This window comes from Zootoca vivipara, chromosome 15 (assembly GCF_963506605.1).
Source record: "Zootoca vivipara chromosome 15, rZooViv1.1, whole genome shotgun sequence".
NCBI classification, from domain to species: domain Eukaryota; kingdom Metazoa; phylum Chordata; class Lepidosauria; order Squamata; family Lacertidae; genus Zootoca; species Zootoca vivipara.
The window spans coordinates 16,421,923-16,548,871 of NC_083290.1; the positions used below are offsets into that span (position 1 = coordinate 16,421,923).

The 126,949-nt window shown below is 50.1% G+C and overlaps 6 protein-coding genes across 8 annotated transcripts in view; 4 read left to right on the plus strand and 2 right to left on the minus strand.

The window, feature by feature from the left end:
* BCL7B (BAF chromatin remodeling complex subunit BCL7B) overlaps positions 1 to 5,494 on the plus strand; it is a 6,927-nt gene extending 1,433 nt beyond the window's left edge. For 2 of the 3 annotated variants that reach the window (XM_035140095.2, XM_035140098.2), the window contains exons 3-6: positions 665 to 764; positions 2,961 to 3,131; positions 3,642 to 3,730; positions 5,075 to 5,494. In XM_035140095.2, the coding sequence (XP_034995986.1) occupies positions 665 to 764; positions 2,961 to 3,131; positions 3,642 to 3,730; positions 5,075 to 5,167 (453 nt within the window). In that variant the 3' untranslated portion in view covers positions 5,168 to 5,494. The remainder of the gene's footprint in view (positions 1 to 664; positions 765 to 2,960; positions 3,132 to 3,641; positions 3,731 to 5,074) is intronic. The other variant, XM_035140096.2, reaches the window with a different exon arrangement.
* A 2,541-nt stretch (positions 5,495 to 8,035) lies between these two features.
* MKS1 (MKS transition zone complex subunit 1) lies at positions 8,036 to 22,814 on the plus strand. The gene is made up of 18 exons (XM_035140016.2): positions 8,036 to 8,163; positions 9,521 to 9,639; positions 10,279 to 10,346; positions 10,738 to 10,893; positions 11,220 to 11,317; positions 11,442 to 11,570; positions 11,939 to 12,043; positions 12,793 to 12,901; positions 13,203 to 13,259; positions 13,403 to 13,445; positions 14,808 to 14,870; positions 15,433 to 15,503; positions 16,924 to 16,993; positions 18,091 to 18,198; positions 19,202 to 19,335; positions 19,716 to 19,798; positions 20,865 to 20,962; positions 21,538 to 22,814. Exons 1-18 carry the CDS (start codon positions 8,084 to 8,086, stop codon positions 21,630 to 21,632), a joined length of 1,686 nt encoding a protein of 561 aa, XP_034995907.1. The 5' UTR covers positions 8,036 to 8,083; the 3' UTR covers positions 21,633 to 22,814.
* An 11,296-nt stretch (positions 22,815 to 34,110) lies between these two features.
* On the plus strand, positions 34,111 to 63,575 carry LOC118097265 (maestro heat-like repeat-containing protein family member 2A). Its single transcript, XM_060268582.1, has 32 exons — positions 34,111 to 34,116; positions 34,849 to 34,906; positions 35,117 to 35,190; positions 35,385 to 35,504; positions 35,640 to 35,750; positions 36,976 to 37,114; positions 38,027 to 38,067; positions 39,029 to 39,170; positions 40,450 to 40,502; positions 40,591 to 40,698; positions 41,402 to 41,521; positions 43,444 to 43,614; positions 45,520 to 45,651; positions 46,092 to 46,171; positions 46,694 to 46,802; positions 46,986 to 47,132; positions 48,512 to 48,616; positions 49,124 to 49,247; positions 50,229 to 50,344; positions 52,223 to 52,375; positions 54,763 to 54,917; positions 55,170 to 55,287; positions 55,502 to 55,689; positions 56,439 to 56,576; positions 57,815 to 57,929; positions 58,004 to 58,150; positions 58,533 to 58,715; positions 59,015 to 59,170; positions 59,753 to 59,893; positions 61,810 to 61,912; positions 62,131 to 62,196; positions 63,373 to 63,575. Exons 1-32 carry the CDS (start codon positions 34,111 to 34,113, stop codon positions 63,573 to 63,575), a joined length of 3,822 nt encoding a protein of 1,273 aa, XP_060124565.1.
* A 953-nt stretch (positions 63,576 to 64,528) lies between these two features.
* Positions 64,529 to 108,562, minus strand: LOC118097168 (fibrous sheath-interacting protein 2-like). The gene is made up of 25 exons (XM_035139851.2): positions 108,435 to 108,562; positions 107,742 to 107,867; positions 106,625 to 106,786; positions 105,221 to 105,310; positions 104,566 to 104,705; positions 103,889 to 104,033; positions 103,631 to 103,741; positions 102,120 to 102,264; positions 101,147 to 101,251; positions 100,822 to 100,967; positions 99,629 to 99,686; positions 97,479 to 98,207; positions 96,129 to 96,250; positions 95,377 to 95,500; positions 93,514 to 93,592; positions 92,824 to 92,860; positions 85,609 to 92,419; positions 75,698 to 84,252; positions 74,768 to 75,019; positions 69,807 to 69,998; positions 68,047 to 68,177; positions 67,295 to 67,320; positions 66,806 to 66,861; positions 66,040 to 66,091; positions 64,529 to 64,774 (listed from the first exon to the last, which is right to left on the minus strand). The coding sequence occupies exons 1-25, from the start codon at positions 108,540 to 108,542 to the stop codon at positions 64,569 to 64,571; spliced, it is 18,708 nt and encodes a 6,235-aa protein (XP_034995742.2). The 5' UTR covers positions 108,543 to 108,562; the 3' UTR covers positions 64,529 to 64,568.
* Positions 108,563 to 113,923: 5,361 nt separating this feature from the next.
* Positions 113,924 to 116,236, minus strand: LOC132591205 (uncharacterized). Its single transcript, XM_060268583.1, has 2 exons — positions 115,615 to 116,236; positions 113,924 to 114,076 (listed from the first exon to the last, which is right to left on the minus strand). The coding sequence occupies exons 1-2, from the start codon at positions 116,234 to 116,236 to the stop codon at positions 113,964 to 113,966; spliced, it is 735 nt and encodes a 244-aa protein (XP_060124566.1). The 3' UTR covers positions 113,924 to 113,963.
* A 3,129-nt stretch (positions 116,237 to 119,365) lies between these two features.
* On the plus strand, positions 119,366 to 120,052 carry LOC118097268 (uncharacterized protein C2orf72 homolog). Its single transcript, XM_035139999.1, has one exon. The coding sequence runs from the start codon at positions 119,366 to 119,368 to the stop codon at positions 120,050 to 120,052; it is 687 nt and encodes a 228-aa protein (XP_034995890.1).
* The last annotated feature ends 6,897 nt before the right edge of the window (positions 120,053 to 126,949 follow it).

Sequence of the window (126,949 nt, forward strand, 5' to 3'; positions counted from 1 at the left end):
TCTTGCTTTGCCCAACGCAGAACACCCTGCACTTGTTTGGCCCCAGTTTTCCATTCTACAAATACCATTTTGAATTTTATTCCTGCCTTCTTGGATGCCTAGTTTTGTATATGGCACAAACATCATCATGGTTACTATTATTATTCATTATTAATATCCCGCCTTTCCCCCAGGCAGGAACTCAAGGCAGCTTACACAGATAAAATAAAATTAGCTTACAGCATATAAAATATAATCATAAAAAACCAATTAAAGTCTAGTAGGATTAAAACAACAGGGGGAGGGAAACAGATGATTGAAATGCAGATAATAAAAACAGCACAGCACTGTTAAAGCCCTTTCCTTTAAAAAGCAATCGGTTTTGATGAGGATTCCCTCCCAAGATTGGGATAGGGAACCTGGGACATTCCAGATGTTGGTATCTCCCATCACCCTTGGCTGCTGGGGCTGCTGGTTGTTGGGGTCCAGCATCTAGATGCCACCCTCTCAGCCCTGCTTTAAGCCCAAGTACCAGACCCAGGGCAGAATCGTCTTTCGCATTTGTACCCCCACAACCTCCAGGTTGATGAAGCACCACTGATGAGCATTGGGGCAGCCTTTATGGTTTGTCCTGTCCCAGTGCTGGCAGGGGAAACTCACAGCCTTATTTTTCTCTCCCTTCAAGAAAGAGAAGTCCAAAACCTCCAGCACTCCTGCTTCCCGGGAGCAGAACGGCTTCCCAGCCGAAGAGGCAGCCAACTCTTCACTCCTTCTGGAGTTCCAGGGTGAGTAGGCTGGGAAGCAGAGGGCTGCATTCTCTTGGGGGCAATTTTCTGGGGCCATGAGACAGTGGTGGGCAGGCCCAGAGACCAAAGTGGGTGAAGCAATGCATCTGACCCTTGCCTTTGCCTGGTAGGATTTTGGCCATGCCGGAGTCAAAGGTTTCTACACACTCACACATCTCCATCCTCTCTCCAGGCAAGCCAAGAGGCCTTATCACGGTTCAAGGACACATTTCCAGCTAGGCATTAGCACTTGAGGAAGGCTTGTGAGGCAGGTGGCCTGGGGAGTGGCGGTGCAACCTGGGAAGGAAGTGTAGCTTAGTGAGGCTCCGGAGGGCCAGATGGAGAGACCCAGTTCCACATTTGGCCCTTATGTCCTCCTCTGCCTTCAACCTTGGCATGCCAGCCAAGCAGGAGACGTGGACCTGCTACGGTGACCTATAAAACTTATGCCAGGAAGCAAAACTGCATCATTTCTCTGATTCTATATCATTGCGCCATCTTCCCCCTCCCCCCCCCCTCCATAGTTTGCTGGCTTTCTGGAAAGGGGCAGACACTGATTGCTCAACCATCACCAGCACTAAAAGCCTACTCAGTGCCCCCTGCTTTTCATTCTTGAGACTTTAGCCAGACCTTTCTGAGAATCTCTTCACGTCATAAAGGTTAGAAACATTAGGCTTGCTTTTTTAAATGAAAGGCTGAGATTCTCAGGAAACAAGATTCCACACCCAGCACCACAGCTGGTGGGTTTCAGTCCTGCCTTCTCACATACGGTAATTGCAGTTGGCCCGCTGCCCTGACCAGAAGCCTTTCTCAGCTTCTGGCCACCTATCTGTGTGGGCATCGTCATCCAGTCTGAGGGATGGGCTTTTTAATTCAGAGAAAAGGCGAGTAAGAAGCGACATGATTGAAGTTTATAAAATTCTGCATGGCCTGGAGAAAGTGGATGGAGAAAACCTTTTCTCCTGCTGTCATAAGACAAGAACTCAGCAGACATCCAGTGAAGTAGAAGATTCAGAACAGATAAAAGGAAGGACTTCACACACCACCAAGTTAAACTACGGAACTCCCTCCCACCAGAGGCAGTGATGGCCACCAGCTTGAATGGCTTTAAAAGAGAAGATTAGGCAAATTCATGGAGAGAAATAAGGCTATCAGTGGCTACTAGCCATGGTGGCTATGTTCTGCCTCCACAGAGGCAGCAATGCTTCTGAATCCCAGTTGCTGTGAGAAGAGGATGCTGGATGAGATGGGCAATTGGTCTGATCCAGCATCATCTTATGTGTGCTGGCAGAGGGCTCCAGCTCAGTCTCCAGTGGGATCTCAGTGAGCTGCAACATTTGCGTACCAGCCAATGGCTACTAGCCATGATGTGTGTGTGAGCTGAGGGGTTAAATAGCTCAGCAGTCGTCCTGTATCACGTGGGGCCTGTTCTCATATAAACAGGAAGTACCTGTGATGTGTCATTGTCAACAGGAACAGGAACTGTCTGTGTACTGTTGTAAACTTTCTGTCATATATGGGACTGTCTGTTTCTGTTCTGTCTGTTGTGTTGAAGCTTCCAGCAGGGATGGATCTGTCCAGTCCGGGGTGGTGTCAATAAATCTCTCTGTTTTAATGAACAAGGGAGTGGAAAGTGATTTATTTCATAGGCGCTGAAAGCTGGATAAGTTTCCGCTGCTACAAGCTGCAATTAGGCTGTTATCTAGACTTCAGAAGGAAAAATTCCGAGACGTTTAGAAACGAGGTTTGACTTTCGTGATAGAAGCAGAGGCTGCGCAACGGGAGCGCACTGGACAGTTCTCTGCTACGCAGCTGGATTTGGATGCAGGCAAGTAGATGCCTGACAAGGCTGCTTTTACAGTTGCTTACCAATTTGCTTAATTGGGCAACAAAATATTTTAACAGTGTGTGCATTCAGAGGCAGCGATGCTTCTGAATATCAGTTGCTGGAAACAGCAGGAGAGGAAAGTGCTCAGATCTTGCTTGCTGGTTTCTCACAGGCATCAGACTGGCTATTGTGAGGAGAGGATGTGAGACTAGGTAGGCCATTGACCTCACCCAGGAGGGCTCTCCTCATTTCCTTAGGGTAGGAAAGCTTGCATCTGCCCAAACCTGGTGGCCTCTCAGGTGTGGGGAACGCAGTGCTGCCCCTGGCTCCAGCTCCTGAGACGGCCTCTCCCTCCCCGTGCATTTCAGATGAGAACAGCAACCAGAGCTCCCTCTCGGACACCTACCCACTCAAGGCGGACAGCAGCCTGGCCTCCAGCCCAAGCCCCCAGCAGAGTGAGTCCATGAGCCCCAGCCACGCCTCCGACTTCCGGGCTGACGACTCTCAGCCGCCCACGCTGGGGCAGGAGCCCTTGGAAGGTGAGTGGCTTAGCCCAAGGGGACTGCGGTGGGGCAGGGGAGGCCCATCAAGGGCGACCACTGCCCTGGAGGGGAAGGGGCAGGTGGAGTGGGGCATCCCCTGATTGGCAGATTCTACCTGGGAAAAGGAACATTTACTACCTTTGTCTGGTAATTCTACAGCCATTCCTTGAGAGGGATAGCCTGACCACCATATTCCATGCATTGGCAACCTTGAGACTGGACTATCGCAATGCACTCTATGTGAGGCTAACCATCCACTACCGAGCCAGGTTCAAGGTCCTAGTATTAATTTACAAAGCCCTGAACAACTTAGGTCCAGGGTACCTCAGGGATTGCCTTCTTTCCAAGGTTGATCATCAAGCATCCCTGGTCATCTCTTAAGTTGACGGGGTTCATTTCCCAAGCTTTTAGTGTCATCACCTCAGTCCTGTGGAACTCCCTGCCACTAGAGATTCAGTGTGCTCCTTCTGTGCTAGCTTTTTAACACTTGTCAACTCCTGTTTCCAGAGCCTGCCCTTCCGCCCTCTGAAGTAGCCGATGAGCCTCCAACTCTCACGAAGGAAGAGCCGGTTCCACTGGAGGCTCAGGTAAGGATGGTGAGCCAAGCAGTTAATCAGCACTCTGGGATCTAGGGCTCAGGGGCTGGAGCATTCTAGATCCACACCCCAGAAAACTGGTGTTGATTCAAGGGAAAAACTAGGTATATAAAAAGCAGAATTCCTTAAATGCCAAGATCCAAGTTTGGGGCACATACTCTTTGATGCGTGAACCCCAGCAGAAATGTAAAATCACAAAACATGCAACAAATAAAAGTGTGGAAATATAGACTGTTAGACCTTTCAAATATGTTCCGAAATTTCCTTCTTCCCCCAGCATAGGATAAAGACCACATGCCTGGTAAGTTAAAAACTAGTTTGCTTACGAGCTCTCCAAAGATCAGATTCATGTGTTTCAGAAAAGGTTGCACAGGCAGTAAAACTTAGTTGTTATAAAGTGGTGAAAGTTCTTTAATTATTGGTATAGGAAATCAGGAGTGGCTTGTGAGAGCCATGTGGCCTGAGCTTCTCAGGTAGACTGAGGAGTAGCAAAGGCTTAATTTGCTGGTCCCTCCCAAAGTAGCTAAGCCTGGCAGGACAGCTTACTCTATGGTCTTAACCCCTTCATGCATTAATTTGACTTCAGCATGTTGCTTATATGAAGCTGGTTTTCCCACATGGAGATTCTGGAGAGGGTTTCCATTTCGGGGGCACAACTACAGCCTTTCTACTAAGTAACTGAATTTATTGCCCACTCTGACTCAAAGGCTTAGAGAAGGTGTTGTTGTTTAATCATTTAGTCGTGTCTGACTCTTCGTGACCCCATGGACCAGAGCACGCCAGGCACTCCTGTCTTCCACTGCCTCCCACAGTTTGGTCAAACTCATGGTGGTAGCTTCGAGAACACTGTCCAACCATCTCGTCCTCTGTCGTCCCCTTCTCCTTGTGCCCTCCATCTTTCCCAACATCAGGGTCTTTTCCAGGGAATCTTCTCTTCTCATGAGGTGGCCAAAGTATTGGAGCCTAAGCTTTAGGATCTGTCCTTCAGCAGTATGGTAGGTTTTCTAAATGCTCATGGCTCTGAATGATCCAGAGAATCCTAGAACTGTAGAGTTGGAAGGCACCCCAAGGGTCATCTAGTCCAACCCTCTGCAGTGCAGAGGTCTCAGCTAAACAATCTCTGACAGATGGCCATCCAACCTCTGTTTTAAAACCTCCAAGGAGAGTCCACCACCTTCCAAGGGAGTCCGTTCCGCTGTCAAATGGCCTTTACCCTCAGAAAGTTATTCCTATGGTTTATTCAGAATCTCCTCCTTGGTAATCAGTTGGCAGCCCTGTGCTAGAGAGAACAAATCAGAGCCAGGCTTGGTACGTAAAGCAGCTCCTTGTGTTCTTCTCCTGCAGGTGCCTGGCACAGAGGAGGATTCCGGCGCGCCTCCGCTCAAGCGATTTTGCACAGACCAGAACGCCACATGCCAGGTGGCCTCTGAGAGCTAGCCAGCTCGCCCGCTTCTGCCCCTTCCCAAGAGTCAGCCCGCCCCCAGGATGCCACTCTGTCTCAAAGTCGGCATTCTCTTCCACCTCCTCTCCCCTCCAAGAATCAACTTGCTGTTCCCACGGCCCTTCCAAAGGCCGCATTTCTCCCCCTACCACCCCATGCAATATTTTCCCGATGCCCCTCAGAGCCAGCCGGCCACATCCTCCCAATCCGCACGCCTAAAGGACAAGGCGTTGCCGGGGCTTCTCCTGTCCGCTTTTTAATTTGCCCTCTTTGTGGCTCCGGGGACGACCCCTTGGGAGGTTTCCGTAGGGAAAGAGGAGTTGTCAGCACTTAACGGGCAACCCCGAGGTCCACGCACCCCCTCTCCTCCTGCAAGGAGCGAACGACTCCCTTGCGAGGAGGGGCAGGGCCTGGCGGGGAGCCCAGCTGGGATGCTGTGCAATAGTTGTGGGGTTAAGCCATTAGCACTGGAGTAAGCCAGGTCTCTGCCCACCAAGCAGTGGGCCCTTGCTGGAGGTGGGATATGTCCGAGGAAGCCAAGGCTGCCTTGGCTGGGGTCAAGTGGCCAGAAGGCGCACTCCCTTGCCAGCGGGGCTGGCCTGGCCTTGGGGGTCAAGGAGGCCGCCCTGGGCACCAAAGGGACCCTGCAGCCCTCATGGCAGGAGCAGCTGCCACCGACCCCCCCACGGCCCCCTCCTGCCTCTGCAGACCTGTCCCCTCCGTCGCGATCCGCATGCGGAATGGAGTTTGCGATCGAGGCCCTGCTGTGGCGCGGAGTGCCCAGCCACGCAGGGAAGCAAAGAGATATTTTAGCACTGAAGAGAATATTTTTAAAATTAAAATTATTTGAAGTAATCCCTCTGTGTGTGCATTTGTCTTGGGAAGCGGCGGTGAGTGGCTTGGCCTTGGAGATCCTTTGCTAGGTGGACCAGGCCCTGGCAGGTGGGGGGAAGGGGCAAGAGAAGATTTCCAGCACAGCCATGGCCGACCATGTGCCCTCCAGATGTTTTGGACTAAAAGTCCCAGGCAGCACAACCCACACCCAGTCCTCCGCATTGGCTACTGTGATGATTAAGACTACTCCACACCCAGCAGGGACAGGAGAACCTTTGGACCATTGAATACACTGTGGAAAGGTTGCAGTTTTCAGGGTTTTCTTCGCACAGCACACATTAAAGGTGAAGCATTCTCCCTCAGGAGGCGGGGATAGCCATCAACTTGAATGGCTTTAAAAGAGGATCAGACAAAATCATGGAGGAAGAGAGGGCTCTCGATGGTTACTAGCCACAACTGCTATGCTCCAGGGGTGCCAGTTCCTGGGGGCTGAGCCCTTTTGGGTCCCCTGAATATTTTTGGCTTGGGGGCTGGGCCCCTCAATGTTCAAAAGGCACAGAGGCAAAACGTGGAGCCGAGCACAGCTCGGTGCCAGTTGCTGGCTCCCCCTCCTCCTGCCGTGGAGAGGAAGGAGAAGCCTTTTTTTTTACTTATTAAAAAAACCAGGAGTTTGATTAATTGCCGGCTCCCCCTCCTCCTGCCGTGGAGAGGAAGGAGAAGCCTTTTTTTTTTACTTATTAAAAAAACCAGGAGTTTGATGAATTTGCGAGCAGGATTTGAAGTATGACCAACAGAACGTATTAGAACTTACTGTAATACCGTTATGACATAAGAGATGGAAGACAGGGTACGGCAAAGGAGCGGAGAACAAAATCACCATGGAAAACAGGATGGGAAGTCAACAAAACCATAAACAAAATTATGTCAGAGTGTATATGTGGAATTTTTTTCTTGAAATTTAACACACACAAAAATAAATCTGTAGAACAATCCTAGTAAGACAACAGCAAAGAATGCTGGCAGCATAACATGTCCAGGAAAACCATAATACTGTTAAATGCTTGAGAAGAAGATACCGGTAAGTTTTTTACCTGGTACAGAAAATACCAAGAATTCACTTTATCTCAAGAAACAAATGCTTTCTCACCATATAGTTGTACAGAGATTTAATCTAATTAGTTTATAGGATTTTCTATGATGATTTGACTTTAGGCTGCCACCTTAAATTAACTGGGGGAAGGGAGTCCTATTTAACATGGTAAAGGTGCTCAGGAGTCAGAATTGTAGATTTGGAAGGGACCCCAAGGGCCATCTAGTCCAACCCCGTGCAATGCATCTAAAGAATCCCTGACAAATGGCCATCCAACGTCTGTTGAAAAATCTCCTGCTCTTAAGTCAGTGTGAACATTTAGTTCTGGGGTGCTTTTGAAACGTTTCATAGTACAACCAGGCTGCCTGGAAGGGTGAAGGAGGGGGCAGTTTAAGCAGATGGCTCTCTGCTGCAATCTGGGAGGCACGTTTTGTATATAGATATGTGTGTGTTTGAATGATCAAGTCAGGCTCAGCTCAACCTCTTGCCTGCAATATCAGCATTGGACTACCTTACAGGGCTGTTGTAAGTCAATCTGTCAGCACACAGTCCCTCCCACACCTGAGTCTGCAGTAGGAGTAAACCAATGAGGTCCATCGACTACAAACCATTGCTTTTGCAAATCATTCTCAGCCTGACCCCCAACCGTAAAATGTTGACAGTCATGGACTACACTGCAGGCTTGTTGCAAAGTACTCTGCTCCCTGCTAGCCCGCAAAGCTTAGCAATGGCATCTGTGCCGGCAGAGTTGATTAAAAAAAAAAGTTGGGGAACTCAGGGGAAATTAAATGCTCCACACAAAAAGAATCTTAAAAACAGAAATTCCTCCTTTGGTTTCTCTAATGTGATCCCGGAAGTGTCCTATCTGGAGAAGGCAGAGGAACTCTTTACTCCCCCCCCCCATCTCTGTGGCCGGCGCCATCTTGCCGTCCCCATGGAAACGCGGCCTAGCGGAGACGCCGAAGCCTCTCCAAAAACCCCTCAGACCATGGCGGAGGCTGTGTGGAACGAGGACCCAGGCGGAGCAGTCTATCGTTCCCGGGACCCCATCAGCAACTTGCGCGTCAGGTCGGTACATCCTCGCCACGTCTCTGCCCCACTTCGCCATTTTATCGCCCCCTCCCCCCAAAAAACCTCGCCCCTCCCCTTCCCGGCTAAGCTAACCCCCCACCCCCATCTATGAATCAGTATCACCTACAGTGATCAATCAGTATCACCTGTCAATCAGTTACTCAGACAATCAAAGCAAATCCATAATCCTCGATATCCATTTTAGGGGGTTGGAGGGGAGAACACTCCCATCACTCCACTTACAGATCTTCCTGCCCCGAAGAGTCTTATGCAAGCTTGAAAACTAGCAAACTCATTAGGAGAAAAGTTTCCCTTAGTTTGAAGGGTATTTAAAAATAATAATAATTGTGGCCTCTTTTCTGTGGGGTAGGATCTGCTTTGATTGGTGCGGTTGTTTTAAGTTTCTATTAATTTATTGCCATTGCTCCCAGTATTTATCTGTTTGTTTATATACCGCTTCATTAAAAAAAGAGGACGCCTCAAAGCATTTGTGTGCTTTGGACTAGATGATTCTCCCATGATTCTAAGTTGCTTTGGGTAATTTTTATGAGGAAAGTGACTTATAAATAATAACAATAGGAAACATGGGAACAAGAGAAGCTGCCTTATACCGAGTCAGACCAATGGCTCATCTAGCCCAGTAGTGTCAACCCTGACTGGCAGCAGCTCTCTGAGGTTTTCAGGCTGAGAGGATTTCCTAGCTGTTATGTCGTGCATGCGATTTCAGCTCTTCGTGAAGTCAGCTCAGAATAGTGATTCAGGATACTAGCAAGGAACTGCTAGGAGTCAAGTATAACAAGAACAGTCTTCTTTATTGCAGTAGGAATCTTGACTAATAGGAGGGAAAGGGTGAGCTCCTTTTATACTCTCAGGAGCAGGGGTTGGGGAAAGGATACATTTAGATTTTGATGGGACCCTATCAGAGTGAGGATCCAAATTGTGCTAACAAGTTAACCAATAGCAACTGTCACCGCAACCGTTTGAATCGCCCTGGAGCGGGAAAGTTAAGTTACAGGGCTAGCAGAGAAACTCATGTACACAAATTAAACCAATACATAACACTAGCTGTACCTGGATATGTTGTTGGGGATTGAACGTGGGACACACAAAGCCCTTCCCATAAAGATAAACTAAGAGTCCAGCCCTCAAGAGTCTGAATAAGGGGCCTATTTCTGCCTTATACCAAGCCAGACCAATAGTCCATGTAACTTAGGAGGGTCGACTGGCAGCAGTGGCTCTGCAGTTGACTCCGTGCTTAGGGCTTACACTCTGCACCATGATTTTCAGCCTTCCCAAACCCTTTTTCCGTACTCTTCTCATGCTCCAGATACGATATTGCTTTCTGCCTCTACAGAGTTCAAATCCAGCGTGTGACCTCCACCAGCCTCCTTCTGCAGCAGTTGCACCTGCCTTTCAGCCAGTCGGGACAGCAGCTCATCAGCTTGGCCAGCCTCGGCACCCACAACACAGCAAGTGAGTGGGCTACTGTTTCTTCAGGCTGCTCAGCTGATGGACCTTCACCGCAATATCTCATGCCGCCGTGTTGCTTTTCTGGCTAAGAGTAGACATTAAGCTCTCTTACCTTTTGTACTGTGGTTCAAGTTGGCTTATTTGTATGCAGCACTCGCACCTTGTCTGACTGTCCTCCGCAAGGCAGTCAGAATTGCTGTGTCAGTTCAGATGCTCTAGATGACAAGAGGCCAAAGCAAAGGATTCTTGGAGTTAGGTCAAGCACGTTGAGCAACTATGTGTGCTCCATGTGGAGTTTCCCTTGTCCTTGAGTTGGAAGCTGCAGTTAGTGTATATAATGCCTTAGCTCGATTGCTGATAGGAGTGAGGTCTTGTTGGCCTAGAGCAGCTGTGCCTCGAGATCTGCATTGGTTGCCATTCTGCTACTGGTCCAAGTTCAAGGTGTTACTGTTTGTATATAAAACCCTGAACCTGTTTACCTACAAGAACGGCTTACGTCATATATGCCCACTCGACTGCTTCAATCTATGGAAGTGGCATTCTTATGGGTGCCACACAATACCCGTTCCACATTTGTAAGAAATCAGTCTTTTAGTGTGGTAGAGTCTGTACCCAACTGTCCCCTGTCCTTCTGTGTTCCAGGTAACCATTGTCCTGATGAGGAGAAAGAGGAGGCCGTGATCGGCTGGCAAGAGAAACTCTTCAGTCAGGTGAACGGATGGGAGAGTCTTCCAGGTCACAAAGAGTTGCATCTCTGCATTGCAGAGATTAGACTAGATGATGCTGTGGGTCCCTTCCAACTCTACAGCTGCATGATACTTTAGGACATCTCAGAGTCCCTTGGAATTCTCATTTCATTTATCCTCGCAACCTGATAAAAATTTATGCCTTGTCCAGGCATTTCTTGGTTCTTAATTTTTCATTTTACTATTTCATTTTTGCATTTTGTTTCTGACTTTTTATTGACAGTGTGCATTTTCATTTTATTTGTGCCCTAATAAATTGAGATTTTTTTTAAAAAAGGGATAATTTTGGGGTGGGGGGGTGGGTCTGCTCTCAATGCTGCACTACCGCTTGAGTTTTTTTCTGTGCTTTCCCCAGTTTGAGGTTGATCTCTATCAGAACAAGTCCGCCTGCCAAAGCCCTCTCGACCAGCAGTACCACCAGGATGTGCTGAAGCTAGAAGAGTCTGGGGGTCGGAAGAACCGTCGGATCTTCACCTACACAGACCATGACCGCTTCACCAACCTGGAGGAGGTACCTGCTGGCCTTCCAGGAGGGTGGAGATGGGATGGAATAGGCCTTGGCATGGGGTATAGATTCCTCTCGGGTGTCCTGGGTGGTGGGAGGGAAATAACTGTCCACCTCCCGCAAATGGGAAGCAATGGGCCAGGGAATCTAGTTTATAACCCACATTCAGCTTCATTGGATGTCCCCAAATTCTAGCGTTACGAGAGAGTGAGGTTTCTGGTTGGCCTCTGTGGGAACAGGATGCCAGACTGGATAGGCCCCCTTTGGCCAGATCCAACTACAGAGCTCTCTTGATGTCCTTAAAAGTGACCGGCTGCCTCCCTGTGTTCCAGCACTGCCAGAGGGTCACCACATCTGCCACAGAAGTCCCTTCGTACCTGGCAGAGCGGATGGCAAATGTGAGGAGGAGGAGGCAGGAGCGGAGGCCGAGGTGAGTCAGCCATGCCTCTTGGTTTGGTGGGCCCTGATCCTGGATCCCTCATGGTGCATTCAGCCTAAAGCAGAAGGGGGCCTGCTTCCTCGTGGGTAACTGTCTCCTGTGTGCCTCTCGGCAGGGAAGGGAGCATCCTGAAAACCCGATTTGTCACCTGGGAACCCTCGGAAGAATTCATCAAGAACAACCACGTCATCAACACCCCCGTGCAGACCATGTACATTATGGGGGATTTGGGACCGCATGGCAAGTAAGTTGGTGCTTGTGGGTTGGAGCCCTCTTGGCCCCATCTCTCACTATTGGGTCTGGTTTGGAGCTTGGCACTAAACCAGCAGCTCACCTTGGTGTGGGCCATAGATCTCAGGGCAGTTCAGAACATAAAAATACAAAATAAAAGCACAAAATACATACTAAAAACAAGAATAAACCAACAACACAAAAACCAATACACTCCCTTCCCCCACCAATGTTAGGAGTGCTAATCTATTGTCCAGGGCTCGGGTTCCACAGTTCCAAAAAAGGGGCTACTTCACGTCACACCATCCTTGCTGCACCATAGCACCCTGTGCTGCCAGGCTCTGCTGGGGCCTGCTTTTCACGCTGACCTCTTCCCCGCAGACTTGGGTGCCGGGAGCATGAGCACGTCCTCTGTACAATCCAGGTGGACAGCAACGGAGTCATCACCATCAAGCCAGACTTCACAGACACAAAAGGGCCTTACAGGTGAGCAGCACAGGCCTGTCAGTCAAATCAATTGGATGTTTGATCCAATCAAACAGTCCCCCAACCATCATATTATAAAATATAATGAAATACAAAACCTGGTGTTATTCTGAAAAATGATCAAGAAATAGTGTTTAACCTTATAACTGTTGCAAAGATTACAATAGCTAAAAATTGGGGGGGGGGAGCATATCTACTATTATATCCCAATAGATTTGGAAAATTTGGTCTATAGTAACTATGACTAAACTAGTTTATTACAAAAGAATATATATAAACCAACCTAATATTTTTTGGTGAAATGAATATTTTTATAATGTTTTGGAACAGTAAGTTTGATGATGATGTTCAAACTTATGCCGTTTTGAGCATTACGGTTGTTTCTTTACACTTTTTTCCTTTGTTCTGTGTTAATTACTACTAGTAGTAATATTTTTTTTAAAAAATCAAAATCATAGTCTTGGAAGATGAAATTACATGATTCTATGATTCATTGGAGGTTTTTAAAGAGAGGTTGGATGGCCACCTGTCAGGGTTTCTTTCGCTATGATTCCTGCATTGCAGGGGGTTGGACTAAATTACCCTTAGAAGTCCCTTCCAATTGTATGGTTTTAAGACTCATAGCTGAACCCCGACTTCTCTACCTTCTGGGTCTTTGCAGGGGCAGGGAGTAAAGGTGAGAGGGGGAGGGGGCGGTTACTCTGGGTCTTCTCTGAGCTTTGCTTGCCTTGTTTTGGGGACCCTTAAAGGATCGAGCTGGAAGGGGAGAAGCGGGAAATATGGAAGTTCACCCTGGAGAACGCCTCGGCCCCCGTCAAGTCGGAGGAGCAAGAACGAGAGCAGCGTGTCTTCAAGGATGTAAGCACCACCTTTGGCTCTGGGTGGCTTGGCTGGCGGGGGAGCATTGGCATAGGTCAGCTTTCCCCAACCTGCTGCCTCCTCCTACTTTGTTGGCGACAACCCCACATAAATAAATGGTGGTGATTGACCCTGTGGCCTCAACAGAATCCACCCACTATTACCCCAAGGAAGTGTTTCCATGCTATTTAAGTTCCTGACTCCCCTTGTAAGAGTCCCAGAACGAAGGTTGGGTGGGGTTGGAAACCCCACTGTCCAGGTTTCCTCACCCTCCTTTCTGACTTCATGCTTCTTTCTTTAGTTGTACAGCCGGCATAAGGAGTACCTCAGTGGACTTGTGGGCTCTGACTTTGAGATGGTGAGTGACTTTTACTTGCCCTGGTGGGTCAGTCGCCTGGTCCTGTTTCCAGGTGGGCTCTGAAATGCATTGCTGCAAGCAAGCTTTGGGAATTAAGCCCGCCTTCCAGTGAGATATCTCTCTTTCTCCTCCCTCCCTTGCAGACCCTCCCTGGTGCTCTCCGACTCTTCGTTAATGGTGAAATTGGTAAGCTTTCACTTCTCCATGTTCAGAGGTGTTCCCCAGGGGTGGAGTGGGGAGGGTCCCTCCTCATGGGCCAAGGGGAATGGTGGGCTGCCTCTGAATATGCTCATCCTTCCCTTGCGCCCACCCCCCAATATAGACAACGTTCCCCCTACGGGTGTGATTCCTGCATTGCAGGGCATTTGACTAGAGTTGGTCACTTCCAACTCTGCAGTTCCATGATTCCATCCCCTGCGTGTGCCCTTTAAATCTGGAGATTCCACCAAACCTCCAGAACAGACTTTGGGATAGCACAGAGTGGGGGTGGGAAATTCCAGTTGCACTAGCAGAAATCTTTCATATGCTTCCAGAGCACAGTGCAAGCTAACGGGCCAAGAATCAGACTAGACGTTCACATTTGCATGTATGACAGGTGAAACTCGGAAAATTAGAATATTGTCGAAAAGTGCATTTATTTCAGTAATGCAACTTAAAAGGTGAAACCAATATATGAGATAGATGCAGGACATGCAAAGCAAGATATGTCAAGCCTTTCTTTGTTGTAATTGTAATTATTTGTCGTTAGGCGGGTCAATTATAAATGGAATGGAATTATTGAAATGTAATAGCGATGTTTATTTTTGTTTATTTTTTTATTATTGTAACTCTGTTTTATTACTGTGGAATTTCCAAAAGAAAGCATATGTAAAAATTAAAAGAAAAATTAAAAATAATAAGTTGCATTACTGAAATAAATGCACTTTTCAACAATATTCTAATTTTCTGAGTTTCACCTGTAACTTTGCAGAAAATATTGAACAAGGAAACATTAACCTTCACCACCACATAGTTCAGAAAAGAGGAATACAGTGATGTACAGTATATACTTCAAACTCAAAAAATGCATTGGCTATTCAGCTTAGTTACATTTTCACACAGCACAGCAACACAGTGTAGCTAATGACCTCTCGCCGCCACTTGTTAAGCATTTCCCCACTTTTACCGTCTTGCTTAGCTACATAATTTGCTCAGGGCATGGTTAGCTTTCCCACAATCCTTCTCGACATACTTTGGTTCTTTGTTTTTTCCCCATAACACCTTCCTAGACAATCCCACTACCTCCCAGTGGGCAGCACTGACCATTTTAAGAACCACTGGTCTACAGGGCATTTGCACACCTGTGCTGCAGCCCTCTGGCTGAGACACCATTGGCTGCCAACCAGAAACAGCCTCCTCCTCTGTGCTAGCGAGAGACACGCACAGCGGGATAGTTCAGCTGCTCACCACCCCACAGCATGGCTCTTGGGGGTGGGGGGAGCTTGGCAATTAAGAATTAGGATCCCTGGCTTGGGAGGAAGCCACAATCTGTCACCACCTTTCCTTCAGTTTCAGCTCAGGGCTATGAGTACAACAACCTCTACATCCACTTCTTCCTGGAGCTGCCCAGCTGTGAGTAAACGGGAAGTGGTTGTGGAATGGGAGGAAATGGGGTGGCATCATCCATGGCATGGGCCACAGCTGCCCCACCAGAGACAGCTGAAAGCTGAGCGGGGGCCTGGACCCCCAGCCTTTGAGAGTACGGTGGGCACTGTTGCAGGCTGCCCAAAGCCTGTCTGCCTCTCTCTGCTGAACCTAACTTCTGCTGTTTTGTCTGGCCTTCCCCAAATCTGGTGCCACATTCCACACAGATGCATGACACCTTTTTTTGGGGGGGGGTGGTTCTTATCCTTGTACTGTAGACTATGCAAACCACACCCACATTTGCCATCCGGGTATGCAAGAGGCATTGTCAGGGTACACAGATTCCAGCCAGGCAAAATGCTCCAGGAGTGAGCAAAGCAGTGTTATTGAAATCCAGAGCTTCCTGGGTCTGAGACTCCCCACCCTGACCTAAAGAGAGAATGTGGTGTGTGTTTGTGCATTTCTAATCTGCTGTGCCCAAGAGCTCATTGTGCAGCTATTCTGGATTGGAGCTGTTTTTTGCAGCACTGACCCTCTTCCTTCCTTCTAGGCTGGTCATGCCCCCCATCCCAGCAGCTCTCTGGCGTGACACAGACCTGCACTGCCAAGACCCTTGGTAGGGTAAGTGAATGGGGCACAGCTGGGGGCCGAGTCTCAGCACAGTCCTGACCAGGCTTTCCCATCTGGTCCTCCCCCAGAGACATCCTTTCTTCAACTCTCTGGAGAAAGCGGCCCTGCAAGACTTCAGGGGACGCAGGACTTTCTGGGGAATTTGGCTTCCTGAGAATCCTGGTGTCTTGAAACTAAGGGTTGTAGACCCATGGACCCAAGTTGGCTGTGCCCATCATTTCCCATGGGTCTACTCTAAGTAGGACTTGCAGTGGAGATGGTCCTAAGTTTCTAGCCCTTGATGCTGGAGAGAAAAGCACCATTGCTTTGGGCCCCCGCTTCTCAGTCAGGTTTCATATTCTTACGTGAATAAGAGTGTGAGAAGAAGAGGGGTAGATCAGGCCCACGGGGGCCCATCCAGTCCAGTCTCCTGTCCTCACAGTGACCAGCCATATCCCCAAAGGGAGTGCAACAGCAATTCTCCTGTAAGGGAGAAATGTGATCCTGTGTGATTCCCCACTTGTGATTCCCAGCACCTTGCATTCAGAGGCATCCTGCTGCCGCAAGAGGCAGTGATGGCTAGCAACCTAGGTGGCTTTAAAAGGATTAGGCAGATTCATGGAGGAGAGGACTATCAATGGCTACTAACCATGACTGCTGTGCTCTGCCTCCAGAGCCAAAGGTAGCAATGCTTCTGAATACCACTGGCTTGAAGCCACAGGAGGGGAGAGAGAGGACTCCTGTGCTCAAATCCTGCTTGTGGATTTCCCACTGGACCATCTGGTTGGCCGCAAGAGAAGACAGTTACTTTGGACTAAAAAAAAGAACAAAGTCAGAAAGAAGAAGAAACAAGAAAAGGAGAAAGCTTAAAAAATAGAAAGAAAAGGAAAAACAACAGAAAGATAGAAAAGAGTAAAAGGACTTCCGGCTTTCTGTCCTGCAGCTACGTATTATATTCATCCCTTAAAACCCAACCATTCTAGCTTCTATAAACCAGTTTTTTTTCCCCCAATCTTCAAGCCCGCTATTACAAATTCATTTTCTCTTTCACGCAAAAAGTCCACAAGAATTTTCCAATCCTTAACAAATGTTAGTCGTGATTTTTCTCTAATTAAACATGTTAACTTTGCCATCTCAGCCAGATCCAATAATTTTATCAGCAATCCTTCTATAGTGGGTAGGGCTGTACAGTATCTTTCCATCTTTGTGGATATAGCCGTCTCACCGCTGGCTGTAGTGGTCCTTTTCCAAAAGGCTCTTCTGACATTCTTTCATTTCACTGTAGAATGTAGACAAGTCCCTTGACCCTCTTTCAGGTGTATCTGTCTAAGAACCAACACCCATTACACACACACACACACACACCCTTCATCACAGATTCTTGTTTCCTTGCCGCCTTGCACAAAAGGTGATTTTCCTTCTCTCTTTCCAGGAGCAGGTGGCCTTTTTCTCCTTCCCTTTCACCCTGGAGGTCTTCTTCTCCCAGGAAGGCGAGTTGGAAGGTGAGTTGTTCCCTCGCATGCCAGCTCTGTGGCGCTGCCAAGCAGTGTCCAGAGTCGAGAGATGGAGGAGAGGTGGTGCCCCTCAAGTCCTTCTCGTGGTGAAAGCCCTCTTGGAAGGAATTGGAGCACAGTTTCAGCTGGTCTTGTGCCGAAGGATGTCAGAAGGGCTTCTCAGCTGTTGACACATGTGCAAAGTAGTGAGGGTGGGGGTTGCTGTTGACACCAGAATGCCTCACCACTTTGGGCATTTGAGGGTGGGTGTTACCGTTGACTCCTGGAGGGCATCTGCCCTTCAGCATCTGAGCACCAGCTCAGTGGTCAGTAACACCACTTGGACCAGAAATCACAGAATCATCTGCATTTCAATATATTTAGTGTTTTACAGTGGTACCTCTGGTTATGAACACGATCCGTTCCGGGACGCAGTTTGTAACCCGAAGCGCCATTTTGCGCATGCGCAAACCATGCACACTGCTTCTGCGCATGCGCAGAACGCGCACGGCGAAAATACTTCCAGGTTTGCGGAGTTCTTATCCCAAGGTGTTCGTAACCCAAGGTGTTCGTAACCCGAGGTACGACTGTATATTGTTTTAGTTTTATTAATGTTTCATTACTTTTAACCGATTGTCATTTTTCAGCCTTTTGCATTTTATCTGTGTTGTTTTAATTTGTTCTAGTTACAGGTAGGTAGCCGTGTTGGTCTGAGTCGAAGCAAAATAAAAAAATTCCTTCAGTAGCACCTTAAAGACCAACTAAGTTTATATTTTGGTATGAGCTTTCGTGTGCATGCACACTTCTTCAGATACCAAAATATCTGAAGAAGTGTGCATGCACACGAAAGCTCATACCAAAATATAAACTTAGTTGGTCTTTAAGGTGCTACTGAAGGAATTTTTTTATTTTGTTTTAATTTGTGTAAGCTGCCATGAGTTCCGGGGTGGTGGTGGAGGCGGGATAGCGGCAATTCCTGCCTTGCAAGGGGTTGGACTAGATGATCCTTGGGGGTACTTTCCAACACAACAATTCTATGAAAGGAGGAGGAGGAGGAGGAGTGGGTGGCTGGCCTCATCATACTCCTTGCCCTCCTCCTCCCACAGGCCCCCTCCCCCAGTGGCCTGTCCTCTACTTTGAGGTCCTCTCCTTGGACTATTGGCAAAGGTATCGCGTTGAAGGATACGGGTTTGTGGTCCTGCCAGATGTGCCAGGTAAGAAAGCACATGGGAGGGGTGAAGTGAGGGGCCTCCCAACAAGCTGGTTTTGATGCCAGCTGTTTGCCATGCTCCTGACTGAAGCCAAGCTGGGGCAGATGGGAGTTGGGGATCTAAAACATCTGGAGCAGTGGTTCCCAAACCTTTTCAGGCCACTGCCCCCATGGTCTTGTAAGCTCGCCCCCAGGGCCCCCTACCCTATAAAAAAATTAGAAAAGCAATTTACATGGCCCGCTACAGAAGAAAATAACACAATAAGATTCAAAACAGAAGCAATTAATTGCACATTTATTCAGCATCCAGTTGAAACTCTATAGTTTATTTAGTTCAACAAAACTGATGAACTTGATCCAGTGATATCAGCTTTTCAAAATCTGACAGTAATTTATACCTCTCGCATTCCCCTGCCACTCTCTTGCCTCTTAGCGCTGCTGCCCCCCCCCCCAGTAATCCCACCTCCATACTGGGTGGTACTGTCCCCTTTGGGAACAAATGATCTGGAGGGCATCAGATTGCTCAAAGGCTGGTTTGAAGAAACCCAAGAGAGCTGCTGCCAGTCAGAGCAGGCGGTCCTGGGCAAAGCTGCCATTTTGCCTAACTTTGGTACCAGACGGCTTCAGTTGCCCATTGTCTTTGTGCATGACTTAATTGCTCCCATTTCTATCCCACCTTTCCTCCAAGGACTTCAGGTGGCATACATTGTTTTCCTCACAACCACCCTGTGAAGCGAGAGAGGCAGTGCCTGGCCCAAGATCCCCCAGTGGGTTATATATTGCTGAGCTGGAATTTAAACCCTGGTCTCTTCCATATCGTAGCCCAGCACTCTTTAACTGCTGCATCGCAGTGGTAGCATGTGGCTGTGCTCTATGCCCTAGTTCCTTGTGGCAATGCTCTCTGTGGTTGGTACTGCACATGTGTGCATGTGTGTGTTTGGTGACTGGCCCGTGCCCTTTTGAGGGACCGAATAACCTCTTGACCACTCTCAAATCTGCTGGCGCAGGGGCTCACACCATTACAGCATCCACTTGGCGTCCCATGGAGCTGGGAACCTTCTCGGAACTGCAGAGGTTTTTCATTGGGGGGTCGCCAGAGCTGGAGGACATGACCTATGCCAGAGTGCCTGGCACCTTTACGGTGAGTACCCGCACTTGGAAATGGACGGTATTTCTCCCCACCACCACAATATAGCGTTTCCTACTAGCCATGATGACAGTGTTCATGAGAATATAAGAAGAGCCTGCTGGATCAGGCCAATGTGGGCCCATCTAGTCCAGCATCCTCTTCTCATAGTGGCCAACCAGATGCCCACATGCAGGATCAGTGCACAGTAGCAGCCTGACCCAGCTGCTGACTGCTCTGCTCTTTGTATGCTCCTGTGTCATTGCCTGGGGGCATCCCACTTCAGGGTTGGCTGGATCCTTGAGGAAGGCATGAGGAGAAGGGCTCCTGGGTGGGGGTTTGAGACAGAGGGGCTACCAAGACTTGCCCTGACCTGGGGCTCATTCTCCCTGCAGGGTGAGCGCCTGAGCCGGTTCGGCTTCCGCACCGAGACGACAGGAAGCGTCACCTTCCGGCTGAACTGCCTGCAGCAGTCCAAGTAAGCCACGGGTGTGGGTGCTGCCCCAGATTCTTTAGGTATTTCATATAATTATAGAACTGTAGAGCCGGGAGGGACCCCTGAGGGTTATCCAGCTCCACCCCCTGCAATGCAGAAATCACAGCTCAAGAATTCCTGTTCAAAAACCTCGGGTGAAGGTCCTCGGGTGAGGTTGTACATTCCACTGTTGATCAGCTCTCAAAGTCAGAATGTTCTCCCTGATGCTTGTTTAGTTATTGCACTTCTATCCCAGTCTTTTTCTCTGAGGAGCTCAAGGTGGCATACATGGTTCTCCTCCCCTTCCTCATTTAATCCCCCGCAATAACCCTGTGGGGTAGGTTAGGCTGAGGGAGGCAGCAATTGGCCCAAGGTCACCCAGTGAGCTTCCTGGCAGAGTGGGAATTGGAACCCTGGTCTCTCCCAGACTGTATTCCAACCCTCCAACTCCTACAGCGCCCTCTGGGCTTCTGTCTGGCGCTGCTGGATCAGACCAAGGTGAGGCCATTCTGCCTACCACAGTGGAGCCCTCTCCATCCAACCTTTGGGCTGCCTATCAGGCAAAGAACAAAATGGAGCCTGTGTATACAAAAGCTGCCCAGGCAGGCAGTTGGCTCTTACTTCAGCACTTCTGACTGCACAGCTTCAGGAGGGTAGGAGGTTGGCATTTAGAACCAGTGTGGTGTAGCAGTTTGAGTGTCAGACTAGGACCAAGGAGACCGGGGTTTGAATCCCCACTTGGCCATGAAGCTCACTGGGTGACTGTGGGAGCCAGGCATTGCCCCTCAGCCCAATCTACCTTGCAAGGTTGTTGTGAGGATAAAGCTCCTTGTAGGAAATGTAGGCTGCTGCTAATGTAGGATAATAATAATAATAATAATAATAATAATAATAATAATAATAATAATTTAGGAGTGCAGGACCAGCCACATGGCACCCACAACTCTTCCTCTTGGCACTCCGTTGGCATTCACCCCCTCACATCCTGCTCTAAGGCAGTTATGGTACCTCCCTTCTTAAGAACCTTCAAGATGCACAAGGTGTTGTTCTGACCCTCCTTTTCCACCAGAGCCTTCCTGGACTCCAGCTCCATGAGGAAGCGCATGCAAAGCGTCCTGGACCGGCTGGGCACCTTCGGCCAGCAAGGCTCTCTCTACAATGTCCTGGGTGAGGAGGGAGAGCCGGCGGGGCAGGTGTTGGGGTGTTCCTTTGCTCCAGAGTGTTCCTTTGCACCAGGGTTGGGGGGAACCCCAGTCCAGTCTCCATGCTAAATAGCCCTATTTATAGAATCATGGAGTTGGAAGGCACCCAAGGGGCATCTCGTCCAACCCCCTGCCACTCAGCTGTGGCTCTTTCCTTCTCAGGCGAGTAACATGCTTTTGAAGCCCTGAGGCTGCAGTCCTATACCCGCTTCCCTGGGAGTAAGTCCCATTGAACTCAGTTGGGATTTCTTCTGAGGAGAGAGAAAGAGAGAGGGCGGCGATTGCACTTTCTAATGTATCTTCAAATGATTAACTTAAAAATACCCCAAAGTAATAGACTATATGGCTATCCTTTTTTTACTCTGGTTCGTTTATTTTCTGATTGCACCATTTGAATTTCCTTTGCATGGAATGATGGCTCACAAAGTGTAGAGCCTGCCCTAGTCTAGAGTTGCAGGCAGAGAAGGTGCAGTGGGGGACAAGCCAGCTGCCCAGACTGAACACGCTCCTTCCCCGCTCTCCATCTTCTCGATTTTGCAGAGGCTTTCCAGAGGGCCCGGCACCGGATGCAGGAGGCCCGAGAGAGCCTCCCCCAGGACCTGATCCACACTTCCGCCTCCAACCTCCAGCTATGAGGAGAGAAGTTTTGAATGACCCCTGATGGCAGCCTTGTGGAAGGAGGAGTCTGTGATAAGCCCCGGCCCACCTCATCTCACCACTGGGCTTTCTTTGTGTTGAGTGAATCCTGAGCCCAGGCAGTGGCAGCCGGGGGGGGGGGCTCTGCTTGTCTGGAGGGCATGTCCTGTGGCTTCTTTGCACTCTAGCCCTGAAACCCTCCTTCAGGCATCCACGAAATGCATCCAAGAAAAGCCACAACTCTTCATTTAGCAAGCACCAGCAGGACTTCTCCACCCCTCCATTTAACTCGTAGGATGGGCAGGAATTCTCAGGACAGGGCACACAGCGCTGCCCCCCTCCCCCCGGCAAAAGCAGAGTTGTTTCATCCATGCCTTGAAGATCAGAATCAAACTCTGCCACAGCAGCATCATCAGAGGAAGCGCTGCTCAAAGAACGGTAGAGTTGGAAGGGACCCAGAGGGTCATCTAGTCCAACCCGCTCAAAACTCGCCACCGTCAAGCCCAGCTGCAAAAACTTTGCAATTCAAAATCGACAATTGCGAAAGACACAGACTCTGTCTGAGGAGCTGGCCAAGATCAGGGTCCTTCTCCTCTTTGAGGGCAATTTCTGCAAAGGGTAGAGAGAGCCACTCCATTAGGCTCCAGTCTTTGCACTTTCTTCAGAGCCCTGCAGAAATCCCAGCCCTGAAACAACCTCTTGTTACTTGGATTGGCCTTTGGTCAGTTTTAGTGTAAAGGGTGAGGGGGAATATATTTTATTCTCTTCCAATTGCCAGCCTGTGTATATAATATTTTGTTAATATTATTGTTCTGGATGTCTGGGGCAGGGGACAATTGAAAGCAGGCCTCCCCCAACCTGGCGCCCTCCAGAGGTCACTGGACTCTAACTCCCATCAGCTCCAGCCAGGTTGGTTGGGGGTTGATGGGAGTATCGCCATCACAGCAGGGGCTGATGGGAGTTGGAGTCCAAAGCATCCAGAGAGGCACCAGGTTGGTAGTGAAGCTGCTTTAAAGGAATGGTGGCAATGCAATAATATTTTATATTGTAGCAGAACCATATGCAGAAATGGCTTCTTTGTTTTCTAATGACAAAAGAACAAATTAAACTGCACTAAGGTACTGAAACCCAGAGTTTTCTCAATAAAACCATCTCATCTCCCTTCTGTTTGGACATTTTTGCTGGTCTACCATCCTGATCCTCTTTGCTATCCCAGATCTAGCATGAACTCTGGAGCCTTCAGTTAGCTCCAAATCCAGGATCCTGTTCCATGGAACCGTGCAAGCAGGAGAGGAGGGGTCTGCCCTTTTCTGGGGTGCCATACCCATTTCCCCATGCTGCCCCCAGGATGCTCTTCCCAGGAATGGGTTCCTCTGAGCAGACCATCTCAGTGATGTCACAGAGCCCTCCTGGGTGTTGCTGTTCCGTGAGCCAAGGCCATCCTGAGCTTGTCACTTGAGGACACTTTTCCTGCCGGCTCACCTTCACTCCCAGCTTCCTTCTCTCTCTCAGAAGCAAGCACCCAGCCCCTTACAAAGTGAGCTGGAGGGGATCTCGAGGCCCGGAGAGGGAGGGAGCCTAGTTCATTCTTTTGTAGTGAGGAAATCCACCAGTTTGCCATCCCTGGGACTTGATTCCTTGAGCAATCCACCAGTCAGCATTAAGATGAGCAGCATCTCCAAGCTGGGATGTGTGAATTGGTTTTGCGCATATTGACTAACTGGGGATGGCTAGATAGATAACAGAATCATAGAATTGCAGAGTTGGAAGGGACCCCAGGGATCACCTAGTCTAAACCCCTGCAATGCAGGAATCTCAGCTAGATCAAATATATGACAGATGACCACCCTACCTCCGCTTAAAAACCTGTCATGTGAGTCTGTTCTACTGTCAAACAGCCCTTACTGTCAGAAAGGTATTCCTGATGCTTAGTTAGAATCTCCTTTCTTGTAACTTGAAGCCATTGATTCAGGCCCTAGCCTCCAGAGCAGGAGAAAACAAGCTTGCTCCATCCTCCATGTGACAGCCCTTTAGATTTTTGAAGATGGCTATCATATCTCCTTTCAGTCTCCTCTGTACCAGGCTAAATATACCCAGCTCCTTCAATATACCCAGAAGAATATACCCTCTGATAATCTTGGTTGCCCTCCTCTGCACACATTCCAGCTTGTCAACATCCTTCTTAAATTGTGGTGCCCAGAACTTGACACAGTACTCCAGGTGTGCTCTGACCAAGGCAGAATAGAGTGGTACTATTACTTCCCTTGACCTGGACACTATATTTCTGTTGATGCAGCCTAGAATAGCATTAGCTTTTTGTTGCTGCTGCTGCATCAAACTGTAGACTCATGTTAAGCTTTTGGTCCACTAAGACCCCTAGATCCTTTTATGTACTACTGGCAATCCAGATATCCTTCATCTTCTATTTGTGCAGCTGGTTCTTCCTGCCTAAGTGCAGGACATTACATTTGTCCCTATTGAAATACATTGTGTTAGTTTTGGCCCATTTCTCAAATCTGTTACAGTCATATTGAATCCTGATTCTGTCATCAGCAGCATTGGTTCCCCTCCCAGTTTGGTGTCATCTGCAAATTTGATGAGCATCCCCTCAATACCTTTATCCAACAAATGGCTAGCAATTTCACTCTTCATCTTAAATCTTTGCAAGAAAAAGTGGCTTGATTTATTCCTCTGTCCCTCACCTCCTCCACCACAAGAGACCTTTGCTGTGCTGTGGGACCATTTGGATGTAGACCTTTCTATTTCCAGTTTGGGTCCCGTCCCCCCAGTACACACAAGCAGGGTGTCCCCATATAAGTTGGTCTGTCCCAGTGGCCAGGGGTCAATTTCTGCCCTTAGCTTCTGTTAAGAATCTGTGAACATACGAAGAACCCTGCAGGATTGGGCCAATGGGGGCCCATCTAGTCCAGCATCCTGTTCTCACAGTAGCCAATCAGATGCCCGAGCAGAAGAGCTGGTATTATTTAGTATCTGGTGTTTGGAGGTAGAATACAACCATCATGGCTACGGTAGTAGTCATTGATAACTCTCTTCCATGAATTTGTCCAGTTCTCTTTTAAATCCATCCAAGTTGATGACCATCACCGTCTCCTGTGGTAGGGAGTTCCACAGTTTAACATCGTGGTGCACGAAGAAGGACTTCCATTTGCCTGTTCCAAATCTCCCAATATCCGGCTTCACTGGATAGCCCTGAGATTTACAATAAAGGGAAAGGGAAACATCTCCCTGTCACTTGGAGAACCTGGGGCTTCTTTGGAGGGGAGTGGGGTATGCCTGCCACTTCCCAGATGCCTTGTGACGTCCAAGGGGGCTGACACTAGGTGTGCCATTTGATGGCTTCCAGCTTCCATGGGGCTGCTGGTGGAGTATTGCATGGTATTGGGAGTCTCAACATTCATAACCTGTGTGTGTTTGTAAGGGCAAGTTGCAATTGTTGAGCATTCCATCTTGGGACAGAAAACACAGAGCAGAAGGCATATAAGGGCATGACTGACGAGGGAGAATCATCCAGTGAAGGTAAGGGACTTGGGCAGTTTGTGAAAGTTTTTTTTTTTTAAGTATAAATCTAGTAATTCAGGGCCACTGCAATTTCAATCACAACTTCCAAGGGATACAATGCAACTTTTTGCCCTTGTCTTTGCATTTCATGGAATTGTAGTGTTGGAACGGACCCCAGAGGGTCATCTGCTCTAACCCCCTGCAATGCAAGAATGGTTTTGTTCCCTGTGCATTCTGTAGGGATGCCACTCGCCATACCTCGTTCCCAAAGATCACCGCTTTGATTGCACCTTTAAAAGATATGTTGATCTTGCACTATTTCCCAGCAACATAAATAGTACAGTTGGCAAGTTATCCCTAAATCAGACTTTGTCAACATGGTGCGCTCCGTATGGTTTGGACTACAACACCCAGCAGCCCCAATTAATAGGGCCTGTGTGGTGCAGGGGCTAATGGGAGCATGGCTGTGCATGCAGGGGCTGAATAAAAACGGATAAGGAAAAAAGTTTAAAACAAGCATCAATAAACCATTCCAGGAGATGTGCTCTTAATTTCTTGCATAAGCCTGACAGAATAAAAATGTTTTCAGTGGGTGTTTAGAAGTTGGCACAGAATACAACCGCTGGTTCTTCCTATGTCTTCCCCTAACGCTGAGAGGGAAGTTAGACTGAGAGAGAGAGAAACTGGCCCCAAAATCACCCAGTGAGCTTCATGGCTGCATGGGGATTTGAACCCTGGTCTCCCAGGTCACACCCTGACATGAACACTTGTAGAGGTCCTTCTCATTTACCCTTTCTGCTCTTCTTATGTGGCTCTTTCATCCTGCCTTTGGAACCCTGGCGCTCTTTAGAATACGACTCCCAAGTGGCCTCCAAAGGAGCAGCCAAGGGGAACATGACCTTTTGGGTCAAAAAAGGGGTCGCCACCCCCCTGCTTGAACAAATGTGGTTTTTCTGCTCACTGCAGGAAGAGGCAAACAGTTATGATGAGCACTGTAAATCAGGAATGCTTCACGTGTGGTCCTCAGCATAGAATCCTGGAATTGTAGAGACCCCCAAGGGTCATCTAGTCCAGGGGTTCCCAAACTACAACCCGGGGGCCGGATGCAGCCCAATTGCCTTCTAAATCCGGCCCGCGGACAGTCTGGGAATCAGCATGTTTTTACATGAGTAGAATGTGTCCTTTTACCGTATATTCCGGCATATAAGACGACTGGGCGTATAAGACGACCCCCAACTTTTCCAGTTAAAATATAGAGTTTGGGATATACTCGCTGTATAAGAAATACGACCCAGTGTATAAGACGACCCCCAACCTTTGAGAAGATTTTCCTGGGTTAAAAAATAGTCTTATATGATTTAAAATGCATCTCTGGGTTATTTGTGGGGCCTGCCTGGTGTTTTTACATGAGTAGAATGTCTCCTTTTATTTAAAATGCATCTCTGGGTTATTTGCGGGGCATAGGAATTCGTTCATATTTTTTTCCAAAATATAGTCCGGCCCCCCACAAGGTCTGAGGGACAGTGGACCGGCCCCCTGCTGAAAAAAGTTTGCTGACCCCTGATCTAGTCCAACCCCCTGAGATGCAGGGATCACAGCTAAAGAATCCCTCGGGTGACTATCCAACCTCTGTTGAAAAACCTCCAATGAAGGAGAGTCCGACTTCCGAGGTAGTCCTTTCCACTGTGAACATGCGATTGGACTCCAGCTCCCATCATTCCTGGCCGTTGGCCTGGCTGGCTGTTGGAGATGCAGCTCATCCACATCTGCACAGCCCCAGATGTAAACGGCACTCAACTTTCCCCTTGTTCCTTTAAAAGGGCGCAGAGAGTTTTCACCAGACTTTGCACGCACACTCATTGCTTGGTGTCAACGAGGTCTAGAACCATAAAACTGCTCAGGCCTTCGGAAGTGCCACCTCCCTGCAGAACATTGGGCAAGCTATCGTGATTCTTGTCAGCCTGGTGGGTTGCTGCAGTCTCCTCCGTCCTTTACTCAGGTCGCCTCCATTCCATCAGCCACCTCCTGCAACTCCCAGAGGCCGCATCCCAGAAGGAGGTCGTCCTCTGCATTGTGAAGGCGGCTCGCAGCCAGCCAGCTGCAGTGATACCAGTTCTTGTGGTGATGCTCCAGCAGGACAAGGTAGGAAAAACTGCCTCTCTAACTTAGACCATTTCCCAAGACCAGTTCCCCCACCCCACCCCACCCTACCCCACCCCAGGTGCCCTTCAGAGATTTAGGACCACAAATTCCATCAGCCCCAGCCTGAGAATTGTAGACCAAATCCTCTCAAGAGCACCGGCACCAGTTGTCAAAGAGTTAAACAACTATATAAGTTTTTGCAGGCATCTGAAGGTTATGTAACGCTGCTTCAGGAAGCTTTTAAGGTTTGATGCTGTATTCTTGTTGGAAGCCGCCCAGAGTGGCTGGGGCAACCCAGTCAGATGGGCAGGGTAAAATAATAGAGATTAAATGGACAGGTTCCTTCCCTCCATGCTCAGAACCTCTCTCCTTCTCTCTCTTTCCTTCCTGCAGGCTTCTGCCTGGCAGAAGGTGGCCATCTATCGCAGTCTGCGGGCCATGATGGAGCACGGCCTGGAGGTGGAGCCCGCCAGCGAATTCATCCTTGCGGCCTCCAAGCACCTGAGGGCATCCCCAGATGTAAGGAGACCGCAGATGACTCTCAGAGGCATCTCCCTGCTTGGCGGTTAATTCTGGGTGGTGGTTGTTGCTTTTAAGACACCCTGAGGCCAAACCCTGCTTTGCGAGCTCCCAGCCATGTGGTAGGCGGGCTGGGATTTTCATCCTGCCTCCTTTGTTTTATTTTATCATTTATCATGGGCATTTATCTCCCACTCCCCCCCCCCCCCCCCGCGCCAAGGAGCTCAAATTGACAAACATGGTTCTCCTCCTCCTTCATTTAAACCCCACAACAACCCTGTGATTTAGGATAGGCTGAGAGCCAGTGACTGGCCCAAGGCCATCCAAGGAGCTTCATGGCTGAGCAGGGATTCGAACCCTGTCCCTGGTCTCCCAGTGTTCCTAGTCAGACACTCTAACCAGTATGGCACACCGGCTCCCTTTGCTGCCATGTTGCTGGACTTTGTGCTTCCTAATCTCATTTCCGCTCTGTCAGCAGGAAGTGCCCCGAGAGCTCCAGGCAGCAGCAAGCAGCACTCTGGCCACCTTCGCCTGCCATCACTTCCATCCCATAATGATGGAGCTCCAGCACCAGCTCAAGCCCTTTGCCCCGCCAGATGAGTTCACTCTCCTGACCCTGGGGAAGATCGCGGCCAACAATGGTACGGGGGCCAGAGGCAAGTTCTGTCTTCACCCCTGTCCTGATCCAAATTGCCAAGAGTCCAATATGGCTCGTGATCTGTCCCGGGAAGCTCCTTGATAAAACCCAGGGGAGGTTTCATTTCCCACCCCAGGGTACAATCAAGCGCACTTCCTGCTTTCTCTGCCCATCTCTCCTCAGTGTACAGCTGCGTCCCTTTCCTGGGCATCACCCTAACCACCCTCCAGACCGCCATGCGCAGGATCGAGGATGGACGGAGGCGCAGGGCTCTCTGCACAGGTGGGTCCCGCAGGGCTCTCTGCACAGGTGGGTCCCACAGGGCCTCCTTAAGCGATGCTCTGCAAACTTGGTACACCTTACTCTAGGGTCTTAACCCCTTCGTTAAGCATGTTAATTAGAGTTAAGCATTAATTAGAGTTAAGCATGTTGGCAAGGGACGCGGGTGGCGCTGTGGGTTAAACCACAGAGCCTAGGGCTTGCCGATCAGAAGGTCGGCAGTTCGAATCCCCGCGATGGGGTGAGCGCCCGTTGCTTGGTCCCTGCTCCTGCCAACCTAGCAGTTCGAAAGGACGGCAAAGTACAAGTAGATAAATAGGTACCAATCCAGTGGGAAGGTAAATGGCGTTTCCGTGCACTGCTCTGGTTCGCCAGAAGCGGCTTAGTCATGCTGGCCACATGACCCAGAAGCTGTACGCCGGCTCCCTCGGCCAATAACACGAGATGAGCGCTGCAACCCCAGAGTCGGTCACGACTGGACCTAATGGTCAGGGGTCCCTTTACCTTTACCTATGTTGGTTATATGAGGCTGAGTTATCCCCACCGTTCTCACAGTGGCCAACCAGGTGCCCATTAAGGGAAGCCTGCTAGCGGGACCTGAGCACAGGAGCACCCTCCTCACCTGTGGCCTCCAACAACTAGCTTTCAGAAGCATTGCTGCCTGCACCTGTGGCAGCAGAGTAGTATACCCATTCTGGCTAGGAGCCATCCATAGCCTTCTCTTCCTCTTCTTCCATGAATTTGTCCTGTCCTCTTTTAAAGTCATCCAAGTTGGTGCGCATCACAGCCTCCCGCGGGAGTGAATTCCACAGTTTAACTATGGAAGCAGAACTTCCACCTTGGTTAACACCCTCTGCCTTTCTTTTCTCTCTCCCCACCTCTGTTCTCTGTCTGATATTCACATTCCCAAGCTCTGGAGCAGATGTGTGGGGCAATCCGGATATACCTGCGGACCTGGGAGCGAAGCTCTTACCCCCGCATCAGCGTCCAGCAGTTCTCTGGCTACCTGCTGCCTCTCTACTCCTGCATGACCCGAACTTGGCTCCCTGGATGCGATGCCCAGGTGAGGGAAAAGGGGCAGTCAGTCAACCCTCCCCCCAATGATCAGCAGGTTGCCTTCTATCGACCCTATCCTGGAACTCTCTCCATCTGGGGAGGGGTTGCGGGTGACTTTGCTGTCTCCCTAGGGGTCGTGCATGCTGCTGTTCCTTGGATGGAAGAGGGACATTTTCTACAGTGGCAAGATTTTGCAGCCTAGAGTAGAGGTGACTGGTCTTTTTCAGACCGAGGGCCACATGATCAACCTTGCAGGGGCTGCAGCTCAAAGCCACTGGACATTAAAAAAACAATTAAAAGGGTTTTGTAGGGCAGAGGACTTGGGAGGCCAGAATTTTTTTTTAGCACCTTAGGAACTACAGGGCTAGTCAGTAAAAGGTTTCTTTTTAATACAGTGGAACCCTGGTTCTCGAATGCCTTGGTACTCAAACATTTCGGCTCCAGAACACCGAAAACCTAGAAGTAACTGTTCCGGTTTTTGAACGTTTTTCAAAAGCCGATGCAGCTATTGGCTATTGTTTCTGGGGCACCTGCACCAATCAGAAGCCGTGCCTTGGTTTTTTGAACGTTTCGGAAGTTGAATGGACTTCTGGAATGGATTACGTTCGAGAACCAAGGTACCACTGTAGTTTAAAAATGGACAGATTTTGGAGGGCCTTGAGAAGGGGCACAACTTGGCATCACAGGATCACAGCAGGTGACCTCTTAAATTTAGAACTTAGTTTTGTTTTTGTTAAAAAAAAAACTCAGAAAATAAATGGTGGATTCTCCTTCATTGCAAGGTTTTCTGTCAGGGATTATTTAGCTGTGATTCCAGCATTGTAGGGGGTTGGGCTAGGTGACCCTTGGGGGGGGGTCCCTCCTAACCCAACATTCTATCATTTTTAAAAAAACAGGGACTTAAGTCCCACTCAAGCCTGTTCTTACAGTGGGGGTGGTGGCTCTGGACCACCCTCACCCCTCTGTTGCGCCCACTCACCAGCAGTCACACTTCAATCAGCACCAACCCTTTTTCTGCAGGCAGATATCTCACTGGGCAAGCAAACTGACCCAGGCCAAAAACATGTGGTTTCTTGCTGGCCCCCCTAAACTAGCTCTCTGCCCTTAGTAACTGGGGGAGAACCCTGCCCTGTCACCAGTGTAGAAGGTGGGTTCCCCATCTTGCCTCCAAATGTCTTGTGACGGCTGCTGCCTCCCCACCCCCAAAGGTCCAGCTGGCAGTCTTGAAGACTCTGAGCCCCATCCTGCGACTCCTGCTGCCCAGGACAGACTTCCAGGCTCAGATCTACAGTGACATCTCTCTGCTCCTAGCCCAGTATGATAGCAGCACAGAGACCTTCCTCGTCACAAAGGTGAGCGTTGCGGATTGCTGCTCCCCGCTGGCACCCAGGACTTGAGCAGGCCAGCCCAAGCTCAGCTGCTGTGTCTATCTCTATTGTAATAAACAAAATCTGCCCTTATTCCCTTAAGGCAGTGGTCCGCAACCTCCGGGCCACGGGCTGGTACCGGTCTGTGGATCAATTGGTACCAGGCCGCCCAAGGAACATTAAATACAATTGAATTAAAATTATTAAATTAAAACAATCTAAATAAAATATAAACAATCAACGTCCCCCCTTCAGCGGGCCGCAGTAAAATTATCAAACGTTGACTGGTCTGCGGCGATAGAGGTGTAGCCCAAGACCACCACCCCAGACACGTCATACCTGCATCACAGAAAAGGGTGATCTACAGCAGAAATCTGAGTACATTGTTTATCTCCTGTCTGGCAGTTTACCTGTTAATGTTGGATTACCTGGGAGCCTGGCCACTCTTTCATTATTCTAACTACTCACTACTCAATTCCGGAATCCAGGTCCCAGGCTCCCCCCATTCACACCTTAAATGTGCCCTTAAGGCAGGATCTGTGAGCACAGAGAGAATGGGGAGGTTTTCCCATTTCCTTCTTCCTTTCAGAGAAACATTTGGTCAGTTTTGGGAGAGTCAAAATGGCTTCAGGATTGTCTTCTTGCATGTTTTACCTTGGTACATTTATGAAGATTCCTTATATATAGATAAGACCCTAATTTGTTTATTTCACTTGCAAGAAACCCTGGAGAGGAGGAGACATAGGCAGCTCCGGGGATCCAGGAACCTTACATCTCAGCAACTGGTTTCAGGGAATTAAGTTTGTGAAGATAGTGTTATTGCTAATAACAATACAGTATTTATTGTTAATATGCCACCCGTCTGACTGGGTTGCCCCAGCTGCCCTGGGCGGCTTTCAACACATTAAAACATTCACAGCAAAACCGAACATTAATGCAGGGGTGCCTTCAGATGTCTTCTAAAAGTCAGATTGCTTTTTTATTTCCTTGACATCTGAAGGGAGGGCGTTCCACAGGGCGGGCACCACTACCGAGAAGGCCCATTGCCTCACTTCTTGCAGGGAGGGAACTGCCAGAAGGCCCTCAGAGCTGGACCTCAGTGTCCGGGCTGAACGATGGGGGTGGAGACGCTCTTTCAGGTATACAGGGCCAATGCCTTTTAAAGCTTTAAAGGTCAGTACCAACACTTTGAACTGTGCTCAGAAACGTACTGGGAGCCAATGCCGTTTTTCTTATGCCTGTTGCAGATCCTGGGCCAGATCCTGGAAGCATCTCTTGTGAACAACAACCCAATCCCAAGGGAGCATGTGGGGCCTCTTACCTGCACTCTGGTTCGCCAGGTGAGGGGGGGGGTATTTTGGAGCCGGTGGGTGAGCCAACCCAGGAGGCAGGTGGCAATGGTGCTGTAAGAACATAATTTGAGGCTGCTGGATCAGGTCAATGGTCCATGTAGTTCAGCATCCTGCTCTCACAGTGGCCAAGCATCTGCTCCGATGGGAAACCCAAAAGCAGGACTCGAGCGCAAGAGCCGTCTCCCTTGCTGTAGTTTCCAGCAATTGGCATTCAGCAGCATGGCTTCCTTTTAATGTGGAGGCAGAGCAGACTCACCATGGCTGGTAGCCATTGGTAGCCTTTCCCACCAATTTGTTTACTCCTCTTTTAAAGCCATCTAGGTCGGTAGCCGTCACTTCCTCCTTTCAGAGTTCCATAGCTGAACTACATGCTGCAGGAGCAACAAATCATTGTTAAAATGCCAATGTCCTTCCTCCCCCTAGATCTGCATCAGGGGACAGAAATGGCCACCTCACCCGCAATGTGAGGAGAACTTCAAAGAGATCGCTCGCATCTTCCTGCGCCTGGGTATGGACATAAAGATGGGAGGCTCCCCATCCCAGCTCGAAGCAAGGGGAAGAGGGTGAAAAATGGTGGATATCCACCCCACGGGCCCCTACACTTACTGGGAGCATGGGAAGTCTAGCTCAATATTCCCTACACTGACTGACAGCAGCAGCTCTTTGGGGTTTCACACGGTAGACATTCCCAGCCCTGGCTGGTGATGACATCGGGGACTGAACCTGGAGCAGGCAAAGCAGGTCCTCTAGCACTTAAGTTTATAGTCCTCATGGTTCCAGATCAAGAGCTGATTTTAACAGGAACAGAGGAAGCTGCCTTATTACCAAGTCAGCATTATCCACACTGACCGGCAGCAGCTCTCTGGGATTTTCCAGATAAGGAGTCTCTCCCAGCCCAACTGGGGATTGAACCTGTTACCTTCTGCGTGCAAGTCAGATGCCCTGGCACTGAGCTATGGGCCCTTCTGCTCCCCCACAGCTCGTCTGCACCCCTCTGGGCTGATGGGGGTCTTCCAGGGGAAGGTAGAAGAGCGAAAAGAAGACGTCTGTGCGGTGCTCCTGGCGCTGTTCTCTGAAATTGTCGGTGCCCAGCGTAAGTATCTGGAGAGGAAGGGGGTCTAGGCTCATACAGCTGCCCCCCCTGCACTTTAGACCCCCAACTTCCCTCCCAGGGAAAGAGCATCTTAAGAGTGTTGAGTGAGGAAGAGAGTTTCTGGCCCAAATTTGCCCTCGGCCCTGACCTTGCGAGGTAGGCCAAGGCCAACTCCTCTTCTCATCTCCAACAGGAGGAGGCTGATAGTTCTGATCAACCTTGCAGGGCTGTTGTGAAGATTACTGAAGTGATGTAAGGAACGTCCCTTGACTGGTTTGAAAGAGCTGTCTGCAGTAGGACAACCTTTAATTGAAGAATTGGTTAGAGCCATTGCTTAAAAACCATAATTATAAATAATAATAATATTCTTTTTTCCAGCCCGGGACTCAAAGTAGCTTACACCAATTAAAACAACACAGATAAAAGGCTAAAAACATATAAAAGATAACATTTAAAAATAAATTGCAGTAAATTTTAATAGAATTAAAACAATATAAGAAAAAATGTATTAAAATGCAGGTAGTGAAAAAAAGGTGACCACTCTGATGAATTGGGGAGTGTGCCTGTTTTTTAATGTCAGTTATGCTTACCTTAAAAGATGATAAGAATTTATCATAATATTATGATGATGGTTAATAACAAATTGATGTGAACTGATGGTTGCCTCTTGTTCCTGTTAATACAAGAATGCTGCCTTTCCACAGTTCAAAGCATGCTTAAGGCGGCTTCCAACATGGAAAAAAATACATCAATGTGACGTAATAAAAGTACCGTAGTCATCAGCTATAACTGCAACATTTAAAAATACACAAGCAAACTAAGCAATTTCCACATAAATCACAAGAGCTAAAATAAAGATAACAAAAAAACAACAATAACAACTCCCTGAGCAACAGTATTTTTCCTCCAGGTACAGTGGTGGCTCACAAGATGAAATTAATTCGTTCCACAAGTCGCTTCGTCTAGCGATAATTTCGTCTTGCGAAGCGCAGGTTGCTGTGGCAAAAAAAAAAAAAACCACCGAAAAATTTTGTCTTGCGTAGCGCGGCCATAGAAAACTTTGCAAGACCAAAAACATTGCAAGACGCTTTCGTCTAGCGAGTTTTTCGTTGCGCGAGGCATTCGTCTTGCGAGGTACCACTGTGTTTGTTTGTTTGTTTGTTTGTTTGTTGCGTTTATGGCCCATCTTTTTCTCCAATGACCTCAGAGGGACTTACATGGTTCTTCCCCCTCTTCATTCAATCCCCACAGCAACCCTGTGAGGTAGGCAAGGCTAAGAGGCAGGGCCTGGCCTCCAAGGTCACACCCTGTGAGTTTCATGGCCGAGCAGAGATTCGAACCCTGGTCTCCTTAGTCCTAGTCCAACACTCTAAACCACTACAGCGCAAGCTCTCTCGCTCTCTCTTGTTGGACTCTAGCTCCCAGAGGTCCCACTATGGCCAATGGGATGATGATGAAGGGAGCTAGGCTCCCTCAACGCCTGGAGGGAGTCTAAGCCTTACCCGCCTTTGTCTTCCAGTGCCCGAGCTCTGGAGCAGGAGGCAGCTGTGTGTGAGGGTAGTCAAGGCCGCTCTGGGTGACGACAGCACCAGGGTAAGAAGGAGAAGGGATTGGGGGTGGCCAGCAGCAGCAGCAGGCCCCAGACTCTGGGCAGGCACCCAAGGCGCCCAGGGACTCAGTCCTCCAGGTTGCCATTGAGTCGTGTGCCGTGGGTGGGACACTTTTAAGTGCCTCGTGGTGCCCCATGGCATGGGGCATTTTCTTTCCCCGCCCGCTCTGGCTCTCAGGTCCGCCTGGCCACGCTCCGCGCCATTGGGAGGCTGCTGCGCACCAGCTACCTGGAGAGGATCGAAGGCTGGCCTCTGAACTACGTCTCCCTGCAGATGGCCGTGTCTGCCCACCAGCTGGTGAGGGGGCCCAAGGACCCTGCCCTGCCCTGCCCTTGAGAGGGAGGGCAGGGAAACCTGGATATTTCAGGTCAGCCGGGGGGCGGGGGCAGGTTGGGGGCCATCTCATGAGCCACACCACTGTTCTCCTTTCAGACACACCCCACACTGAGCCTCCCCTTGGGCGGCTTGGAGGAGAAGGCTATCGGAATTGCCAGCGCAGAGGTCCTCCACATCGCTGTGGCTTCGGGAAGGGGCACCAGCCAGGTCAGGGACCCCTTGAATTTGGGAATATCGAACAATGGCAGGGGAGATGGGGTTCCTACGGTAGTTTGTTCTCTCTCACACGTTTTATTCCACAGTGTGTGTGTTCTGAATCCGTAGTGTTACATGAGCCACTGGGGGTTTGCATAAAATACTATTGTTGGTAATGAAAGTCATAAAAGGGAACCACACTATGGCAGAACAATCTTGTTTGGCCAAACCCGGACAGCCCTGCTGTGGTGAGTTAGATATTCCAAAAAATGCCATTCTTCCAGAGAAGAATGGCAGATCAAGTGGATGGATTATCCCGAAGTGGCTAAAATGACCGGAAGAATCAGAAGTCAGGAGGGCCAAAATTTTAATACGGAATGGAGGAAATTTATAACTTATCTTAAAGACCATTGTTAACAGTTAGTAGGATTGGAATATCACTTGTAGTTTAATGGTGAATTTTGGACACAATGGAGAGGTAAAAGATTTGGATTATCATAAAAGATGCAGGAGGAAATGATTAACAATGGGACCCACAAAGGGGAGGAGGAAAGTCCAAGAGATTCCTTGGAATCTTGTTTTTATGTTTTATGTTAGATATGTGACTGTAAAATTTAATCTGAGAAACCAAATAAATAAATTTTATATAAAATTTAATATCATTCATACACACACACACACACACACTGTATATTCCTGCATATAAGACTACTTTTTAATCCAGGAAAATCGTATTTCTTATACAGCGACTATATCCCAAACTATATTTTAACTGGAAAAGTTGGGGGTCGTCTTATACGCCCTGTCGTCTTATATGCCGGAAAATGCGGGGTGTGTGTTTCATTTTTGGAATATCTCATTATATATATATATATATATATATATATATATATATATATATATATATATATAATGAGATATTCCAAAAATGAAATTTTCTGTACCCTCTCTAACCATCTGGTTAAAGTCCAACATCTGGAAGGTACCCCATTGGCTACCCCTGGCCAAGAGGTCTGATCCAGAACCTTTTGTCCACTTAGCCTTGCAGCATGTGGAGCAAAAGGGTGCCTCTGAGCATGTACCGACTGAGGAACTTGCCCCTTACATGTGCAGGGCAGGGAAGTGATGTTGAGGGATGGAGGTGAATGACTGGGGCTTTAAGGAGAAATGGGTTCTGTAGGGCCAGAGAGACGACAACTGACTCCAAGCGCTGAACTCTCCCTCCTCTCCCTGGCAGGAATTGTGGACCAAGTTGCTGAGCTACCTCATGCAGCCCCCTTACATGGCTTTAGTCACCCCCCTCTGCCACGCCTTGAGACTGCTGGCAGAGCAGCGACTACGCCGGGTGGGCCACAAGCAGAATGGCCTGGGGACAGGTGGGTGCCACCATGCCCGATGCTTGCCCCTCCAAGGCAAGCAGCACAGGAGTGGGGGAGCAGAATATACATTGGGAGACTTAGTTTGATACAAAACTTCTGGTAAACGAGCCACCATAGCTGCTAGAGGACCGTGAAAATTTGTGTCCCAGGCTTTTTAGACTCGTCTACCCATGTACTACCTGAAACCAACGGGGCACATGGGTTGCCAGATGTGGAATATTTTGGCATTATTTTCAGCTCTCCTACCCCACTACAATGGGACGTGTGTGGTGCTGTAGGTTAAACCACAGAGCCTAGGGCTTGCTGATCAGAAGGTCGGCGGTTCAAATCCCCGCGACAGGATGAGCTCCCGTTGTTCGGTCCCTGTTCCTGCCAACCTAGCAGTTTGAAAGCATGTCAAAGTGCAAGTAGATAAATAGGTACCACTCTGGCGGGAAGGTAAACGGCATTTCCGTGCGCTGCTCTGGTTCGCCAGAAGCGGCTTAGTCATGCTGGCCACATGACCCGAAAGCTGTATGCCAGCTCCCTCGGCCAGTAAAGCAAGATGAGCGCCGCAACCCCAGAGTCCTAATGGTCAGGGGTCCCTTTACCTTTAGCCCACCACAGGCAGCCCCCCAATGTCTCTTTGATCCCATTGATTTAGGGATGCAGATGAAGTTGTCTCAGGGTCCTCTGCCAGTCTGCAGGAGATTCTGGGGTAGAGAGGATGAGAAGGGCCACAGCTCAGTGCAGAGAAGCTGCTTGGCAGGCAGAAAGCCCCGGGTTCAGTCCCAAGTGTCCCCCGGCTGAGCTGGGAAAGGCTCATGTCTGAAACCCCACTGCCGGATGGGCCAACTCTCTTGCTATGTTCCTATTTACACCAGCCCCCACTTCCCTCCCCCTTGTTCTCTTCCTCCCTCCACTTTCCAGGGAGTTTACCGACTCCACAAGAATTGATGGCGCGGCTCCTGGTAAGTGATGTGGGTAACTGGGGAGGGGTTCAGGTTTCTAGTGGTTTCTGAAAGGGGGCTGCCTCGTTGCTAGACTCCTGGAGGAAACTGGACCCGAACCCGCATATGCTTCCTAAGAAAGAAGGTCGGGGGAGGCCCAGTTCAGTGGCAGAGCACCTGCCTTGCACACAGAAGGTCCCCGTTTTAATCCCCACTGGCATCTCCAGGTAGGGCTGCGAGAGACCCCCTTTCCCTGCCTGAAACCCTTCAGAGACATTGCTGCAAGTTGGTGTGTAGAAAATAGAGAGCTAGCTGAAACAGGTGACTTGTTTAAAAATAAGTAAATAAAGCCTCACTACCAGTCTGCGTTAGGGACCCAGGTGGCGCTGTGGTTAAACCACTGAGCCTAGGGCTTGCTGATCAGAAGGTCGGCGGTTCGAATCCCTGTGACGGGGTGAGCTCCCGTTGCTTGGTCCCAGCTCCTGCCAACCTAGCAGTTTGAAAGCACGTCTAAATGCAAGTAGATAAATAGGAACCGCTACAGCGGGAAGGTAAACGGCGTTTCCATGTGCTGCTCTGGTTTGCCAGAAGCGGCTTTGTCATGCTGGCCACATGACCTGGAAGCTGTACGCCGGCTCCCTCGGCCAATAATGCGAGATGAGCGCGCAACCCCAGAGTCGGTCGCGACTGGACCTAATGGTCAGGGGTCCCTTTACCTTTACATTTACCAGTCTGTGTTGGGTGTGGATTTAGGCTGGTGAGGATGGGACCCCGGCGGCCTCTAGATTTTTGGTTACCAGCTGTTCCCGGATTTACAAATCGGTCCCCTGACAAAATCCTATCATTCAAAAGGGTCCCTGGATTCATTGAAAAAAAATCTGGTAACCTTACTCCAGAAGGCCACAGAGGTGGAAGCAGCCTGACCTGGGTGAACCACCTTCCTGATGCTTAACCTCGAGACCCTTGCTCTCCTCCTCTGCAGGCCCTCACTGTCTCCCCCTTGGAAGGGACCGGCCGAGGAGGTGCCGTGCTGCTCCTGATGAACGCCCTACGCCCAGAGGCCTACAGGGATGTGGGGGAGCACTGGTGGGTGGAGATACCTGCCCTGGTCCGCTACCTGGAAGGTGAGATGAGAGGAAAAACCAACCCTCCCCTGCCCTGCCGAGCTCAGCTGACACACCTGTGTGTGCAGAGGATCAATTTTTGCCAAGAGTTGCTGGAGGACGACCTTTCCTCTAGGGTGGTGTCCGACAAAGCCAGCACCTCCACATCTGCCACCAGGCCTGAGCCTGGAATCTTCTGACCCTTCCCCTAAAAAAACAGGAAACAAAACTAAAAAAAAGCCTTTGGGAAGGAAATCTATAAATTATTTCTTTGCTGATGTATATTTATTTACTGAATTTATTGGTTGCATTTATTTGTTTATATTTTTTATTTTATCTGCAGACACAATAAACATGAAAACAAACAAAACATCAAGCTAAAAATAACAATAAGAACAAGAGGAATAAAAACACAAGATAGCAGAACCAGAAATCAATAATAGAAAGCTTTAAAAAAAGGAATGAGTAGCATTTGGCAACCTTCACATATATTTGGCATGTTTTGAATATGAGCCTTGTATTCCACTATGGAATGCATTTTATGCAATTTGTTGCATTTATATCCCACTTCCCCCCCCCAAGGAACTCATGTGGGTTCTGCCCCACTCCTTATGTAATCTCCACAACAAGCCTGGGAGTTAGGTTAAGGTGAGAGGCAGTGGCTGGCCCCCTGGGGCCCCCAGTGAGCTTCATGGCCGAGTAGGGATTCGAATCCTGGTTTGTCCCTGATCCTAATCCAACATTCTAAACACGGCACCATGCCAGCTCTCTCCCCAGAACAGTGCTGGGGAAGCCCCACCCACCCACCATCTAGATCTGCTCAATTGCAGATGAATCCTTAGAGGTCTAATCTGGCAATAAGCAGCATCAAAATTCACGCGTCATAATAACAACAGTAATTCACTTGGCTAGGGAAATATTGTTAGCGAGTCAGAGTCCTACAGAGTTCTCCCTCTCCCCCCCCCCCGAAAGTCTGCCTAAATTGGCACAGCTGATGTAGATCTGTGACATGGCCCTATTGCAAGAGTGCTTCAGGTGCCAGCCACAACCCTTGTCTGGAAGTGGTTTCTATATGTTGCTGGGTGGCGCCTTATTTTTATGATTGCAGGTTTTCTATGGGTGTGACTCTGGCCCATCTCCGGCCTATGCCAGAATCACCCAGCGCTCCTTGGCTTCCCCAAAAGGAGCGCTGACTCCACTCCCCAGTGGCACCTCCTGCCCTGGACAGCTGCTGCCAGCCTGGATAGGCTGCACTGAGCTGGCTGGTCTGATTCTGTCTAATGCTGCTCCTCTCCCCAAGGCCACAGCAAGTACACGCTCGAGCCCGCAGCCTGGGAAGCCAAACTCTTGGAGGTAACGCCAGTGGGGCGAGCAAACGAACTGTTCTTGTGGCACTGCTGATCCTCCTCGGTGACCCCTGTTTCCACCGGTGCCTCCTCAGTTCCTGCAGAAGTCGTTGCGGAGGAGCGAAGCGGGAGGCTGGAACCTGGTGCTGGGGAAGGAACTCGCCAAGCAGCTGAACACCTACCACAACTCCTCTGCGGAGAAAGTCAGTGCTTTCCCCCTGCCCCCCCCACCACCACCAATATTGGGTATCTCCCCATATTTGTGCACAATGAATGCCCAGCCCCTCACCTTCCTATGAACAGCTGGACGGCCGGAGCATTCACCAAAGGGGTGGGGGATAACTTTGATCTGGTTCACCTGCAAAGCCAAAGCACTTTGTGAAGCCATTCACAAACTGGAATGCATGCACGTCCTTCAAAATGTGCAATTCTCTGAATTTTGCAATGCCGTTCTATACCAGAAATGCATAGCTATGGACATCTCTCTCCTCTGTCCATTTCTCCAGTCTAACCTAGATGGCTTTAAAAGAGGATTGGGCAAATGCTTGAAGGAGACGGCTATTGGTGCTCTTCTTAGCCTTGATAGCTGTGCTCTGCATCCATGGTCGGAGGCAGCAATGCTTCCGAATGGCAGTAGAGGAGAGGGTTGCTGTTGCACGCAGGTCCTGCTTGCAGGGTTCCCACTGGTGTGTCTGGGTGGCCGCGATGTGAAGAGGATGCTAGTCCAGGTGGGCCCCCTTTGGCCCAGCTGCAGGTCCTTCTAATAGACTGGAGGTAAATTGTGCCTAAGGTCTTGGCCGCAGTGGGTGAGACACCTTGGTTGTGGATGTGTGTGTCTGCTATGTCGTTGGCTGGCTGGGGTCTGCGCTGCTCAGCTTGCCACCTCCCTCCCTCCCTCTCCTCTAGGGCTTCCTCTACAAGGCCTTGGGGATGGCGCTGTCTGCCGCAGGAGATACGGATGGGGTGGCACAGACACTTCTGGACCTGCTGCTGCACACAGATTACACGGAGGAAGCCCAGCGAAAGGCAAGCCCTGCTATGGGGGGCAGGGGGGGCGGCATATGCCCTGCATCAACCTGCTTCCCTCCCCCCACCCCCACCAAATTTACCCATGCAAGATATCAGCACCAAATTTGGCACAACGGTTCCAGAGATCAAGCTGTGATTCCTGCCTTGCAGGGGGTCCTCGGGGGATCCCTTCCAACTCTACAATTCTATGGTTCGTGAGCTTGGCAGGTCGTGGACTCTCCTCCCCTGGAGGTTGAATGGCTGTGGGTCATGGATTCTTCCTGAAATGCAGGAATCGAAACTAAATAAAACCCCACAGGTGAGCACCTGAGCTCTGCTGAAAAGCCTCCAGTGAAGGATAGCCTTCTGAGGGAGCCCGTTCCATAGACAAACAGCTCTTGTCCTCAGAAAGTTCTTGCCGATGTTTAGTCAGAATCTCCCTCCTTGTCATTTGAATCCACTGGTTCAGCTCCTTCCCTCTGGAGCAGCAGAAAACAAGCTGGCTCCATCTTCCATGGCTTCAGGTATTTTGAGGCTGGCTCTCATATTAGCCGTCGGTCTTCTGTTTATGCTAAACATACTCTGAGATCATGGAGCAGGTTTTTGTTTGTATTCTGAGACAATTGGATGCTACTCTGAATCAAGACGGTGGGCTGAACCTTTCAAAATTACACTGATTTTAACCAAATGTGATACCGTAGGAATGGATATTCTGCTTTGCCTGACAACCTGAACATGAAAATGCCTACGGTAGTTTGTTTGTTTGTTTGTTTTCACCAAGGGACTGAAAAATTATGTCATCCCTCTGTGATCTTTTGGGTTTCTTCATATTCCAGAGAAATGCTGGGTGCTTTCCGCTAGCGCAAAATGTTAGGGGACATTTCTAAAAATGTGAATCTTATGCAAAATTGTGCATTAGGAGAACTGGGTGATGCATCTTCATGAGGACTTAAAAACAATCTCAAAGTTATGCAGAAATATGGAGAATGGAACCTTAAGTTTGGGAAAATGAGCAACTGAGAAATACAAAATTTCACTGATTCACCCATCCCTATTTAAGGCTAAGTAGGAGCTGCACCCGTGCTTGCTCCTCTCGCCAACCCTTAGGCCTCACCAACCCGTCTTACAGCTCACCTACCAACTAGCATTATCAGTGTGAGGTGGGCAGCAGCAGCAGAGCAGAATAGTTGCTGTCCTAGCCTCTCCTGACTGGTCCTCTGCTTGAGCTGCCAGCCTGTCCGCTCACTTGTCTGCCTGGGGCACGTGCCTGATAACACACCGGGGATGCCCGGCCAGTTGCCTGCCAGCCTCCATCTCTGCTTTCTTCCTCCTTGCTCTCTGACCATTGTCACAATGGCCCAGCTTGTCGTCATGCTGTAGTGTGTCGTGCCACCTGTTGGCCAGCACGAGAACTGCAGCACGATGACACTTTTTCATTCTTATTATATTCAAGAGATAAACTTGAAGTGTAGATAGACCCGGAGGAAGAAGATGGAAAAGCGGGGGGACTGGATCCTGTGGGAGGGAGTCTGGATTTTTCTGGAAGGTGGTTACAGCCTAGGGTCATTCCTTCTCACCCACAGGGGGTTTGCTGGTGTGTGGTCTATTGCGCTGAGGGACAGCTGACGGCTGTGCTCCAGACCCTGAGTCGCTTTGAGGAGGTGATCTCCGAGGGGGTGGATTCAGCTTACCATCACTTTGGCCAGGTTCAGACTTCCCTGCTTCCCCCCTTTTCTTTCTTCCCTCTCTCCCCCAGCGGCTGTGGAGTTGGGGAGGCATGAGAGCAGAATTTACCATTTCCAGGGCCATAGCTCAATTGCAGAGTAAGTGACTGAGACTCTCATCAGAAGAGTCTTCTGCTTCTGCTTATGGAAGCAAATGGGATCCCTGGGAGACGTGACTGCTTTGCAACGAATGCGAATCTTCCTCCTCAACCATAGAGTTTGCCGGAGCCAGGGAGGGGCAGCGTGAAGAGTGCTCTCCTCCTGCTTTACGGCAGCATGGCGGTCCGTGCCCCCCGGGAACAGCTTGTGCCTCTGCTGACGAGCGAGATTGTGCCGCGGATCCTGCGCCATTATACATCTAGCGGCCCAGAGTTGACTTACTTTGCGGTGAGTCTTCACCACCACAAATGGAGAGGAGCAGGGATAAGGATTGGGGCCAGAGTATGGGCAGTAGGGGTATAGGGGCAGCTGGGAGGGAGCTAACTAGAAAGAGGGCAGGGGCCACTGCAGAGGGGGTGCCCGGGGGGAGCCTCTCACAGCTTGTGGCTCACATGTGGTCAGCGGGTTGAAATCCCACCCAGCCAGGGTGACCCTGGGCAAAGTACTTTTTCTCTGTGCTTAATCTATCTCGCAGGGTTGTTGTGGAAGCAAAAGTGGGTGGCTACCACTTTCAAGGCTGCAGACATGGAGATAGTCTAGATGCAACATGTCAGCCTCCCCCAACCTGGTGCCCACTGGGGGCAGTAGGGGCTTGGTGGGAATTGTGTTCCCAAACACCTGAAGGGTGCAACGTTGGAGAAGGTGGCAGTGGGTGCTAATAAATGAAAAAGGAGGAGGTGGGAAGCAGGTTCTCACTGGATCTCTCAACTTTCTGTCATTGGCCCTGGGCCAGGAATTGTCAGTGGAGGGACATAGCCCAAGAGGAAGGAGACAGAATGGGGGCCATTCTGACAGCTGTCCTTTCTGTCTTGCAGGAACTGGGCTGCCCCACTGGGCGAAAAAAGGTACCTACTTGATACACACAGGTTGTGGGCCTGGCTGGGAGTTGTTGAGCTGGCTTTCCTTTTTCAGGGAAAGGACCATCGTAGCTCAGAGTCAGAACACCTGCCCTGCATGCAGAAGGTCCCAGGTTCAATCCCTGTCAGCATCTCCAGGCAGGTCTGAGATTCTCCCCTGCCTGAAACCCTGGAGAGCTGCTGCCAGTCAGTGCAGACGACACGGACCTTGAAGGTTGTCAGGAGTAGGTCAGCAATAACTCACTTGGTATCCGTGAAGTTAACTCTTTATTCAAAGCAACAACACAGCTCAGGCCTAGTGAGCACATCAATGTTTCCTGGTAGAGCTTTCCCCAAGGAGGCAGTTGTGAGGACTGAAGGTCCCCGCCTTCTCATAGCTGCCTAAGTCTGCTCCCCCAGTTCTTTTCAAGCAATCGGAGGCTTTGTCGTCTTGCCTGTATTTCCTCCATCCTCTTCGTACCTCTTCTGGTTCTGGGAGACCAGCAGGGAGGGGAGCTTGTCGCAGCAGGAGGGGGAGAGTCCCTGGCTTCTTCAGCAGCCTGCCTCGTCTCTGCCTCTTGGTCCCCACCCCTGCTTCTGCCTCTGAGTCTGGACTGCTCTCTGCCACTGCCTCTTCCTGCTCACCAAACCCTGTTACCTCCTCCGCTCCTGACACCTCCTTCTCCTCCTGGTCTGCTCCCTCTGACCACTCATTACCAATCCCCTGGCTCTGAGCCTTCTTCCCCTGGGGGTTCCCCAGCCAGCGCCTCCCACCACTCCTCCACATCTGCTCAGCCCACGACAATGGTTCTGACTGGGTATAAGTCAGCTTCCCATATACTACAGCTCAGTCATAAAGAATCTGCAGGAGGTCACAGGTTCAATCCCCAACGGCATCCCCTGGCAGGGCTGTCACCTGTGTAAAACCCCAGATAGTCGCTGCCAGTCAGGGTTAAGCAATACTGAGCCGGATGGGCTCCAAAATCCCACATTCCTTTTCTGTGGGGTTAGAAGCCAGGAGAGAAAGCATAAATCCAGTATATGTTCCTTTTGATCACTGTTCTGGGAGTACATGATGACAAGGGTGTGATGGATGGAATGAAACACTCCATGGGACAAAGGAGTCTTTATTAGCAAGGCTATGAGGCTCTTCCCTCCATTCAGAGCTTCCCCATAACCTCCTCAAGGAAAGGTATGTATGTATGTATGTATGTATGTATGTATGTATGTATGTATGTGGGGGGTCTTTTTCCTTGTGGAGCCAGCCTCCTTCCTACTCTTTCCTGTCCCTCCCCAGGGAGCCACGGATGCTGAGCTGGCCCTGAGCTTCTCCCAGTGTGTGTCTGATATCAGCCTTTCGATCCTGAGCAAAGGCGATGCCCCATCCTTCTGCCTGCCCCAAAAACGCCTCCTGCTTGACCTCCTCGTGGTGAGTTGCTTTTGTCTGCGCTTAGGCGAAGCCATTGGAAAGGGTTAATAAAGTGTGGTTTTTAAAATTTTGGGTGGGTGGGGGTGGTCAGTAGCTCATGCCCTGAAGTGCTGCTGGTGGGGAGAATCATAGAATTGTGGAGTTGGAAAGGGACCCCCAAGGGTCATCCAGTCCAACCCCCGGCAATGTAGGAATCTCAGCAAAAACACCCCTGAAAGATGGCCATGAGTGACGTCAAGACGTTGAGCATTTTCACTTGCCCTGGTCACCCACCAGGTCTGCCCTGGAAGGTGAGTGATGGCCTAAGGTGTGCTGCCCAAAGGATAGCGACCCTTTGGGGAGGATTCTTTGGAAAGATTCAAACCAAGGTCTTGACTTTCTTCCTGACCAAGGGTTCATTGCCCATGCTAAGCACTTCCCTTGCATGGCATTTGTTCCAGGACATTATCAAAGCAGAGCCCCTCGACGCCCTTGTATCCCCTGTCCGCCAGCAAGTGATGGTTGCCCTCCGGCACTTGAGGTGAGTACCCCATTTCCAGCACCCCTTCTTTTTATGGGGTGTGCATCCATCTGAGCCACTTTCAAGCTCTGATTTCAAAGCCCAAGTTTAGTTCTGGAACCCCAGGTGCCTCTGAACATACACAGAGTGCCATATTACCGCAGACAGCCCTTGTTCATCTTAAAGGGATATTTTGTTTTTCCAGGACAGGGTGTGACCCAGCCTCTTTCCACTCTTTAGTTTCTCTGCCGTTAATGGCCTGCCGGCCTCTGGGATGGGTTGTTCACAAATGCAGCCCTCCACTGGCTGCTGCAGGCATCAGCTGGCAAACTTTTTGCGTGGGAATCTACCCTTGGGTTACCCAGATATGGAGCCCTCAGCCACTTTGTCTCTGGAACGCATAGAATTCTCGAGTTGGAAGGAAACCCCCAAAGGTCATCTAGTCCAACCCACTGCAATACAGGCTCGGGGATGGTCAAGAAAGGGAAGTAGCAAATACCTATTTGATGGTGAAGCCTGACAACCTTCCTCCTCTGCCTTCAGCCACGTGCCAGAGCAGCTGAGCCGGGAGGAGAACCAGGTGCTGGCAGAGGTGGCCCTGAGCAGCGTCTTTGCTCTTCCTCCTTTGGGGCTGGCAGCGGATGCAGGCCAGGTGTGCATGTGTGTCGGGAAGGGGCTGGCTCCTTGGGAGCTGATTGCCTGCTGAAAGAGGAGCACTCCTGGGACTGCAAAATGTTCCTCGTAAATCTTTTTGAGGATTTAGTACCCTCAAGTAGTATATCAATTTTGTTAAATAAAATACAACAACAGCATTCTGCTCCTTCTGCACCACTAGGCACCGCTGCCTTCCAGCGTTCAAGCACTGCATACAGGTGTCCTGACATCCCTGTCAGAACTGGTGGAGACTCTGCTGGAGGAAGAGGAGGTGAGGGTGGAGCAAAGGGAGAGTGCCAATTTGCAGTGGTTCCAACAGGCCTTCCAGGTGAGCAGGGCGGGAGGTAGCCTCTGCATCAAGTTTCTAGTCCTCACTGCTAAGTCTGTCTTTTCTCCCTGCTGCTCTCCTTTTCCTCTCATCCCACATTTTGCTCCCAGGCCAGAGGGAGGGCAGAGTAGATGTCACACAGGAGTGTACAGGCCGGTAATCACACGTGATCTCCACAGACTTGGTGGAATGCCACACCTAATGCAGTTCATTCCCAGCAGTCTTATTCAATGAAAATCAGTTGCCAGGACTGAAAATCCCCACCTCTTCCCTCCCATCTAAGTCCCCTCCTCTTCAGGATTTATCCCAAGCAATCTGAGACTGCGCCTGCTTGAAGCTAACTTCTCCGCCGCCCTCTTCATGCCTCTTATGGTTCTGGGAGACAAGAGGGAAGGGGAACTGGTCACAGCAGGAGGGGGAGACACCTGTGACTCCTCTCTGCCTCTTGGCCTCTCTCCTCCCCTGCCTCAGCTTCTGCCTCTGAGTCTGGACTTCTCTCTGCCACAGACTCTTCCTGCTCACTAAACCCTGTTCTTCACTTCCCAGTCACGCCACCTTCACTTCCCAGTCTTCTCCCTCTGGCCACTCATCATTGTCCCACCACCGTCTCCCCTGACTCTGAGCCTTCTTCCCTTGGGGGTTCCCCAGCTGGTTCCTCCCACCATTCCTCTGTGATCAACCAGTCCATGACAGTGCGGTTCTTGAGAAGCCAGAGCTGTGTATATTTACTCATTTATTTGCATCACCCCAGTTCTCCATTAAGCTTCCGTTCAGAGCAAGGCAACGTACAACAAAAGATCAAAAACGACAGAGGCTCAGGCAGAATACAACACATTCTGAGTGCAGATAGAGAGGCTCAGTTGGATTAGATCAGCTAAAGCTCTCTTGAGAAGGGAAGAGATCACCTTTGGGGGGTTTCTTGACCTCTGGAAGCAAAGGCATTGAGTGAATGTTTGTTGGAAGTGGGTTTCACAAGTGCGGGGCCAACACCAAGCAGGCCCCATTTGGAACTACTACACCAGGCATCACCAAACTTCGGACCTCCAGATGTTTCGGACTACAATTCCCATCATCCCTGACCACTAGTCCTGTTAGCTAGGGATCATGGGAGTTGTAGGCCAAAACATCTGGAGGGCCGCAGTTTGGGGGTGCCTGTACTACACCCTGCAAGGGCCAAGAGAACTGCCCCCCAATCTTGAATCCAGCTCTACTAGCAGGACATTCTCTAGACATGCACCACCCTCCAACTCACTCTGTGGGGTTTCTGGGAGGGAGAAGCCTTGCCCATTGTTAACCAGTATGGCTTCTGGGTTGCCAAAGACGGGATGGTTCAGGCCGGGGCTGATTGTTCCTCCCCCTCTCCTCCATTTTCCCTGCAGCTCCTGGGGTACTGGATGGTGTCGGAGCGGGAATGGGAGCGTGCCCGGGCTTTGCAGCTTGGGGTGCACTTGCTTCGGGCCCATTGCCAGAAGACCAGCGCTTCCGTGAGTAAGGCCATACTCAGTTAGATGGATCAATTTAAGGCAGCTTCTGATGCTCCTATTTAACAGTCCTTGATTCCAAACTATGAGGACTAGAATCTTATTTTGGGGAAGGGCCATAGCTCAGTGATGGAAGATTTGCCTTGCATGCACAGGGTCCCAGGTTCAATCCCTGGCGTCTCCAGGTAAGGCAGGGAACATCCCCAGCCTGAAACTCTGGACAGACACTGCTGCCAGTCAGTGGAGACAGTATTGAGCAAGATCAGTCAATGGTTTGACTCGGCATAAGGCAGCTTCCTGTGTTCCTAATATGCTTTTTAAAAATTACCAGTCCAAGGGTTGCTTCTTCTAAAAAGCCTGGCCTGGGTTCCTAGTTAATTCAGAATATTGAGGGCAAGAATCTTGCTTTATTCTTAGGGGTGGAGTCTTAGCTGCCAGCCAGTGTGGACAATGCAGACAAATGGCCTGAATTGGTATATGGCAGCTTCCTTTCTCCCTCTTTTTGCACAGCCACGGATCCCCCCAGAACAATTCAGCCACCTGACTGGGGTGCTGGGGCCTTTCACCTGTGACGTGCTGGGCAGCATCCGGCAGGGTGCTGTCGACTGCATCAGGGTCTTGCTAAGTACCCAAGGTGAGCTTGTCTAGCCCCTTTTGCAATGTAGGTCTTCCTTTACTTGAGAGGAACTCCCCGCTCCATCCTCATCTGGAGAGCTGCTGCCAGTTAAAGGTAAAGTAAAGGGACTCCTGACCATTAGGTCCAGTCGCAGACGACTCTGGGTTTGCACGCTCATCTCACTCTGTAGGCCAAGGGAGCCAGCGTTTGTCCGCAGACAGCTTCCAGGTCATGTGGACAGCATGACTAAGCCGCTTCTGGTGAACCAGAGCAGCGCACAGAAATGCCATTTACCTTCCCACCAGAGCGGTACCTATTTATCTACTTGCACTTTGCCGTGCTTTCGAACTGCTAGGTTGGCAGGGACCGAGCAATGGGAGCGCACCCCATCGCGGGGATTCGAACCGCTGACCTTCTGATCGGCAAGCCCTAGGCTCTGTGGTTTAACCCACAGCGCCACCCGCGTCCAGTTAGTGCAGGCAATATTGGGCTACAGGGACCAGCGTGCTAATTCACTTTATTTATTTAATCAATCAATCAATCAATCAATTAATTAATTAATATACCACCTTTATCTGCCAATGATCTCAAGGTGGTGTACATGGTTCTCCTCCTCACCATTTTACCCTCACAACAACCCTGTGAGGTAGGCTAGGCTAAGAGGTGGTGACTGGCCCCCAAGGTCACACTCAAGTGAGCTTCACGACTGAGCGAGGATGCTGTTGTGCCCACACCCCATTTGCGGGATTCCCATTCGGGAATCTAGTTGATCACTGTGAGAACAGGATGCCGGATGGTACAGGAGGCATAGTATTCTGGTGTTGGAAGGGGATCTCCAAGGGTCATCAAATCCCTGCAAGGCAGGAATCTCAGCTCAAGAATCCCCTGACAGGACCACCCAACCTCTGCTTAAAAACCTCCAAGGAAGGAGAGTCCACCACCGCCTTGTCATCTTTCTGATGTTGAGTTGGAATCTTCCTTCTTGGGTATCTCCTGCAGGCACCCAAAGGCCAAGGGGCCGCTTGGTGGCCTGGCAGCTTCACTGCATCCAACGCAAGCTCCGGAGCGAGAGCAGCCCCCGGGAGGTGCGCACAGCCTCTCTCCAGCTGGCGAAGGTATTGTAAGGTGCTTGGGAGAAGGTTTCGACCTGGAGAATAGCACCCCTAGGCAGGATTCATCCTCCTGGGGCGGTGGATCATGTGGAAAGGGACACGTGCCTTGGCCCTGGATGATGCCAGGGCCAGCCAAGGGTTGCCACCTTTTAGGCAAGGCAGAAGTTCAACAGGTGCAGCAAAGAGGTTCAGTAATGAGAAAAGCACCCGCCTTTCCCATGTCTACCCGTTGTGGTGCCCTTAAAGCAATAGGCAAAGCCAGATAGGTGGCAGTCCTTTTGAAGAGCTGGATCGACCCACCAACATCCTGACGTGATAAGCACCGGGCACTGGGACTGGGATCAGGAGTCCCAAATCCAAGCCCTAACCCACAAGGCCTAGGAGAGGTCTCTTTATCTTCCTGCAAGCTCCAAGTGTCAGGCAAAATGCGCATACGAAAAAGGGGAAATCTGCACTAACAAGCTGACAGATTTTGTTTCCTTATTGCATTTATATCCCACCTTTTTCTCCAAGGGGCTCAAAGTGGCATCCATGGTTCGCCCCCTCCTCATTTAATCCCCACAACAACCCTGTGAGGTAGGTTAGGCTGAGAGGCAGGGACTGCCCCCCCCCCCGCCAAGTCACACCAGGTTAACTTTGTGGCCAAATGGGGGATTTGAACCCTAGTCTTCCAAGTCCTAGTCTGACACTCTAACCCAGGCATCCCCAAACTTCAGCCTTCCAGATATTTTGGACTACAATTCCCATCATCCCTGACCACTGGTCCTGTTAGCTAGGGATCATGGGAGTTGTAAGCCAAAACATCTGGAGGGCCGCAGTTTGGGGATGCCTGCTCTAACCACTACACCACACTGATTGGGAAAAATGAGAAACGAAGAGAAGGGCAATGGGCAGATTGATCCATCTCTCCCCATGTTATGGCCTCATCTTCTGCCAGGCAGCCATCCCAGTGAAACCCAGAGAAGGGCAGGTAGGCAGGCAAGACTGGCAGGGGGCTTTTGGGAGTTGGGGGGGGGGAGAGATCGATCCTTCTTTTACTTTGTTCTCACCTCCATGTAGGATCCCAAGAGATCCACTTGCAGGCACCCTGCTTGGTAAATATAGTAACAAAACTATTTCAACCCTGTCATACACTTATCCCTGCCCCCCACCCCCCAAAATACCCCAGAACCTCCATGACCCTGAGTTAGGTTGTGGAGAGAGAATTGCTAATTGTATTATTGAGCTAGATCTGATCCTATAGTTTGCATTGCTTGCATTGTATGAATCGCTTAAAATGCTTTCCTCTTTGCCTCTATGCCTCTGTGTGCCAGAGGGGAAATCAGACAGAATGCTAAGCTATCAAGGCCGGATGAGCTGGCCCTGTCTGGAACACAGAAGGGCTTATCAGCTGCTATGCCTGATGTGTAGTCTCACTCAAGGCTGCTGGAAGTTGCTAGCTTGACGCATAAACTGAAGGCTAAAAGCTTTGTTGAGCCAGCATGTGTTTACGCACAAGACCGGACACAGGAAGATCCTTATATGTATTTGTAACCCCCTTGCATGCGTGACCCCCTTGCGTGCGCACATTTACAGGGAGGGGGAAAGGAGCCCAAAGAAGTGTATAAGAAGCTTTGCAATTTGTGTTTCACTACTCTTGTCGTGAGCTGATCACCTTGAGTCTCTTATTAAAAAGAATTAAATTCTTTCTCTGAATTCAACCCCAGTCTTATTGACTGTCTCTGTCCTTGCCTGGGCGCAACTTAAAGGACCCTTAGTAGCTGATAAGGCTGCAAGGTCACAGCACCTGCCCAAGGAAGGAGAGGGTGTGGAGATGACAACCAAAGGTGGGGCGCATCTGAGCACATTCTCCCCATTCATTACCTGCCTGCCCCGGCTCAGGTTGTCAGTCGTGCTCTGCCCCCGCAAGAGATCCTGGCCTTCCTGCGCACCTTGCTGGAGCAGCTGAGAGCCGTGAGCCCCACCTGCGACCAGGCTGTCCTCCTGTGGTTTGAGGTGGTCGTGAAGGAGCAGAGGGCAGCCTTGAAGGACAAGGTAAGGGCCAGGTGAGGGAGGGACTTGACCAGCGGTTCCCAAAGTGGGAGGTAACAGGGGTCAGCAAGCTTTTTCAGCAGGGGGCCGGTCCACTGCTCCTCAGACCTTGTGGGGGGGGCCGGACTATATTTTGAAAAAAAATAATGAACGAATTCCTATGCCCCACAAATAACCCAGAGATGCATTTTAAATAAAAGGAGACATTATATACTCATGTAAAAACACCAGGCAGGCCCCACAAATAACCCAGAGATGCATTTTAAATAAAAGGAGACATTATACTCATGTAAAAACACCAGGCAGGCCCCACAAATAACCCAGAGATGCATTTTAAATAAAAGGACACATTCTATTCATGTAAAATCATGCTGATTCCCAGACCGTCTGTGGGCCGGATTTAGAAGGCGATTGGCCACATCCGGCCCTGGGGCCTTAGTTTGTTGATCCCTGGAGGTAGTGCCTCCCTTGGAGGGCAGTGGGATTACCTAGGGAGGCTCTAAGAGGCAAGTGGGTGGCAGGGGGCTGCTGGAGGTGTAAACAGCTATCAGGCTATTGCTGGGTCGTTCATCGATTTTGTTGAATTAATTCAACAATACAGTGTGAAATGGATTTTGAATAAATGTGCAATTAATCAATACTGTTTTGGATTTCATTATGTTATTATCTTCCACAGTGGGTGGTGCAAAATGATTTCTGTAAGGTAGGATAGTGGGGTACTGGGGTACTGAGTATGGAATCAACCAAAAAAGTTTTGGAAACACTGGGTTAGACCTAAAAGGCTTTCAGATTTTGTTGCATGAAAATGTTTAAAATAAATGTATAAATATACGTATAAAATATTATAGAATCATTGCAAACACATAAAGACACTAACAGGACTGAGATAAGTAAGACTCACAACATTTAATTAAGGAACTCCTATTTGAGATAAAAACTGGACAATATATTAAATTTGATATAGGATGTTGAAATTAAAAATGCGGGCAAATAAATTTGACATAAGAAAACCAGAAGAAGGAGGGAGGGAAGTCGAGCTTGGCAGAGCACAGGTTGCTATATCAATGTATTATATAATCGTTAAAAGTTGTAAAATCAATAAAAAAATTATTCTTTTATGGTGTTTTATTCCGCTGGACCTGTATTTTAAGTATTGTATATTGACTGTTAAAACCCCATATCAGTTGCTTTTATTGTTCATGTAGAGAATTATGCAGAATTTCTGGTTTAATATGCTGGCTATTTGCCGTAATAAACATTGAGTTGACTTGACTAAAAATTTTATTAAAAAATAAATAAATGTATAAAATAAAGCCTGTATTTGGTCCTGAACTTCCTAGAATCCTACAATTGTAGAGTTGGAAGGGACCCCAAGGGTCCTCTAGTCCAACCCTCTGCAATGCAGGAATCACAGCTAAAGAATCCTGACAGGTGGCCATCCAACCTCTGTTTTAAAAGTTCCAGTGAAGGAGAATCCACCACTTTCCAAGGGAGTCTGTATCACTTCATCATCATTTTTCTCCCTATGACAGCTATTGAGGCCAGTTTGAGAGCTGGATTACCAAAGAGGTGAATGAGACCCCATTTTAAGAGAGGGCTCTTGTGATTAGTTCTAGCTTCTGGGCTTCCCAGAAGCCCAGTGAGAAAAGGATGCTGGGTCTAGCAGACCCTTCTGATGTTCTTGTGAGATAACCAGCCTCATATAACCAACATACCAAAGTCTAATTAACACATGAAGGGGTTAATATCATAGAGTGAGCTGTCCTGCCAGGCTTATCTGTGTCCACTCACTTTACATTGGGAGGAAATCAGTAAGCAAGCCTATTGTTGCACCTTCAATATACCTGAGAAGCTCAGTGTGCGAAGAGGTTTTGAGCTGGCTCTCAGCAGCCATTTTTTGAGCTCTTATACCGATAATTTAGGAACTTCCACCACTTTGGAAGTAAACAAAGTTTTACTGCCTGTGCAACCTGTCTGACTGATGGATGGAAAAGCACATGAACCTGACCTTTGGAGAGTTTGTAAATAAACCATTTTTAACTTACTAAACGTGTGATCTTTTCCTATGCTGGGGGAAGAGGGGACTATTTTGGAACTCACTTGGAAATACGTATTTTAAAGGTCTAACAGCCTATATTTCCGTGCTTTGCTTTCCTGCATGTTTTGCTATTTTAGATCTCTTCTGGGGTTCTCTTACCAAAGGGTACTTGCCACAAACCTGGATTTGGCATCCAGGGAATCCTCGTTTCCATATATCTATTCCTGCCCCCACCTGAACCAACATTTATTATGATGCTGGACATAAGAAGGCTTCTCTTATGCTCTTAGAAATGGCACCCCAAATATATGAGGGTTACAGAGCTCCCCCCCCCTCACCTTGTCCTTTCTAGATCCCCGACCTGGTGGCTGTCATTTGCTCCTATGTGCAGCAATCAGAGGATGCAACTCAGCGCCATTCCCTGGCCCAGGCCGTCTGTGTGCTGACGGAGCGCCACCACAGGGCGGTCTGCGCCACCCTCCTTCAGCAGACCCTCCTCCCGGACAGGTGAGTGCAAGACTCCCAAGGGCTCAGAAGCAGGCGTCGTTGGGTGAGTTTGCTCTGCTCGTTGAGCTGGAACCCAAGCCCCCACCCCCACCCCCCCACCCAAGAAAAGCCCTCCTCCTAAAACAACAGGGGCACCTCTACACAGTCAGTATGTTGCGGGCATGTGTACTGGAAATCCAACCCTTGGCGCGCCGTTCCTGCAGAGTGGTGCTCTTTCTCTTGAATCTGCTCACCACCTGTGCCATTCCCCAGGGCAAGGATGGAGCTCTTGGTGGCTGTAGCAACTTACAAGGATAACAGCGAACCTGTCCTGAGGCATCTGCTCAACGTGGTGAGAGGGGAAGGAAGCGGCACCCCCAGCTACATCATGGTGAGGGCTCTGCTAAGCATAGTTGTTGAATGTGCATTGATTGAAATGGAAATCCTAGTGGGCTTGTATTGAATAGAGGCAACTCTCTGTGGGCTCGGGGGTTGTGCTCTGGGTCATTGCATGAAATTGCGTGAAATCAGAAATAAAAAAATAAAGTTTTATTAATTATTATTTTTTGGCATTACTTAACTAAATAAAGAAAACCCTGTTCCAGGCTCTTGTGCCCCTCCGTGAGGGGGTCCTGGCTCTGGAGGGCTGCACCAGCCGGCTCCCGCTGCTCTCAAAGCTGTGCCACGCTCTCTTGTGCCAACTCAGCAGCACGGACCTGAATGCAGAGACGCCCAACCCTCCTCCTCTGAAAAGGATGGCGTGTAGCAGGATGGTGCTGCTGGAACCCCGCAGGTAGCGCCCATCTTCCGTCAGTCCCAGGTGGCGTCTCCTTCCGCTGCCCTTCCCCACAAGTGCACTCTTTGTGGGGCTTCCTGTGTTGTTTTTCCCGGAAGCTGCCGTAAGTTAAGAATGCTGCAGGGCAATTGCTGGCAGGAGCAGAGCCTTGTCGAAATGCAACACCTCTGCTCAGAGAGCTGCGCTGGTTGCCAATCTGCCACTGGGCCAAGTTTAAGGTGCTCCTAGAAGCATATAAAGCCCTTAACCACTTGGGACCAGTTTACCTGCAACATCGCCTTACCCCACTTCTGCCCACTCAGACGCTTCAGTCTGCGGAACTGGCACTGCTACAAGGTGCCGCATAACCCCTGTTCTGTGTTTCTAAGAACTCATTCTTTTAGCGTGGCTTCACTTACACTTTGGAACTTCCTGCCTCTTGACGCCAGGCACGTGCCTGTTTCAGAGTAATCTTTTCAAACCACTCTTGTTCAGACAAGCCTAACTAGACGTTCAGAAAGTCAATGCGAGTTTTGTTTTTAGTCTGTTTTAACTTTACAAAAGCCTTAAATTGTTCTTGTGAGTTCTTAACGACAATTTTGTTGTTTTATCTTTTTTGCAAAACGCTTTGAGGTTTATTTCTTTTCTTTTTTACAATCAAACGACATGTAATTTTTATGAAATTAAATAAAACAAATAGGGGGGGGCAGGGGCTCTGCCTGGCTCCAAAGTGACTGGGGAAAGGAGTCTTTGGGTTTGTCTCCCAGGCAGGCTGTGCTGGTGCTTCAGGCTGTCCTCAGCAGAGCTCTCCCGGAATCGGCAGGGGAGATGGATGTCTCAGGAGACACCTGGAGCTTCCTGATGCAGCCAGGCAGTTACCTGAAGGGTGTCGCCCTCTTAGCCAGGTGATTCTTGTGCTCAGATCCTACCTGTGGGTTTCCAATAGCCCTCTGGCTGACTATGGGGCCAGGGGTGCAACTTGAATAATGTATATATATATATATATATATATATATATATATATATATATATATATTATTTTAGATTATTATTTTTAGCATACAATATTATTTGAATTCATCCACGACAAATTACATATTTTTATAGGGGTTCTTCCACTCCTCTCCCCAGTTTCCAATATTTATCTCTTCTCTTTTCTGTGACTAAATACTTTTATCCAATCTATTAAGTCTCCTCTTTCAATGCTCCTTTATCAATACCCTGGGCATATAACATTCTTGCTGCTGTTTGCACATACATAAATAGGACCTTTTTCTCCTTCGGAATCTCTTCTCCTATTATACCTAAGAGAAAAGCCTATGGTGTTTTTTAAAAAAACAAAAGTTATTTTAAACATTTTTTTTAGCTCATTGTAAATCATTTCCCAGAAGGCGTTTGCTGACTTACAGGTACACCACATATGATAAAATATACCCTCGTTCTCTTTACATTTCCAGCATATAGAATATAATGATTTTCTAACAATATGATACATGAAACCCCTATGTACCTTCATTTTTCCATACCACAAATATGCATGCCACCCAAATCTGTTATCATAACCTTCCAGATCTAAGATATCCGGGTTCTTTAAACTCATCCATTCTTTAAGCCAACAGATACAGGATGCTTCATAATATAATTTTAAGTTTGGTAGGGCAAATCCATCTATTTCCTTTGCCTCTGTTAATAATTTATATTTAATCCTAGGTTTCTTTCCCTGCCAGACAAATTTAGATATATCTTTTTGCCATTGTTTGAATTGTCCTGTTCAGTATCAACTTGAATAAAATATTGGGAAGGGGGGGGCAGGTAAGCCCCACCCTGCATAATCAATCACATGACATGTCATTTACGCTGCTGGGCTTTGTTGAAAATGGCTTCGCCATGCAAACCAGGAAGTGACCTCTCCAGACAACGGAACAACTCTTCTCTTCTTATCACTGTGGTTGTGATCTCCCAGGTGACACGGACACTGTTAGGCAGTTGAATGTTCATGCACACTCTGTCCGTTTCCTGCCTTTCCTACGGTGCTCCATGCAGCCCCGGGAGCTGGCAACCCACGTTATGCCACTGGGCCATTGTCCTGATCCAGCAGGCTCTTCTATGTTCTGATCGTTCCTTTTCTCCCCCTGCCCCTTAGGTCCATGGCGTGCTCACAGAACCCCCTCATTGATGACCTCCTGCGTCGCATCCTGCCCCATCTCAGTTCCTCCAGAACAGCCTACAGAGACCTCAGCCTGGTCTTCTGCATGGAGGTATTGTATTTACTGCTATTGTTATAAGCATGTTTAGTGCAGGAGTTTACTGACGGTTCCTTTGCTTGGCTCAGATCCCAGGCCACTCTTTGCTTCACACACCAGAGATGCTCAACCTCCTTCTGCAAGAGATGTTGGCCAGGTCCCAGGATGGCAGCACCGCCCTGCGAGCCCTGGCGATCCGAGGCCTGGGGAACGTGGCAACTGAAGCCCCCCATGAGGTAGTTCAAGGGGTTCCAAACGGGACCTTGGCAGGTGATGAATGTCTTGCAAGGAACCCTAGATTTTTGGGGTGGGAATTGAACCCTGGTCTCTCTCAGGTCCTAGTCCAGCACTCTAACCACTACACCACACTGCTGTGGGTGTGACCGGTGTGAATGAAGGAAAGAGGAGGCAATGGAGAGGGGGAAAGGAAAAGAAATGCAGCTGGGTGGGAGCTCTGCATATTGTCCTGAAGCCCCCTGGCAAACTGTTTGCTGCCAGCCACTACGGTAGATCAGGCCCCTCCAGCCAATCCGGGATGGTTTCCGGGGGGGGGGGGGACAGGACTCTATAGGCATAGGGGCATCCCAGCCACTGAGGGCTGTGGGCTTTTCCCCGCAGGTGAAGAAGCACCAGGAGTCTTTGCTGGCGACTCTGCTCCAGGCCGCGGGCAACGGCGCCAGCCCCGAAGTGGCCGGCGAGAGCCTGTGTGCCCTGGGCAAGCTGTGGGGATGTATCGGGAGACGGCAGAGAGTTCGTGCTCTCCAGGCCGTAGCCGGCCAGGCCCGTGGGCACCTCTGGCACGTGAGTTGTCCCTTTCTTCCTGATCCAAACATACCCAGGAAGAGCTCTGCCAGGTCAAAGCAAAGACTCTCCTAGCCCAGAGTCCTGTTTCTGACCTCCTGGAAACCCAGGAAAGGGAGGGTCCATTTCCCTTGCCGAGTGCTTCCCAGCGACTGGTAATTCTGAGACTGTCCCTGGAAAATTGGGACACTTGGAGAGTATGGGTGCTTCCCTGTGTCCCGCTCGGTCCTAGCAAGTGGTGACCTTTCCCCTTTTCATAAGATCTTCTCATTCCCAACTCCCACCCCTTCCTGCTGTAGGTGGATGATTCCCTCCGCGAAGCAGCCTTTGAGCTCTTGGGCCAGCTGGCCAGGGCAACTCAGCCGGAGGAGGCCAAGTCCTTTGCCAAAGAGGTGGGGAGGTCTTTGACTGCCCTGCTGCTGCACTTCAGGGAACCCAGCCCCACTGTGGCCAAGGTACGGCATCATACCCACACCCTCTCCTTGAGCCTCCTGCTCCCAGACACTCTACCTGTGCACCATGAAACCAGGCAGCTGTCAAGAGACCAGGGATCAACATAAAAGCATCAGTAGATCCCTGCTAGGTCAGACCATTGCCCCATCTAGTCCAGCATCCTGGTCTCACAATGGCGGACCAGATGCAAACAGGACCCGAGTACAAGAGCAATTCTCCCCTTCTGCCGTTTCCAGAAACTGGTATTCAGAAGCCTCGCTGCCTCTGGGAAATGACAGACTAGCTGCTATTGTTGTTTACAGTGTTTTAAATTACATTAACGACTCTGTTCCAACTAAACATTAGGGAGAACTTCCAGATGTTTAAGAGCCGTTCGGCACTGGTTATTTAGCTGTGATTCCTGCATTGCGGGATGTTGGGCTAGATGGCCCTGGGGGTCGGGTCCCTTCCAACTTTACAGTTCTATGAAATTGTAATTCTAGCACCCAATCAGCTAGAATTACCAAGTCCTCCCCACCTTTCCTTCCCCAGTCTATGTTAGGTGGGGCTGGACAGAGTGTGACCCTCCCCATCTCTCCCACCAGGCCTGTTCCATTGCCTTCACGTCATGCGCCCCCTTCGTGGGCCTGCAAGACCTCACAGGGGACATGGAGGCTGGGCAGCTGCTGGCGGATGTCTCTGGCGCACGTCACATCCACTTGATGGGCAAAGTGTGCCGACAGCTGGTGAGTAAGCCTATAAGCTGGGATCAGGCGCCACCTCTTGCCATCATTGCCAGGAAACCTTCGCTCAGCTGCCTCCTGGCAACCACGAATGCATTTCTCTCTGGGGCCTTCCTCTCGTGCTGGTCTTCCTCTCCTGCTACTTCTCTCTGTTTACCCTAAACCATGAGAACCAGAAACTTAGACTAGAGTGCCTTTGGGATGCTGTCCCCAGGGAGACCCAACTGGGCACCCTTGACCCTAATATTTAGGTGCCAGGTGAAAACATTTTTATTTGTTTAATCTTGTTGCCTTCCTACAAGTGTTAGAGCAGGCATCCCCCAAACTGCGGCCCTCCAGATGTTTTGGCCTACAACTCCCATGATCCCTAGCTAACAAGACCAGTGGTTAGGGAAGATGGGAATTGTAGTCCAAAACATCTGAAGGGCCGAAGTTTGGGGATGCCTGAGTTAGAGCAAAGGCAGAGTGAAACTAGAACCCTTTCCAAACCCTTTCTGAGAGAGAGAGAGAGAGAGAGAGGGAGGGAGGGAGGGAGGGAGGGAGGGAGGGAGGGAGGGAGGGAGAGGGAGAGGCTAAGCTGTTTTAACTGGAAGTGCCACCAGCCCCTGCTCTTTTGTACCTTAAGGGTAAAGGGACCCCTGACTGTTAAGTCCAGTCGTGGACAACTCTGGGGTTGCGGCGCTCATCTCACTTTACTGGCCAAGGGAGCCGGCATTTGTCCACAGACAGCTTCCGGGACATGTGGCCAGCATGACTAAGCTGCTTCTGGCAAACCAGAGCAGTGCACGGAAACACCGTTTACCTTCCCGCTGGAGCGGTACCTATTTATCTACTTGCACTTTGATGTGCTTTCAAACTGCTAGGTTGGCAGGAGCTGGGACTGAGCAATGGGAGCTCACCCCGTTGCGGGGATTCAAACCACTGACCTTCTGATTGGCAAGCCCTAGGCTCTGTGGTTTAGTTCTACCTTAGGTGCCTCCAGACTTCCTGCTTTTTTTGCTCCAAGAGAATTAAAGGCGCATCTAAAAGGTAAAGGTAAAGGGGCCCCTGACCATCAGGTCCAGTCGTGTCCGACTCTGGGGTTGCGGCGCTCATCTCGCTCTATAGGCGAGGGAGCCGGCGTTTGTCCGCAGACAGCTTCCGGGTCATGTGGCCAGCATGACAAAGCTGCTACTGGCAAACCAGAGCAGCGCACGGAAACGCCGTTTACCTTCCCACCGGAGCGGTCCCTATTTATCTACTTGCACTTTGACGTGCTTTCGAACCGCTAGGTGGGCAGGAGCCGGGACCGAGCAACGGGAGCTCACCCCGTCGCAGGGATTTGAACTGCCGACCTTCTGATCGGCAAGCCCTAGGCTCTGTGGTTTAACCCACAGCGCCACCTGGGTCCCTTGAAGGGCGCATCTAGGCCATCTCTGTTTTGGGGTAGGATTCAGTCACATCCCAGCAAATTCAGGCTTCCGCCATCACAGCCAATTTGCAGCCCTGTCACACTTCTACAACAGTTCAGACTTTTTTGTGATAAGGAGTGTTATGGGGAAACGCACCTACAAAAGTGTGGGGTGATGTTGTCCAAGAAACAAATGGAGGCAGATGCTCCTGATTGCTGCATTGCAAGGGTTTGTTAGCCATGATTCCTTCACTGCAGGGGGTTGGACCCTTAACCCATGGGGTCCCTGCCAACTCTACAATTCTATGATTTCATGACCTTGGAAGGTGGTGGACTCTCCTTCATTGGAGGTTTCCAAACAAGAGTTTGGATGGCCCATCTGCCAGCGATTCTTGAGCTGTGATTTCTGCATTGCAGGGCTTGGACTAGATGGCCCTTAGGATACCTTCCAACTCCACAGTTATGTTAGTCTTTGACAATGGAACTGTTATGCAGTGACCTGGTGTGGCTTCCCCACGATTTCTCCTAGGCAAAGATGGATCCAACGCTCCTGGGGGCCATCCTGGCTGATGTGCCCCAGTACCTGTGCTGTACCTGGGAAGGAGTTCAGATTGCAGCCTGCAAGCTGGCCGGTGTGTGTCTGCACATGAGGAAGGAGGAGACCATGGCCCTCTCTCTCTTTGGAGGAGAGGCTAGAGGTGGCGGAGGCGGAGGCAGTGGGGGTGGGGCGGGGCAGGTGATCCTTCCCCCACCCCTAGCACCAGGGATGGGAGGTGTCCACAAGAGGGAGGCCTGGAGTTGACAACCCTGCCCCAGATTGAGACCCAGATGTCCCCTTTATTCCTGCTAGTAATCCTTGTGGAGACAGCGGATGCTCAGCGCCTCCCACGGCTGGATCTGGACCGGCTCCTGGAAGGTGAGTGTTGCCACCAGATGTATCCCATGGGAATGGCAAATGGAAGCCTGTCTGTCAATGCAACTCTGGAACATCCAGTCTTCAGCATACGGAGTGAAAAATTACTGGGAGAGTTTGGGGATGCTGAGGCTGTGATACGCGAGGAACCTAGCATTCTTTCGCAAAGTGCCTCAGAGGTAAGGGGTCTTGCCTTTAAGGAGACCCCTGTTTTCTGGCAACAATTGCCAGCACCAAAGCTTGGGGAAGTGGAGATCTTTTTTTTTTCTTCCTTTTTTTTGCAAGCTGCAGAGTATGGAGGAAGAGAAAGCCAATGATGGATGCTAGCCACAATGTAACCATGGAAATGTCTCTGGAGGGAACCAGTTTCTGGGAACCACAAGAGGGCTTGTGGGCTTCCCTTTGGGTCATCTGGTTGGCAGCTGTAAGACAGGACTAGATGGGTGCTCTTTGGCCTGATCCAGCAGCCAGATTCTCCTGATATTCTCATGGAACCTCTAGATCAAGAGAGACCCTATCTAGGTTCCTTGGTTCTTAGGGACAGTTGGCCCCTGTGAGAAGAGGAGGCTGGACCAGATGGGCCCTTTGCCTCATTCAGCAGGATCATCTTGTGTTCCTATGGAACTCCCTCCCACTGGAGCCAGGGACAGCCACCAACTTGGACAGCTTAAAAAGGGGTTAGACAGATTCATGAAGAGAGGGCTATCAAGCTATGCTCTATCTCAGGCATCCCCAAACTTCAGCCCTCCAGATATTTTGGACTACAATTCCCATCTTCCCCAACCACTGGTCCTGTTAGCTAGGGATCATGGGAGTTGTAGGCCAAAACATATGGAGGGCCGCAGTTTGGGGATGCCTGCTCTAGCTCCACAGTCAGAAGCAGCAATGCTTCCAAATGTTGGTTGCTGGAAACCACAGGAGGGGAGTGTGCTTCTCTTGTCCCAGGGTCCTAAGTGGGGGTTTCACACAGGCTGCTGTGAAGACAAGATCCTGGGTCACCATTGGAGGTCCTTCCTATCCATTTCAGGCCTTAAAGGGAACAGAGCGGGGCAGTGGTGTTAGTGAAACTGGACTGTGAATGAGGTGTCTGTCGAGGGGCTAAAAGCAGGCCCTGAAGATCTCCTCCCCACCCCAGGAGGGATACTGTGGCCTTACCCTGCCTCTTCTGTCTCCCCACAGCCCTCCGCCCTCTCTGCTGTGATCCCAACGCTGCTGTTGAGATTGCTGCCTCAGAAGCCCTCCGTGCCACCCAGCGGAAATGCCAGGAGAGGCAGGCTGACTCAGCCCGCAGCCACAGAAGGAGGCCTCCGCTGCTCGGCTGGTTGTTTGGCCGGCAACGTAAAGGTTCCAGGCCTAAGAGCCAGGGGGCTAGGCCTACCTGAGGGGGAAGGCTTGGAAAGCAGAAATATATATCTTACCCCCCCCCTCCTTGCACAGCTGGTGTCTCCTTTGGGTCGAAGGTGGCATGGCAACCTCTTGCTGGCTTAATCCTCCTATCTAGAGACTTAGCACAGTGGAGAGAGTTGTGGGGGCCCCATGGGGAGCTCTGAAGGGCAGAATCCCACAAAGAGGTCTCAGCTCAGGAAGAGAAAAGAACGTACCAAAAGGAGGACTATCCTCCCACCAGCACCTCCTATCCCTGTTGACTTCAGCTTCCCTGGCCCCAATTTGCCACAAGCACAGAATGGGGGAGCTCAGGAAGGGGCACCCCTCTGAGATTCCAAGGGCAAGCTGGGGAATGGGGAGAATGGCCCAGGAAAACCTGGAGGGGAATCAGAGTGCTGCTAGCTGTTCAGATTTTGTCTCCTACCTTCCCTGTGCGACCCCCCCTTTGTTCTGCATTTTCTCCGGCACACCCCTCACTTTGGCCCAGGTGGCCCCAAACAGATGGATAAGCGTCGGCATTGTCCACAGAATTCATAGAATCCTAGATCCATAGTGTTGGGAGGGGTCTGGGGGTCATCTAGTCTACCCCCCTGCAATGCCAGAATCACAGCTTGCCTGGAACCTACTAGTGGCTTGTTGGCTCTTTTTTTATTATTTTCCTCCTCCAAGTGGGACAACTTTCCTTCCCAGAGCTTGTGCCTGCTTCAAAACAGGCGAGGAAGCTCTGGCTGTGAGTCAAATGCAACAGATAGGGTTTCCCCTATCTGCAGCCCACCAATTTCTCCCCTGGCCCCCATTTTCTCTGCATGTAGCACTGAAGCCAGACAAGCGCCCCCTCCCTTCAAGAAAAGGTCAAGGTGACTCCATTTATCTGCTGTGCCCCCTGCAAGTAAAGTCAGGGGCCACTCCATTTCTGAAGAAAATATTTATTCTCTCAGCTGTATAAAGGTGGAGGAGGAGGAGGAGGAGTAGTAGTTTGGTCATCAGGCCTAGTCGCCAGGGACTTTCTCTTGGGACGTACTGGGCTCGGTCAGGGCCTGGTCGCTGGGGACTTTCTCTTGGGATGTACTGGGGTGGGTCAGGCTGCTGGCAGACGTTCGGGAGAAAACTCTGGACAAGGCATTGGAGACTTTCTCGAAGACGGAGGGCTTCTGCTGGAGTGGCGGTGGTTGCTCGGTGGTAGGTCCCTCTTGATCTGAGAAGCCGAAACAGAGGTTGGTCATGGAGTTGCACAGCCTCAACCTGCCACTCACAGCCCCTGTTGAGTGCATCAAGTGGGAGCAAAGAGTGGGAGCAAGGGTGTACTCTAGCTCCCATAATCCCCAGCTGTCAGTCACACTGGCCCCATGACCTAATGGGATTTGGAGTCCAGCAATGTCCTCTGTTAGATGGAGAGCAGCACAGGCAATAGATTCCGGGCAGCCGAGACCCTCAATTATCTTGCATCAGACAAGCATTTGGCTGCTCGAGTGTCTGGGTATTGTTTTATTTTTACACCGCCTAAAATTTATGTAAATTTTGACCTATTCTTGTTTCCTGCTCCCCCTCAATTGTTCAGGTTTTTAATGTTTGTTTTTTAAATCTAAAATGGTGCAAGCTGCCCTGGATTGTTTAAAATAGAAAAGTATGGGGTGTGTCTATCAATGTTTTAAATAAACTTAATCTCCTATATAACTTGGAAACTTGTTTGCTTATCTGCTATGCATTTGCACACCTCTTAAGACAGTAGTTCCCAAACTCTTTGGCCACCACCCCCTACATAAACACCCCCTACATAAACACATCCCCGATTCCTCCTACCTTACACAAAGCGTTATTTAGAATAGTGGTTTGCATGACCCTCTAAGGAAGCTAATAACAAAATAATTCAAAACAGTAACAATTAATTGCACCTTTATTCAAAATCCAATTTATTCTAAATCCAATAAAAGGGTTTTGTTTTATTAATTCAACAAAAAACTGATGAATTTGATGCAGTGATACCAGCTTCTCATAGACTGGTAATCATTTGCACCACCTGCCACCCCCCTTGCACCCCTGCCACTCCCAGAGGATGGTACACACACCCACAGGTGGTGGTATTGCCCATTCTGGAAATCACTTTGGTTCCTGAGATTAAGGAGCCATGGGGGGGGGGGTCCTTGGTTGCCATTTTTACTCACGATGGTGGATGGAACCTTCAAAAAACCCCAGCAATTTTAACCACTGGTTTCAAAACTCCACTGATTTTGGGGTTGTTGTTGTTTTCAAATTCCTGAGCAAGGCTAGGTATGTGGGTGGGATTACTGAACATAAACCCACCTTGTGGTTCCCTGATGTGGACATGTCCATGCCGTGCTGGAAGCCTCCCTGTTCCACATCCCTAAGGAGGGAGGTGGCCTGGCATGGCCTGCCCCCCAACCATTGTTCAAGGGACAAAAGGGATGCCCATACCTCGAAACTGGCAGCAAGAAAACTTACCTAATTCATACTCTGTGACATACTCTGGAACGCCCTGGTATACAGACATGATCTGCGAAAGAAGGAAGAGGTCAGGAGGGAATAGAAGAGCAGGGCACATAAAATGTCCTTGTCCTAAGTCAGGATAATCAAGTCCATTGCAGGATGAGAGAAAGAGAGCTTATCCACACTTATCTTTTGCTCTGCTCTTTCCAGGCACAGCTCCACACTTTAATTATTATTATTATTATTATTATTATTATTATTATTATTATTGCTCTGTGTCTAAGCATGTTTTTTTTGTTTCTTGCCTTTGGAGTTTTCATTGCAAAAAACCCACTCTTTAGCGCTCAATCAGGGCAAACGTCAATTCAGATTTTAAGCAGGTTGCCGTTTGCTCCTATTGAGCTTTAAAGCGCAAGTTTTCACAGGGGAAAGCTCCGGAGCAGTTTCCCAAACTTGGGTCTCCCACGTTTTTGCACTACAACTCCCAGTATCCCTAGCTAGCAGGACCAGTGGTCAAGAATGGTGGGAATCATAGTCCAAAAACAGCTGGAAACCCAAGTTTGGGAAACACTGCTCCAGAGCAGGGGGGTGAGGCAAGGAGCTTCTAAGTTCAGACCGTACCTGAAAAGACTATGGATAAGCCCAGAGAGACATATTCCTGCCCAGTCCCTTTATATATGTATCCCTGTAGCAAATTGTCAACCAGTGCAGATCCCTGAGCCTGGGTGATTTATGCAGACAGGGTCTCATTCCTCTCCACAACTGTGCTGTGGCAATTTACCTCGAAGGGTCCTGAGACTGCTTCGGTGTCCCGGGAGAGGTGCATCTCGACTGCAGCTGGAAGAAAACAGGTGAGAAACGGCTGTGTTAGGATCCAAGCCAAGGGTGTGGGTGTGCTGCGAGCGACCTCAACAGGGTGAGGTCACTCTGGCCCCATAGACAGGCGCTCCCTGACAGCCCGTGTCCTCCCCCCATGAAGTGTGCCCACAACTCACTGGTTCCTGATTCCCTTTGGGGGCATCCTTCTCGCAGTTGTGTGCCTGGAGGAGGCCTGGGGTCTAGGTCTAGAGGCCTGAGACCCCCTTTGGCACCACAGCCCCCATGTGGGGCTCTGCACACGGCAGCTTCTAATGAGCAGCCATTCTAGAACCACAGAATGGTAAAGTTGGAAGGGAGCCCAAGTGTCATCTAGTCCAACCCCCTGCAATGCAGGGTTTAAACACACAAGTGCAATTGTATCAAACCCCAAAGCGACGGAATGAATAATCACCTTTATCCAGAATCTTCTCTCTATCACTGAAACGGATACAGAAAGGGCTTGGTTAAAATGCTGCACTTGTAATGTGTTCTCTCCCCAGTTGCACAGTGGCCTGGAGTTTGCCCCTCTGTCAAAACCTGTTTGGATCGTGGCCTCAATAGGTGCAAAGCCCAAGCATGAGGCAGGCATCCAGGTAGTTGTTTCCCCGAGCGGGATCTTACTACAGCCTACATAGAAACCACTGGACAAGTGGGTGGCCTGTGCCTCCCAACTGGAGAGACTTTCACCATTTGTTTGTATGGATTTTGGACTGAATGCAGGAGCATGGATTGAATCGTAGAGTTGGAGGGGACCCCGAGGGTCATCTAGTCCAGGCAGTACAGGAATCTCAACACGTGGTCCTCCATCCAATTTGAAACCATCCCAGACCCTTCTTAGCTTTGCAAATGCACTAGCGGTTTTGTTGCTGTGCCACTCTAAAAGACCCGCTTGCCAAGTGGTTACAAACCTGCTGATTCGTCAAGCGAGGCCTGCTTCCACACACTGCTACCGACAACAGTCTCCCCACCTTCAATTTCCAGCAGCTGGCCTTGAGAGCTTCACTGCCTCCAACAGTGCAAGTGAAAAAAACCAACCAACCCTGAAGTTCAGTGGGAAACCAAGATGGGCTTTGCTTGTGTGTGAAGAAACACATGCAACTCCTGAAAAGTGCCCCTGCTCTCCAAAGCCCAGCCCACCAACAAATGCTGCCCTCCAACCATTACCTGTCAGTGGTTGATGAAGGCTCCACGCTAGTGTAGGAGGTTGTGCGGGGGGTGCTGCCGGAAAAGGTGACAGGGCTGCTCTCCTCTGTTTCGGTGATGGGCGGGCTCGGCATATTGGTGGGTTGGGCATCCTGCGGAAAGGAAAAGGAAAGGACTTGGTTTTAAGCTCTCAAAGTCAACACATAATTCAGGAAAGTGGGGGGGGGCATGCATGGAGGACAAATCCCCTTCCCCATTTTATGCACCTTGTTTTGCAGTTTGTTTGTTTTTTAACTATAAGCCACTCCCTTAAAATCCATGTGCCCAGTGATCATTTTCATTGCTATTTTTCTAATGAAAACCTACTATTTATTTTGGAAAGTTGTCTTTCTGTTAACATTTGGACAGCTCTTAAGAGATTGCAACCAAATTTTACACGATGGTTCCTGAGATTAATCGTATGCCATTTGAGGATGAGAGACCTTTTAAATGATGCTGTCTTTTAGCCACTGGTTTCAAAACAGCACTGATTTTTGGGATTTCTTGGAATTCTTGGGAAATAGCAGGTATGAGGCTGCTAGTATTGAAATCAAGTAGGAAACAAATAAGATTGGACCCAGACATTCTACAGGTCTTAGAATTATAGAATTGCAGAGTTGGAAGGGGCCACAAGGGTCATTAAATACCAACCCCAGGGTTCAAACCCACAACCCTGAGATTACGTGTCTCATGCTCTGCAGACTGAGCTATCCCAGCATGGTCCACTCCCAATTTTCAATTTGCGTTTGGAGCAGTGGACAAGAAGTGTAGGGCAGGATAAAGGTAAAGGGGCCCCTGACCAACAGGTCCAATCGTGTCCGACTCTGGGGTTGCGGTGCTCATCTCGCTCTATAGGCCGAGGGAGCCGGCGTTTGTCCGCAGACAGCTTCCAGGTCATGTGGCCAGCATGACAAAGCTGCTTCTGGCGAACCAGAGCAGCGCACGGAAACGCCGTTTACCTTCCCGCCAGAGCGGTTCCTATTTATCTACTTGCACTTTGATGTGCTTTCAAACTGCTAGGTGGGCAGGAGCTGGGACCGAGCAATGGGAGCTCACCCCATTGCAGGGATTCGAACCGCCGACCTTCTGATCAGCAAGCCCTAGACTGTGGTTTAACCCACAGCGCCACCTGGGTCCCTGTAGGGCAGGATACCATGTCTAAATTTTGTTGCTCTGGCAATTCATAAATAAAATTAACCTTTCAGTATATTCATTTTTATGAATCTCTGTTCCGGGATATTCTTGAACAATAGGTCAATTTAAATAGCAAGGCTGCTGTTTAAAAATAACAGAATGGAAACATGATAAAGATTTTGCCGAGCAGCCACACCCAAGACCTTCTAGCTCTGCAAACAGTTGAAGGGACAAGTAGCCCATCTCCAGAACTGAGCACTTTTTCCCAGGTGAAACCACCTGAGTTTTCAAGTCCTGAAGGGTCAGACTTCTAACTAAACCTCTAATTACACCCGTTATTAAATATTATCTCACATTAATGAAAATATTTCCCAGTCCCTGTGTTCCAAATGGATGCATACGGTACAACGGATCTGTCTTTTTAAAATGTCTGTGTTTCACTTTAAAGGCTTATCTGACCTGATTTCTCTATCGCCATCCTGCAGGGCCACAAACTGGGTAGTGAAGGATAAAGGGGTCCCCCCTCTTTCCTAGGGGACCCTCCTGCTCCTGGGGAACACACCCGTCTCTCTCAAGAGCTGAGGGGCCATATTCCCTCATGGACTCACCATCTGTACCTGGCTGGTCGTGGACTGGGCCGTGACTTCAATCTGTGGGATAGGGGGGGTTTCCTTCCTTTCTTTTGCCTCACCGCTGCTGCTGGACAGGGTCAAAGGGGGGCAGCATTTGCTCAGGGACAAACTCCTCTTCCGGCTCGTACTACTGGGTGTCTTCGCCAGGAGAGGATTGCTTGAGGTACGCTATTTGAGGGCGAGAGGAGGGAGGGGAACCTCAGAACTGTTGGAAGTTTGGTTGCCTGCTGATAGGGATTACCATACAGTTGTACCTTGGATCCCGAACGCCTTGCGAGTCAAACGTTTTGGCTTCCAAACGCTGCAAACCTGGAAGTGATTGTTCTGGTTTGCGAACGTTCTCTGGAACCCAAACGTCCGACGGGGCTTACATGGCTTCCGATTGGCTGTAAGAGCTTCCGAACTTTGGTTTCCAAATGTTTTGGAAGTTGAACGGACTTCTGGAACAGATTCTGTTCAACTTCCAAGGTATGACTGTATTTCAAAAAGTGAAATTATTTTCCTGGGTGGGGAGCGATGTTGCTGAGCTGAACAAAATCTAGACTTCCAACATGGATTTCAGCAATTTCCGCCCAGACACTGTTTCAGACTGCCGTATTCCGGCTATATCCAGGAAAATCCAGACATATGGCAGCCCTGGGCTAGACCATATGAGGTTGCTACAACTACCCAGGAGGACTCCACTGCTCAGCGCCTGAGGGCCCCAGCCCTGTCACCTGGCCCCGGGCAGGGCCTGACAGGCCTATAAGAACTGCTGCTACTACTACCACCCAGGACTCCCCTGCTCAGCGCCTGAGGGCCCCAGTCCTGCCACTCACCACCTGGCCCAGGACAGGGACTGAGAGGCCTATAAGAATTGCTGCTACTACTACCACCCAGGAGGACTCCCCTGCTCAGTGACTGAGGGCCCCAGTCCACTCACCACCTGGCCCAGGGTGGGGCCTGACAGGCCTATAGAACTGCTGCTGCTGCTGCTACTACTACCACCCAGGACTCCCCTGCTCACCGCCTGAGGGCCCCAGTCCTACCACTCACCACCTGGCCGAGGGTGGGGCCTGACAGGCCTATAGAACTGCTGCTACTACTACCACCCAGGACTCCCCTGCTCAGCGCCTGAGGGCCCCAGTCCTACCACTCACCACCTGGCCGAGGGTGGGGCCTGACAGGCCTATAGAACTGCTGCTACTACTACCACCCAGGACTCCCCTGCTCAGCGCCTGAGGGCCCCAGTCCTACCACTCACCACCTGGCCGAGGGTGGGGCCTGACAGGCCTATAGAACTGCTGCTACTACTACCACCCAGGACTCCCCTGCTCAGCGCCTGAGGGCCCCAGTCCTACCACTCACCACCTGGCCGAGGGTGGGGCCTGACAGGCCTATAGAACTGCTGCTACTACTACCACCCAGGACTCCCCTGCTCAGCGCCTGAGGGCCCCAGTCCTACCACTCACCACCTGGCCGAGGGTGGGGCCTGACAGGCCTATAGAACTGCTGCTACTACTACCACCCAGGACTCCCCTGCTTAGCGCCTGAGGGCCCCAGTCCTACCACTCACCACCTGGCCGAGGGTGGGGCCTGACAGGCCTATAGAACTGCTGCTACTACTACCACCCAGGACTCCCCTGCTTAGCGCCTGAGGGCCCCAGTCCTACCACTCACCACCTGGCCGAGGGTGGGGCCTGACAGGCCTATAGAACTGCTGCTACTACTACCACCCAGGACTCCCCTGCTCACCGCCTGAGGGCCCCAGTCCTACCACTCACCACCTGGCCGAGGGTGGGGCCTGACAGGCCTATAGATCTGCTGCTACTACTACCACCCAGGACTCCCCTGCTCAGCGCCTGAGGGCCCCAGTCCTACCACTCACCACCTGGCCGAGGGTGGGGCCTGACAGGCCTATAGAACTGCTGCTACTACTACCACCCAGGACTCCCCTGCTCAGCGCCTGAGGGCCCCAGTCCTACCACTCACCACCTGGCTGAGGGTGGGGCCTGACAGGCCTATAGAACTGCTGCTACTACTACCACCCAGGACTCCCCTGCTCAGCGCCTGAGGGCCCCAGTCCTACCACTCACCACCTGGCCGAGGGTGGGGCCTGACAGGCCTATAGAACTGCTGCTACTACTACCACCCAGGACTCCCCTGCTCAGCGCCTGAGGGCCCCAGTCCTACCACTCACCACCTGGCCGAGGGTGGGGCCTGACAGGCCTATAGAACTGCTGCTACTACTACCACCCAGGACTCCCCTGCTCACCGCCTGAGGGCCCCAGTCCTACCACTCACCACCTGGCTGAGGGTGGGGCCTGACAGGCCTATAGATCTGCTGCTACTACTACCACCCAGGACTCCCCTGCTCAGCACCTGAGGGCCCCAGTCCTACCACTCACCACCTGGCTGAGGGTGGGGCCTGACAGGCCTATAGATCTGCTGCTACTACTACCACCCAGGACTCCCCTGCTTAGCGCCTGAGGGCCCCAGTCCTACCACTCACCACCTGGCCGAGGGTGGGGCCTGACAGGCCTATAGAACTGCTGCTACTACTACCACCCAGGACTCCCCTGCTCAGCGCCTGAGGGCCCCAGTCCTACCACTCACCACCTGGCCGAGGGTGGGGCCTGACAGGCCTATAGAACTGCTGCTACTACTACCACCCAGGACTCCCCTGCTCAGCGCCTGAGGGCCCCAGTCCTACCACTCACCACCTGGCCGAGGGTGGGGCCTGACAGGCCTATAGAACTGCTGCTACTACTACCACCCAGGACTCCCCTGCTCAGCGCCTGAGGGCCCCAGTCCTACCACTCACCACCTGGCCGAGGGTGGGGCCTGACAGGCCTATAGAACTGCTGCTACTACTACCACCCAGGACTCCCCTGCTCAGCGCCTGAGGGCCCCAGTCCTACCACTCACCACCTGGCCGAGGGTGGGGCCTGACAGGCCTATAGAACTGCTGCTACTACTACCACCCAGGACTCCCCTGCTTAGCGCCTGAGGGCCCCAGTCCTACCACTCACCACCTGGCCGAGGGTGGGGCCTGACAGGCCTATAGAACTGCTGCTACTACTACCACCCAGGACTCCCCTGCTCAGCGCCTGAGGGCCCCAGTCCTACCACTCACCACCTGGCCGAGGGTGGGGCCTGACAGGCCTATAGAATTCTGCTACTACTACCACCCAGGACTCCCCTGCTCAGCGCCTGAGGGCCCCAGTCCTGCCACTCACCACCTGGCCCAGGGTGAGGCCTGACAGGCCTATAGAACTGCTGCTACTACTACCACCCAGGACTCCCCTGCTAACCGTCTGAGGGCCCCAGTCCTGCCTCTCACCACCTTGCCGAGGGTGGGGCCTGATGGGCTCTGTAAAAGACTGCTGTTGCCGCCGCCGCTGCTGGGCAAAGAGGGCTCCGTTTTGTTTTGTTTTTTGTTTAAATTGCTGTCATTTTGTACCTATGTCATTTTAGACTGTGATATTAATGCTGTATTCTTAGTTTTAGATTTTGATTCATGTGGAAAAAATTTTTCCATTTGGTTGTGTATTTTTTATGTGGTTTATTTATCGTTTGTGACTTTTGTCATTGTGTAAATCTTGTCATGTTGTAAACCGCCTTGAGCATTGTTTTTAACTGTGGAAAGGCGGCATACATATAAAAATTGAAAAAAGAAATAAAAGAACATATCACAGCAAGGGATCTCCAGAGTCCCTTTGACCTCTCTTTGGCGCTCTTTCTGGAGGAAGTCATTATGTGTGTGTGTTTTCTGTTGTTTTATTTATACCCCGCCCATCCGACTGGGTGTCCCAACCACTCTGGGTGGCTTCCAACATATATAAAATCATAATAAAACATTTAAAAAAACTTCCCTATACAAGGCTGCCTTCAGATGTCATCTAAATATCATGTAGTTACTTATATCCTTGGCTTGGGGGGGGGGGGTGTCACAAAACTCCATACCCTCCAACATTTCCTATTTTCCTGCAGTGATATATGATTTCTGCTAAGTTCTTGTCTGGGCATTTAACAGCTAACACCATTTAATAGCTATGCGGAGAGAAGGCCCTGTCCCCCACCCCCACCCCCAATCTAACCCTGCTTTCCTGCCTTGATGATGACCACCAACTTGGACGGCTTTAAAAGACAAATTCGTGGAGGGGAGGGCTATCAACAGCCACTAGTCATGTGTGCTATGCTCTGCCTCTGTGGCTGGGGGCAGCAATGCTTCTAAGTATTGGTTGCTTGAAGACACAGGAGGGGAGAAGTGCTTGTGTTTGAATCCTGCTTGTGGGTTTTCCCACAGGTATCTGGTCGGCCACTGTGACAACAGGATGAGTCCCCTTTGGCCTGATCCAGGAGTCTCTTCTAGTGTCCTTATGTCCTTGGTCCTACAAGTGCCCCTCCCATTTCCCCCGGACTTCCAAGGATCCTGACCTCAGTCCAGACCAGACCCGCCTTTCCCATAGGGCTTAGTGGTGTGTTGTGCCATGGCGCCAGCCTCTCAGGGGCGCCCCAGCAAGTGGGGGAACTGTGCGGCTTTGCCGGCAGCCTCCCCTTTCCCTGCAAGCTCGCCAGCTGCGCCCTGCCAACCATAAGGCTGGCGGGCATGCAGCTTCCCTCCCAAGCCTCTGCGGGAATCACTCTCCTCCTGCGGAGGCTTGGGAGGGGTGCAACTTCACTCACAAGCCTCTGCGAGGATCGCTGTCCCGCAGCGGCATGGGGGGGGGAGTTGCGGGGGGGCATGGCTGGCAGTGCGCAGCTACGGCCACCCCAGCACTGTCCGTGGTAATTTAGGGGTGCTGGGTGGATATTTGCATCCCGGCGCCGCATCTGCTAAAGACGGCCCTGGTCCAGGCCTTCCCTAAGCTCTCTGGATCAAGAGGCGACTCTCCCTCAGCTAGGAGGACACAGCTGTGGGCTGCATCCCTTCCTTCCCTGAGCCAATTGCTTACTGTGGAATGTGAGCTTTCGCGCCGCTTGGGCGCAGGTGGGACCTCAAAGAAAAAGGATCTGTGCTCCTTCAAGACTGTCTCCTCCCCGTCCTCCATATCACTAAAGTGATGGGCCCTGCCAGGTTGGTTGTCCTCAATGTCGTGAGCCACGAGGCGGAGGATCAGGTCCTGCTTGCTTTCCACGTCCTTCAGGAGCTCGACCTTCGTGATGTCTGGCCTCATCAGGCTTTGGAAGGAGTTTCTGCAGACTGCCTGTAAGTGTAAGAGCAGGGTGGGGGGTGGGGTGGGTGGGGGTGGGAGGACAGTACATTTTAGCTGCGAGGAGAGGCACGCCCAGGAGGCTCTGCAGAGACAGGTTCAAGTGAGCCAAACCTCAGATCGCGAATTAACAATGAACAATTTACGAGAACGTGACTCAAGTTACAAAAAACCGCACATGATTTTGAAAGTGTTTTCCTATCAACAGTCTATACTAGCAATGCCATCATACAAATCTATGGTGTGACCACATTTGGAATAGTATACAAAGTTCTGGGACTTCCAAGGAGGATCATGGCAGACTGACCGTCTTCTGTCGGCAGCTTGCTGACAGAGATAATTATGTAGTGATTGATGATAGCCAAGGAATAAATCCTGGCTACTGAAATTCACTCTAAATATGAGAGTGAATGGGGGCTTAACATGAAGCCTTGATTTTTATTCTGCTTGGGGCAGGATGCCTTAAACCAGGCATGGCCAAACCTGGCCCTCCAGCTGTTTTGGGACTACAATTCCCATCATCCCTGACCACTGATCCTGTTAGCTAGGGATGGTGGGAGTTGTAGTCCCAAAACAGCTGGAGGGCCAAGTTTGGCCATGCCTGCCTTAAACCAAATCTACTTCTGCACATGCAAAGAAGGCCCCCACCCCACCCCACCCTGCCCTGCCTACCTCCTTCGGCCTCACCCCAAGGCGCCCGGCCATATCCAAAGAGGGCCTCCGTTCTTTCTTCTTGTTGGGATCCTGAAAGCCGATGCTACTAGAGATACTCTTCCCTGATGCTGAGGCTCTCCTCAGCTCCGTGAGGCTCATGCCAATCTTTGACAGGCACGTCTTTTTCAGCTTCTCTAGGGGCTCTGTCTTGATGGACAGGACGGCTAAGTGCTCCGCAACGATCTCTGGGTCGACTTTCAGGGCCCTGTGCCCGATGCAGGGGACGATTTTCACCGGCATATCGCTCTTCTGCAGAAGGGTTTCCGGATCTTCAATCACGGTGGTCAGATCTGACAGATCCAACAAGGGGGGTTCTTCGTCCTCTTCTTCGATGGAGCTGACCCGAGCATAGACTTTGCTGACAATGCGGTCCAGTTCCAGGGCACTGATGGTCTCGTTCTCTAGGTTTTCGTCAAAAGGGTTGCCGCCGATGTTGCAGCTGGAGACCTCATTGATTATGATGCTGGCCACCTGCTCAGGGAAGATGACTTTGTTAGTTGTCATGTCATTGTACAGCTCTTGCTGGGACCCGGATTTCTCTAGGATGTTGTGGACAACGTGGTCAACCTTCTCCTCGTATTGCGGGTCCAGCTCTGGCTGGTTGCTGTAGGTCACCAGGTCCATTTTGTTCTTTGACATCTTTTTCTCCACGGACTCCTTCAGCTGGCAAGCAATTTCGTTGACAGCTGTCTTGGACCAAGCCTTCTTCTCTTGGAAGCCCAACTCATTCTGGGCGAGTAGGATTTTCGTGAGCAACCTGCTTAGGATCTCCTCCAGGAAAGCCACTGGCACTTGTGTGACCATGGGCAACTCTGTGGGTTCCATTGCCCCAATATTGCCAAGGAATTTCTCGATTATCTTGTCTGTTTCCAGCTTTATTTCCGCACTGGAGCGGGGCAACTCGTCCTCCATGTTCGTGGTCGACTGGAAATCGCGCCCGGAGATTTCGCTCACCATGAAGCAGGCGACCCGGTTGACAAAATCCTCATTCTTGTTGGTTAAGTCCTCGTACATAGAGGCTTCAGAGCTGGAATGCTTGAGCATGTCAGTGTAGACAGAATCCACAACCTCCCCAACTGCCCGGCTGTCTTCTGAGCCCAAGTCCTCCAATTCGTCATGCTGCCAGACTCTCATATTCTTCTTCGAAATAAGACTTTGCAAGGAGTTAATCATCTTTCTGCCCACCTCCTTCATTAAAGCAACACTCCTTGTATCCAAGTCATCCACAGGGAGGGCATTGAAGAGTTTTGAGAGGAATTTAGCAGCCACCTCCTCTATGATGATGGACGACAACCCCTTGAGGTGGGATCGCAGTGGTGTCTCACCCTCTGCACCCTCAGGACCACCCCCATATTGTTCCTCCAGGTTTCTTTCTGCTTCCATGGCCTCCTGCTGTCTGCCGAGCTCCTCTGAAAAGTACGCCTGCATGGCGTTCCCATAAATCTCTTTCATCACCAAGTCAGTGATCCTTTCCATAAGGATCGTGCAGCCTGTCCTGATGCATTTCTCAATGGCTGATGCAGTTCCAAACTCTGGCAAAACCTGGTGGTAGACAGTGTTGGCCACCGTTTGGCTCACGACACGGTTGGGCTGCACCCTGTCAAGGTACTGGACCTCAGCGTTCTTGTCCTTGGAGATCTCTGACATCACATTGCTCAGGAGCTTCATGTGAATGAAATCAAACTCAGCGCACTGATCCTCAGTGGCGTCGGACGACGTCGTGGGGAAGGGGAGAATTTTGGACAAGAGGATTGCGAGAACCTCATGTATGAACCTCTGAGACACCAGGAGTGGGTTTGGTCTGTCACTGCTGACTGGGGACGGAGTGCTGTTCTTCTTCACCTCCATCAACACTTTCTTTGCCATCTCTCCCATTTCAAAAGGTTTTGAGGCCTGGCTCTGGGTTGTCCCTGGCAGCCCCTGGATCTGGTATCCTAGAATCTCTTTCTTTATCACACTGGCCAATCTCTCCACTAACATCTGGTTGCTTTCCTTGCCTGCCAAGATAGGGGCTCCAGGAGCCCGATCTTGCAAGATGCCACACAGAGAAGCATGGATTATTTTAGCCACGTCCGTCTTCCCCGCAGATGGGAAAACCTGTCCTTTGATGGGGAGCTGCAGGACCTTAACCGGGGACTTGGCAAACTCCTTTAAAATGGATTCCACTAGATTTCTGACGGAGGACTCCTCCTCCGCAGGCACTGCCTCTTTTTTCTCCATCGGGCACACACTGGTTGTTGACGAGAGCAGCTTGCTTACCAGCCCGCTAAAAATGTCCTTCAAGAAGGTGGAGGAATAAGCACCTCCTCCATCCTCAAACTGCATCGCCTGCACCTCCCCTTCCCCAAGCTTCACGTGGTGGATCGTCCAGTCAGCTGTTTTTGCAGAATAGCTGGGGGAAGGAACCGGCGGAAGTTGACTGGGAGGCGAGTATGGCTTCTTGCGCTGGAGCGTCCAGTCACCTGCTTCTGCAGGAGGCGGGTGAGATCCGCAGGGAGGCAAGGCCATCTTATCCTCGTAGATCGTCCAGCACTCTGGTTTTGCGGATGTGGTGGGAGGAGTAGACAAAAGTTGGCTGGGAGGAGAGTGTGGCTTAACATAGTGGATCGTCCAGCGGTCTGTTTCTGTAGAATAGGTGGGAAGGGGAGACTTTCTAGGAGGTGAGTGTGACTTGGGAAGTGGATAGTCCTGCCCTGATTGACTGAGAAACCCTGCACTCTCTTCCTCTGTGCTTTCGTACTTTTGGTTTAGAGACCCGGGTTTGACACAGACGGCCTTGCAGATATTGTCCATGAGGCTCTGGATACTTTTGCCTGCCTCGGGAGATGGTTTTCTTCTTGCTTTCTTCCTGGGAGGACTTCTCTTCCCTACACTGCCCAAAGGAGAATCTGATGAACTTCCAGGGACCCATGACGGAAACATTTTGTGCATTATCTTAAGGAACATCTCTCCAAACATGGAGCCAGAGGATGTGGTGTCCGGGAGGATGGTCTCCACTCGGTCAAGGATTGTCTCAGCTTCCAGAAACGAAAACAGGTACGGGGAGGTATCCCCAGTAAACAAAGGCATCAGCTGGTACGCACAGATTTCTCTGATTATTAGTTGAGCTAGCTTTTCTGCTAATGAATGTCCTTTGTTTTGGAAAGCTTTAAAAAGCTCACACTCTGATCCAAGCTGCTGCAGTAACTTCTCATAGATGCAGTTGCTTATCTGAATCACTTCTTCAGGAGCAATCTTTGGGAGAGGGAGGTCTCCCTCCAAACCATGAATGACCTTGACTTCTGATCTTTTGAACTCGCACACTAAAGCATTGACTAGCTTGGTAACTAGATCCCTCATCTCCGACTCTGATAAACAGCAGTCTTTGGAATATGCTAAAAAGTTTGGGGAGGACAATATTTTGCAAAAGAAAGCCACAATAGCATCCTCTAAAAAGGCTGCAGAGTAGATCCGTTGAGAAACTGGCTGCTTTTCCTTCTGCAATTTAGCGCATTCACGGGTGGCAGAATCACTGCTGTCTAAAAATGGGTGGAGGTGGAAATTCAAAATCTCCCTTGTGAGCAAATTGGCAATTTCACGGAGGGTGCTGTTCCCTCGGACCTTGAGAGTACTCTGAAGCTCGCTTTGGGAGTTAGACTTCTGCAAAATCTGGTTGTAAACTGAACAGGCGATGTCCTCTTTGGTTTCTTCGTCCATCTCTGGAGTTTGCCCCGAGGTGTTTCCCAGCAGGATTTGATGTGCCAGAATCTCTGAAATGACATAATGTTTCAGGTTGGCGACCATCTCGGCGAAATCTGTCTCTGAGAAGTCAACCTGGTTGCCAATGCAAGCGTTGATGCTCTCTGGAGTGGGAAATATTCTCTCCAAGAGCTGGTTGAGCATGTCCTCCAGGAGACTGAAAGGGAAGACCGTCATGCAGGAGCTTAGGGAGACCCCAGCCGAAGAGTCCACATAAGAGGGCGCCTCATCAAATGTCGTAGACTGGAGGTGGTACTTAAACATTTCATTGATAATGAAGCAAGCTATCTGAGTGACGTACAAGTTCCGCAGGTTCTCTTTGTCTTCTGGGAAAGGCTGCTGCAACATCACTTCGTGCAAGACGTCGCAGTAGACAGAGTCCACCATGCACGCAATGGCTTCTTCTGAAATGCTGGCTTCTTCCCTGTTGCCATAAGTGCTGATCCAGATGGCCTGCTTCAGAACGATGTCCAGGATGTCTTTCTTCAGCTGCGCAATTGTGCTGCTCATTTCAGAGCCAAAGCTGCCTTCGCCCTGACCTAGGCGTGCAGTGCTACTAGAAGGAGATGGGAAGATCTGCAAGAGCAGCCTGTCAACGATGGCCTCCAGGACTGGGTAGCAGAGCGCAGTGGAGTAGGGTGGTGAAGCACTGGCTCTAGGGACACCCTGGTCCACAACCAGTATCTCATGGATTAGGCACTTTGATTCTTCCACAGGAGGCGGACCCCGTGCTGAACCCATCAAGCGATCGATGGCACCTTCAAATATCATGGTGGCTGTCTGGCGGGACAACACATGCCTCTCTTCGTCAGTATCTTCCTCAGGCTCCAGGTCTTGTGCACTGTCCTTGTAGGTTCTGCCTTCTGGCAAGGAGCCCAGGGGCGGCTCCTCGGGGCCGTCTTGGGTGTGCAGCTGAGCTTTTGTAAGCTCCTTCGTAAGTGACTTCACCAGCTTCACAGCTGTGTCTCCAATGAAGTCCCCGGGGCCACTTAGAGGGGTGTCCGAGAAAGAGTTGGAGATCCTTGATATCAGCTGAGAAATGACTTCTCCTAGGAACGAAGAAGGACTCGACGGGCCTCTCTTCTCTGCCTGGCTTGCCTGCCGCAGGTCCAACGGCTTGACGTTGGTTTTGAACACTTCGAACCTCGACATGGAGTCTCCTGCGGCTGCTCTGTCCCAGGTAGGAGAATCCTGCCTGGCTACAAAAGGCTGGAGGTGCTGCTGCAGGATGTCGCCCACAAGGAACCCGGCGATTCGGTCAATCAGGCTTTTGCTCTTATTCTTCACGTCTCTCTGGACGGCTTCGAGGGAGCCGGATTTCTGTATGATCTTGCTGCACAGGGAATCGGTCATGTTCTGGACATCTTCCTCTGAATACGCTTGCTCTGGGTGCATGTCTTTTGCAACCTTGATTTGATGCTTCAAAAGCTTCATCTGGACATCGTTGAGCAGCTGGGTGGAGAGCTTGCTGAAGTCTGACTCCGACAGGTGCCTTTTGTCCATCGATGTGGAGGGGAAGATTTTTGACAACAGTCCAGTGATTAAATCTTTCAGGAATCCTGAAGATAGGAAGGTGCTGAATGGAGACCGGCTCTCGGTTTCCTCAGAAACATACTCTTGGAACGGAGTTGAAGGTGTAGCCTTGGGCAAGTCTCCAGAAAACAGTGGATGGAGAAGATAATCAGATATGCCTTTTTCAACCAAACTCTTAATCTTGTCAAAGAAGGCACTCTGTCTCCCGCTGCTGAGGTCGTCTGGCGAAGCAACATCTCTTTCTTTCATCAAACTGTTGCACACAGAGTCAACCACATTCTGGACAACAATGTCCATCAAGGGGCCCACTAAACTCGGCTCCTCTTCTTTTGGGACTCCAGTAACTGCAGCCTTGCCAAAATGCAAGTTGATTGAACAGGCCAATTGCTTTGCAATTCTCTCCAGCTCAGCTTCCTGCCACCCTTTGCTTGCTGTTTTCTTGTCCTTGGAAACAGGCAGAACGTTGGCTAAAACTCTGGAAACAATTTCTTCTAAGAAACGAGCTGGGAAAACTCCTCCACAGGGACCCAAGGGTTCCCCAAGGCTATCCAGAACGGTCCTGACAATGTCCTCGGACATAGCTTCAGGATCGGGGCATCCTGAAGAGGACTCCTCTTTAGAGAGGAATCTCTGAAGATGATGGTTTGTGATTTCCTGAATTATGAAGCTGGTCATGCAGTCTATAAAATCCGTATCCCGGCGCTTGATTTCTTTCTGTATAGACTCTTGTGAGCCAGACTTCTCCAGCATATACCTGTAAACAGAATTGACCATGGCCTGAATCTCCATCTCCGAATGGGAACGGCAGGGGGCGTCCTTTTTGGCCACCCAGATTTTGTGTTTGGAAATGGACGCCATCACTTGTTTCATCATGTAGGAGCAGAGCTCATCAAAATCTGTTCCCGGCACCTCCCTCTTCCCTGGCTTCCGCATTGCACCCTCGCAGGGTGGGAAGAGTTGCTTCACCAGCTGGTTGACAACCCTTTCCAAATACTTCTGAGACAAGACAGTAATGTACGCCGGGGTCGGCTGCTGCTGCTTTTGGAAATTGGGGAGGCAGATGCAACATTCGATCTTCTGGATGATCTGTTCAGCCTTGATGTTTCGAAAGGCATTCCGTGGCAGCCTTCGACAAACTACCGGCGGCAGTTGGTAATCCAGAATCTCCGTCAGAATAATTTCAGACGCCCTCTCAGCCAACGACTCAATGTCCCTGCCTATGCTTCGGTCGGCAGCCAACTGGAACCCAAACTCCCCTAAGATGGAATCAACAATTTTGCTGACCGTTCGGCTGTCCACCTGCGGGAAGTATGCCTTCTCCTCGGCCCTCTTCAAGGTCCCCACGCCAGCCTTTGTAAACTCTTCCACCAGGGCACTGACAAACAGGGTGTTCATCTCCTGGAGGTCGATGCACGTCTTCCGGTTGTATTTGCTGTGCAGCGAAGAGAAGATCTTGAACAACAGCTGGCAAATGACTTCCTCCAGGAACGATGCCGAGTAAATGGTAGTGAACTCCGGGTGGAACTGCTTGTGATCCCCACGTCCCGTCATGGTCACCACTTCTCTCCGGTAAGTCCTCACGTTGCAAGTGGCAGAGTGAGGCTTCCTTCTCGCATGCTTGCCGCTCGGAGCCCGGGAACTGCATGTCCGGTGCTGCATGGCCGATTCCAGCACTGTCTTGTTCCTGTCCCGCAAGCTCTTGCGGGGCTGATGCCTCCCCGAAACGGGTGGTCTCCACTCTGGCCGCTTGCCTCTCGGATATGAGTGGTACATGTCACTTTTCCCACCTCGTGGGTGCTTTTTGCCAAAGCTCTGCCCCCCTCCCTTTTTGCAGGGCCCCTGTGAGAACCCCACAGCCTTCTTCGAGTAAGGTTTCCCATGTCCTGGATGATCAATGCAGTGGGTAAGCTCTGTAATCACCGGTTTCACCAGGGTATGTGCCAACATGTCGAGCGCTGAATCGTAGGAGGACACGCCCGCCTCAGGCTCCAACCAGGGCTCCTCGCTGTACTGGATGTCATATGTCAAAATGGTGGAGGCAGAGTCCGTCTTGTGGGCTTTCACCTCCCTGCTTGAATATTGGAAGAGCTCGCCATCGCTGGCACTCTTCCGGATGTCACAGAACTGCTCGTCCTCTGGGAACTCGTCGAAAGCAAAGGTGCTGGTGAAATGGTCTGTCGTGATGCATTTGTCCAAGAGGGTCCGGATCAGCTTTTCGCTCACAACGTCCAGCAGGACGACCGATTTGGGCGAGAGTCCCAGGTTGCCACTGAAGATCTCATTGCCCAGCCTGTCGGCATGCGGGCACACAGACGAATAAAGGTCCTGCCTCTTAGGCATCAGGTCTGTGTCGTGGTAGTTCTGATCATCTGGGAAGTGCCCCGCGAAACCGACCTGAGACTGACTGGGCCACATCGAGTCCAAAATGATGTGCAGGACTTTGTTGACGACCTGCTTTGCTTCGGTGGACTTCAAGCTGCGAATGTAGCTGTTGAGGTTGGAAGCGATGCAGCTGAGCCGCTGGTTCTTGTGGCCAATTTGGTCCATTGCCGACAAGCAAGCCACCCCTTTGATGTCGCCGGGGCCTCGGCAGTCTCCCCTGGAACCTCCACAAGCACAACGAGCGGAGAAGTAGGGCTGCTGCTGGGGCAGTGCGTCCCGAGCTTTCCTTTCGCTCATGGATTTGCACCTGATTTCGATTTCCAGGCACAGCAGGTGGGCAACCTCCTTCACGAGAGGGTGGTAAACCTCGTCAAAGTCCGCCAGGCAGAGGGGTGGCAGGCAGATATACCTTGACTTCTTCGACAGAAAGCCTTTCCTGCTGACATGCCTGCTGACAGTCTCCTGCAAGATGTTCCTCTCACACAAGATGCCCAGGATCCTCTCGGATATGTGGAACGCCAGCTCTTTGATGTTGACGGGAGACGATTTGGGGCCCCTGACTCCATGCTCAGGGCAGCAAGGGTCCACCGAGCAGAACATGGAGAGGCTGGCCTCAATGCCATCGCTTCTCTCTCTGGCGCCTTGCCGGGCACAGGGGTTCAGGATGCTCTGGATGACGTTGGAGACTACCGCCTGGGTCAAGGGCTCCCAAAACACATCGAGGCAGGAGGATTGCCTCTTGCAGTGGGGCAGGTAGGTGCTCCTCCAGATCCGTTCCTGGAGCCACCTTGATTCAGACTGGATCATCTCCTGCTTCCATGCTGGGCAAGAGGTCCTGTAACCCTTCTCGTCCAAAGCATCTGGGGGAGGAAACGCAGACAGGTTTACTATCACACACCTCAGGGAGCTTCTGAAGCCCCGGAAATACCACGAACCAATTCTGGAAGTCCCAACTCGGGTTGTTTGGGGCAGAAACTGTTACTGTTAACTATTAATGGGGTTGTGTGTCCAACTAAGTTCTACCCAGAATTAGACCCATTGAAATTAACAGCTCGTCATAGCCATGGCAATCAATTCAATAAGTCTACTCTGAGTAGAATCGGGTTGGGTAAACCGGTTCTTTCTGCCTTTGGGTGGGACTTTCCTCCCCGGGAACCTTTCTGACGTAGCAGGAATGCTGCTCATCAGACACTTATGCACATTCTCAAACACACTGGCCACAATGTCCCTGGCAACTGAGCCGAGCTTGGCCTGGGAATCACTGTGGAAAAGCCCTGGAGCCTCCGATCTCTTGAAGCTGCAGCAGAAGAGCCTCTCGCTCAGCTCTCCTTGTGTCTTCTTCAGGATGCAAACAGATGACTCAAGATCCCGGGTCTTCATTAGAACCTCGCTGGTGATGCTCTCCGCCACTTGCAGCACTTTAAGGGTTTCGTTGGTGTTCACGGCAGTCAGTGGCTGCTGCTCAAATATCTCTTTCAAGATGCCCCAACAATTTAAAAATTATTTATTTATTTATTTAATTCTGCACTCTGTATAAAACAGGAAAATCGGCCCAAATTACATCTCAATAAGTAATGACCCAGGTGGCGCTGTGGGTTAAATCACTGAGCCAAGGGCTTGCTGATCAGAAGGTCGGCGGTTCGAATCCCTGTGACGGGGTGAGCTCCCGTTGCTTGGTCCCAGCTCCTGCCAACCTAGCAGTTCGAAAGCACGTCAAAATGCAAGTAGATAAATAGGAACCGCTACAGCGGGAAGGTAAACAACGTTTCCATGTGCTGCTCTGGTTTGCCAGAAGCGGCTTTGTCATGCTGGCCACATGACCTGGAAGCTATACGCCGGCTCCCTCGGCCAATAATGTGAGATGAGCATGCAACCCCAGAGTCGGTCACGACTGGACCTAATGGTCAGGGGTCCCTTTACCTTTTAAGTAATGTTAAGCTTTTTTTTTTTACTAACTTTAAATGGTATTCCCAGCCTGCAAGGGATCCTTTCGCTGGGGTTCCTGCATGGCAGGTGGTTGGGATAGAGGAACCCTTCCAACTCTACAATCCTATGATTATATGTTGCCGAAATGTGAAGAACTGGATTTAAGACCGGAGGAAACAAGAAACCGAAAGAAACCCAAACGAACCCTTGTCTCCATCCCTGTTTCCGGCTGCCACAGAGCATGTCAGCTCCTTGAAAGGGGTCGCCACAACGTAGACCCTGAGGTTTACCTTTTGGCCGGAAGGCGATCAGCTCCTTGATGACGCTCAGGACAATATGGTTGGCCAATGTCTGGATCTCGCAGAGGTCTGGGACATGGAAGCAGGCGAGGAGTTCCAGGTCTTTATGCCTGTCTGGGCTCTTGCTTTTGAAGATGTGCTGATTGCTCTCCCACTTGGAAAGCAAATTGCTCCCTTCCATGAAGAAGCAGCTTTCCTCCGTCGTCGCCCTTTCGCTGGAATCGCTTTGCCTCTTATCCCACCGGCTGAGCAAGCCGTGCGCCCCGGGCTTGGTGCCCTCCCTCAGAGGGAAAAGGTGTGTGTTCTTATCATAGCACATGGACTCGGCCTCCACGCCAAACTCACAGAGAAGGGTGTTGACAATTTCCTCGGCGGCGTGGCCCAGCTTCAGGGGGCAGATGGCGGAGCAGCAGCCGCTCTCTGGGGCGACAGGTGCAGGGCCTCTGGCAAAGGGCTCATGCTGGTGTATGGTGCCAACTTTGCCCCGGTGCCCTGTTTTGGTGAGTCTGGGAACAGCCTCGCAGTCCCCTGTTTTTTTGAACAGCTTTTCCAAAATGGTCCCCTCAGGAATGGAGCTTTGCCTGGGGAGCCAGTCGTCCTCCGGGAAATCCAGACGGAATCTGTTGGAGACCCTGTCCTGCCTCCGTCTTCCAGAAGGCCTCACCCTGGGGGCCGACAGGGAACCGGGCAAGCACTGGTGCCTCTCTGGCCCGACGTGAGCATCCCACTCCGAGTACCTGAAGACGGAAGGGAATTTGGAGGGCGTCTCCTCCTGCACCTCGGTCTCTTCTTCTGAATAGATCACCATCCCGGGGACGTTGATCGGGGGGAAGCTATCCCTCATGTCTATCCTCCTGATTTTCTTGGACGTAGTTTTCACATTGCCTGGTGATGCGGCGAGATCCCGAAAGAGGGTTTTGTCCTTGGCAAAGGATTGCCCCGACATCTCCAACTGCAGGTTTTCCACCATCAGCTCAGACGTGATCTCGGTCAGGCTCTCGTTGCAGCGGTCCAGCATGACGCTGATGGTCTCGCTCAGTACGAGGCTCTCCGAGGAGCTGCAGAACATGATGGATTCCTTGTGGGTGAGCTCCCGGTCCAGGGTGCGTTTGATAATTTCCAGGATGCTGCTGACGGCATTGTTGGCATAAACGTTCAACTCGGTATGAAGCATCTGCACCTGCCGGATGGCTGTCCCAATGCACTCCTTGGTGACGGCATTGCCCAGCTTGGTGAAGTCCGGGAAGTTATGGGTCGAGCCCAAAGTTGGCAGCCCTCCTTTCTCTTTCTCCCCCTGCAACTTGTTCCGAAAGCCATCCTGCGTGGTTTCCGCCACATTCCCGACCTGGCCCGAGAGACAATCCAAAGAGCGGGTCAACTGTGCAAACGAGAGGCTCTCCACCGGGAATTTGACAATTTCCAAAAAGTTGCACCGGAAGTCCCGCCTGAAATGCCGGGCCACAAATGTTTCCAGCATGAGGACGGTGCACTCCACTGTCTCCTTGGCTATCTTGTCGATTGTATCCATGGCCCCCTTCAGTGAAACATTATAGAAAGGAAAATCAGGTTGGGTGAACCGGTTCTTTCGACCTTTGGGTGGGACTTTCCTCCCCGGGAAGCTGTCTGACGTAGCAGGAATGCTGCTCATCAGACACTTATGCACATTCTCAAACACACTGGCCACAATGTCCCTGGCAACTGAGCCGATCTCGGCCTGGGAATCACTGTGGAAAAGCCCTGGCGCCTCTGATCTCTTGAAGCTGCAGCAGAAGAGCCTCTCACTCAGCTCTCCTTGTGTCTTCTTCAGGATGCAAACAGACGACTCAAGATCTCGGGTCCTCATTAGAACCTCGCTGACGATGCTCTCTGCCACTTGCAGCATTTTGAGGGTTTCATTGATGTTCGCGTCGGTCAGCGGCTGCTGCTCAAATATGTCTTTCAAGATGCCTTCCTTGGGGAGCACTTGCTTGAGGTAAGTCAGAAAGTCCTCGTAGAAAAGGCACTTGGGTTTACCCCGGATGTCCTTTGTGGTTGACTCAATCTGGAGATACATATGCCCGCTTTCCGTCCTGTAAGACTTCATGGTGGTGTGTTGGTGCACGTGAGAATGTGGGCCGTCAATGTGCAGGTCTTGCACAATGGAATGCACCAGATCACTCGCGAGAGAAATCTGCTCTGACGATAAGGTGTTGACCCGTAGTATCGTCCGATGGTAATCTTCGGTTTTGAAATCTTCAATGATGGTTCCCAGGACTTTGCCGACGACATCCTTTGCATACACTGTCAAGTCTGACTTGCACAAGCTCGCTCTCATGAGGGAGGTTTCGGAGTCATCGGAGAAGGCTTGGGGCCTCCCTGCCATGCCGTCACCACCATGCATTTCATACTGGAAGCCGGAGAGCCTCCTCCGCTTCTGCTGCATAGACTGTGGGAGGACCTCTTCCAAATTGGATGCGGCAAAGCAGGCGATTTTGTTTAGCACATTCTGGACCAGTTCTTCCCCAATGGTCTGCGGTGTAGGGTGGAGTTGGGAAAGGGCCAGAGTCATCTTCTGGATCTCTGATTTCCCTGTGGGGGAAGAAGCCTCCACAGGTGTGTCTTTATTTCTGCCTGACTTGTCTCCATCCTTTGAGCCAAACAGCATTTCCATGACAATGGAGTAGATCTTCGTGAACACGCTATCCACAATTTCGCCAGCTACACTCCCCGCATTTGCCTGGGTGATGGCATCTATCATCCCATTATAGGCAGAAGACTTTGATTCGGAACCAAAGCATAAGGAGTCGGTGCGAAAAGAAGGTAGGTGACCCAACTCGCCCACAACCTTTTGGGTCACCTGGTTGAGGACATCTTCGACTCCTGTCACCGGTGGGAAGCCTCCTTTGTGCCCTGATGGCTGCTGCCTAAAAATCCTTTTCAGAACCCTTTTCTGAACCTCGTTTTCCGTCAGAGCTATTTGGACAGACAAAATCTTGAGCAGATCATTCATGAGCTCATTGGCAGAGGCGTTTTCTTCATATGGGATGATGTTCTGGCAGGAAAGCATCTCCCGTTCCAGGTCCGCCTGGATGACTTTCAGGATGGTACTGGTCAGTTTCTCGGCACAAAGTCTCAAGTTGGACAGGGATTCTTGAACAACTACTTTGGCTTTGTTGCGGTGGCTGCCCACCTTGCCCTCTCCAGCTCTCGGCTGAGCATCTGTGGCCAACTCAGCTTCCAGTTTCTCCTCAGCAAACAGCTCCAGCCTGTGGGAAATGTTGTCAACTAAGTATTTTGCCATCCGTTCCGGGGAACAGTCCTTCAACTCCGATAGCTGCTTGGATCCAAACTCTGCTGCCTTTCTGCCTTTTGTCAGGCCTGGGGCTTTGTGGCGATCTGGTTTGAAATCCAGGAAATGGCTCCTGAGTCCACCCTTGGCCTCTCGGCCAGCCAGCTGAGTGAGAGGCTCAACAGTCCTCTGAATAAGGTCATAGAGGAAGCACTGGAGCCGGCCGGAGAGGGCTCCCCTCGTATTCAGAACAGTTGCAAGGCCAGCGCTTAGATCTTCGAGCACAATGTCCACCACGTCATTGGAAACCAGCGAGACGTCGGGTTTCCCCACCAAAGGAGCAGAGGGGACTTTCTTGGCGCTGAGCGTTCTGGCCTTAGAAGTCCCAGGTGTGTGAAGTTTCTCAGTGGCTGAGGGAGAAGGCGAAGTGCTTCCCACATCCAACATGACAGTCTGGTAGATTTCATTTAAAAACATCTCAACGGTGTTCTGGATTTGGGCCTGGATATCTCTTTTGTAGTCAGGGTTCTTCCTGAAAAGCTTCTCCAAAATGCTGTCTTGCCGGGGTAAGGAGCACTGCGCTTCCGTAGGGGTAAAGACCATCAAAACCAGGCTGACGATCTGGCTGGCGGCGATGCTTTCGGAGAATATAACGGGAGGGATGGAAATCTTCTCCACTTCCCTGTCCAGCCCATGCTTCAGGCTCTTCAGCACCATCTTGGCCACTTCCTGGGCATATGGTTTTAAGTTCGCATGAGACGACCTCAGCGCCTTCTCCTTCCCGCCTAACACAGAACTGTTCAAGATGCCTTCTAAGCAGCTGGGCAAACCCCCACACTGATTTGCCAGCATCCGCCTGAGTTCCTGCTGGATGGCAGAGGAGAAGTCTGAACTGACGCATGTTTTGAGGTTTTGCACGTCTGAGCAAAGCTGGGATTCCACTTTGCAGGTGACAAATGTTTCCAGCTTTGAGATAAATGTTTGCACCAGGTCGGTAGCCAGGTCTGATTTGGATGGAAGGCGATGCTCGGGCTGGCTAGACCTGGCTGAATCTTCTGCAGTGCTTGTGGGGCTGTTCCGTGTTTCCTCCTGGGCAGGTCTTGACTGACAAGCTGTCTCTGGTTCTCTGAAATGCACCGTCGGCGGACTTTTGCTGGTGTCTCCAGGTACATTAAGAGGGAGGATGTCAGTGATAATCAGACTTGAGTGCCTGCTTCGGATGCCCTCCGCCTCAGTTTGAGTGGCACGCGAGATCTTCTCGAACGCCGTCTTCACCAGATCGTTGGCAAAACTGCTGACGTCTGCATCTGGGATCACAGCCTGAGCCCTGAGCTCGGCAGTGTGCCCTTTGGAGGCTGGCTGTTCTTCAGGCGGGCACCGACTGATGTCCATGTGGGCAAGAGACGGAGGAGGAGGGCCAGGGGGCCAAACTGGTTGTTCAGCCCAAATATGCTGGAACATTTCGTTCAAGAGATTCCACACGGTCCGGATTATCGGAGATTGCTCTTCCTCCTTGAAGTCCTCTTCCATTTTCTGCAAGGCCTGCTCCAAGGACCACTCACCAGCTGTGGCCCATTGTCCTTTCTGCTGACCTCCAAGAGATGAGAAAATGGCGCCTTGGACAAAACGTTCCATGTCCTTTTCTGCACCTTTTGCATCAGTCCTGCCCTCTTTGTCCGCATCAGCTGATTTGGGGCCGAGCCTGTTCCACTGCCGGGATTCCAGCCCAAAGCTTTCATACCTTACTTTATCCGGGGTCTCTTCTGTCAGCAGCACTTGCCGCTCCTTGTTGACCGATGACAAAGTTCCGTCGGGTTCCCTTTTCTCTTTTTCCTCCGCTTCCATCTCGGAATAAATTACCATGCCCGGGACATTAACGGGAGAGCACGGCTTCCTTGGCGATTTCTCACCTGACACGTGTGTGGTGGCCTTGGGATCAGGAGAAGCTCCGCGGCTAGGAAGCTCCCCCTGCACTCTGAGGCAAGATCTCGGTTTTGCTGCTGGATAAATACCCTGGAGCTTTTCTGTACTCAAGCTGTTGAACACGTCATTGATGAGCTGAAGCACAATCGAGCTCTCCCTGGTAGGAAGCGTCCCTTCCGGGCACATTTGCCTCTGGATGAAGTTTAAGATGCTGGCAATCATCTCTTCCACATACTGGAGGAGGTTTGTCTCTGAGGAAGAAACCGTTTTGGAAACTATCTTGCGGATTGTGTCCTTCACTAAGGCATTGGCTGCCTCGGATTCTACCGTGTGCGGTGGGACTGATGCACAAAGCTGATCCAGAGGTATCCCGATGGCTTTAATCTTGGCACACAGTTCAAACTGGGACACTTTCGTTTGGCTCGTGGTGGCGAACACTTTCAGCTTCTCAATGATGATCTGGACGATCTCCTCTGCAATCTCATACGTCGACTCGAGGGACAGGGGCATCCGAGACCGCCAGAAGGATGGGTCAGGTGCAGAATGCTTCCCGGACGCCATGACGCACATGACTTTGCACTCGGCCATGAAGCCGTCCTTGGAGATGGTCTCGAAATACTTCTTCTGAGTGGTGGAGTGCAGCTTGCTGAGCACGCTTTCCACAATCTCAGCAGCCACGAAGCTGGCAATCCTGGAGACTGACCCAGCAACTGGCTGGCCTGAGGGCTGGCTGCCCAATAGGCTTTCTGAGATGGATTCCAGGAGGTCCTCCACGGAAATGCTGACGGAGCAGCCCTGGTCCACCAGTATCATTTTGTAAACGTCGTCGAGAATAATGGCCGTGATTTTGCTGAGAGGAAGTTTCAGCTCGGTAAAAATGCTCTTGAGGTCTTTCAAGCAGATGCCCTCTCTCTGGTCTATAGGGCCATGATAAGGCGGCTTTTGCTCTCCTTCCACAAAGGAAAGCCCTTCTGTGTCCGTGGTGGTGGTGCCAGTCGTGGTAGCTGTTGTCATATCTGCTTTGCCAAAGAGACCCCTCGACATAATGCACTTGCGCTTGCTGTGATACAAAGCGCCTGGCTTCTCAGGGCTGTCAACAGGACCTTTCTGCTGCTGGGTGATCTGGCTGTCCGATTTGGAGCTGCGCATGCTCGTGGTGGTGGACAGCAGCCCACAGTGCTTGGTAGGGGACAGGTATATGGCCGTCTTCCCTCTCTTCAGCTTCCCTTTGATGAGGTCAGTGTCCACCGAGACCTGGGTGCTCTTGGTATAAGAGGTGTAGGAGGACTTGGAGGAGAGCATGGAAGCAGGCTTCCCGCTGATGGTCCGCAGGTCGCTCGAGGTGGCGGGCTTGATGCTAGTGTCCGTGAAGCTGACCTTCCTGGCAGACATGGTGGGGAGGGTCCTGTAGGTTTCGTAGAGGTCCTCGTTGCAGCTGCTGCAGCTGCTGGAGTTGTCCGTGGACAGCACAGACTCTTCAGAGATGGTGTACACTCTGGTCCTGACCCGCTCTTCGAACTTGGTGAGGGCTGGGTAGAGGATGCTGGTGACAGCTGACACGACCCAGGTCATTATATTCTGGATGATGCTGTTAAGCTCCGGAGCAGAGATCTATTATGGAGAGGGAGAGGGAGAGGGAGAAAAGGGGTTATTGACTTCATATGCAGAAGACACTGGCTCAGGTATCATGTTTAGGGAGGGTCCCTGAATAGAGCACCCAAAATTTTGATTTTCATCCAAAAGTAGTCAGGCAGGTGAGAGGCTCTGAATTCGATTGGGGTGGCAAAACTGGGGGGGGGGGCAATAGTCCCTCCCCGTGCAGTGTTTTCCCAATCAAAACCCAAGGAGTTTGTAACCAAATTTTCCATGCACATTCCTGAGTTTGATGAGTGTTTCAGCTATGCTTAGATATGCAACTGGACACCATTTCGCATCAAGATGGCGGACTGAACCTTTTAAAACTGCTCAGCACATCCGCTATGAAATGTATCAGCACAATTCATGGAGCAACCTACCTTTCCTCTTAGGCTTTCCCGGATTCCCGACTGATTTCTGAAAGAAAGGGGGGAGGGGGGAGTAAAGAGAAGAAAAGAAAAAGAAAAGGAAGTCAAAATGTTGGAGTGAAGTTGTATTTACATGTGCCTAGGATTGGGCCACTTCAATTCTTTCAGGGGTGATCTGGCCAACTCGTGCACCAGTAAGTATCACGGCAACAGCTCCCTGGCCCAAGCAATTGAGACAACTCTGTTGTGGCCAGTTCTGGTGTAGAAGGGGAAGGGAACTCTTAGGATTTTTTTTTCAGAGCAGGATCAATCACATCCATCAACCAGAGCCCCCAAGCCATAGCTCTGGCAAGTGAAAAGGGCAACAACAAGGCTTTCAAGTTTGCATGTGGCAAATTAGCATAGGGAAAGCATAGGATGTGGGGGGGGGATAACCAAGCAGAGGCTAGACACACCTCGCCTTTTCTTGAACAGGGTCCCTACTTCACACTAGCAGTTCAAACAATAGCACTTTCTTGAAAGGTGGTCTGCATTTCTAATTAAAATCTAATTGCTGTATTTCACTTGGCTGGCAGTGCTTAAGTGAGCTGCAGTTGAGGGACATCTGGGAGGCAGTTACATTGGCTACCCATTCTCTAGAGCAGAGGAGAACTGTGCAAATTCCTTATCATGCTTCATTCCAATTCTCTCTGGGGCACTTACGAAGTAGAAAGCAGTTGGTGGATATAAGCTGAGTAAGAGGACTCAGAATCTTCATTTTCCTGAGATGAGGCCATACGCTCTGCAAGAGGAAATAGACCTTGGGATTAATAATCCTTTCATGGTTGCAACTACAATCTAAATTAGTGGTGGTGGGGAAACAGTGAGGGAGGGGGCACATGGGGCAGTGCCTCTCCCCCTTTAGCCCACTGTATGTGCCCTGCCCAAGGCTTTATGCATGAACTGAAATAAACTTGAGGCCTAGCCTCTCTAATTTCAAAAATCAAGCCTGAGCAGGGCATATCCAATCTGCTTCCAAACCACAGACTCGCAGATATAATTTGAACAGGAGGCCTCCAATGTGTCTAGCTCTGTGAGTTGCACAGCCAAAAATCCATGATACATTCAGTGGAGACCTCCATTTCTCAGCTCAGACCTGGGTCAAGACAAGGGCTGACCACACCCTCTGCCAGGGCTTAAAGATCCCGGGACTCAAGCCTGCCAGGAACGATGTTCTCTCCCACTTCTTCTTCCCCACCTCCAATCCCATGGGAAGCTGGGGGTAATGCGACGGTGACAAGGGAAGTTACCAGAGCATTGGAGTATAGTGGTCAAGTCACCTCTGTCCAAAAGAGACTGGGGCTAACGAGCCAGCTGGAGCATGAAAAAGGCGCTCTGAGCGACTGAGGCCACCTGAGCCCCTGTGGACAGTGCTGAAATTCATTTCCCACTTCACAAGAATTCAGGCAGACCATTTTTTCCATTTAAAAGATGGTTGGGGAGCAGAGAACAGGCTCAAATCAAATTTATATACATACACACACACACACACACACACACACACATTCAAGAATCATAGAATTGTAGGGTAGGAAGGGATCCCAAATATCATATAGTCTAAACCCCCTACCAAGGGTCATCTGGTAGTCCAATCTCAGTTAAAATATCAATGACAGATGGCCTTCCAACCTCTGCTTAAAAACCTCCAAGGAAGGAGAGTCCACAACCACTGGCAGAGGAAGGGGGCTGCGGGGGGGGGGTGCGGCTCGTACTGGGTGTCATCCCTGAGGGGGAGTGACATTGCCGTCCCGCCCCCCTGGGATGCTCACCCTGCCCCCGCAGACAGCTAGCCCCACCCCCAGGTGCACAGCATGTGATCCACTCCAGGTGCTGGAGCAGCCAGCTCCACCTCTGTCCACAACCTCCCAAGGGAGACAGTTCCACTGTCAAACAGCATGTCAACACACACACACACACACACACACACACACACACACACACACACACACAGAATCATAGAGTTGGAAGAGACCACGAGGGCCATCCAGTCCAACCCCCTGCCGAGCAGGAAACACCATCAAAGCATTATTGACATATGCCTGTCAAGCCTCTGCTTAAAGACCTCCAAAGAAGGAGACTCCACCACACTCCTTGGTAGCAAATTCCACTGCCGAACAGCTCTTACTGTCAGGAAGCTCTTCCTAATGTTTAGGTGGAATCTTCTTTCTTGTAGTTTGAATCCATTGCTCCGTGTCCGCTTCTCTGGAGCAGCAGAAAACAACCTTTCCCCCTCCTCTATATGACATCCTTTTATATATTTGAACATGGCTATCATATCACCCCTTAACCTTCTCTTCTCCAGGCTAAACATACCCAGCTCCCTAAGCTGTTCCTCATAAGGCATCGTTTCCAGGCCTTTGACCTTTTTCGTTGCCCTCTTCTGGACACGTTCCAGCTTGTCAGTATCCTTCTTGACACACACACACACACACACACACAAACACACACACAGCAGACACCACACCATAAAGTATGAGATGCTTAGGATATAAATGGACACTTCCAGAAGCCTGGAAGGCAACCAACCTGCCTCTCTCGCCATGTGGGGCCTGTGTTCACCATGTTCTGTACCTATTTTGCTCTTCTCCACTCTCCTCTTCTTGCTTGAGCTCCTCTCCTTGGGCTGACTTTCCTTCTCACTCTGGGCAAACTAAAGCAGACATTCAAAAAACAGAAGTATTTGTTAGCATCTGTTGAGAGTCTCCTGCGACTTTGCCAGATGAATTTTAAACCACCCCAAAGTTTGAGGAATCCCTTTATATCTTCCTCTTTTCCTCCAGGGAGCCCAAAGTGGTGTACATGGTTCCCCTCCTCTAAATTTTTATCCTCGCAACAACTCTGTAAGGTAGACTAGGCTGGGAGGCAGTGACTGAATCCCAAGGTAACAACACCCTGTGGGCTTTGTGGCTGACTGAGGCATTTGAACCCTGGTCTCTCCCAAGTCCTAGTCCAGCACTCAAACCACTATGCCTCACTGGCTCTGAAAAATAAGCTGTGGACCCTTTAAGGACTGTAGACGGCCTCCCAGGTGGGGTGGAGCCACTGGGAAAAAAGGTATTGCCAGCTTCCTTGAACCTTCAGGTGTCTCTGGTCCTTGGTTGAGACAACATCTCCCATAGATCAGCCAGCAGATCTCATGGGGAGCTGTCCAGGGTCCTGATCTGTTCCACTCTCCCCCCCCCCACAAACCCTAGCAACTCCCAACCCATTTTGAGCCTGATGCTACTTCCTTTGGGCCGCTTTTAACTTTTTTTCCGTTGAGCATTTCAACCATGTACCATTAAGGTTGCTCGCTTCTTCTGCCTCCCTTTGCCAGAGCCCTCGTTAACAGTATGATGGGGGGTGCCTGAAGAGACGTTGGCTTTGTTGGAAGGCTTCGATGATGATCGAATGGACACTCCTAGAATGAAAGGGGGAGGCATAACTGGCATTTGAGGCACAGAGATCTGGAAAACCTTGACCCTGGCTCCTTGCCCACCCAAGCGCTCCACTGGCACCCTGCCACTGAGGCTGCAACTCTAGGGTTGCTTTCCAAGATCAATATCTCCCCATGCCAAAGATCCAGCTTTCATATTTACTGTTAAGTAAGACCTGCTCAGCAATGGTCCTCTTCAATGTTAATTAAAAGATTCCTGTTTGCAGAGCTTAGTGGTTTTGTTGCTTTCTGTTCAGCACAGCTGGAAGACCAGTAGTGAGTTTAGCCTGTGAATTGTCCCTGCTCGAGCCTGCTGCCCCTTCAGCATCCCACTCTTCTCCCTCTGACCTCTCCTTGGTGTCCCACCACCAATCCTTGGGGTCTAAGCTTTCCTCCACTGGGGCTTCCCCGGCTGGTGTCTCCAGCTACTCCTCTTTGTCTAGCCAGTCCCTGACAGTTGCAGTGATTTAAAAGCAGAGAGTGCTGTTGCACTCAGGTATTCCTCGAGGGCTTCCCACTTTAGCATCCAGCTGACCACTGTGAGAGCAGGATTCTGGGCTAGATGAGACATTGGCCTGATCCAGCAGGTTCTCCTTATCTTCTGCATGTGCATAAGGTGTGTTGCCTCACATAAAGCTGTGTGGCAGCGATGGGCTAACTATGTCCCCTGCTTCTGCTCCAGTGCCAGTCTGTGGGTAAGAGCTTGGCAATCTAGAACAGGGATTCTTCCACACTCAGGGAAGCTCCCTGGGTGTTTAAAAACCTGGAAAACAGAAACTTTTGCAAGCACACAGAATCTGCTCTGCAACTTTCCTCCCTGCTCTGTATATTTCATGTCAAGCTTTGACCCTGCCACAGAGTCTAGGGCTTGCTGATCAGAAGGTCGGTGGTTTGAATCCCTGCAATGGTGTGACCTCCCGTTGCTCGGTTCCAGCTCCTGCCCACCTAGCAGTTCGAAAGCACATCAAAGTGCAAGTAGATAAATAGGGACCACTCCAGTGGGAAGGTAAACAGGGTTTCCATGCGCTGCTCTGGTTCGCCAGAAGCAGCTTTGTCATGCTGGCCACATGACCTGGAAGCTGTCTGCGGGCAAACGCCGGCTCCCTCGGCCTATAGAGCGAGATGAGCACCGCAACCCCAGAGTCGGACACGACTGGACCAGATGGTCATGGGCCCCTTTACCTTTACCTTTCCATCAAGCCATTAAACTTACCGTCGGCGGGGACCTTGCCGCCGCTGCCTCCGTGCTTGCCGCTGCTGCCGCCACTGGAATCATAGCCGCCGGTCACTTTCCCACTATGCCTGTACAATCGGCCTGAGCCAAAGCCAGACTTGTTGCTTCCGCAACCGGCCGATCCGCAGCAGGACCCCTTGCTTCCGCAACCGGCCGATCCGCAGCAGGACTCCTTGCTTCCGCAACCGGCCGATCCGCAGCAGGACCCCTTGCTTCCGCAACCGGCCGATCCGCAGCAGGACCCCTTGCTTCCGCAACCGCCTGATCCGCTGCAGCACCCCTTGCTTCCGCAACCGCCTGATCCGCTGCAGCACCCCTTGCTTCCGCAACCGCCTGATCCGCTGCAGCACCCCTTGCTTCCGCAACCGCCTGATCCGCTGCAGCACCCCTTGCTTCCGCAACCGCCTGATCCGCAACAGGACCCCTTGCTTCCGCAACCGGCCGATCCGCAGCAGGACCCCTTGCTTCCGCAACCGGCTGATCCACAGCCTGACACGCCACCCTCGCCACCCTCACCACCCTCGCCACCCTCATTGCTGATGACTCCGCCAGAGACAGAGGGCATGAGTTTATCATTCATGCTTTCTGCGACACTGGAGGCAATCTCTGTCGGTGGGTTGGTGTTACTGGTCAGCGATGCGAGGTCTCTGGCGGAGCTGAAGGAAACTTTGCTGCTGCCGCCGTCTGCAACAGGGATGGCTCCACCTACTGCACAGGACAAAAGGAGACATCTAAGATGGGTGAGTTTTAATGTTGGGAGCTGCCCTGGGACAGTAGGGTGAAGGGCAGGCAATAAATAAATGACAGCTGGAGATTTTGGTGACTTGTTTTTAAGTACTGAACCTGAAAATGTAAACAAACTGCACAAGCCAAGCCTTTGGTGTCACCGACCCCTGTCCAACAGGCAGCTTCTGTGCCAACCTTTTAAATGCCTGATGACAACTTTTTTATTTCACCAGTCCAATTAAGCATACATCTCCCACAATGGTCTACTGATGTTTGTTTTTTAATTCTTTTGCTTGTTGTTTTTAATTTCTTATGATTTTACTGTATGGTTTCATATTATTTCCTGCTGGGGGAGTGGGAACTTTGGAAGGAATTTTAAAGGGCACATTATAAAGTTCTAACAGCCTATATTTCCACACTTTGCTTTGCTGCATATTCAGTGATTTTAAATCTCGGCTGGGGTTCTCTCACCAGAGTACTTGCCCCAAACATGGAACTTGGCATCCAGGGAATTCTTCTTTTATACCTAATTTTAGTTTCCCAACGGATATTCCCCCTAACTCATTAAATCTCCACAATGATCCTGTGATGGAGACTAGGCTGAGAGGGTCAGTGACTGGCCCCCAATATCACCCTAGGGAGTTTCACCACTGTGTAACTAAGCCAAGTTTTATTGTCTGTGTTTTCTGCCTGCTGTGTGAAAAAGCACATGAATCTGACATTTGGAGAATTTGTAAGGAAACAGTTTTTAACCAACTGAATGTGTGGTCTTTTACTATGCCAGGGGAAGAGAGGACTATTTTGGAACTCAGAAGGGCGTATTTTAAAGGTATAACAGCCTATATTTCCATGTTTTAGCTTGCAGCATGTTTTGTGATTTTAAATTTCTGCTGGGCTTCTCTCACCAAAGAGTACTCACCCCAAACTTGGATCTTAGCATCCAGGAATTCTCCTTTTATATAGCTATATTTTGCTTGCCAGCCAACAAGTCCAATACCCTAAGCCAGGCATCCCCAAACTGCGGCCCTCCAGATGTTTTGTCCTACAATTCCCATGATCCCTAGCTAACAGGACCAGTGGTCGGGGAAGTTGGGAATTGTAGTCCAAAACATCTGGAGGGCCGAAGTTTGGGGATGCCTGCCCTAAGCCATCACACCACGCTGGCTTTTGCCCAATGAGCACCAGGCGTGGCTTTTGGGGGTGCATCTGTACTCAGAGATGCTGCGCTGGCAACCCATGAATCAATCAGTTCAAGAATATCCCAGCTCTTTGAGCCCTTATCCCTGCCCCCCGAAATAAAACCAAGTACTCCCAATGTTTCAGCAAAAGACACTGAAAATCCCACAGACCATACCCTGCACCCTCATCCCACTTGCAGAATGAGACCAGGAAGAGCCTCTCACCTGGCTCCAATTCAAGACCATCCTTCTGTAGGTCTCTCTCACTAACAGCACCTTCTTGCTGCGAAGCAAAAGCAATACAAAAGGCAGGCATTTTAACAGACTCATTTGGGTTGGAACTAGGCTGCAATAGGCCCCCAACCTCCCTCTGGGAGCACAGAAAGAGCCATGCTGGATGAGTCTCAAGAACCCTCCAGTCCAGCACATTTTTTCCCTGGGAGGGGCCCTGCTGAATGGCCTGATGGAACAACTCCTGCATTGCATGCAAAAGAGGGCCAGTTCAACCCCCAATAGCATCTCCAGGTAGCACTGGGGAAGGAGAGCATATTTCCCCCACTCTTTATTTGGCAAGATTTATATGCCACATATTAATACGTAAAAGCTGAGGCTCCAATACTTTGGCCACCTCATGAGAAGAGAAGAATCCTTGGAAAAGACCCTGATGTTGGGAAAGATGGAGGGCACAAGGAGAAGGGGACGACAGAGGACAAGATGGTTGGACAGTGTTCTCGAAGCTACGAACATGAGTTTGACCAAACTGCGGGAGGCAGTGCAAGACAGGAGTGCCTGGCGTGCTATGGTCCATGGGGTCACGAAGAGTCGGATACGACTAAACGACTAAACAACAACAACAATACGTAAAAGCAGTTTGCAGGTCCCCAGAGACTGGTAATTCGGATTTATTCTGGAGGCAGAACAAAACCTCCATGCCATTATTTTGTCCAATCCTCTTTCATAAGCCCTCTAAACTAGTGGCCATCGCTGCATGCATTTTAAATGTTTGTTGACTGTTTCCAACATACAGTGGTACCTCAACTTACGAATGACTCGACAACCGAATTTTTCAATTTATGAATGGGGATAATGGCCGCGCGCTTACGAATGTCTCGACATCCGGAAAAAAACGCGGCGGTTTTAGATAGGGATTTTTCAACTTACGAATTTCTAGAAAGGGCTGCTTCGACTTACAAATTTTTCCATTTTCAATGCATTCCTATGGGAAATCGCGTTTCCAATGGCGTTTTTCGACTTACAAATTTTTCGACTTACGAAGGTGCCTTCGGAACGGATTAAATTCGTAAGTCGAGGCACCACTGTATAGGGCCCTCATAGAGCCAGGCCAGCTGCCCTCTCCCTGGGTCGGCGGCCTTTCGAGCACAACTCGGCCCCTGGATTCTGACCCCAGGTCTACTCACCTCCAGGGATGTGCCAAACTTGCTAGCGGCTTCCTCTGCATTGGGCAGGGATAAGAGGGTTGTCATGGACTGCTTAGCCCCATTCTTCCCTTTGGCAGTAGACAATTGGCTCCCCAGCCTGTTCCCACTGGTGCTTCCTCCTGAAACTGGGATAGGTCAGAGAAGGAGAAGAGGCGGGTGTGAATGGCCTTGCAAGATGGGCAACGGGCAGGGGGCTTTGGACAAGTGTGAAGCACACCATTCGCCTTTCTTGGGGGGTGGGGGCTAGCCTCGACTCTGCTCCCAGTTCCTTTTCTCGCACCCCCCCCCAAAAAGCAGAAGGTACCTTTTTGAAGCTCTGGTCCTTTCTTGTCCATGAGGCTGGTGGATTTCCTCTCTATTGTTGAGCTCTTACTGGCCTCCGAGGTGCTTGTCTTGGGCAAGGAGGAGTCTTTAATCATAACCATAATCATAATCATAGTCAGCCTCTAAAATAGCTGAGGTGCCTATGGCGGAGCAGAAAAGCCCCTGAATGTGGCGTTTAGCCTCTGCATTTGATGTGCAGGAAATGTATTTTATTTTAGTCATGGATAGTGCTTTTTTCCCTTAAAAATGTTTAGGGGTACTCTCATTTTCCTACTCATATTGAAATACTGCCCCTCAATGAGGCCAAACTTCGATTGACAAAATGTTTAGGGGTATGCGTACCCCTGCATCCCCCCCCCCTGGAAAAAAAAAGCACTGGGTTTCATATTTCAGGGGAACTCTCTCAGCAGTTTATCAATCCAAACAAAGGCACGCAGTTTAAATTCAACATGTTGTTGATTTTCCTTGTTGAAAATCTTACCATTTCACCTTTTTTGCAAACTGCATACCAAAATAAAAACTTAGTTGGTCTTTAAGGTGCTACTGAAGGAATTTTTTTATTTTGCTTTGAGGGAGTTGTTTTTTTTTACAATCAAGCGGTTATAAATTTTATGAAATAAATAATAAGGCAAGAAAAGAAAGAGTAACCAGCAACAGGGAACAGCTGCAAAAGTTCTTAAAAGTAGCGCAACAAATCTACTTAAAGACAACAGCGGCGGATTCTTTGCAGCCAGGAAAGTGAGGAAACAAACAAACCGGAATGGATAAAGAGAGGACATAGCTTAACGTACACATAAGCCTTGAGTGAGAAAATCAGGATCGGGGCTCAAAAAATGGTTTGTCCAGGGGAGCCCTAGGGAGACTTGAAAGCATCCCAGGAGAAAGAGGAAGTAGGGGAGAGAGAGAGAGCACAGCAAGAGGTCATTCCATGAAAGCCGTTCCTGGCCATGTACCTTGTTTTTTAGCTGGGGGTCGCCGATCTCCGGTGTCCATCGCGTGGACCATCTTGTCAGCAGGGAGCAGGAAGCCTTCTCTCTGGAAGCGTTCCTGCAGCTTCCTCAAGTGGTGAGCCATCTTCTTCTCCAGCATGCTCTGTTTCTGCAGGGTGCAAAAAGGGCAGGGCCTCGACACTGTTTCGGGATTCATTCCAGGGTCCTTCTCTCATCATTCTGGATCCAAGGGGAGGTGCTGGGGGGGACCCCCAAACTGGCAAAGGCACTTCCCCTTTCAGTTTGCACCACAGACACTCAGAAGCAGCATGAGAGAATTTTTCGTTTGCATGCCTCACCTCTTTTCAGGCTGGGGGTGAGGGGGGTCACTAAGCATGCCTAGCTGGAACACATACACACAAAAAACCCAACAGACCAAGTTATTAGGCAACTGCCCAATTATGATCAGCTGGATAGCTCAGTTGGTTAGAGTATGGTGCCAACAACTCCAAGGTTGCAGGTTCAATCCCCTGCTGCATGTTCTTGCATTGCAGGGGGTTGGACTAGAGACGACCCAACTATTCTATGATTTGCCAGATTTTGCCCCTATGAACTGGGCATCGGCAGCATCTGTCCGTTTTCTGTGATGAATTGCTAATTTCTCCAGTCTAAACAGAGCAATTCTGCTATCAAAGGGGAGCAAGTAAAAGGAAGCCAGTAATTAAAACACTCCCTACATAATGAACAGGTAAGTAGCCGTGTTGGTCTGAGTCGAAGCAAAATAAAAAAATTACAAAATAGGTGCTACTGAAGGAATTTTTTTATAATGAACAGGAACTGACTAATTGAAGGACGCTTAAGGGACAACTCTGTACTCCATGCTTGATAGGAAGTACAAGGAATAAACTTTTTTTTCTGACAAAAGAAGAATGGATACAAAAACTTATGGACTATGCAGAAATGGCAAAACTTACTGGAAGAATAATAAATCAGGATAACAAACTTTTTATGAAGGAATGGAAATGGTACATTGAATATTTACAAACAAATTGCAAGCAGATAAAAACATTGGCAGGGCTATTGTAATAACCTACAGTTTTAAAAATATAGATATATGAAAACAGATGAATAAAAGAATGATTTCATATAACTTAGAATATGCAGGGAATAATGATTAAAAAATTAACGAATCGCAGAAAAAGGAGGAAGGGAGTCGATATTTGAAATGTCTGAATTATTGTTAAATTACTACTGAAATGCATATAAATGAATATCATATTGTTTTTGAAAAAAGGAATAAACTTTTAACTAACATTGCAGGGGGGCCTTTGCTAAATAAAGGTTGCTGCTGAGTAAGCATTAGGGAAGGGTCTTGGCTAGGAGGATGGGAACTTCTGGGTAATATAAAACTACATAGATGGAATGCTGCGCGGAACCTCCTTCCTGCTGAGATAGTGGCACCCTACCATGACCGCTCAGGAGCCAGCCAAGACCCACACAGCTGCAGCCGCCTTCCCTGCCCCTCTTCCACTTACCTTTTTCAGCTTGTCTTCCTTGCTCTTCCTCCTCTGCTCTTCGATCCTTGCTTCCCGTTTAACGTCGTCACCGATCTTCATCAGAAGCAGCATTTCCTTCTTCCTCCATTCCTGGGAAACAAAGACTCATCAGCCGCTGGTCACCTGTTTCTCTGCTGTGCCTGTTTTCAGCTGGGTCTAAAACGGCAAAGGGGACCCAACTCCCAGCAACCCCAGGGATGGGCGCCACCTCCTGTTCCAGCTTCCCTTTGTGGTTACCTCTTCCATTTTCTTCCGTAGGAGCAGCTGCTTGCGTTTTTCCAAGCCTTGAATCTTTTTGTCGTCCTGAGCCAAGGCGAGTTGTCGGTTCTCTTCTGCCAGCTGCTCCAGTTTTTCCAGCTCCTGGTTAATCAACTCTAAATATCTTTTTGAAGGGAAAAGGCAAAGGATCGATTAGAATGGCTTGGCTGAACCTCACCCCGTTTCCTCTTCTTCGCTTAAGTTTCTCGGCTAACCTGGGGACTTCAGGTAAGCCATGGGGGTCTGGCAACTTGATGTAAAGCTGAAAGCTCATTCCCCTCCCCTCCCCGCATGCCCTCTGGTGGCCCCACACCAATTTGTGGAAGGGTAAGAGATTGACTGGTTGTAGGTTCGAGTCCCACTTTGAGCAAAAGATTCCTGCAACACAGGAGGTTGGTCTAGATGACTCTTGTGGTCCCTTCCAACGCTTACGACTTGCATTTCATTTCGGCCCATTTCTCCTGCTTTTAATTCCTGTTCTTTCTAGCTGTTTATGCAGAAATAGGATTGCAAGAGAGGCTTCAAAGGAGCACCAGGCCCAAGCAGGGCAGGCTGGCTTTGTGGTGTCATTCTGCAAACCGCACAAAGGTCCGCTTTAGACCTCATGTGCAAAAATGCCCTCAAGACTCCTCCCCCTACCCATCTCCTTTGGGCACCTGTTCCTCATCACGGTCTCCTGCTCCTGTATCGTGGGCCTCTCCTCTTTCAGCATCCAGTCCCGATATTTCGACGTGTCGGCAGCCTCCGGAAGATGCTGAGTGTCTTGGAGCTTGGTGATCTGCTTCTCAAGCATTTTCTGGAATTCAGAGGATTAGAGGGATGTGGGAATTAGGGCTTTTGCTTGGGACATTGCTGCCAGCAAGTCGTCACTTGGGGTCGGGTGAGCAGAGAAACGCGTCAGACCAATTTAGTGGGGTAGGAGAGCTTAAAACAATGCCAATATTTTTCACATCTGGCAACCAATGCGCCCCTTGTGTTTCAGATAGCAGTACATGGGGTAGACGGATCTAAAAAGCCCGGGACACAAATTTCCATGGCCGTCCAGCGGCTACTGTGGCTCATTTACCAGAGGTAATGTATTTGGTGTTAACTCTGGAAGCGTATACTCAATTCTGACCAAACAAAGCACAATATACATCAGGAGCCCAAGATGGTTCATGTGGTTCTCCCGTCCACATTTTATCCTCACAACAACCCTGTGAGGTAGGTTAGGCAGGAAGTCATGCTTTTTATCAAGTTCGCAATATGCTCTTTGTTTGTAGCAGCTGAGCAGAGGCAGAAGGAGACCAAAAAAATGGTCCCAAGACTTGCCTGTTCTCTGATGTAGTGTTTCTCAAACTCCAGCTTGAGGGAGGTCAGGTACTGCCTGTATTCGTTGAATTCCTTCAGGGTGCACACCACCTAGGAGGCAAAAAGGAGTCAGGCATCCCTGGGAAAGGTTCTTTTTAAAGAATTATTTATTTGGTTTTTCAGATTAAAGTTTTACAAGCACATATCCAACGTACAACATAAAAACAAGATTCCAAAGAATCTCATGGACTTCCCTCCTCCCCCTTGTGGGTCCTATTGTTAATTATTTTCTCCTGCACATTTTATGATAATCCAGATCTTTTACATCTCCATTATGTCCAAAATCCACCATTAAACTACGTTATTCCAATCCTACTAACGATGTTAGCTGTTTAAGATGGTTTTTAAGATAAATTATAAATTTTCCCTATTCCTTATTAAAATTTTGGTCCTCCTGATTTCTGACTCATCTGGTCATTTTAGCCATTTCTGCATAATCCAACAACTTAATCTGCTATTCTTCTCTGGTAGGGACTTTATCTTCTTTCCATCTCTGACCCACCATGGGAAAAGGTTCAAGAGCCCTCTCTGTACTTCCATGCTCCCCACCAACAGTGCCGACATCCCAAGTCCCTGTCTGAAATCTGTTTACTCAGAAGCTACAGTCCTTCCCCTAAGATTCTAGCCTTCATGGCTCTGGAGAGAAGACATATATACATATAAACACAGGAAGCTGCCTATCAATCCACCTAGCTCTGTGTGGCCCACACTGGCTGGCAGCAGCTCTGTGGGGTTACAAGTACAGAGTCTCTCACAACCCTACCTGAATATGCTATAGCCCTGCTCCTTTAAAACATTAATTTTTTCTATAGGATTTGCAGCTTTTTAATATGACTTCTAGGCTGTTTGGAGGTGACATCAATGGTGTTGTTTGTTGATAAACGTAAAGGGAACAGGACCCCTGACCATTAGGTCCAGTCGTGACCGACTCTGGGGTTGCGGCGCTCATCTCGCTCTATAGGCCAAGGGAGCCGGTGTACAGCTTCCAGGTCATGTGGCCAGCATGGCAAAGCCGCTTCTGGCGAACCAGAGCAGCACACGGAAACGCCGTTTACCTTCCCCGCTGTAGCGGTACCGATTTATCTACTTGCACTTTGGCGTGCTTTTGAACTGCTAGGTTGGCAGGAGCTTTGACCGAGCAACGGGAGCTCACCCCGTCGCGGGGATTCGAACCGCTGACCTTCTGATCCTAGGCTCTGTGGTTTAACCCACAGCGCCACCTGCGTCCCATTTGATAGCCTTGTAAAAAAAAAAGTTTTTGGCATGGGTTGTGTTTTTTTATGGCTGTCATTTTGCCATCCTGATTGTCTCACTAGAAAAGCACAGGGATGTAGGGGCATCAATGCCTGAATCAGCTCAACTTGCCTTGTTCTTGTCAGTGATCTGGCCTGCCTTTTTGAGCCTCCGCAGGTTGTCTTTCCGCTTGTAGTAGGCACGTAGGTGTGGGTCATGGAGGCTCTTATAGCTGGGTGCCATGAGTTTGCAGTATGGGTCGTTAAGGTCAAAAGTGGCAGATGGCTGGTAAAGCTGGGGATTATTATTATTATTATTATTATTATTATTATTATTATTATTATTATTCCTATACTACCCTTCATCCGAAGATCTCAGGTTCGCAGCATAAAAACACAAGATAAAACACACACAAGATGCACGATAAAAACCAAACAAAACCAAAACAATAGCCCCTCCTGTTACATCAATACATCAAATATAGCCCCTCCTGTTACAGCAATACATCAAAAAGGGTCAGGGAACGAGACAGGACATTCTATTCAAATATCAGGAAGAACTTTCTGACAGCAAGGTCTGTTCGACAGTGGAATGGACTCCCTCTGGAGGTTGTGGACTCTCTGTCCTTGGAAGCTTTTAAGCAGAGGTGGGGTGGCCATCTGTCAGGGATGCTTTAGTGGAGATTCCAGCATTGCAGGGGGTTGTACTAGATGGCCCTTGGGGTACCTTCCGACTCTACAGTTCTATGATCCTAACAAAGGATCTCTCAGACTCCGAGGCGGCCTTCTTCCCAAGCTGTTGAGCCTCCAGACGCTTGTGGACTACAACTCCCACCAGCTGCAGCTGGCCTGGATGTCAGGAGTTGTATTCCAAGAGCAACTGGAGGGCGACTGACTGGGGAGCCTTGCTTTGAAGCGGGGGGGTGGGTCAACACAGTTCCAGGTGCATTGCTGGTTCCACAGGACTAACTGCAATGCCTATTTGGAATGCTTTATTGTCTAGGACTGGAGCATAGCCTTTTCAGCAGTGGCTCCCCTTTTGCGGAACACTTTCCACCAGGGAACTTCACCTGAAGCCATCATTAAACATCTTTAGGTACTGGGCCATTCCCCGCCCCCTCAGTCAGGCTTTGGGATTTAAATTATCTGTGGTCTCGTCCATGTGGTGGGGGTGGGGGTGGGATGGGATGTTTTAGTCCCGCCTTTTAAAAATGTGACTGTGTGCGCATGTGCAGACGTCCTCTGTTCACCTTTTCACCCAAATTGGTCCTGTAGAACATAGTGTTTGAGCCTGGCAGGAAAGGGATCTTGGTAAAGAGTGGCATGTCCAGGATCTGGTTGGGTCCCACGGCTGGCATCTGCTTCCCAGGCCCTACCTGGAAGACACAAAACATCCGCGTGTCAGCAGGGAGAGGAGACCAGTTGCTGCAGTTGCCCATTCACTTCAGGGTTTCTTCAGAAAGATCTCTTGAGGATGCAACAAAAAACCCACGCCTCGCCAGTGTGTGCGTGGTACTGCCAATTGCTTCACACAACTGCAGCTCCAGAAGCACACCGCAAGGTTCCGGTAACTTATTTTCAAGCACATGTGTTTCTTCTGCTGCATAGCCCGGTGTATTGGGCATGGGATAGGCCAAACAGCTTTGTGCTCAGAAAGTCAGTGGCCTAGGCTGGCCAGCCCTTAGCCTGGCATCCTTCAGACCTTTTAGACTCCCATTCCCATCAGCCCCAGGCATCAGGTTGGGGGATTCTGGCTGGGTTGGTGGGACACAGAGCAAACCTCCCCCAGAAGCAGATTGATCTTAGGTCCCAGAATGTGGACAGGTGGACCCTGTTTTCTAACCTAGGAACACGAGTCAGAGATTTCCCCTCCCCAGCTTGCATTTGTCTCTGGTTCCCCCCCCCTGACTGCAGCTTCAAAAGAGGGTGGCCTCAGCACTCACGTCTACAACGTCTTCGTCCGGTTCCATTGCTTCGAGCGCCGTCCGGGCGCTCTCGGTCAGGTAATGTCCCATGGCTGCCTTCAGCAGCCCTCGGTTGGGGTACGTCATCTTGAGGTTCAGTCTGGGTTGTTGCCCTCAGAGGACACGGCCTCCAACTGCCACCTCCACATAGGCCTTCTAGAACTCTCCGGGACATTGTTAGCAACAGGGGAGTTCCACCAGCAGTTCTCTGTGGAGCTCTCAAGATCTTTGATGTTCCGTTCTGAAAGGGGGAAATCCGGCGCTGGAATCCACCGTTGCTGTCCGGATTCTTAATGACTCCAAAGCTCACTCACCTCTGCACCACAGAGGATGCTAGCAGGCTTGCTTTGCTAAACACGGGGATTATTATTATTATTTTGCAAATATATTTGTTTCATTTTATAATGTATACCAGAACAGAGAGAGAACAGTTATAACAACAGATTAAAAAAATTCAAAGTTGAGAAACTAAACTATAAAACAGGCACGTGGAATGAATGCAGCTGCACATGGGTTTAAAAAAAAAACCAAGTCCAAGTAAATACAGTAATATTAGCATCATCTTATGATGGACACTAACGCCACAGATCTGCCAAGCTTTCGACAAGATTTGTCTTGAAATCCTGCTTCCTGGGCCTATTTAGTTTTCTATGTGTTGTATATATGTGTAAATAAGAGCATATAGCCTAAGGACACCCCAGTCTCTGCTGACTTTTTCCCCACGGAAACCAAACCCTGGGTAAGTACAGTCGTACCTTGGTTTTCAAACAGCTTAGTTCTCGAAGGTTTTGGCTCCCGAACACCGCAAACCTGGAAGTGAGTGCTCCGGTTTGCGAACTATTTTTGGAAGCCGAACGTCCGACGGGTCTTCCGCGGCTTCCGATTGGCTGCGGGAGCTTCCTGCAGCCAATCAGAAGCTGCGCTTTGGTTTCCGAACGTTTGGGAAGTCAAACGGACTTCCGGAATGGATTCCGTTTGGCTTCCAAGGTACGACTGTACCTGGAAACCCTGGGTTTTCTTACCGCCCAGAGATTGGCTTGGTGTGTAACACTACTCTACCCTGAGGACTCATGAGGACTAGTGGCACCACTTATAACAGTCAGGATACCTCTGTGGACATCATGTCTCTTGCAGATTGGGCGCTGCATGCTGAAAGTCTCCTACAGTACACGTATTGATCACGGAAAGGAAGAGATGGTTCTTCCCATGCTACGCAGTGAGCAGGAGGAATTGAATGTCCCAGTATGTGATGATGATCACTGGTCTCAGAATACCTTTAGAAAGGGGGATGGTGGAACAAATGGATAGAAGGGCAAGCCTGATGTGCTTGTTTGCTTGTTTCATAAAATTTATACACTGCCTGATTGTTAAAAAAACAACAACACCCAACCACCTCAAAGCGGTTTATGAAGAAAATGAAACCACAAAATTATCAGTTAAAACAACTCCTTAAAACCAGCAACAAATTGCAGGGTGCATCTTAGGGCACAACAGTGGCAGCTTTTCAAAGGGTGACGACTTTGCAAAGATCTCTCATAAAAATACAAACACATCCTATGAGGATCCGTAAGAATCTGTGGATGGTTTCGTACCACGGTCTTGCTGCAATGCACCAGATCCCTGATTTACATGGTTTTGTTAACAGAGATAGATGAGATCTGTGATCAGGTGGTGGTTGGAGGAGCGGGCAAAATATATGAAAAAAATTATGCCATTTTGCCATTTCCTGGTATTTGATATGTATGCCTATTCTCCCTTTCTGTCCTCATACAGTACTTGCGGTTTCACACTTCTTTCTCCCTTGCCTCCCTCCAGGACATTCTATTTTCCTCCTCCCTCTCAAATGGTTCCCTTTCCACCCCCACCTTCTCAGTTGCCCCACTTTTTGTCTGTGGGGCTGCATCCCCTGTCTCTCAGGAAGATCGTAACGGCAAGGGGGAAACCAGAGTAGGAGCAGCAGTGTTTGATTTCCTCTACCCTCCCCATTCCTTTTTCCTTTTGTGTTGCGTCTGTTTCATCGTGAGCTTGCAGCTAAGGATTGTCTTATCCTTTAATGCATGGGCAGCAGTTAGCAAAGTGTTAAGTGCTTTGCAAGTGTTAAGATACATAATGCCAATTACGTGGAAATGAGCACTGAAACATGTGCCATTTTCCATTGTGCGAAAGCTCCAATATGATGTGGAAATTAAGAGTTAGGGGGAAGTCGGGGAAATGGAATAAACGACCCTGTGAATGCAGCCTCTTTCTGCCCTATCTAGCCCTGCCTAGCTGGGATGTGTCCAGTTCTCCCTTTTTTAAAGGGAAATTCCCTTACGCAGAATAGGCTTCCTCGTGAGAAAAGGGAAAACTTGACAGCTATGGTCCAATGACACATCCCAGCCAGGCAGGGCTAAAGAGGGCAGAAATATGCTGTGATGCTGCTGCCCCTGTGATGCTGCTACCCCTTGTTCACATCCCAGGTGGAGGTTGGAGAGAGGAGTAGAACCCTCAGACTGTTCCGCGGCTGGAATGCAGCCTGCCGTAAAAAGGCCAAGCGTCACACCTGTGCTCCACCCACTTTTACCTCTGGCCCCGCCCACCTTTGGCACATGGAAGGTTGTCCACAAGGGAACTGCTGCAGGAGGAGGTTCCTGATCCCTGGCCTATGCAGACAAGGTCAGACCTTTCGGTTTTGTACATTTTTATTCTGGGTGACAGCTGAAAATCCAGATGAGCACGAGACCTGTGGGGGGAGGGGAGGGAAATGCAAGCACCACGTTAGGAGCAGGGGACAAAGGCAACAATTCAAGGGCAAATATTAATAGAGAGAATTATTAACAGATACAAAGACAGAGTTATATTATGGCCATTGTTTATTACATTAGTATACCACCTTTCATCCAGACAGCCCAGGGTGGTCCACAACAGAAAAGTACAAAATGATCACCCATATGCATGCCTCATTGTCACAATACATTATTATTATTATTATTATTATTATTATTATTATTATTATTATTATTATTACTGATCTGCCCTTCACACTAGGGTACCTGGGCAGGTTACAACAATTTAAAATGCAACATTACAAACTGTTTTTAAAACTTACAGTTACTAATAATACAATACATCTAATAGAAACAGCAATAATGTCTAACAAAAACTAACAAGTTCATACAATTGCTTACTTAGATTTCCAGTACAGTAATTAACTTGCAATAAGGATTTGGGTGAATTAAGAAAATTATTTTGGTAGATTTATATTCCACATCTAAAATCTACTATCTGCAGGTGTAGATGAGATACAGAATATGACCATTCTTCCATCTAGCTTAGTACCGTCTGCACTGACCGGCAGCAGTTCTCCAGGGTTTTAGGCAGGAAACATTCCCAGCCTTACATGGAGATATTCCTGGGATTGACCCTGGGACCTGCTGTATGCAAAGTGTGTGCTCTGCCACTGAGCTACTCCCTTTCCACAAGGTAAGATTCTAGTCCACATGGTTCTGAATAAAGGAATGTATTAAATTGGAACATAAGAAGTTGCCTTATATCGAGTGAGACCCTTGATCCATCTAACTGAGTAGGGCAGAAGCACTTGGGGTTTCAGGTGGGGAACATTCCCAGCCCTACCCTTAGAGATGCTTTGGGGCATTGAACCGGGGACCTTCTGCATGCAAGGCAGGGGCTCTGCCCCTGAGCTACGGGCCTTCCCTTACTGGGGGACTTCCTTTGATCGAACACACTAGGGTTCTTGTGTTCCTGCAAGCAACATGTCAAAGGGTGGTGCCAACACATTACTGCAACTTTTCTGACTTTTCCATTTCATTATGTGCAAAAGGAGCGTCCCACTATCTGGCTGCTTAGAAACCCTCAGGACAGCTTATATTATCTCAAGCTGATGCAATGATCTCAGTTAAAAACAAGATTTTTTTTTAATGTCAGAACTCAGCGCCAGAAAATATAATCAACAGCCATCCGATCTCTCATGTTAAACCCAAAATAAGATCTGGATTTATATATCTCCAGCCCATCACGCTTATAAAGAGGTCCTAATTTCCACATGGCTAGGAAGATATGCATCTTTTGGACTTTAGGGTGTTCCACAGACGTGGGGATCATCACCCCAAATGGGCACAGCCTCTTGTGCCTGCCACTTCCAACACCACTGGCACTCAAATGCTGTTGCACTTGGTTCCTGCTTGGGGGCTTCCCAGAAGAAGCATCTGGTTGGCCCCTGTGAAAACAGGAAGCTGGACTAGATGGGCCCCCTTTGGCCTGATCCAGCTACAGGGCTCCTCTTATGAGCGGGATTGCCTGAGGACTGTATCCTGCAGCCATCCAGGGCATGCCTTCAAAGGGACTAGTTGCATGCCCTGCTTTCTCAGATTGCCTGCAAGCAAAGCAGACTCCTTTGAAGCTGACGCAAATCAGCTTTGTGCCCTCAAAGGGACTTTCTTTCAGCACCATTCAGCTGTTTGACACTGACAGCGAGCCCCTTGGCTGCACTAGGGAGTTCCTGGTGGGTAATCCCAGAAGGGCTCACTGTCGGTGTCAATCAGCTGATAGTAAGCGAGCTCCGCTTGCAAAGGAACAATTGGGAGCTCACTTTGAGGAAGGAGTGTGTGGTTTGGGGGGCAAACATCCTAGTGGACCAAATCAGAAGGTTCCTTCGGGGCTTCTCCGCTTCTGAGCTACAAGCTGCGTGAATCTGCCTTTATTCCCTCACCTTAGCCGGAAGGACAGCCTCCACCCCCATCGTTCAGCCCAGACACTGAGGTCCAGCTCCGAGGGCCTTCTGGCGGTTCCCTCACTGTGAAAAGTGAGGTTACAGGGAACCAGGCAGAGGGCCTTCTCGGTGGTGGTGCCCGCCCTGTGGAATGCTCTCCCCATCAGATGTCAAGGAAATAAACAACTATTAGACTTTTAGAAGACATCTGAAAGGCAGCCCCGTATAGGGAAGTTTTTAATACTTGATGTTTTACTGTTTTTGACATTTTAATTGGTTGAAGCCACCCAGAGTGGCACAGGCAACCCAGTCAGATGGGAGGCATATAAATAAATTATTATTACTGTATTATTATTATTATTAGCTCGAACCCTCATGAGTGTAGCCAGGATTTAATTTAGGGGGCATAAATAGCCTGTGGGAACCTTCCAGTTGTTTAGAAACTAGACAAGGCCCTGCAGGTGCGCGTTCTCAGGAGAAAATGCTGGAAACTATGAGAAACTTCCAGAACGGAGCTACCTGCAATGTGATTGGTCAGTTTGTGGAACTACGCCTATCGTCCAGTCTAATTGCCAGTTGCGTCACTAGAATGTTGCATCACAACATCATCCAAATGACCTCAGCAAGAATTACAATTCAATTATTCTGATTATTCCTATTTTTATTTATTTACTTGATTTAGGGAGGTCAGCTGCCCCCATGGCTATGCCCGTGCTAACCCTGGGAGCAGAAGATCATCACCCCCTTGATACGCACCTTAACCAGGTAAGGAGGGAGAAGTCCTGGCAGAGTAGAAGGCTTTAGATTGGCGGGTGGTGGTAGAAGTAATAGCCCCCGTAGGCCATTGTTCCGAAAGACAGCGCAGCTCCCAACAACTGAATAAACCTTGATTTGTCTGTCCAAGTTTCGCTCTCTTGAGGGTGGAGGGAAAAAACAAACAATTCCTTTCTACAGCACCATAAATGTGCATCGCACTTTGCAAAGAAGTCTCCGCCCCCAAGGACACTACAGTTTGCCCCTGAGGGAAACCACAGAGGGAGATGGAGGCAGATGCTGTCATGTCACTGTCGCATGATTAGACTTTTCTTATACAGCGGGGTAAGAGGTTGCAATTTATCTTATAACATTGCCCATATGATGCCCATTAACAGCATCCTCTGGGCAGCTCACAAGCAGGAAAACATGAAAATATATAAAGAAGCCCAGAACAGGAAATCAAAGCAGAAAACAAATCCCAGCATAAACATTCCTGGCAATGCTCTGAGCAGGGGATTTGCTTGCATACAGGCCTCAAGAGAAGGAACAGCCACACCAGCCTTCATTAACCTGGAACAACTTTCTGAGGGCAAGAGCTGTTTGAAAGTGGAACAGACTCCCTTGGCCTTTTTTTTTTTAAGGAGGTGCAAGGTCATGTGTCAGTGCTGGGATGCCTTGCCCATGGCTGCTGGGTGTTGACACTGATTCTTCTGCAACACAGGAAATGATACTGAAGAAGAGTATCTGGGCACGCACAGAGTGACTCCTCTCCCACGCAGCTAGTAGCAAGCCACCAGATTGAGCAGTAGCCCACTTTTCAGCCCCAGAGGGGAACATTCAAGCTGGTTCAGGAGTACAGGTGTGTGTGGGGGAGGTGTCTCACAACTGCTTGGGAGTTGCAGGACCAGACCCTGAAGCCTCCTTTCCTCTCTCTCTCCCCCTCCTCCCCCCCAAAAAAAATCATGTCAGAAAGACTCTCCCCTTTCATCCTGAGAGCTGGTGGTTGGCTTATGACGAGAGGCTTGGATTCGAATCCCCACTTGGAAAGGAAGCTCACCAGGTGACAACGGGCCCTTCAACATCTCTCAGCCTAACCTACTTCACAGGGTTGTTGTGGGGATGAAATGGGGAGGGGGAGGAGAACCAGGTACAGTACAACACCACCTTACACTCCTTGGGGGGAAAGGTGGTATATTAATGTAATAAATAAATGTGCCAAGCAAATAAGACTTAGGGGGAGGGAGGACTAAAATAGCTAGTGGAAGGGGCCTTGCAAGGGATGGTTGCCACTCTGCACATGCCCAGAAGCAGCTTGTGCCACAGCAGGAGCTAAGCCCATATCAAGCCTGAGCAGCCACTGAGGATTTGATTTCAGCCTCCGCTGTTGCAAGTGATGAAGAGTGCCCCTGAGCATACCCGGAGTGTTCCCCGCTCCCCCTAAATCTCACTGGCAGAAAGACTCTCCTCCATCATATTGCAAGTAAACAAGCCTTGCGGGGAAGGAGGGCAAAACTAGCCATTGGCACTTGCTGGTTAGTATGGAAACAGGATGGGGCTTTGCAAGGGCTGGCTGGCCCTCCGCACAAGCCCAGAGGCACCTTGTGCCACAGCAGGAGGCTTGCGCAGCGACGGGGTTCTAAAAGCGGCGAAGAGCGCCCCCGAGCATACCCAGATCGCCTCCCGACCCCTACTCACGCGTTCGCTTGGTGGCGACGTGGCCCCTGACGCGCCGAAGCTCGAGGGCGCCGTGGGGCCGGCCAGGAGCAAAAACTGCCGTGTGGATCTCCATAGGGCAGACGCCCTCGACTTCGAAGACCTCGCGGAGCAGCTCCTCTAGGCGACTCAGGGCTTCGTGCTCCTCCTCGGGCCGCGGCTGCACAATTACGCCCACCAGGGCGGCTGGCGCGCCGCGGTTCTGGTCCCGCACGCCCTGCAGTACCTCCCTCAGCCGCGCCGCCCGCTCCCGCAGCGACGCCGCCCGGCACAAGAAGAAAGTCAGCTGCCCCGACGGCGCGACCGAGGAAGTGCACGGCGGCAACTGAGTGCCCAGCTGCTGCTGCTGCTGCTGTTGCTGCTGCTGCTGGGTGTTCGCGGTGGACTCGGCACCAGGGGCCTCTTGGGGGCCACCACTCGTTTTGGGCAGCACGTGGTGCGCGAAGGAGCTGAGGACCTGCTGGCCGCTCTCGGCCCCCCACGGCTCGCCGGCCAGGAGCACCACTTGCGTTCGCTGCACCACCGTGCCCCCGGGGTCGCCCTCGCACGGCTCCTGATGGGCGTCGGTCCGCCGTCCTCCGCCCCGCTGCTCTTTCCTCTCCATTCCGCCCGGCTCCAGCTGCTGGTGGCCCCTCCCGACGGGCCGGGCGCCACTCGCCACAGTGTCACAATCCCTCCCTCCTCGCGTAGGGGGTCCTTGCTGCTGCCACTGCTGCTGCGTGTGCCCACGAAACGCCGCGCGCTTGGCCTGGCTGCCCGTGCGCCCTGGGCACACCGGCTAGATGCGTGCGCCCTGGGCGCATTTGGCGAGACCCCTGTTTTTCGGTGCGCCCAAGCAGGCGTGCAAGAATTTTGGCCAAGGTTGTTGCCTCCTCAAAAGCTTTCGAGGCTTGGAGAGAAAAGCGACCGGGACGAAGAAAGTGGGACGTCAGTCAGCCTTCTTGGCACCAAGTCCATTTGGGAATGCACGGCCCTCCGCTCTCATTCTAGCGCTCGTGGCCTTTCGCGAAAGAAAGGAGAACAACTCTTTAACTGACACTGCTCAATGCAGGCATGTTTACTAGAAAGAAAGTCCTACAGAGCTCAGTAGTGCAGGTACTGAGGGTCTCAAAACTGGATTACTGCACTGCGTTCTGTGTGGGGCTTCCCTTGTGCTTCATGACCCAGAAGCTCCAGTGAGTGCAAAGTGCTACAGTACAGTTGCTGACAGGAGAAACATTTTTGTTTAAGCAAACCAATCCAGGCAGGCACGTAGATGTCGATGTGGTTTAATCTCTTTTTGTTCTTAATTTATTTTTAAATGTGTCATTTCTTTTATTGATTATTTTATTTTATTTTTTGTAAACTGTTAGAGGTTTTGCTACAATCAAGCAGTATATAAATTTTGCAAAATAAATATTTTTTTACATTTCCTCCCAAGTAAGTGTGTTTACCATGGCAGACTATATGGGTTGTTCCTGATGGTTTCAGTCACATACAGTACTTGCAAATTCATGTTGTGCAATAGAAGTTGATTGGGAGCTCATGTGCGACAAACCATCTGCCTCCTTCCCGCTCAAAAAACCCTGACTTTTGGTGATAAGGAAAGTAATGGGAAAATGCGCTGGAAATGATGCCTTTTTTCCCAATCCTGTAAACTTCATTCAAATAAATACCGGTAAAAACCTAATATGGGCCTGTTGGATCAGGCCAAAAGGAGGTCCTTCTAGTCCCGCATCCTATTGTCACAGTGGCCAACCAGATCCCTTAAGGAAATTTGCAAGCAAGACTCAAGCATGATCACTTCCCCTTTCCTGCGGTTTCCAGCAACTGATGTTCAGAAGTTTTGCTGCATCAGAATCCTAAAGAGTGCTCAATAAAATGGCATCTGAAAGGAATCTTTGCAAGGAGGTTGCAACTTCTCCTGTTTGAGCATATACTCTGGTTTGTGGAGAGGTCGTCAGATGATGTTTTGTCACGCACCTTCCAGCACACACTCATCATTTCCCTTACTGCAAAAAATCCAATGTGTGCACCCCAATTTCTGAGCAAGATAATCCAGGGGTTCCTCCTGTGCATGCTCATGGTTTGGTTTCCGGGGAATGAAGCTCAGTGGAGACTGCTGTCTTAAGAGTGTATGACTTTATTTACACCTATATTGTTTCATTATTTCGTTGCATTTATATCCCACCTTTTTCTTTAAGGAGCTCAAGGTGATGTATACAAGGTTCTCTCCCTCTCATTTACTTCCCACGTACCTACCAGTAGGTTAAGCGGAGTGTCAGGGACTGGCAGGGCTCTGAAGTGTGTGTGGTGGAGGCAGGAAGCCAGGACAGTGACCCAGGAGATGGGGACAGCAATTTAGGGGGTTTGGTGCTGCCTGCAAGGCAGGAGCCCAGGCAGGAGGAGGAGAGAGGGGCCTTCTTTGGCTGGGCAGGCAGGGAAGGAACATGACACTGAGAGGCACTGACTGGCCCTTAAGGCAGGTAGGTAGCCGTGTTGGTCTGAGTCGAAGCAAAATTAAAAAAAATCCTTCAGTAGCACCTTAAAGACCAACTAAGTTTTTATTTTGGTATGAGCTTTCGTGTGCATGCACACTTCGTCAGATACACTGAAACAGAATAAAATAAAATAAAACCCTAAATAAATAAATAAATAAATAAATAAATAAATAAATAAATAAATAAAATAAAACCCAAAATAAAAAACCCAAAATAAAACCCAAAATAAACCCAAAATAAAAACTTAGTTGGTCTTTAAGGTTCTACTGAAGGATTTTTTTTTTTTTTTGGCCCTTAAGGGTCACTCAGTGAGCTTCATGGCCAAATGGAGAATTGAACCCTGGTCTCTCCCAGGCCACAGTCTTACACCAAACTGGTTATATCCAACCTGGACAGATCCCACCTGGAGTACTGTCTCCCATTCTGGGTGCCACAATTTAAGAAGGATGTTAATGAGCTGCTATGTGTGCAGAGGAGGGCAACCATGATGATCAAGGAGCTGCGTATGTTTAGCCTGGAAAAGAGGAAACTGAAAAGAGATATGATACCCATCTTCAAATAACTCAAGGGTTGTCACATGGAAGATGGAGCAAGCTTTTTTACTCCTACTCTGAAAGGTGGGACTTGAACCAATTTCTTCCAGTTACAAGGAAGTAGATTCCAACTAAACATCTTTCTGACAGCAAGAGCTGTTCGCCAGTTGAACGGACTCCCTCAGGAGGTGGTAGACTCTCCTTCCTTGGAGGTTTTAAAGCAGAGGTTGGATGGCCATCTGTCTGGGTTCATCAGCCATGACTCCTGCATTGCAGGGGGTTGGTCTATATGAGCACAGGCTAGAGGGGCTCACAGCAATAACACTCTTGCCTCCCTATTAGGGTCCTAGGGAAGCCCCAAGCCACAGCTTTGGGTCCAGCACAGAGCAAGCAAGCCACTGTGTCTCCAGCTTCCAGCATCAGCCATAAACATTCCAAACCTAGCTCTCCTGGACCCCTTCTGGGACTTGGTTGTAGCAGCTGCCACTGGCCTTTTGCTGAACCAATCACATGTGGAGTTGAAAGCTCCAGGCTGTGATGCAGCCCCCTGGGATGAAGTGAGTGAGCACTATGCTCCTGAGCTGTGTGAGGTAGGGGCTGCTGCAGGCTCTGTCTGCATCTGTGTGGGTGGGCATTGTGACATCGGCAGGCCGTGTGGCCTGGAAGCCCTTCAAGGTTTAGCTAAAGGCAGAAGGCCACGGGACTCCATGCTGGCAGGACATGACCAAGGAGGCGAAGGGCAGCGAGAAGCTTCCCGAAGCAATATGCATTGCAGGGCCCGGGAGCAAGGTCTCCAAGGACCTCCAGGTCCTGGTCAAGAAGGTGGCGGGCCAGCCTGAGGTCCTGCTCATTGGGGAGACGCTGGAAGGCAAGGACATCCACGGGATGATGGACAACTTTGTCAAGGACCTCTTTACCACCAACTGCTACCCCATCCACCCTGGTGATTCCTTGAAGGAGCCCCTGGCCGCCACCACCTGCAACATCGGGGGCACGCAATGCCAGCTGATCTTCTTCCTCTGCCGGGCTTCCTGCCTCCAGGGGAAGCAGAAGGAGCTCCGCAGGGTCATCAAGGAGGTGAAGAAGTTTGTCGAGAAGTCCCCCTGTGCCCTGGTGGGCATCGTCATGGACCCCAAGACTTCGGAGGCGGAGGCCGCCCGCGACCAGCTGCTGCGCATGCTCCGGGGCGCCTTCCCCAAGGGGTCTGCGCAGAAGCAGAGCAAGGCTGGAAAGGCTGCGGAGGAGGTCAAAAACGGCCCAATGGAGCTGGAGGACGTGGAAGTGGAAGCAGAGATCTACACCCCAGGCCACCCGCGAGGGAACCTGGCCATTGTGAAGGCAGCTTGCAGGGCTTCTGAAGCCCTGGTCAAAACCAAAGGTGTGAGGCTCCGGGTTCTGGCACAGTAAGGCAGCAGGGGCTCCCCCAAGGTTGACTGGTGGTGGCCTCTAGTGTGACATGGCCCCTTTCCTTGGAAGGAGGCTACTGGAGGTTGCCTGCCACTTTGTGATACAGAGATATAGAGGGTTGGAGGCAGCATTGTTTCTGAATACAGTACCAGTTTCTGGAAGCCCCAGAAACTGGGGAGAGGGCTCTTGTGCTCCAGTCCTGCTTGCTGGTTTCCCAACAGAGGCATCTGATTGGCCACTGTGGCCACAAGATGTTGGACTAGATGGGCCATTGGCAGGATGGTCCATAGGCAGTCTATCTAGATTTCTAGGTTCTGAGGGGTATTAGGCCGCTGTGAGAAAAGAATATGGGGCCAGCAGACAGTCTCCTCTTAAATTCTTAAGTATTCAGGCTGAGTGTAGGTGGAGATACAGTTTAACTCCAACAGAAGTCCCAAATTCACTGATCCCTGCAAGATTTCTAGGGGAATCACCAGGACCATCGTTTTATTGTTGTTGTTTTTAACAGAGAGCAACCTAGCCCTTTGTGTTTCTCACCCCCAGCTTAGCCAAGCTGAGGGGCGGTAGCTCAGAATGCAGGAGGTGCCAGGTTCAATCACCACTGGCATCTCCAGGAAAAGACCTGTGACTATCTGGAGAGCCGCTGCTGCCAGTCAGTGCAGACAGTACTGAGCTAGTTGGACCCATGGCCCAACTTGCCATAAGGCAATCAGCTATACTTTGTCTGCCCCAGAACAACGAACAGGGTGCATGCTTTGTTCTCTCCCCCACAAGGCCTGGCTTGTCCCCTCTCCTGGGCTCATGAAGATTCCTGTATTGCAGGGGGTTGGACTAGATGACCCTTTGGTCCCTTCCAATTCTATGATTCTATGATCACTAGACAGTGATTCAAGATCAGTTCTGATGCACGGTGACTTACAAGACAGAATCCCATGCATAAGTCAAAGGTCCAATATTGACCTCCCTGATCTGTGTGGTTAAGGATAGACAACGGAACTTCCTTTCCGCCTTAGGACTCAAAGCTGCTTAGTGCTAACTTTTTGGGGTCGCTGCCCCCTTGATCACATCAACTTGTCCCCAGTGCCCCCTGCCTCAATCCTATGAAAAGCATTGTTCAGAAGAGTGGTTTGCATGACCCAGTAAGGAAGATAATAAGAATGCGATAAAAGTCAAAACCGTAGCAATTAATTGCCCATTGATTCAAAATCCATTACAAATTATGTAGTTTAATTAATTCAACAAAACTGATGAATTTAGGACCAACAGGATAGCAGAGTTGGAAGGGGTCCCCTAGTGTCATCTAGTCCAACCCGCTGCAAAGGAGGAAGCACAACTAAAGCATCCATGACAGATGACAATCCAACATTGGCTTGGAAACCTCCAAGGAGAGAGAGTCCATCATCTTTGACTCCACTGTCAAACAGCTCTTACTGTCAAAAAGTTCTTCCAAATGTTTAGTCAGAATCTCTTTCCTCCCCCAGTTTGGGTTCTCTCCTCCAGATCAGCAGAAAAGAAGCAGGCTCCATCTTCCATTTGACAACCCTTTGGATATTTCAAGGTGGCTATAATGTCACCTCTAAGTCTCCCCCTGTTCCCCTCCCAGAGCTACAATCCTCAGAGTAGTCCAACCATAATTCCCTCATTCACAGGGAACGCTGGGAACAGCAGCTCTGTGCAGGGAGGAGGGGATCCCCAAACACTCTCAGCACTCGGAGCAAAGCACAGCTCCCAGTGGGACCATCTTTTCAAAGTCTGGTGGTCATTGCCACCCCCTTGCCTCTCAGCCACCCCACCTCCTGGAATTCCTCCCGCAGGAAGCACTACCACCCGCTTTGGGAACGACAGGCTTAGAGGTTCTCAGAGCCTCTGAAAGGTCAAAAGGGGTATGCCAATTTTGCTGAATGGTAGATAAGAGGTGTGTTTTTAAGAATGGGTACAGGAATGGGAAAGTGGGACTACCCCCTCAATCTAGTTAACCCAAGAATTCCTGTGCAGGTATGCCGGAGGATGCCTCTAACGCCGAGGTCACTAAGGATTCGCTAACCATTACAGGTTCGTGGACTTCGTTTGTCATCAAAAGTTTCGTGGGGATGACATTCATTGCCTTGGCTTCCGGAGCAGGGTGGTACGCCTACAACCAAGGGATGATCCCGCCAGAGGTGTTGCAACTCCTGCACTTGCCGCCTGTCTGAGGTGTGTGTTTCCTTCGGCTTTCTCTGTCAAGAGCCTTGTTGGCTTTGAGCAAGAGAACTTCAACTCAGGCCCATCTCAGAATGCCAGCCATTGGGCGTCATCCAAAAGCCCTATGGGGCGAGCAAAAGAGAGCAGCTCTTCAGCCAGATTGCACACATAACTTGTGGGATTCACTGCCACAAGGTCTGGTGATGCCCAGCAAAGGGCTTCTGGCTCAGTGGTTCAGCTTCAGCTTCCTATGAAGAAAGTCGCAGGTTCATTCCCCAGTGGCATCTCTGGACTAATCTGATTTGGTATAAGGCAGATTCCTATCTTCCTATTTAAATTTGCCCTTTCTCCAGAATCATGAGGACTAGGATCTTACTTTACTCTTAGGGAAAGAACCTTAGCTGAGTGATAAAGAATCTGCTTTGCATGCGGAAATCCCCAGTTCAGCAACTCCAGGTCGGGCTGCTCATGCCTCCATCTGGAACCCTGGAGAGCCACTGCCAGTCCGTGCAGACAATACTGAGTTAGATGGACCAGTGGTCTCACTCAATATGAGGCAACTTCTTAGGTTTCAGTAGCTTAGATAGATTGAAAACAACTGATTTTACATATTTATGGGTACAGTATTGTCAGTGAGTATTGGCCAGGACAGTTGAAAATGGAGCTTCCATGTTCAGGAAAAGTTTAACACTAATAAAGCAGATACCTATCACTGATAGTAAATGTGGATGTGCAGGAGCTCAAGACAAGATCCTAGAGCACGGGTGTCAAACACAAGGCCCGGGGGCCTAATCCGGCCCGCCAGACCTTGTCATGTGGCCCGCGTAGCCGCCGCTGACAATAACCACTGACAGTAGTTCTGGAGCCTGCGATTGGCCGAGGGTCAAAACTGGGGGCAGGGCTGCAGGCGGAGGCCGGGGCGCTGGAGCCGCGCTGACGGCCTTGGCCAGGGAATTTCAATTTCGAATGAGGCTGAGGGAGGCGGTGGCACAGCAGCAAGACGGGGAAGTGAGATGCAGGAGGAGGAGGAGGAAGCCCGCCGAGGAGGTAGGAAAGCCCTACAGGCGCCGCCGGCAAAGTTGGCGGGCTTTGCTGTTGTCTCCGAGAGCGAGTGAGGCGGCACTGGGGAGCCGCCGCCCGCCACTTCCCTTCCTCTCCTCGGCTGCATCCGGGAGGTGGGCGAGCGAGCGGGCGAAAGGGACGCGGAGTGAGCTTGAGGGGGAAGTAGGCGAAGCGCAACAGCCGCTCTCTTGATGGAGCCGGGTTTCTCTTCCCTCTTCCCCCGTTTTCTCCTCATAGACACTCGGGAGGGTGCCTGGCTTTTGCTCTGCCCCCCACCCCCGAGCCGCCCTTTGGCTTCTCAGTTCCGGCGGAGCTGCTCCCCGGGGGGCGGCCAGGAGGGAGGTGGCGGCGTCGGCACGGGTTCCTGCTCTTCCCGCTCTGCCGCCGCCTCCTCTCAGCCCCTCGTGATGTAGGGCTCCAGATGGAGTCGCCTCGCGGTTTGAGTAGGTGGGAGGGGAATTTTTTTTTGGGGGGGGGAGGTTTTCAAGCCTCCTCTGCCTGCAGTCCCGGTAGGGAGAGGCGGCGGCGAAGACGACAACAGCGCGGGTGGGGGGAAGAGCAGCTCTGAGGCGAAGATGCACGTCCGCTGGGGCTGCCGCCGCCTTCCTCCTCAGGAAATCCGCTGCCCTCCCTCAGCGCGAGGGGAAGGGACTCTGGCGCTGAGGAGGGAGGATGCAAAAGCAAAGCAGGGAGTTGGCGCTGCACCGCATGTTCCTGCCCCTCTCTAAAGCATGGGGTGGGTTGCCTAGCGGGGTTTGGGTGTGCGCAGGGCGGGAGAGGGAAGCCCTCTTTCCATCTGCAGGTTTTTAATCCCAGCAGTGGCTTTCTCCTTCCTGCCGAAGGTTTAGTTGAGGGGCCCCCCCGGAAGCCGTCGATCCCCACCTTTTGTTCAAATTTCCCTCGTTTACATCCCCTCCCACACACGCGGCACGACGCAGGAATGTGATCCGCGTGGGGGCGGGAATGAGCTTACATTATTACAAAAAACAGCAATAATTGAATGCAGTGACAATAATTTTTGATAATAAAGAGTGGACACATAGTCCTACAGACACAACCGGCCCTTTGAGGGTGACCAAACTGCTGATGCGGCCCCCGATGAATTTGAGTTTGACACCCCTGTCCTAGAGCCATGAGGTGGTGTTTCCCTTTAGGTTCCCAGCAAGACCAAATACAAAATAAGTAGAACACATTATACTGTTTTTGTGGCATGGCTGCAATCCTGTACATGGTTTCCTGGGTAACCTCCACTGAACTCAGGGGAGCTTCTTCTCTGATTGCACAGGTCCAACATGCAGAACACTCAAGCACTAGCCAGCTAAAATCCAAGCTTTGGCTTTTAATTAGAAATGTAAATAAGTGTTACTTTTAAAACTGCTGGTGTAAAGCAGGGCCCCATCAAAGAAAAGGCGGAGCCAGCCTCTTCTTATTTTCCTAATCCTCTGACTTTATACCAACCAGTCACTAACTAGTAACACTTGAAAGCCTCCAGTAGCACCTTAAAGACCAACTAAGTTTTTATTTTTAGTTGGTCTTTAAGGTGCTACTGAAGGAATTTTTTTATTTTACTTCGACCCAGACCAACACGGCTACCTACCTGTAACTTGAAAGCCTCCTTATCCCCTCATTCACTGGAGGGTCCTGTCGCTGCTGTGGTGCGGGCAGGGTCTGAGAATTAGTTGGGGGCCCTCCAGGCCAGTTCTGGCCTGAGGGCTGCTGGTTCCCTGCCTGCTCCACTATGTAGCCATAATGGCTATTGCCCCTAAAGACTTGTCATCCATGTATTTGTCTAAGTTTTTATTTTGGTATGAGCTTTCGTGTGCATGCACACTTCTTCAGATACCATGCACACGAAAGCTCATATCAAAATAAAAACTTAGTTGGTCTTTAAGGTGCTACTGGAGGAATTTTTTTATTTTACTTCGACCCAGACCAACACGGCTACCTACCTGTAACCATGTATTTGTCTGTTATAAACAAAATCTGCCCTTATTCCCTTACGGGGTACCCAAGAGTCCTTTTTAGGTTCTCCATCGGTAGGAGAAAATAAAAGAGGCCAACCAGAGAATATTGAGAAGCCAAGTAGCTAATAAGCTTGATCTTTACTGACTGTTGCAACAGGGTGTTCTCTCTCACAAGAGAAAAGGACCCCGAACCAAAGGTGTGCCAGCCCCTATATAGACTTTTGAAATTGCCCACCTCAAACTCAAGATCAGCCCCAGAAGCGCCATAATACATCACAGGACCACCCCCCAAATACATCACAGAAAGAGGTGGTCTCCAGCAGAAATACATAGGGGGTGGTCTAAAACAGAATTCTGTGTGTTGTTTATCTCCTGGGTTTTGGCCACTCTTTTGTTATTATAAAATAACTACTTAGTTCCTGAATCCAGGTCACCTCCTCACCTTATTCACACCTTAAATGTGCCCTTAAGGCAGGATTTGTGAGCACAGACACAATGAGTTTTTCATTTCCTTCCTCCTTGAAGAGAAAGATTTGGTCAGTTTAGGAAAGTTAAAATGGTTTCAGGACTGTCTTCCTGTACTGTTTAAGACATGTGATTTATACTGTATATACAATTATGAACATTTGTTTTTTTATATATATGACCTCAAAATTCTTACAACATGTCTAACTCCTATCTAAAGCCATCTAAGGTTGTGGCCTTCATATCTTGTGCCAGTGAGTTCCACAAAATAATTGGGTGTTGTGCAAATAAGTCCTTTCTTTTGTCTGTCCTGAATCTCCTGTTTAGCATTATGCCACAAGAGAAGCCCAGGATGTGCACTGAGACATGTGTTCAGATCAGATTTTTTTTTAGGCATAGTCTGCATGCTTACTGAAATACAGTGGTACCTCTGGTTAAGAACTTAATTTGTTCCGGAGGTCTGTTCTTAACCTGAAGTACCACTTTAGCTAATGGGGCCTCCCACTGTCACCAGCACGCAATTTCTGTTCTCATCCTGAAGTAAAGTTCTTAACCTGAGGTACTACTGGTACTTCCGGGTTAGCAGAGTCTGTAACCTGAAGCATTTGTAACCTGAGGTACCACTATAAGCTGATTGCTCCTGTGGGTGGGTTTGGGTTTTGTTTGTTTGTTTTTTTGTTTGCTTTGCTAATAGGTGTTGCATTTATTTTATTGCTAAAAGAAATTTGAATGCAATAATACCCACCCCTTAAAAAGGAGGGGAAACTATTAACCTGATGGTTTTATTCTGTTTTCTCTTCAGATTCCGAGTTCTTTTGGGTTTCAGCTGTCCTGCAAAATAAAATCAACAGCATGGCACCTCTGTGTGTGTGAGTGTGTGTCATGTATTTTACCATCCTGCACTGGGAAAACCATTTGCTATCTGTCTCTAGTGCCCCCTTCAAAAAAACCCACAAATGGGCCCTGTGCCCTACCCGCTTCGTCTTACAGCATAGGCAACTACGGTATTTCGCCTTGGCATTCAAGATCACCAGGACAAAGTTGAACTGCGTTCTAACCCTGGGCCCTTTACACATGCTCAGAAGCACACGTATTCAGTTCACACGTATTCTAGTTATAAACCTCGGCCAGGAAAATAGGTTATGAGCAGAGGGCACAAGAGGAAAACAAGGCCCCCTCCCGCAACAAAGTTTCCCACGGTGTTCTGCAGCCGCTGCTTTTTTAA

What these genes read in the sequence shown, in the direction of transcription:
- LOC118097168 (XM_035139851.2), bottom strand. Translation starts at nt 108,542, where the DNA reads ATGACGTACCCCAACCGAGGGCTGCTGAAGGCAGCCATGGGACATTAC. An exon ending in AGATCACTGACAAGAACAAG is followed by an intron (nt 105,311 to 106,624) that starts GCAAGTTGAGCT and finishes TTTGCCTCCTAG; the next exon opens with GTGGTGTGCACCCTGAAGGA. An exon ending in TGTCACAGAGTATGAATTAG is followed by an intron (nt 64,775 to 66,039) that starts GTAAGTTTTCTT and finishes TCGGCTTCTCAG; the next exon opens with ATCAAGAGGGACCTACCACC.
- MKS1 (XM_035140016.2), top strand. Translation starts at nt 8,084, where the DNA reads ATGGCGGAGGCTGTGTGGAACGAGGACCCAGGCGGAGCAGTCTATCGT. An exon ending in GATTTGGGACCGCATGGCAA is followed by an intron (nt 11,571 to 11,938) that starts GTAAGTTGGTGC and finishes TCTTCCCCGCAG; the next exon opens with ACTTGGGTGCCGGGAGCATG. An exon ending in CTCTCTCTACAATGTCCTGG is followed by an intron (nt 20,963 to 21,537) that starts GTGAGGAGGGAG and finishes TCGATTTTGCAG; the next exon opens with AGGCTTTCCAGAGGGCCCGG.
- LOC118097265 (XM_060268582.1), top strand. An exon ending in TGGGTGACGACAGCACCAGG is followed by an intron (nt 35,191 to 35,384) that starts GTAAGAAGGAGA and finishes TCTGGCTCTCAG; the next exon opens with GTCCGCCTGGCCACGCTCCG. An exon ending in GTTGCCCTCCGGCACTTGAG is followed by an intron (nt 46,172 to 46,693) that starts GTGAGTACCCCA and finishes CTCTGCCTTCAG; the next exon opens with CCACGTGCCAGAGCAGCTGA.
- LOC132591205 (XM_060268583.1), bottom strand. Translation starts at nt 116,236, where the DNA reads ATGGAGAGGAAAGAGCAGCGGGGCGGAGGACGGCGGACCGACGCCCAT. An exon ending in CGTCGCCACCAAGCGAACGC is followed by an intron (nt 114,077 to 115,614) that starts GTGAGTAGGGGT and finishes TCCACCCTCAAG; the next exon opens with AGAGCGAAACTTGGACAGAC.
- LOC118097268 (XM_035139999.1), top strand. Translation starts at nt 119,366, where the DNA reads ATGACCAAGGAGGCGAAGGGCAGCGAGAAGCTTCCCGAAGCAATATGC.